This window comes from Lepisma saccharinum, chromosome 5 (genome assembly GCF_977018435.1).
Source record: "Lepisma saccharinum chromosome 5, izLepSacc3.1, whole genome shotgun sequence".
Taxonomy (NCBI): domain Eukaryota; kingdom Metazoa; phylum Arthropoda; class Insecta; order Zygentoma; family Lepismatidae; genus Lepisma; species Lepisma saccharinum.
Genome location: NC_139233.1, coordinates 75,476,905 through 75,598,800, shown reverse-complemented (window position 1 = coordinate 75,598,800; position 121,896 = coordinate 75,476,905). Strand labels below are relative to the sequence as shown.

The 121,896-nt window shown below is 37.9% G+C and overlaps 2 protein-coding genes across 2 annotated transcripts in view; both read right to left on the bottom strand.

Moving 5' to 3' along the window:
• Nucleotides 1-510: 510 nt before the first annotated feature.
• Nucleotides 511-104,384, bottom strand: LOC145988398 (cocaine esterase-like). The gene is made up of 11 exons (XM_083123281.1): nucleotides 103,988-104,384; nucleotides 100,633-100,824; nucleotides 98,484-98,628; nucleotides 95,374-95,559; nucleotides 27,728-27,918; nucleotides 20,060-20,240; nucleotides 16,898-16,984; nucleotides 13,412-13,515; nucleotides 4,843-4,993; nucleotides 2,598-2,715; nucleotides 511-737 (listed from the first exon to the last, which is right to left on the bottom strand). Exons 1-11 carry the CDS (start codon nucleotides 104,165-104,167, stop codon nucleotides 548-550), a joined length of 1,725 nt encoding a protein of 574 aa, XP_082979407.1. The 5' UTR covers nucleotides 104,168-104,384; the 3' UTR covers nucleotides 511-547.
• A 12,026-nt stretch (nucleotides 104,385-116,410) lies between these two features.
• LOC145987894 (cocaine esterase-like) overlaps nucleotides 116,411-121,896 on the bottom strand; it is a 20,289-nt gene continuing 14,803 nt past the window's right edge. Inside the window, exons 8-11 of the mRNA XM_083122686.1 lie at nucleotides 121,280-121,383; nucleotides 120,382-120,532; nucleotides 118,526-118,643; nucleotides 116,411-116,753 (exon numbers count right to left, since the gene is read on the bottom strand). Of these exons, the coding sequence (XP_082978812.1) occupies nucleotides 116,594-116,753; nucleotides 118,526-118,643; nucleotides 120,382-120,532; nucleotides 121,280-121,383 (533 nt within the window). The 3' untranslated portion in view covers nucleotides 116,411-116,593. The remainder of the gene's footprint in view (nucleotides 116,754-118,525; nucleotides 118,644-120,381; nucleotides 120,533-121,279; nucleotides 121,384-121,896) is intronic.

Below are 121,896 nucleotides of genomic sequence, written 5' to 3'. Positions count from 1 at the left end.
AATCATTATTTAATTGATTAATTTTAGTTTACTTCGTATTTCTGCCACTTTTGGCTAGTCGCCAATATCAGAATGGCGGATCATATGATAAAATTGATGAAGGACACTCACAGAGAACACCAATGTCCATGCCGGGATCCAAACTCGGGACCCCTGGCGTCGTAGTGCGCTTTGATAACCACTTCGACACGGAGGCCGGCGGTCTTCGAGTTGATCATTGATCCTTTGTATGTAAATTCTTTTATACCTCAAATTTGCAGTTCCCTATGGAGATAATGTATGGACCCTATTGCCTTTGATGCTGCTTCTTTTCTGGTTATAACCATAGATTTTGGTATCTGTTCAGTAATTGCTAATCCTATTTTGTATGCTATTCTCACTACGTTACTGAATATTTATATTACGCCCCAGCAGAAAATAAAAACTAGAGAAAGAAATGTCATTTTTACCCAAATATGTATTTTGTGTCTAGGTATATATGAAACGTAAATAAAGTATTTAGGTTGTACATTACATTTTTATTAGCGAGAAATAAAAGTACAATGATTTAAATTTCAAGAAATGTCAGACGAGATCTCTTGCTTTTGTTTGTCCTTTGTCTGAATTCATATACCGCAGCTAGGTACTGTTTTATGAAACCATACTCAACTCTAACATCTCTATCTCCTATTAACATGTAGACGTCTTCCTCTCTTGAAAACCGTGGCCACGCAGGGACGCCAAGAGCCTCAGGTTTCCTGTTTGGAGAGAAAAAATACTAACTACCCATTCATTAGCTAAATCTCTTGTCTGGTCTTACGGCGGGCTGCCTACATGCTGGAAAGGGAAGTAGGGAGCGGGGAAAACGTAGCAGACAAACCAGAAAACAACGGTGGCGCCGAGAGTTACGACGTCGCTGGAGGAGGGGCTGCGTTTAAAACGTGTTAATAAAATAAATATCAATTTCTTCTTCCGTACAACTCACGTTGGTTGTCCGTATGGTTATTTCATCTCCCGTGTTTTTTGAACTGAGACTGAAACTGCAGAAACTGCACCGGTACTGCACCTTGTAGAAGAAAACATAGTTTCTGACAATTGTTAAAAATGTATGTGTAACTTTTACATTTTTCTGTGCCATCTTGTACTCTATTGTTTTATAGGTTTCCTGCTGTTCCTGTTTCAGTTTAAAATTGTCATTCAGCATTGTATTTGAAATTTTAGGCAAAAAAAATTCTCATTTTTATGCTAAATTCTTTATTATTCTCAGTTATTTTGGAGAAACAAAAGTTTACAAAAAAAATAATAGTAATATGTTTAAGCAGTACCTAGTACTTTAGTCATTGTTTACAGTAGTTCGAGAAACATGATTGTAACGCTGAAATACTAATTTCACATGATTGATAATACCTTCTGCCATTGTGACTGCAAATTTATTGATAAATTCCTCATTTGCAAAACGTTCAAAATGTCTGAATCGAAGATTGGCATTAAATACCATCTTCTCCCTGGAGGGGGTTAGCATAGATGTTTGTCTGAGTCCCTCAATCATATTAGTAATCATTCCTTTATCGTTATCATCGCGATTAAGGCACAGATAGAAAATGACATTAAGTAAGCAAAATTGAATGTATAATAAATTCCAAACCAACAGCACATAATAATGGCATCTGTTCTATAAGTTACATGCCTTTGGAGGGAGACTTGGTGCTAGGCTAGGCAACGCTGTATGGTGTACGTGACCACATTGTATACAACGCCTGTATATATATGTTTTGGACAGGGTTGCCTATACGTCACGGATTTTCCGGGACAGCCCCGGAATGATATATAATCTGTCCCGAAATTTTTTTTTGGAACATGTCAATATCCCAGAATTTGAATGGAAATCAGAAATATTTAAGACTATTCTTTCAAATTATTGGACGTAATTTTTAATTGCTAATTTTACAAAACAATCTAACTGTAAATTCAAACACTCCCTCTCAATACGATGGCGCAGTGGTAGGGTCGTCGCCTTGTATTCAAGGGGTCTCGGGTTTGGTACCCGGTGGAGGCACATAGTGGTTTGGATCCCACTTTAAGCTTTAGGTCCAGTCCCGATTAGCCTTACTGTGCATAAAGTGGATTTACATAAAACACCAACTCAATCAATAATACAAGAGTTATAATAGTTATAGGCTTATAGAAACGTGCTGCAGGGATCTTTGACTTCACGATGGCGCCGCTTATTGCAGTTGCCGACAGCAACTACAAATAATGGTACTTTTATTTCCTTGTGTTTGCAGTGCTGAATATCAATTAGTATTCTCTTCCATTGTATAGTTTTCGTTATATATGAATTTTAAAAAAAATCTGAAAATTCTTTGAAGTCTTGAATTTTTGTGACCTTTGTTGCAAAAATGTATAATGTAATGTAAAAATAAGCTACAAGGCAGTGTTTTAATTTTCCTCTGCGTCCTTGAAAAAACGTTTCTTTGGAAGCACACGACAGTTTTAGTGTACAATCCATAATAATTATGGTGTACAGGTGCCCCCCCACCCTCAATAGGTTTCCGGTCAGCGTCGTCCAGGACTTTTACTTATGAAACATAGCAACCCTTAGTTTGAATAATCCTTACCCCTTTGTTATGAAACTTGTCCACAAATCCACCATTTTCTTCGAAACGACTTCGTCAGATTTGGTTAACCCAGCTTTGGAAGGGAACAAAAATTTTAGTTCTCCTCCATGATCAATTCCTGCAAGAAAGTCAGTTGTAAATAAGAAATAGATATTCCACATTTCACAAGGAAATTCAATCTTTTTACCTTTACCTTTTTTAATAGTAGTAGTAACATTAAATATATATCAGATCCTAGCGTTGTCGCCTTGAAATCAAGAGGTCCCGAGTTCGATACCCGGTGGAGGCACATAGTGGTTCGGATCCCACTTTAAACTGTAAGTCCAGTCCCAATTAGCCATACTGTGCATAAAGTGGACTTAAGACACCAATTAATCAATGACTCAATCAATCAATATATCAGATCTACATCACTGCAATACAAATTTGTTCTCATGTTGATTTTTCAGTGGTTTCTTCATAATTCTGGCCTGCTGGTTATAAATATATCAGCCTATTCAGAGGCGCAAACTTAATTTTTTTGTGGGGGCGGGGCAAGATTGGCATAAACAATATTTTGTAATAGTAACTGTCCCTTTCGTGAATTTTGGGGAGGCCAAACGTTCCCCCCGCAGTCGGCGTCTATGAGCCTATTTGTTGTATTTTGAACAAATCAGATGGTACATAAAATTTATATTTTATTAAGATGATAAATGTAGCCTATTTGCACCTTCAATAATTTAATTTCTAACATGCAAGATTATTTTTACTTAATTTCACTCACTCTAGTGAACATGCTATAAGGACTTTCTGATACAAATGAAATTACGATAAGACACTGTACTATTACTAATTACTATTACTAATTACTATTACTAATTATGTGAGTTAGGTTTCCATAGTAAGGTTTCCTTAATTTGTGTCCTAATTATCACTAGAGCTAGGAATTTTAGGCTATAAAAACTCAGTTTTTGGCATCTAAAATAGGCTTCATCAAATTAGGCTGTAAAAGAAACAAGCTACGCCCTAAAGCAAACTCTTCAGTGAGTAATCTCAAGTTTGAATCTATCAATATAGGAAAATGACAAATCCTAAAAATGGAGTAATCTGATGTGAATATGAGAATATGCTTACATTTCTAAATCACGGCTTTTTACACAGTTTGTAACATGAAGGAAAGGTTAAAGAAAGCTAGAGGCTGGGGGAGATACATCACACTGGTCGTTGCACACCGTAATTCATGAAATCTGATTTTTGTGTAAGTACCCATGAAGCACAGTGAGCTTACTTTAAGGTTGAAACAAACATTACATGTAAAGTAAACAAGCATGTCATGGCAAGCTGTAAGCTTGCATCATTTATGAATCAAGCGAACTTGTTACCAAGTGTCAAAATTCTAGCATGCTTGACGTGACAAGCTTGCATCAACCTTGTCACAGAAAGCTGAATGCTTGAAACAAGTTTGCATGATGCATATATCAAGCTTAACGTATCCAACTGGCTTTGAGAAGCTACAAGCAAGCTACCTCAAGCTTGCCACAAGCTTTCCTGCTATCTGGTGAATCATTTCCCTCCGCCACATGCCGATCAATGAAACTACAAGTGGAAAAGCATGTTTAAGAGTGCACTTTCAATGCAATGCTCCTGAATGTCAACCTCGCTTCTACGTAGTACACACTCTAGACTTCATTTGGTGTCTGAACCCACAGCCAATATAATCCTCTGTGGAGCTTTTGTTGTGTACAGTCCCTGCGTGTTTGGAATTGTCCTTTCATCTATTTCATCTTGTCTGTATTCATCACCATCTTCGGAATTAGCTAAAAGTGGCAGGAAAGCGAACTAAAAATTCAATCATTCAATTATTGTAATGCTGTTTCGTCACTTTCGACATGGCATATAAAACAACGAGTTTATTTTACACACACGTACCTATGTACATTTTTGCACGTTACACAATTGACAGAAAATCATTTTTCCATCCCAGTTAATATAAGGAAAATTCATCAGCCACTGCGGACTTTCTAGTACTCATGAAAATTTATATTTATAGCCTGGAATATTTGTATCTTTATATATATATATATATATATATATATATATATATATATATATATATATATATACACACACCTCCATTAATATTCACCTTGAAATGCACACATGTTAATCGAAACTAGACTTCGATCTTATACAGATCTGATATTCAAATTGCTCTTTCAGAAGGAAAAAATGTTTACTGCTGTGATAACATTAAGTAATATCATACCTCCAGTCACTGGAAACTTGTTTCCAACTGCAAGAGTCACACTACTCTGATTTCCGTGATAGTTGAAGGAATACAAATATGTTTCGCTTCTGTCGGAGGTGTACCTGGCTTCTTTGTACACAGGTCCTTTCATGAACAAGTTTCCACAAAGCTGAAAAGTAGAATTCAATTGTGCATTACTCAGTTTTAGGGAGAATTCACACCGAAGAGACACGCGACACGAGAGTTTCACACCAAAGAGACAAGATGCACGCGAAACGCGGCAAGCGACACTGGTTTCTTTGCTCAGTTTGCAGAATTGTATTAATCAGTTTATTAGTCACCTGAAAAAAAATGTAACAAGAGACATTGTTACATGTAAATTGCGTTGTAAAATTTGTGCAAGTTATTGAAACTTGGGAGAGGCATGTTGTGCATGAGAAAACTGAAAAATTATATGCACTGACCTCAAACTGTATACGCTAGACCTTTGAGCCTGAATATAGCGAATACCTAAACACTAGAGCAATGGTTCTCAATCTTCGTGAAACCATGGCACGGATTTTTTTTTTAAGTCGATGCCCTTAGCCCAAGAATTTTCGTCGTAAATCTTTACAGTATTACAGATTTTATGCATGAATTAACATGTAGGCTACGTATGAATTTAAATATTGATAAAAAATTCTAGCATAATGATAAAGAGTAATAATAGTTTCATTACGTGTGTAGGATTGTTGACAAATATAAAAAAATATGGGAGAAAAAGTGGTAACATCGTCTCCTTGTAATTAAGTGATCCCGGGTTCGATAACCGGTGGAGGCACCGGGCAGATCCAGTTCTGATTAGTCTATTTGTGCATAAAATGGACTTAAAAAACGAAAACTCACAATTCAAAGATGATATTGGGATTATGATAGTTGTCAACCATTTTCAGTAAAACCTTTCGCTGCTCAATATAGTTGATACGAGGGCAAGGTATCGGGTCGCGGGCCGGCGGTTGAGAAACAATGCACTAGAGTACTTTACCACGTTGACTAATATATTTTGGACTAAAGTGCCTCCATATGCTGGCTTTTTCAAATAAAAGCAGTCAGGTAAATTGCCAAAACACGGCCTCTTTACACGATGTTGAAGGCAAATTACAGCCGATAACTGCATCAAAGAACTTGATAAAGCGAAAAGAACATTGCGTTTAAGTCTTAAAACATTGTTAAAACATTGTGCATATCGATACTTTATTATATCAGCAAATTAGAGATTCAAATATGATCCCCGCTGGGATATCTTCCTGAGCCTAAATATAGCTCGTTGCAATGAAGCATTCACTGCGCATAGGCACAGTGTCGCATGTCGCGTGTCTCATCGGTGTGAATTCTCCCTTAATTAAACTCTATTTCCTACGTTTGATGCGTGTGATTTTCATGTAAGATTATTTCAATTGAGAAACTACCTCTTGAAGGCAGTTGTACGAAGCGTGTTCAATATATAGCCAGAATTTTGCAATATCGTTACTCTAAGTTGAACGTCGTTGCATCGTTGATGCTATTTTTCAATGTAGTCCTTTTGTCTGTTGATGCATTCTGTCAATGTGCCACCAGTGAGTCCACGACCTTGAAAAAAAAATATTTTGATTGTTGTGTCAACCAAGAGTGTGTCGCCTGCTGAACTTCATTAGATGTGAAGGGTTTCCCAAAAGAGCCTCACAACAATACCTAGGAACTAAGTCCGGAGAGTAAGGACGGTGTGGGATAACTTCCATGTGTAAGTCAGCCTGTTCAACGCCATCATTCCGCAGTGACTGATCATTGATGGCACCTCCAGTTTCGCTCACACGATGAATGTGCTATATATACTACGAGGTTTCCTCCGTTAACACAGGGATTCCCTTTTATGTGCGGCGGGGTTTCAACCGTTAATACAGGAATCTCAATAACAAAATTTTTAGTTTTCATGGGCATATTACCGGCGATTTTATTCAAAATTCTGGTTACACAGGGCGATTCAAAAGTGCGGAACCACCCATATAATTTCTACAGATATTATTGGACATTCATGTGAAATCCATTTCAACATATCTTGAGTCATATTAAAGTTCTTGGATCAGGTACGAACAGCACCTGACAGAATGTGCTCAATATGTGTCCGTTTTGAGCTACACGCCTCGGCAAACGTCGCTCCCGGATGAGCATAATGCGTTCCTGCAACTGCCACACATAGCTAACCGGAGTTGAATAAACCTGAGATTTCACATACCCTGACGCCCAAAAAAGATGTATAACGGAGTTAAATTCTGTGGGTAGGGTGGTCACCCAACTGGCCCCACCGCTCAATCCGATGACTAGGAAATTGCTGACTCAGGTGCAGCGTAACGATGGGGCGTACCATCCTGCTGGAAGAAGAAGTCGGGGAAACCACCAGCTTCATTTGAGGGCTGCTAAATCCATGGTTGCTGTTTTGGGGCAACCACATGTGCTTTGTCAACACACTTCCTGTATGAATCAATTCCACTAGCACCACTTCACTATGAATAATTGGTCGCTTCTCAGGGTGTCTGCGGTTGAAGTTATCTAGAACTTCCCTTTCGTTCAATCCACCACAATATAATCCATGTGCTCTTCTTTGATAATTATAGGGAATGAAAGCCATGCAATTAACAACATCATTCTTTATCGTTAATACTGAACAAATTGAAAAATATTAAAGATATCTTAAAATGGATTCCACCTTTCGATATGGCATAAAATTTCACATGATTCTGATATGTCGCATGCCCATATCCCCATTTTAAAATTTTAAGTTGAATACAATATGGCGGCTCCAAGATGGCGGGCGGGGTGTGCAACATGCATCAAAGATGCAGCACTTGGTATCCTAGATATTACATATGGTTACATGCATGCCCAATAATATCTGTAGATATTATGTGTGGGTGGTTCCAGACTTTTGAATCACTCGTCTATTGAACATGCCTTGTAACTGATTAGTAAAAGTATTGTGGAAAATGTACATATATTGTACATAAAAAGAGTTTCGGTGGTATTTCCAAGAACAAATTTGTTCTCATGTTTTCTAAATGTCCTTGATAACAAGGATAGTTATCATATTGAAAATTGAAAAACGTACACTCATGATCATGAAATTTATTTTATATTTACCTGTGAACTATCAATATTGGTATTACAGAATCAAATATCCATATGTTCAACCTTCTAGATGAGCTAAACATTTTCTTACATGTACATACAAGAAAATATTTACTACTTACATAGCCAACCACATAAATCACCAGATGGTAACCACACGACACTAAGGTCTTATGGATCTCATTTGTGTGTTTTTGTACGTACATAATGCTTGAATAATATTTCTGCTCAAATTAATTTTTCATTTAAGGTACAGTGCCCAAATACGTTCCCCCTAAGCCAAATCCTCAATTCTGAAAATTTGTTTAAAGTTAAAAATAATACAACTGATTGAAGCAACTCAACTCCATGCCTACTAGTGCTGCTGGTGTGATTCTAATAAATAAATGTTTCTTAACAAAAATTATTAAAAATAATAATAATCAAAAGAACGCAAATTTTGATTTTTCAAAAAAGGAGTCCTAATTCTGTCCCCCCTTTCCAGTTATTATCTACTAATTTATTTTTATGGGAAAGTTGAGTAAAAAAGTGTTAATATCTCTTGTAATAAATTTATTGAGATGAAAACATGTTTACACATTTTTATACTTAAGTTACATCTTTTTACCATACAGACAAAAATCGCAAACAAAGTTTTTGACTTTTGTTGAAGGTGAACACATCTCGTGGCACCACTGGAAACATTTCGAACATTTTGCCCATATCTCTCCTCGCTTGTCTTGGGAAAAACGCTTTCCAAAAATAGGACATGACGCATCTTCATCGCTTGAACTATCCTCGTCATCGGTAGACACCAGTGGAACTTGTGTTTCATCCTCAGAGTCGGTTGAACTTGAGTCATACTTCCATGTTTTCTTTTTGGGAGGTTTTGTCGATGATGTTCCAAGCTGATCTTTATCTTCAATGATGAGACGTTTCTTGGCCTTTGATTGGGATTGTTTCTTCTGACGCCCTTCCGCCATTTGTTTCTTTTCCATAGAGGCTTTTAGTGACATCTTATGCGGACTTCCTGTTACCAAGAATGAGGTCCCGGCTCTAGAAGATGTGGAAGGCTGGATCACTGGAACTTCCTGGATGTCCCTTGGACTGACAACTTGAGGTGAAGCTGGAGCATTCTGGTTGTCATCATTCCCTCCATTGTCAGGTACCTCTGGCTCTTCAAGTTGTCTGGCTATGAAGTCATGCTCTTAAAAGACATCGGGATCAAACGGATGAATTCCAGTTTTCCAAAATCCATTCACTGCAGTTTCAAGAGTACCAGCACGAAGGTACGCTTCACAGAACAAACTGGATACTTGTAGTTTCCTCACAATTCTCTTTGGGTTAGAGGCCAACCATTGCTCTTAGCCTTTGCGTATAGTTATCAGAGGAAACATAAATGCTATATCCAAAGGCTGTAGCTTGTCTGAGTGAGGAGGAAGGCACGTGCCCCCTTGAACCCCCCGCTGGCGCCATCTTCTTCATAGACCTTAATGTTTAATATATATACTTTTTATTAATTAGCATTAATTTTCTTTCCGACAAGTGATCATACATCAATCGAAACTACTATCCGTGACAAAAGTATTGAGCCCTCTGTTTACGTGCTTGTAAAATTGTACTCCGCAGGAGGAAATAAGTCAAATATATCTAATTGGAAAGCCAGAAGTGTCTGCTTTTAGACATAAGCAAGACAAATTGATTTTAGCTCTGCCTGTTCTCTATTCAAACAAAAATGTTCGTAAAAGTGTAGTTTTTTGGCGTGTTCTTTTTATGTAAGTCGAATTCAATTGTGTGTAGCTTCTTGTAAACCAGAAGCTACACATGCCATTTCTTGTGATTGAAACTGGTTTATGTGAAAATATCTCAGCCATATATAATGTTGCTATCATTTGTTGAACAGCCACAATTAATGTTTAATAACAGTGCTGCAATCTCGGTAACGGTTAGCCCAATGGCGATGCAAAGCATATCCAAATGATGAGCATGGAATAAGAATCAAATTTCCATGCCTTATCTTTTCATATTCTGCGAATTGAAAACGACAGACAGAATTGTTTTCTTGGCAACGGGCTCGCGCGTTTTCCTTCTCGTTGCTATGACGAACTGCGCTTTGTTGCCACACGCCGCCGGTGTCAAAACTCTGCGTTCAGCCAGCAGCTTTGACATGGAAAGTAAGCCGAAAGTTTTGGTTACAGAGCGAATTGTTGTGCACAGGGAAGCATTGTTCAGATACTGTAATTGACGAATGCAAATTTTCTTTTATCACTCTTGTGTTCCTACCATGAATTATTGCCTGAACTCGCACACATACATACGATCCCTTACATGCACTTTTCTTTCCTGTTTTCCTTTGTTATGAAGTTGCTATACATCGCAGGCACGTTATTCTTTATAAACAGAGGAGACTGCGAAGCCAGAAGTCACGGGTTCGAACATTTGTTAAGATCTTTTATCGCCTTCATCATATCGTGCTTTTCGTTGCACTTACTCTGTTGAAATGAGCGACATAAAATGATACAGATACGGAGAAAATGACGTTCGTATAAAGATTGGAAAAATGCTAGAAAATGTAACAAAAACTGTTACGTAACCAATAGGACCAAATAATGTAAATAGTTTGCTAAAGCGGAACAAAGATGGCAGCACCAGGCGTGCAAGATTAAGAATTAACATAATATATGTGAATAACTTTATAAATAAGAACAAAGCAAATTGGAAAGATGAAAAGCAATAGAATATATTATAAGAAGATAAAGAATAAATATAAAAGAAATAAATTAATGTATATATTCGATAAATCAAATCAGTGATCATATGTAAGTTAATACGAAAATTAAAGAAGTCAAAGTACTGATACAAGTTAGTGTCTTTGAACAGATATTTCAAATGTCTGATTGATTTACCATTCCCATAGCGGAAATTTTGTTTACATCAGTGGCGGCGCGTTCCAATTGACGCACCACAGCACTTTTGGTTTCGCGTTTCAACCGTAGCACCTACTTGGATGCGCGTGTCAGTCGTTTGGCACCAAGTATACACTCTGTTGTACCCAGTTAGTGTTGGCGCGTTCCAATCGCAGCCGCAAGGGAGGAGATTAGTATATTTCCCAAAGCTTAAGGGAAAAATTTGGAAAAAGGATATGTGAATTCATAAATCGTGTAAAAGCTGAAATAGAAGGAAGTCCAGATCCAGATGTCCGTTAAGAAGGAAGTCTAGATCAAGACCGTCCATTAAGAAGGAAGTCCAGATCCAGATCTGTCCATTAAGAAGGATGCTAACGTAGGAAATTCAGAAGGAAGTCCAGATCCAGATCTGTCCATTAAGAAGGAAGTCCAGATAGAAGAATATACAAATTGAAGAAAAGAAATAATAAAAAACATATTGAGATAAAAGTTGACTGTAGATGAGAATTATAGAGAAAAGTAGTTCATCATGTAAATATTCTATTTCAATGTATCCTTCTTTATATAATATATTCGTTAAAACTTCTCCATTGGAAGGCATCCTGTCTGGTTTCGTTGTCTACAAAGAACCCTACCCTGTAGATATTCTAGCTGAGGTTTAAGATTAAGATTCATGCATCTTGCACCAAATGGAGGTAGCAAAACTAAAGTATGCAAAGAAAATGTATATCATTTATAATATGCCAAATTGTTTATTCATTATTTAACACTGCTACAGTGTTTTGGATCGGACGAACGGAACGCCCTTCGAATATTCCCGCAGGCCGTGTAGCGAGGCGGAAACGTTGTGCAAGTCACCTGCAGCCCGCGGAGTCTGAGATTGGCCGCATCTCGCCATACGTCATCCGCGCGATTTCCATATTAGGAGTAGTCAATAATAATTTATATCTGTGGTCATACTTGAGATACACACGTTAAACTTCTGGATTTGGATCAAATATGTCATATAAACGGTTTTCTACTCATTGAATTTGCAATTATGCATTTTAAGATTGCACGTTTGCCTAAAATTTCAATTTTTGAAGAATCTAATGAAGATCTTCATTTGACTTTCACCACAAAGGTGCAAAAATAATCAGTCTTTAAGTACAAAAAATCTCAATTTTATATCAATAGTTGATTATGAACTGTATGATGTTAAGTTCCCCGTTCTTGGAAAATGGAAGAAAAAACTACACTTTTTAGTGAATTTTTCATTATAATAAGAAAATGCAATGAAGAATAATTGTCAGATGATCCTTATTAAAAATTAGACACTTGAAACTTTCCAATGAGGTATATTTGACGTTTTTCCACCCACGGAATACAAGTTTACAAGCACGTGAACAGAGGGCTCAATATTTTTGTCACGGATAGTAGTCGATAGTAGGGACGGATTTGAGAACCTCCAGTTATAACAACAATAGCAACTGCTTCTGACCAAAGAACTACAGCTACATGGCTGTGCCAACTGGAACGCAATATTCAAGTACTAATCTCAATCACTAAATTATGAGAAACTTACAGCGAGGCGCTAATATAACTGTTTCAGGTTGATTTCACACTGTAGCAAGCTTTCAGACAAACTATTTTTGAAAAATTAAAGCGTGAATGAACAGAGAAAAGCAACTACGTTACTGCCAGAAGGCAACCGAATGGTTCTGAAGATTTTCCTGCTGCTCTCGCAAAATGGCAGGCAGCACTTTCCATGGAAGTTAAAGAGAGGGACGAATTTAGGGCAGGGGACGGATTTCAGGCACTTTACCTTATTTATTGTTTCTTCAAATGTGCAATGTTAAATTCTTCCAATTATAATGGGAAAAAATGACAGAAAAAATATAAAGTAGTTTAGACTAGCGTGGTAACAGTTTGTTAAGTGATTTGCAAATTACTGGTTCATTATATTTGGTGTACATAAATCCAAACCGTGCATTGCCTCATCTCATCTTGTAATGTTGAGTTTTGATGAAATTTAGAAGACGAATAGAACACAACCGGTCATTACGCTGGGTTCTATTTGACAATAAAACAAATCTAAGCCCATCTTTCACCACAGTAGAACGTGCATACAGGCCAGTCATCATATTCAAGACCAGGGAGTGCTACCAATTTAATATACATGAGGAAAAATGTTTACCTACCTCAATATTTTAAAAACCAATTTTTAAAAACTAAGTTATTCTGTAATATTTTGACATTTGAAACCATTTTAAACCTATTGGTGAAATAATTCATTCGCTAACATATTAAATTATAATACCTCTCACAGCTCGGTGGCTCAATTATAATTATTGTTGTATTACGTTATTTAATAATACAATAACGCAACTTTGGTGAATAAGGATTAGGATCTCGAGAAAATGATATCTATTAATCACCCCAAGTAAGTATAACATGCTTGATGACATCAATCCTAGTGAGTTTTTAAGTACTAAGTACAAAGTGCTATATTTTATTTAAACAGTTATCAACCCTTGGAAGTGCATGGAATCGAAATTACTTGGTAACCAGAACATACTTACATCAATTAGACCAGGCCACATTTTTGTTAAGTTCCCAAGCTCATGTGGATGAAAATACTTCTCTTTTATCGCGTCGACAAAGACACCAGAAGAATCATCGACATCTAAATCAAAACAGTTATTTAGTGTATACGTAATAACGTGTTCGATGAAAGTACAATCATACAAGCATCTTAATCAATCCCGAAATTTTTGCTTGAAATTTTATATGTGCACTTAATAATTAGTAAAGTTGACATTAAGTCGTGCATTTTTATCTAACATTCAGAAATTGGATTTGTAAGGGAATCATTGGGGTAGATAAAAACATTAATTAAAAAAATAAAGGCAAACATTTATTCTAAATTCATAATGAATCCTAATTCTCATTGTATAACTTCTGTTTTGTTCTCTTTTCTTGAGGCGGTGAGCTCGCTGGGAGGCGTTATTAGTGTGCCGATGCAGTAGAAGCTGGTAATCCTTAAACACATAGTGAATGCTAGATGCCTTTTCTTGATGTCGCGAGAAGAAGCAGTGTATCACTTTAGCCAACAAGAATTTATAAATACCCTCATCGATAGAAGTAGTTTTAACAGTGAGGAAAATAAATGCTTTGGGTGTGTGTGTCGCGTATTGATATTGAATTATTTTTGTTCTAAGGTCACTTTATGCACAGGAAGGCTAATAGGGACTGAATCTACAGTTTCAAGTGGAATCCGAACCACCATGTGCCTCCACCGAGTATCGAACCCAGGACGGATTCTACATAGTTTTGTAATAGTCATAGTTCATTGATACTTATTGCTGGGTTCAGTAATAGTCAGATACGGCAACACGTCCAGTATATCTACAATTAGTTTATCTGTTTAATTTTTTTTAGAGATTTTTTTCAGTCTGCCACAGGGAATGGTAACTTGTACTGTCATATTTTGTATTTATAAACCTTTAAGAAATAGCTCTCAAGAAATGGTGACTATCAATCTTCGGCACATTTCTCTACAAGTACACTTATTATTTTACTTCTTCTTAATAACAGTACATAATTGTACATTCTCAATGATTTTGGAGTAATTTTAAGACAAACTGTAAAAAAAAAATATTTTTATATTTACATTTTTTTTCTTTTTGACACTGTATTTTCGTAACGAATGATTATATTGGAAAATTATCCGAACAAAAGTTGTACAGTGTAAAATTACGTCTTTCATTTGATACCAATAATGACAAGCTTGCTACTAAAATTTACCGTGTAGCGAGAAAGAAATTGAAGGAGCGCGCGCTTTCATTCACAATATGAGCTCCCTTCCTCTCTCTCTGTCTAACGCAAAAATTTAGTTACTTAGTGTACTGGATGCACACATTTTTATGTTTTTTGTTCGTATGTGCTATATTTAAACAATATTTTAAGTACAGGCTGTCTACAAATGATTGAAGCGGTTTCATGATGTTACTGTACAAGTAGCCTATTATTGAAGTAACTTTGTATTTTTGTAGAGAAACTGAACAAGTTTTGTGACACATTACAAGTTATGGGGGATTTCTGTTCCCCGTGGCGCCGTTGAGCATATTCGTGACTTTCTGACGCCCCAGTTCCATCATGATGTCCACGAATTCTTAACCACCAGAGTGTCAAACTGATGGATCGGTCATTGTGGAAATGATGATCAACTGCTGTCACTGCCTCACGCTCCCCTGACTTAACTCCGTGTGACTTTTTTGTGTGGGGGGTTATTTGAAGGATTTAGTGTTTGTGCCTTCATTATCGAGTGATCCAGCAGAACTGCGGGCTCGTATCATCAGTGCTTTTGATCGAATTGATAGTCTGATAGAATTGATGCTGCATCACGATTGAGAAGAACTTGATTATAAAGTTTATGTTTGCAGAATCACGAAGGGGGGCATATCGAATCCTTGTTATGTGTTACAAAACTTGTTCAGTTTCTCTACAAAGCTGTAAAGTTACTTCACGATATGTTCAATAATACACGTACAGTAACATCTTGAAACCACTTCAATCATTTGTGGACACCCTGTATTTTGTAACATTTCAAATTAGCCCATGTGCTGAGGACTAGAATCAGGGTTGGCATGTCTAAAACAAAACTGTTTTAAACAACTTGTTTTAAACGTTTAAAACATATGGCTTTGTTTATTTCACAAATGTTTAAAACGTTTAAAATAAAGTGTTTTAAACATTTTTTCAGACTTGTTTAAAACACATTTTGATACTTGATGTTTGACAGGTCTGTGTTTGATAGTTTGTGGTTATTTGCATGTTTCGTAACTATGCCTTTCATTCAATGCGTGTTAGCTATTCTGTTTATTGTGCATAGAAATCTGGTCAGTGCCTGAAAGTGTATATTGAATTAACAAAGAAACATATCGTGACGAATAGGAATACCCTTGGGTCACGTTTAAAACACTTGGCTGTTTTTATACAGGTGTTTAAAATATTTTAAAAATTGAATACTACATGAATGAAACTATTTTGTTCCTCACTTAACATTCTGCAAGATGTGCACATTGTTTTTAATGTTAATATTTAGTTACATTCACAATAAAATCATAAAATGTATTAAAAAAAAACAGAGTAGCTACCACGTTGACTCAGTGGGGTCTGGCAACTATGAATTAGTTGAAGCTTCTCGAACAGCCTACATGCCAGATTTATTTAAGACTAACATAAATGTGTATTTTAAGAAGTTAGTCAAGCATTTACTTTATAATAGGAACACAGTCCATCCTTGGATGATTAACAGATTCTTTATTAATCATTATTCTTAGAAAATAAGTCTTCTTGGCATTGTGTTTTAAACGTTTATTTGTTTAAAACATGTTTTTTCGGTTCTTCTTTAAAACATTTAAAACAAAAAAATGTTTGTTTTGTTTCTTTTTAAAAAACACAAATTTTGCCAACCCTGACTAAAATTGAATGAATGATTTAGTTTATTTTACTTCGCGTTTTGTGCCTCTTGGCTAATTTGCGAAGATGGGGATGAGTGAAGAAATGATGAAATTGATGAATGGACAGTCACAAACAACCAAGCTCGAGCGGGATTCGAACCCGGGACCCTTGGCGTCGCAGCGCGATGTGCTAACCACTCGGCAACAGGGTCCGGCAACCCTGACTAGAATCTCTTTACCCACATTAAAAGTGGATCCATAGACAGTAAAAGGACACTCAGCACATTATTTACAAATAACTGCTTAAAATAAAAAGAATATGCAAAAGTAATTTTGTAAGTAATTATTTTTTCTGCCAGGAAGATAAAGAATAGCACAGGGATGGAGGAAATGCCCAAAGACTATGAGAAACATTATATTACACATTTTAATATACTTTCCACATTTCAGTGACTTTCCTACATATGTATTAGGTACATACATACATTCCATCCTGTAATGTGAAATGTATTGCGAATGGGTATTTCCCCCAACACGAAAATATTTAATTCTAACATGAATGCACGTTTAGCCAAATTATTTTCCCAAGTAAGGAGTACTTACCAAGTATTTGAAATATTCTGTCGAAAACTTCGTACTTTAGGAATTCTTCATCTTTAGCGCGACTATTCAAAATCGCTGTATTCAGTACTGAAAAAGAAACACAGTACGTGATAACTTGCTTTCTAATATTATGGAGGCACATTTACTATATTTATCTTTTATTAGGGTCATTTCATGTCAAGTGGTTCAGATATGGTGCCTGCTCGACACTCTTCAATTTTAATGAAACTTCTACAGGTTATGTTGTGCATATGTATCCCACATGGATACCTGTAAACTGCAAAGTTTCAGATACATAAGTAGTTTGATTAGGGCGCCATGGCTGCTTCAGTAAAGGTAATTTTTTCAATGTCTCAACAAATACGAATGTTGCTATGAATTCGCCCCAAACTTTAGCAAGCAGTAACTACTGAATAAATTGCTTTGAGAGTCTGGCCTTTCTCCAGTTCATGGGCCATTTGCGTATCGTAAAGCTGCTTATATGGTGTACTTCCTGCTCAAATATTTATTGAGTTATCCATCCTTAACCCCATCCCCCCAAAATATAATTCATAAATTTGAACCTTTTCAGATGCCTCTATCTCAAAACTAACACTTATAATTTTATCATTGTTAGCATCACTGGCAAAGTTGTCTAGAAACCTCGTATTTCATTTTGTCATCTAGCCGCCATATTAGATTCAAAATGGTAGAATTTATGGTTTTATATCGCTAGGTTTTCGGCTTTTTAACAACCGATTTCAAGTTTTTTAAATGTAAATACTCATAACTAAATACCCTTCAATTCTTGTTCTTATAATTTTCTTGCTAGAATCAACAATACTGCTATACCCTGTCCCATCTATCTCTGGAGCAAGGCCGCGCTCCAGAGAAGGTGAGGAAATCGAGTTGGCAGAGCGAAGCAGTACAAGCTGCAGTGAAGGCTGGTTATAGCAATCCCTTTTCCCCCTTCCACGCAATACCGTTCCCTGTGGAGCCGTCTCGCGTCACTACTTGCGGAGAGACTTGTTTTCGTTCGTCTGCTCTAGAGATAGATGGGACAGGGTATAGAAATTTGAAAAACTAAAAATGATGTAGGAAATTTATATTAGTATGACCAATTTATGTTTTATCGGAGAAACTCACCTGTAATGCAAGTCACATGGGGGCCACCGTTGCTTTTTATGGAATGGCCCTTGGGGCCGTAGTTTGGGCCACCCTGGCCTACTGTGTATATCATAATCCCAGATTTTCATTTGTGCCAACATATCCACATAAACAGCAGCCGATTTCGTCATCGTTAGCATCATTGGCTGCGATTGGGTTCCAAAACTGGGGGGGGGGGGAGGGGCCAAACTGGTGGGGGTGCACTTTACTTTTCCTTGGTATACAAGGTTTAACATACATAGTGGGGGAGTAAAAGTGGCAAAAAGTGTTGTAGGTTAACTGCACCCCCTCGCTCCCCCCCTAATAGCATCGAAACGGCCGAAATCCGAAAACAAAACGCGCTACTTTGTGGGTACCCTGCACCATAAATGGCCTCCTTCCGGCGCAAAGTCCTACAAATATGATTTACCTGATCAAAGAAACCATATAACATTGCATTACAGGTGACTTTTTTTCCATAAAGAGCACAGTCGACTACTCATATAATGAACCCCTACGAACTAATATAATCGGTTCAACATATCCGAAGTTCATTAAACCCAAAATGCCTTCCCTAGACCTGAACTGAGGTGAGTAGTGACAGAGTAAATAAAGGACCTAAGGAAGAAATTGTTTGATTAACAAATAATCTACTAATGAAACAAAATATCTAATACAGTACAGTATCAAACAATATAAGTTTTCAGTACACAATTTACTGTACCTTGAAAAGAGTCGATTATCTTGTAACTGTACAAATTTACGGCACATAAAGTATTAATTTCTGATATGATTATACTTTTGAGGGGTTGGGTGCAATTCGGTTTTTTATTTTTGTTATGACTCACTCTGTTTAATGATTGATTGTATATTGATAGTTATAGAGGACCCTCTACGATAACAAAGTAAATACCGTTGTCACTTACAATGGAGGGGTCCTGGGTTCGATTCAGGAGAGGCACGTTTGTAATGGTTCGGATTTCACTTGAAATTGTAGTTCCAGTCACGATCAGCCTATCTTTTGTATTAAATTTTAGCCATCTCGCAGGAGAGAAATTTGGTGTGAATAGAAAATAAGTTTTGGTAAAATTTTGTCATTGAGGACATGACCAAAATATCTAAATAATCAAATTCGTTCAAGGGTAGTAAATATTAAAAGCAAAGTGCACTGGATTGGAGTATTATGCACTATACGTATGGCAATAATTAATTTTACTTTTATAATAAATATGAGTCTAGGACATTTTGGTGCCGGGACATTTTGGTGCCAGAACTTTTTGGTGCTAGGTAATTTTGGCACACTATGGTGCCTGGACGTTTACTGATCTCTGGCACACACTTTCACTTTTCAGTGACTATAAATGCTGAATATGAGTTACTTCCTTATGGCTTAGAAAATATCTTCGTTAATTAATAGCTCGTATGATGGGAAGAAACTAATTCATAATGGATTTTCGTACTTAAACTGTTTTTACTTACTTTACTGTGTATCATTTTAAAAATCATCAAGTTTTTCTGCCCCACCCTGTATTTGGGACTAACACCAGCATACAACTTAACAAGAATTCTTCAAGATGGTTTGCGGTTGCACCTACTTTATTTTATCAGCCGCATACAATCAACGTGCAGATAGAGAGCTCGGTACTTCCAGCGTTTTGATAAACATATTTAGGCAAAAAAGTAGTTGGAATTTCTTCCTTCTAGCTCGAGAAAATGACGATTCTCGTGAAAGTGAGGATTTCGACTTGTGAAAATGACCCTAATGTTTCTTACACTTTTACAACTTAGAAAAAAAAACGACATCATCTGTGCTTGTAGGGTGTGCAAGGATAAAGGCACCAAATATTAAGCACCAAAATGCCCAGGCACCATAGTGTGCGACACCAAAATTACTTAGTACCAAAAAGTTCTGCCATCAATATTGCCTGGCACCAAAAATTCCTAGCACCAAAATGTCCGACCCCCCCCCCCAAAGAATATGTTCGGGGTAAAAAAAAAGAAATGAAAAAAATAATAAAATGTTTTCGTTCGGCTTACCTTTTGTGATGAATATTCCCTCGTGTTTCACAACACCTGTGAGTGTTGGAACACTGGCGTAGTCACCGTCATCTTCTAGCGTTATCCTTGGGTCCTTTTCTAGGTATCTAGGGTTCCCAACTTTTTGCAGCGTAGGTAGAACTCCGCTCAAGCTCAGCTTTGACTTTTTCACTGCATTAAACTTACGTGTAAATTATGATTAATTACGGATAGTTATGATTTCTTCTGTGAAGCTTGTTGTTGCTTAAAGTGCTTCGAACAGCCGTGTGGGAGATTTCATTTGTCGCCCATGCAGAGACGCTGAGCGGTTCGAAACACCTTAGTGTGAGTTTAGCTTAACTCGTCTCTTTCAAACATGCACTATCACCAGTGATGTGCCGTAGACTATAAGTTTACGTCTACATGCGTTATCTACGCGTAATCTACACGAAGATTACGTTGGCTTATAGTTTACATAGTCTACTGTAGACAATGCAAACAACAGGGATGAAGGAAATCCCAGTAGTCTTTGAAAGAGAAAGTATTATTTTCTTCAAACATGTCGATAATCTGGGCCTATAACCAATTTAAGACCATCCGACGTAATCAAAGTTATCGAAAAAGAGAAATGGGACTACCGGAAGAGAAACAAATGACAGCTATAGTAAAAACTGGCATTATTTTTTACACTGACAAAAGGGAAGGCTAAAAATAGTTTTTGTCTTATTACTGCATAGGAAAGTGCATCTGTCTCTAAAGCAGATTTTTCCACGTGTGAAATGGTGGAAATAGAAGTAAAACAAATCTTGTCATTCTACGGACATCGCATTTTTTGGATATGTCGCGACAAGTTTATTTTGCAGTTCAATTAATACGTAGTGAATTGGTTGAACGGAAAAACATATTTAAAACACTTATTGCATGGAGGACGCCGAGCACCATGTTGTCTACGTTGATTACGTAGATTACATAGTTTACATAGTCTACATTGTCTACACGTAGAATGTAGACAATCGTTGTTTACGCATAGACGCACATCACTGACTATCACACATAGTAATTTTGTTCGAATTGAACTCAAGAAATGAAATTTGTACCATCAGAATGAAACCTATAAACACAAATGTCCTTCCATTATTGTAGTGTTAATATTCATTAAGGATTAAAACTCTAAAACTTAAATTTCAAGGTGAAAAATCTGTAACTGAGATTTTAAATATAAATTAACCTTAAATATTTAAAGTCTCTGTAAAGAAAGTAGTGCTTGCTTCCAGTATGGTGTAGTGATAATATCGTTGCCTTCTAACCAAGGGGTCCCGGGTTCGATATCCGGTGGAGGCACATAGTAGTTCGTGGTTCGAATCCCAGTTTAAACTTTAGGTCCAGTCCTGATTAGCCTTTCTATGCATAAAGTGGAGAAACTCAAAATAGTACTTAACGTAATTCTACAAGGTAGGTTGTAACACTAAAACTAATGACTTCGTGACGGAAGAAAAGTTTCCATTATCAGATTGTAATCCAAGAGATTGCCTAATAATCCTGATGGGAATCGTTGCATAAACTGCAAAAGATATCTAGATACCTTTTAAACTACCAGAAATGGTAATGGGCTGTGATTTTCAAAGAGAAAACAAAATTAAACTGACCACGGAATGCGAAAGGTTGACTCATAGAGTTTTATTACCAATAAAATAAACGATGAAGAATGAAAAATCTTGGACAAGTGCTTCTCAATTGGCTCATAAGATGATCAATATTTCTTTGCGAAATACTATTGTGTCCAGCTTCTTTTTATGCTGAACAATCTTCTGAAATTGTTTTAACCAACATACTAGGTCGTCCATTGTTTAAAGGGTGATATTTTTTTTTACATTTAGTTTCTGTATGGACGTTACGCTCTGGTAACGGAATTCGTTTCGGAAAACCAAAGTACGCACATTGATTTTTCTTAAGAGATCATCATTTTTCAATATGACGTCATAACCTCCCAAGACGTAACGGGAGTACGGCAGTGCAAAACTACCTTCTGAGTTCTGTGGCCAGTTTTATTTTGTTGCCTCGGGCATGAAAATCTTAAAACTAATTTTGTATCGCCCTGTATATCGTTAGTGAGACCATTTCAAACGGCATATACAGGGTGTCATTAAATTAGCCTCCGCGGATCACAGTCACTCACGTATACAGGAATACAAAACAAACAACTTGTCCCAGTACTGTTTTTGTCGTTCGTGTGTCTTTTCGGCGCTCGAGTGTTAAAAAAAGGACCATTTTGCCGCCTGTGTGCTTGCAACCCAACATAACATTTGATCGCACCTGTGACTTTTCACCCTGTCGTGAAACGTCATCTATCAGCGTTTCAAGGAACACATATGCTACGAAAGTGACAAACTGACGGAAAAAGGTGGAAAAGTACAGTAAATACCGTATCCAGAGAGAAGTGGTAGAAACTGAGGCAGAAGGGAAGAAACAAACGCTTAACTCAAGCGTGTCAAGAAGAGGAATCAGAAATTGCTGTCGGGGGAAGGGGGGTAAGGCTCCAAGGGAAAAGAGTTTTTCTTTCTTCTTATGCCTGAATCACACGAGGCTACATTTCCTGCTGGGTTTTTCAATTGGACTTGGACTAGTTGTGGGGTACTGGCTCATCTGCTGGTTTTAGCCTCATACGATACTTGTTACCGTACTTGTCGTTATACTTTTGTTCCAACAAGGCATTGGGCAGAGCAGACAAGCAAATTGAAGAACATTGTAGGAGAATTGCTACTGCTATTATTAAAAATGAAAATTATGAGAATTAAAATAAAGTTTGGACTAGAAATTGACTCGAAAGATAATATGTTAATCAAGGTTTACTCAATATATATATATTTTTTTTGCCCGACCATGTGGCCGAGTGGTTAGCACATCGCGCTGCGACGCCAAGGGTCCCGGGTTCGAATCCCGGTCGGGCTTGGTTGTTTGTGAATGTCCATTCATCAATTTCATCATTTCATCACTCATCCCCATCTTCGCAAATTAGCCAAGAGGCACAAAACGCGAAGTAAAATAAACTAAATCAAATAAAAAAAAGTCAAAATCAATATTTTTTTAATGAACTCAACTCGGGTATGTATATTCAATGAATATATGAATATGAATATTATTCATACATGGCATTTATATTAATTTATTCATAAACAAATATTTGTTCAACTAAATAAGACAAATATTTAATACACTGGTAAAAATAAAGATTTTCATTATCGGCTAATCACATTTAATTTGTCATGTACAAATCTTATCGCTTTGCTTTGGATAAATTCCTAAATATTAATGCACATGACTCCACATCATCTCCCTTACTTGTTCTTTCACCGAGCAGCGAACAAAAACAACCAACACTCGGCAACCACAGAAAAAAAAAATCCATGACCAAACTTTCACTCTGATTGGCTTTTCCACAGAATATAGCAAAGAAATCCAGTTGCAATTAGAATACAGTCTATTCGTTAAAACCAGTGTAGCAGCCAGCCAGGTAGGAGTCCAGAGCCTACTGCACAGAGAAAAATGTTTGTTTGGATTAACCAAAAAAATGGTAGTGGTGAACAAATCGTTTGTTTAAATAGGCATCAACCAAACAATTGTTCACCAGTACCAAAAGATTTGGTCAAGTTCTATTTGCTTGTCGTAAACAATTTTTTGGTTACCAAAACCAAACATTATTTTGGTAAATCTAACAAAATATAGTCCATTTGTTTAGGAAAACCAAATAATTTAGTCAAAATTACCAAACGATTTGTTAAATAATTTATTCATAATTACTTGTTATAATGTGGCTAATTTTAGCTAGGGTGGATGCTAGATAGTTTGTAGAAACTAACTGATCTCAAAATACACATTCAGAATAGAAAGTTCAGACGAACTAACGGTTTTTGGATCGTGTTTGTTTTACTGTGCCAGTTACCAGTTACCAGTTACGAGTCATGGCTTGCTTTGCGCAATATGATGTGGAGTACCAGCGTCTGTGGACACCTTGCCTCCTCTTTGAATTGTTTTTGAAATGGCGTGCGATGTTTTCGGTGTTGAATTCCACTCCTGCAGCTGTCGCTTGGGGTGGGAAAGTGAGGGTGGCAGTGGCGGTTAGGCTGTGGTCACTTTTCACTTGTCCTGGCTGGTCGGCTCAGGGTCTTGGTAGACGATGAGTGTGTCTATGTGGGTTGGCGGTACCAATGGCTCGTGCCGTTGGATTTGGGTTTTCCTGGAGTTTGGCCCAGAACGTGGCGGTTGTCCGCTTGATCACGTCATCTAGCGGTGGAATGTCGAGGTCTTCGTTGAGTTGGACGTTTGTTGTATACCGTCCGTGTCCGCTGATGATACGTAGGACCCTGTTCTGTATAACTTGGAGTCTGCTGAGGGTCGTCTTGGGTAGGTGTTGCCAGGCAGGGCAGGCGTAGAGCAGAGCTGGTCGGATGATTGCCTTGTACAGTTGAAGACTGGTTTCCAGCCGCAGTCCTGGCGATCGTAGCATCGGGTAAAGTGCTCCCACGCGTTTGTTTCCTTTGTTGACGATTTTGGCTACGTGGTCTCTGAGATAGAGCCCTCTGTCTAGCAGCATGCCGAGATATGTTGTGGTTTGTTTGTTGGGAACAGGTTGTCCTTGTAGTCTGAGATGGTATTCGCGCGGACGGCGTCTACGAGAGAACACGATGGCGGTGCTCTTGTCGGGATTCACTCGCACTCTCCATTGTTTTGCCCAGTGATCGTATTGTTGCAGTCGTTCTTGCATTCTGATGTAGGAAACACGAATATCCTTGGCTGCGGCAAAGTATGCGGTGTCGTCTGCGAAAGTGGCTGGGAGGCAACCAAAGGCTGTTGGTACATCCGCTGTAAACAGGGCGTACAGCAGCGGGGAGAGGGAGGATCCTTGGGGTACTCCAGCCGTGGTTGTTCTAATGGTGGAGATGGCTCCTTGAACCAATGCGAAGAAGGTGCGTTGATGGAGGCAGCTGTCCAGCAAGCGTACATAACAGTCAGGTATACCAAGTCTGTGTAGCTTGTATATGAGTCCTTCGAGCCAAACCTTGTCGAAGGCCTTCTGTACGTCGAGGAATATGGCTAGTATGTGGTGTTTCCAGTTGAAGCGTACCGAGAGATGGTCGACCACCATCACCAGCTGGGTGGTCGTGCTGTGGTGTTGCCTGAAGCCAAGTTGGTGGTCTGGGAGTAGATCAAAGTGTTGTACGTGGTCTTGTAATCGGTACAGGAGGAGGCGCTCGAAGACCTTGCTGACGTGAGACAGTAAGCTTATTGGCCGATAGTTCTGTGGGTGTAGCGGGCTTTTCCCCTTCTTCAGGATTGAACATACTCTGGCGGTTTTCCAAGCTCTCGGGTAGTAGCCAGTGAGAAGAATGGCGTTATATATTTGGGTTAGGACAATCAGGAGTTTCCTTGGGGCTTGCTTCAAGGCTTCTGTCGGTATTTTGTCCGGGCCTGGCGCTTTATTGTTTGGCATCCGTCGTATAACTGTGTGAATCGCTCGGGGAGTAATTAGGTGTGGTATGTCTGCATGCGGCTGCTCTCTGAATGTGTCCAGGAAGTTGTCCACCTTTGCTATTTGTTCCTCGTCGCATGGTTCTGTATTACGAGAAAACTGTTCTTCAAGATTGTTTGCGATTGCGTCAACTTGTTCTTGTGGTTGAAATAGAAGATTGCCCTGTGGGTCGTGGAGGACTGGCGTCGTTGAGCTGGCGGTGTGTCCGCGGAAATTTCTTGTGAGCTTCCAGAATTCGTTGTTTGGCTTGTCGGAGCTCTTCAGTTTTTCGTCCCAAAGGTGTTCCCTTGATCTTTGAAGGTGTCCTCTCACTCGACGTTTCAAGTTCTGGAGAAGCTAGCTGCCTGTATTGTGGATGTCGTGTCTGTTGATATTTGCGTCTGATCCATCGCTTTAGGTGCAACAGGATGTGTAGCTTGAGGTCCATTGTGTTTGCTTGCTCTTGACGGTTTTGTTTGGTGGTACTGTTTCGAATTGCTGAAGTGATCTTGGCACCGATTTCCTCAACGGCCGTGTCGATATCTTCCGGGGTTGCAACGTGGAGAGGCAGCTGGATTGCTTCGTGAAGAGTTGTTTTGTACTGCTGCCAATTTGTCAGCGGTCGGGTTGATCCGGTAGTGAGATGAGTTGATTCCTTTGTGTAGTGTGATGTCTAAGACATCCGGCCTAGCTCCATTTTTGGGGTAGTGTGTCGGATCCTTTGGTGCTGTTACCGCAAGGTTTATAAATGGTATGTGGTTGAACAGCTGTACCCCGTTTCGATTGGTGACCCTAGAATTTCACTCTGGATGTTTGGAGTTCAAATCTCCAGCTCTCAGTACTCTGGTGCCTAATGACTGTAGTGTTTGAAGGTCTTGAAGCTCTACCCTCGTTTCCGGTCTTTTGTATGCTGCAACAAGGACCAGCGGTTCAACCAAACTTTTTTGGTAATTCCAAACAAACCAGTTTTTTTCTGTGTGGAAATCCACTTCCGTGTGATTCGGCATTTATTTTGGTTAACGTTTTTTTCTTGCGCACCTAAAATTTGTTTTGTTGCATTTCGTCTTGCAGCCTACATTTCAGTTAATAGAAAATGAAACATTCTTTTTTCAGCTCTCCCCTGGGAGAGTATGCTTGTCAGCATTCTGTCGGCAAAAAAGGCTTCTTTGAACTCTGAAACGACGCACTAACGACAAAAATGTTATTGAGAAAAGTTGTCTCTTTTGATGACCTCTATACGTTTCGCTGATTCGTGGGCCCCTTCTTAATAATACCCTTTTTTATTTGCTTTCTACACATCCAGATCAGTGCATAGCAGATGGTTCCGGGTTCCGATTCCACCATGTGCGTCTCAGTAATTGTGCTGTCGCAACAGTAGACATTTTCTGTAATCGCCGATGCACATTCTATTATAGAACAAGGCCATGAACTTATTGGTATTTTTGTTGCTGAGCATCGCTTTTATGCCACTTTTGGCTAATCGCGAAGATGAGGATGAGTGAAAATAAACATAGATGTCCGAAGAGGGCGGTAAGTTGGGGCCGGGGATAATGAATGTCAACCTATTACACACAAATAATTTTATTTCAGTCACAGTAATTTATGTGAATAAATGTAAGATTGTTGCAGGATCAAGTTGAAGGAGTGTATGTTGTTTGACCCCCTGAAAAAAATGTCTTATTTCCCTTCCCAAGAAATATCCTTCAGACGTCACATGATAATAGATGAAATTGATGAACGGACTAGCGCAATGCCTACGTTGGGTCGGGACTCGAACCCGAAACTTCGGTGGCGAGATCGAAGCCTTTCAAGAAACCCTTTCATATCTTATTTTCATGATTTCTATTGCTCGCTTTTACTCTGCAATTTTCAACCAAACAGATAAACACCTGGCTTTGTAGCGCGGTGCTCTAACCACTCCCCCACCGAGCCCGATGCTCGGGCACAGAACCGACCTGCCATGAAATTATCTTACAGTACGAAATGTTTTATACCTCCCCCCCACCAATAGCGTAGTGCTAACGCTGTCACCTCGTAATCTAAGAATTCTATTTTCGATCCCCGGTGGAGGCATTGTGCATTGTGCTTCCTATCCCACTTTAAACGGTAGGTCCAATTCCGATTAGCCTATTCGAGCATAAAGTGGATTTAGGAAGACAAACTCTTCGAAATGTCTTTCTTACCTCTGCTAACGCAAAACCTCTGGCGAATGCACGTACAGGCTTCTTCAGCAAGCACTCATATCTCTCATGTATGTTTTCTTGCGAACATCCTGTAAAGGTTGCTATGCTAGGACTCATCGATAGCGGATTATCGTCCACTGCCCACGAGGCTATGGCCGATCCGCTCATAGCTATGACTCCATGGAATAACCCTGTAAAGAAAGAAATTTTCGACTAGTGAATTTAATTAAATTTAATGCTGCAAGCACTATTCATTCGTAGTTGGTTTAGTCTTCTCAGAGGACGATCAGTTAATTCTCCACCCTCCCCATTAATTCACCAAATAGGGCAAGGGGGCATTTGCTCCCTGAGCCCCATTTCGTGATAATATATTGGGATCCCCTTACCGATTCCCATCAAACAAAAGAATTCAAAAAGAATATTAGCTATCGTTATGAAATTTATTACAAAGTACAACATTAACATATTTTCATTTATTTATTACCTACTGTATAACAGAGCTACATCTCCAAATACAATCTGCCGGCCCCTGTGGCGGAGTGGTTAGCACATCGCTCTATGACGCCAGGGGTCCCGGGTTCCAATCCCGGCTTGGGCATGGATGTTTGTGAGTGTCCATTCATCAATTTCATCATATCATCACTCATCATCATCTTCGCAAAATTAGCCAAAGGTGGCACAAAAAGGAAAATAAAGCAAATCAAAGTAATACAAATACAATCTGTGCATATATTGTATAACAATTACAACATTGCAATAGAACAGAAGATGAATGAAAGAATGGAAAGAAAAAGAAAAACAAAACTGGATTTAAAGTTAAGTAAAATATTGGAGTACAGCGTGCATTGAGTATCCCTATTCCATATGAATAAAATACTAAACGCACGGTCATGAAATTAGGCAGGTAGCAGAAGTTCGCGCTGTTGCCACGTTGGAGCACAACCCCGTGTGTTCGGAGGTTTAAGAGAATGAAAGATCTCGTCGTAGAGTTGGTCTTCGAGGTCCATGTGATACAAACTGACTGCTCGAAAGGTCAGAGCTGACACAAAAGTGTCCCGGAGAGAGGTCGGTCTGACGCTCGAACTAAAAAATGCAGCCAGGTTGACACGTTGTCACACAGTACGCTGGAACCAGTTACTCTTTTCCAGCTCTCGCTTTGATTTCCCATATGTGGCAACAGCGCAATTATGCCCAACCGTCTATTTTCGTGGGCGTGCGTTTAGTAGAGGTAAGAAATTCGTAATCTAACTCAGTAGTGGGTGAATACAATAACGGATGTTGGTGTTTAATATTCAGAATTTATTTGCTTAATTTAGAATAAATTTGCATATCATTAGAATAATTTACATTTATATATTTGCATATTTATAACTTTGGTGAATTTTTAATTTTTAATTTTATGAAAAATATGTATATAGAAGGTAATTAGAGGTACTAAATGTTATGCATATGATTTTATGTTTATTACTGTAAAGTGTGTAATGTATGAAACGCTATGAATGTTGGTAATGGTACGAAAGAAGACGGTCCCGCTACTCGAACCCACGATATGTAATGGTAATAATTATAGTGTACTATGGAATACTAATGAATAGTATATGGTATGAAAGACGGTGATCCGATACGCTAGACAGAATACTGTCTCCGAACCTGAACTCCGCGCTGAAAAACCGACAGAGGAATTTGGGGGATGTGCGGTCAAGGTCAAACGACGTCAGAACAAAGAAAGAACCTGTTTGACCAATTAGAAAACGTTTCGGTAGATTTCCAGAACCAGTTTTTCAAGGTTAACCAGAACGCAAGAACAGGGGAAAGGTACGCAACACTGTAGCAGAGGACAAGGGAGGGATTGAACCAGACAACAAACGATGTCTAGGAATACGCGGTCAAGGTCAAATCTCTGAAGCTATGCGTCGCTGTAGAACCGGTTTTAGCAAATTAATATTCCGCTCAGGGTTGTCCCCAGGGCACTGAATGCTGAAGCATGGGGATTAGGGTAGAACGCTTGCATGTCAGGACATGTTTCCGTCAAAGTAGGCCAAGGTTACAGAGAACACAAGAAAAAAGGATTTTGGGATACCCAATTAGATTGGAGCGAGAATTTTACCCTGAACAAGGAGAATGAAGCGTAAGGGTTTTATTTGAACTAGGAAGAAGGGAAAGCTATCTGGAACTGGACCTAAAGTTTTCACTATTTGCCTTTATCACGGGGTGTCGAACCTCGGACCCATTGATTATTGATTTAGCTGTAAATTTATATTACTGCGTGTTTTATAACATAATATTGAGTATATTTTTACCAAAATTTGGCTTTATGTCAATTGTTTTACAAGTTTTTATGTATTTTTACTCAAATAACACAATTTAAAAGATTCTGGCAAGAGTTTTTATTATATTTTCGACACACAAACTGTGTTTTTCAACTATTAATTGTTAACTTTTCGAGTTTTGGACGCAAAAAGTGTGTCTTGTAAAGTTTTACCTGGTTATTTTCTAAGTTTAGGTTTCTTTTCACTCAAATAACACATTTAGGCAAGATCTTTTGGACGCACAAAGTCTGTTTGTCAAGTTCTGCCCTTTTATTTTACAAGTTTATGCTCATTATTACTCAAAAAACACAATTTAATCCATTCAGGCAACATTTTTTATTATATTTTGGTCTGGCAAAGATATTTTTACAACTTTTAACTTATTATTTTACAAGTTTATACCTATTTTTACTCGAATAACAAAATTCCATCTGTTCAGGAAAGACTTTTAGTTACATTTTCGACACACAAAGTGTGAGTTTAAATTTTTTTCTGTTTATTTCACAAGTTTATTCTAATATTTACGCAAATAACACGATTTTAACAATTCAGGCAAGATTTTCTATTACGTTTTGACCACAAAAGTGTATTTCGTCATGTTTTACCCTTTTACTTTACAAGTTTATACCTATTTTTACTCAAATAACACGATTGGAACGTGTTTTTTATTATATTTTGGACGCACAAAGTACGTGCGTGAATCAAATATAAACGGGAATTTATTTCTTACTTGCAGGGAAAGTGTGGTGGAGTCCTGTGGCCTTGAGGTGATGATAGTGGGTGTATCTGAAGTCTGTTCCTTCCCTGGAGTCCTTGTCAACTTTTAACATCAGTCAGTAGCACGATGAGTGAGCAGGAGGTACACCCGTCCATTGCGCAACGCATCATTATCAAATTTCTTACAAACGAAGGGGTAAAACCAAGTGAAATTTTGACCAGACTTCGAGCACAGTTTGGTGAGTCCACCCTTTAAAAGACCCGTGTGTATGAATGGCACAACATGTTTTTGGGAGGAGTGGCGGAAAAGAGAAGAGGCTGGGCCAGTCAAGGGCAAAAGTCACTCATCAGCTGGGAAGATTCTTGTCACAGTTTTTTGGGATTTCAGAGGTGTCATTTTATTGATTATCTTCATGAAAGAAGAACAGTAAATGCTACTTACTATTGTCAACTCCTGGAAAGTGTTAAGGCTGCTTATCGGACCAAACGACGTGGTACACCCATCACAAGTGTTCTGCTGGTTCATGACAACGCCAGACCTCACACAGCTGGTGCAACACGTGACAAACTGGACGAAATGCATTGGACACACTTGAACATCCTCCATACAGTCCAGACTTATCCCCTTGTGATTATCACTTGTTTGTACCCCTGAAAGAAGCACTCGGAGGTAAGCGTTTTCAGGATGATGCGGAAGTAGAAGAGTTCTTGTGCAACTGGCTGCACACACGACCGAGAACTTTCTGGGACAAAGGGATTGCCAAACTCCCTATCCGCTGGCAAAAGTGCATTTCAGTTCAAGGCAGCTATGTAGAAAATTAATTACTTTGTTTTGTATTTGTATTTTGTTTCAATAAATTATGAAAAATAAATTCCCGTTTATATTTGATTTACCCTAGTATGTTTTCTCGAGTTTTGTCTGTTTATATTATAAGTTTAGGCTTATTATTACTCAAATAACACAATTTAATCCATTCAGGAAAGATCTTGATTATATTTTGGACGCACAAAGAGATGTTTTCAACTTTTTACTGATTCTTTTGCATAGTTTGTATTATTTTTTTTATTTTTTTTGTTTTGCATCCGACATTCGCTAACTTTTAACTTAGAGTTTAGTATTTTTTTCAAAAACACTAAAGGAAAAGTACTTTTAGCTAAAATTTAAGCCACAGAATATATTATTATTATTATTATTATTATTATTATTATTATTATTATTAGGGTTTATTGATTTCCACTATGCTATTTTTTTGTTTTGTATTTCTATTTTAATTTATGGCAGGTTACGCCTGCTACGTAGGAAAGTTTGTTTATATTAGAGTTTGCTGAGTATTTTGTTACTGTTATACTAGGTAAAGTTTCTTAAATATATGAGGTAGGGCTCCATATACTTTTGTTTTTGCTGTTTTGGAGATGATACGATCAGTACCACTCTCCATCTGCTTTTTATCTCATGTACCCAATATTATTTTGAGGCTTAGTGAATTCTAGAGCCTATTTATGTAGGAGAGAGGACTTGAAAATTTCGATCTCAGATATCCCACAACTACTGTCAGAGTATTTTAAAGGATATTTTATACTTATTATGTGCTACTAGAATATCAAAGCTTGCTTGTAACGCTGTTATTGTATTTTTGTAGGTAAGGCTTACTGGATAAAGTACACGAAATGTTTAACATTTCGACTATTTGCACTTGAGATATTATATAAGACCAAACTTTTACTGTAACTAAAATAATTATGTGTCTATGAGGACACATACCAACATACCACTGGACACTTACCAACATTGTTTCTCTTCTCCTTTAAATATAACCATTTATCAATATATTGATAATTCCCATGACAAGACGAAGTTCACAGACGACTGACTATATGAACCATGCTAAACTTTTCTTTCTATGCTATAAGAATAATTTAGCCTTATAGCCTTTTTCAAGGTATTTTTCAAGTATTACTGGATTTCTTGGGTGCATCAACACTTGGGTTATTTCCATTTGGTTTCTTATACGAGGCTACAATCACTATATGTCTATGAGGACTAAAATCCACTGATTGAAGCTTAAAGCTTAGGCTTACCATGTATATTGACTAATCACAGGACAACACGAACCTTACAGAGCGAAACACTGATCTTAAACTCTCAACATTGTTTCGCACACTCTTTCGTTTAGATTTGTCCACGTCTCTTCAGAATAACGAGCTCTGTCGTCTGCACCCATATCTGCTAATGTATATATTATTAAGCTCTCTATTCAAGTGTTAAATGACAGAACTGAAGACATAGAAAGAGATGTCCAAAAACAGCATGAAGTTATTGAAGTTGCCACTTCCAATCTTCGGGTTGAAGTTGAGAGGACAACAGTAGATAAGATTAAAAATCTTAAAGTACAAAATCAGAAACTGGAAGTAAGCTTAAGGCGAGAATTACAAGAACAAACTGGGCTATTTGTTAGAAGAGTGGACGACTTGCAGGTTCAGTTCAAAAATTTAAAATTTCAACCTGAGCTTACTCATGGAAAAGTTCTCCCATAGTGACTCCAGATAGAAGCTTAAATCCCGAAGCAGAATCATTTGCATTTCCAGCTACAGTGCGAAACCCATTCTGTATTACAGATAAAGACTGACTAGAACGGAGAAACAGGCCTGGCGATGCTGATAGTTCAGATGAATTCCCTCCAAGGAGAAAGTTGCACTTTAAGATGTCCAGAATGGCAGATATCGCTCATATACCTAAATTTAAAGGTGATATAGAAGCACAATCTGCTGAGAAATATCTCCGAGAGCTCAATGTTAGCTTCGAGCTCATGCAGGTACGAGAACAATATCGGCTTGAATTAATTCCCCGAGTTATTACTGGAAAAGCAGAACATTGGTTAGCAGCCAACATGGATAACTTTGTTGATTATACAGATTTCTGTGATAGGTTCAGAGAGGAGTTTGCCTCTAAGAAAGCTAAGCAAAGATAATTGGCGGCTGTCAGAAATCGAAAGTATTCTCGGTTGATGTATGAAAACATGGAAAGCTTTGCTTGGAGTGTTTACGCTGCATACAGAAATCTGGCGGAGAATTTCAGTGAAAGTGAAGTTCTTAACTTAATTATTGGACAATTGTCTTATCGGATGAGAAGCCTTTGTCTAGCCCATGCTCCTAGGACAGTGTGTGAACTAACTCAGTTTTTGAAAGACTTTGACATCTACGATGAACCAGAGGCCTGCTTCGTTCCCATTTAGGCAAGGGGCTTCGAAGGAGCGACTAATTTCAACTATAAGAGATGTACAAGAATTACAAGTTAATTTCCAGTTAACAGAGACAGAAGAAAGTTGGTTACAACAAGAGTTGAAATCTGCACGTGAGTCCAGAACTAAATACAGATCTCCTATTATTCAGGCCAAACTAATGGACATTTTGGTGAATTGTGTTATTGACACAGGTAGTGAGTGCTCAATTCTTAGTCATTCGGTGTGAACTAAGATAGTGAAAAAGTTCCAGGAATACGGATTCAAAAAGTACCAGAGGTAAGGTTGGTTGATTTTATCTGGAAGTCACAGCAAACGAGTTTATGGAAGTCGTAGTGTTGAATTGGAAATTGGTGGAATGAATTTCAACACAGAAGTGTTTATTCTCAGAGGTTTCGGAACGGACCTTCTATTAGGAATGCCTTTTCTTAAGCAACATGAAGCCGAGATTAGCTTCAAAGATAATAAAGTAATTTTATACTTCGGAAGGACTCCTGAACATGAAGAGGGAAATCCCTTAAATATAGATATAGTACGCTACGTCCAAAGGATCCAAGAAGAGGATGATGAATGGATGAATAGCCCTGAGGACCTCAAAGAGAAAGTCGAAACTATAAATATATTGAATGATTCCCAAAAACAGGGGTTGTTTGAAGTGTTGCTACGCTATTTAGAGGTGTTTTCTGAAAGACCAGGAACGATGGAAACTGCTGAATGTGAAATTATGTTGAAAACAAACTTCTGAACCACTGGGCTCCATATCCGGTATTACTTTCAAAGAGAAAGCCTCTGGAAAAAGAATTAAATCTATGGAAGACGTGGAATATCATACAACCTTCCGTCTCTCCCTACCTGAATCCTTTACTGGTTGTCGACAAACCTGACGGAAGCGTAAGACTTTTGGCAGCTCAATGCTATCATGATTATACCTAAAAGTTCAGTTCCACCGATTGACGAGAGTCTTCAAGGATTCAAAGGTTCCCGATATTTTACAAGTTTGGACCTGTCCTCAGGATATCTACAAATTCCTTTAAAACCTGTGTGCAGAAAGTATACTGCCTTTTCTTATAAAGGTCGGCAGTACGAATTTTTGAAGATGCCTTCAAAATGCTGTCTAATGCTGTCTCAACTTTTGTTTCAGTAATGCATAAAGTTTTTGGCCCCGAGACGGAAGAATATTTAACTGCATACATTGATGATCTTCTAATTTTTGATGCAGATTTCCAGTCTAGTTTGAGACATATTGAAGAGGTCCTCCATAGATTGGAAGAAGTGGATCTCAAAGTTAAATTAAGAAAATGTGATTTCGTAAAGGGAGAACTAGTATATCTCGGACATCTCATCTCTGGAGACACAATTAAGGTAAATCCCAAGAAAAACGAAGCCATCCTTAAGTTCCCTCAACCTAAATGTAGGAAAGACGTTAGAAATTTTTTGGGATTGGCCAACTGGCAAAGGAAGTTTATTTTAAACTTTTCGGCAAAGACAGAACCACTAGTGAAGCTATTATCCAAGGCTTGTACATGGACTTGGAGTCAAGATCAAGAAACAGCTTTTAACCAGCTCAAAGAAGAAGTTAGTGCCTCATCCTCAGCTCAACCCAATCTGAACCAAGAATTCTGCATTCAGAGTGATGCCTCTACCAAAGGTCTTGGTTGCATACTGTTTCAAGAAGAAGGTAGTGAAAAAGCCATCATCCAATATGCTAGCCGAAAGCTAAAGGATAATGAGATGCATTATTCTATTCACGAGTTGGAATGCTTGGCAATATTATTTGGGGTAAATAAATTTGAAATGTATTTAAAAGGAAGACACTTTAAAATCTACACAGATCATAGAGGTCTAATTTGGCTACAAAATTCCAAGAACTGGAACTGTCGCCTTATTAAATGGTCATTAAAATTACAATCTTACTCTTTCGAAATAATTTACATTAAAGGAAAGGATAATGTAATTCCTGATGTACTCAGTAGGTATCCAGCAGTGGATAACCTTATAGAAGAGAATCCCAAGTTTTTTCATGTAAATTACATATGTAAAGAATGAGAAGAATGCTGAGAATTCGACCAAAGCACAAGAAACTGATAATTTGTGTCAGTTTATCATTAAGCTTCTAAACCAAAACTCCCAAGTAGACTCTCCTCTAGAGGCCAAGTTGCGAAAATTATACCAAGTTCATGGATACTTATTGTTCAGAAAAACTTCTGGTGACTAAATTTTGTGGAAATTGTGTGTTCCTGAGCAATTTAAAACCAAAGTTATAAAAGACAACCATGATGAGCAAGGACATTTTGGGATGGGAAAATGACTTAGTGTTAGTGAGAAATCACAAGCTTAGCTCTAGAAAGACGAGAACTATTGCTAAGCTTTTCGAGGTGTTCATCGGACCTTTCATTGCCACTGACCTTCGGAACAACACTGCCTTGCTGGTTCATCCCAAGACGAAGCAAAGTGTGGATCGAGTGTACTTTGATAATCTGCGCCTATTTCAGTGTTCCCCCGGACGGAGAAGTGAAATACTAGGGGAGATCAATGTGTGTTAAGTGTTCAAAAAAATTTCAGAAATTTTTCGCCTCCGGGCGAGAGAAGCTGCACTCCGCCTTTCAGCGAGAGAGGTTGAACTCTGCCACTGGCAAGAGAACCCACTCCACTTTCGAGTGAGAGATATCCCACTCCGCTTATTGGCGAGAGAGATGAACTCCACTTTAGAGTGAGAGAACCCGCTCCGGAGAGGTTTCCTCCCCCTATCAACCTGCGGCATCCCGCCAGGGTAGTGTGGCGTTGGGTTTCTAGGCAACCACACAGAATGTAAAAATTACAGGTCAGATAAAATACTACAGTTATCGTGAGGGTGACCTTAATAGATGTCCCTTGTTCCCCAAAAGCCAACAGTTCCCTGTAAAAAGCCTGCAGCTACAGAATCCGGCACAAGGTCAGAACATTCCTAACGAGAGTTGGAGCTACGTTTTCGACGATAGAGGGCAGCATCAGCAGTGTTCCTGTTCTGAGTTTACAGCAGTTGCAGAAGCCATTCTCCCCCCATTGTGTGGCAGTACATAGGCCAGTGAGTGTAATATCCTACGCGGGCGTGTGCTAAAAATACGACGTTTACAGTGTATCCAGCTATAGTCATTAAACTTTCTCTAACTTTAGACAGTGTACTTTTTCCCGAACCCTGAGTGAAATAGTCTCTCATACCACTACTGGAAAAAAGGTTAGCATAATGGGTAAAACTTTGCAGTGCGTTTGGTACTACTGATTGGTCGTTGCCAAGCTAGTAGACTTGCATCCCGCTGACGTACTCGTGTAGGTGTAGTAGGCACCTTTCTCGAGCAGGACGTTGAAATTTGCTCACAGCTGGACAATCGTCTTAGAGGCATGAAAGCACTTGTAGACACATAGAAAGTGACACAGCTTTCTTCTTGTTACGTTCTATAGACACACTCCTCATATCTGACTTTCCGTTTACCGTGACAATGGGTAATGATAATGATAACAACAGAGGTGTAGCAAAGGGTGGGCGAGCACCTGGGCTCTCATGTCCCATGGGCTTATTTTTTTTTTAAAGAATGTAATAAATAGAGGCATAGGTGTATTTAGTGGGGGGGGGGGGCTTCAACGGGCCCAACCCTCCCCGCCTTTTGGTTCAGTAAAATTACCAGATTACCTGTTCTATCCGCTTGTTCATAAAAATATTTTCGGACTTATTTTATTCTCCTAAATTAGGGACGTACAGAACGGGATACGGATGGGAAGGAAATTTCGTAATTCCACACACCATTTCCTGATAGTATCCGAATTTCTGCGATAAGAAACTGCATTTTTACTGTCAAGTCAGTTATATATTTTTTTTCCTTCGAGTCTTCTTAAAGAAATTTGTTTTTTTAAAAACTCAGTGCAAGAAAACCAAGGAAACACCGTAACATTCTCAAGTTGTTTGACACAAGATGGACAGAAAAGTATCAATACTAAGTAGCTTGACTTGTGGAATTGTATTCACTAATTGTAGAAACTTTACAGACTTTACAATTTACTAGCATAAGAGAAATATTTCAGCAAACTCTTCACTGTGTAACCAGTGGGGAGTTTGAAATATCTCCACTTGTTCTAACCAAATTGTTGTCATGCAGTGCAAGATTATGTTGGGCACCTCAAAAAGTGGACAGTTCATTACTGTGAACTCTAATATATATATATATATATATATATATATATATATATATATATATATATATACTAAGAGAGATATCTGAGAACCTTAATGAAATTTATTCCAAAGCAGAGAAACCACTTAGAGACTATGGTGAAGAAACGAAGAGACCTAGAACACCCAGCCGTCAAATCTAAAGGAAAAATGCACCAGCTGAAAGCACAAAATACTATTACAAGGTAAACCTTCGTTGACCATTCTTGGACCATTGTGCAGTAGAATTGAACTCACGTTTCTCTGAACACAGTCAACACATTGCAAAATTGCAACAACTTATTCCAAAATTGTGAAATGGCTATCCCTCATTCATTGGAACTGTGTGTCAAAATGTTGGATGTCCTGGTTGATATATTGAATTTTGAAAGCTTGATCACACCTGCTATACGTCCCGGATTTTCCGGGACAATCCCGGAAATTTATCATTTGACCTGGTGTCCCGAATAGTTTCTTCGAGATGCACACATCTCCTGGAATCAGGTGGGAAAGAAGAAATGATTTAAGACTATACTTTCCTGAACATTATTTATATTTAAATGCGTAATATTAAAATGCATTACTAAACAATCTAACTGTACATTGAACCGCTACCTCTCGATAATACAAGAGTTATCGAGTTACAAGGAGATGCTGTTAAGATATTTGACTAGCAGCACTGATTTTAGTTGCAAATCTCTTCCATTGCATAAGCTGCTTACTGTAAACAGGCATTGCTTGGGTGCTCTGCTCGCACTGTTTAAACCGGAGTTCTCAAATAAAGTTTGGACGTTGTGTGATAGCAGCTTAGTTCATTATGCCACCGAAAAGGAATTGCAATATTAATGATGCCTATACTTCGAAGTGGATTTCTGTTCCTTTTTTAAGAAGTGTAAAGAATATGATAATGGATATGTACATACACACAACTTTGTCGGGTCGAGCACTCCCCCCCCCCCCCCCCCGCCGCCGCTCCCCAACAAGCATCCGGTCAGCAGTGTCCCGGATTTTCACTCTTGAAATATAGCAACCCTAATCATACCAAAAGTTGACCCCCCCCCCTACGTGAACTATATATACACCCATTAATAGAGGTGAGAAAAATAGATGGAAAGGGCTACTTTTTGTGGGCGATAGAACTACAACATTATGTTTCTAACCGGTTATAGTGGAACATTAAAATTTGAATGAATATGTCAACTATTTAGTATTGTAAATAAGCCGGGTGGTAATAATCGTCTGATTTTAGAATTTCAGGAATCCAAACAACAACAATGAGACGTTCTCTTACAAAGGTTGATAAGCAAAAACAGAATTTGTGGCTTCTCATAATTTAGCGGTTCGAGAACATCGATAAACATTATATACACAGCAGAAATGACAGAAAATTCAGGAAACTTCACAGATTTGGCGAAATTTCTTTCGAAATATGACAAAATACCACAAGAACATATCAGACGTACACAATAAAATGAGATTCACAATAATTATCCACGTTCTGAAATTCAAAATAAACTGATACAAGTAAAGAGCAACGATGTCAAAATGGCTTTATTATTATTATAATTATTATTATTATTAATTAATAAAAGCTAAGTCCAGAAATTTACCAATTTCACGTTGAGTTTCAATATTTACTTTCTTTAAGTTGGAAATTTATACTTTTACATCCAGATTATTTTGTAAGTGAACGTGACCTAACATAAAACAGCACAGCAATGTTCAACATGCAACAGTTATTGTTCATTGTTGAAGCTCGTTTGCAGTAACTATGAAACTACATCCAAAAACTGACGATCAGGCATTGTACTATAGCTTCGAATATCGGATTTCCATTCAAAAGTGGAGAGAGGCTGCCAGCTGCAGGATAGTACGTAAGTTTTGAATTTTATTATTTTCAGTCGCTTTTCTGTAATTTCTGGCTAATAGCTAGGATGCGAATTTAGTTATGATGTGATTTAATTATAGAAAGGACACTTACGAGGACACCCGTGCTCAGATCGAGATTAGAACCCGGGAACTTCGGTGGTAAGATCGAAAGTCGGCCACTTAACACACTCGGTCACCGAACCGAGGTGTTTATGTTATTAATGCTACATTGATTTGGCTTATCTTACTTCGCTTTTCTGCCACTTTTGGCTACTCGCGAAGATGGAGATGATTGGACAGTGACAAAGAACACCCATTCCCAGGCCGGCATTCGAACCCGGGACAGAAGGAATCACTGTGTTTTTAAGCAGTGATCTAGTGATTTTATTGTTATTTCTATTATTATTATTATCAAATTATTATTACTATTGATATTAAATTATTATTATTATTATTATCCAAGTGTGCGACAGTCATAAAGAGTTAGGAACATTAATAGACTCCTCTCTCATATTTGATGAGCACATTTCAGAAATTTGCAAAAGAGCAAAGAGAATGCTTGGTTATATATTTTTCTCATGGAAAGTTTTTAAAAAAGGAAGATACCTTAATATTCCTGTATAAAACGATAGTTCGTCCTATTCTTGAATATGCAAATGAATTATGGTTTCTGACTGCAACCAGTCACCTTCAAAAAGTTGAATCAGTTCAAAAACTTTTTATCAGGTTATTATGCACGAAGTTTAAAATAAATTACTATGACCAACATTACTCTGAATGGTTATCACAGTTGAATATGTTTTCCTTAGAAGAAAGAAGAAAAATGAAAAGGATAAATTTTGTAGAGAAGATATTAAATTTCCAAGTTGACAGTGAATACTTTTTGAATAATATAGCTTATAAAATTCCCAGATATTCCCATAGGTATATATCGCAATTCTCACATGCCTAAACAAGGCAAGAGGTTTAGTAGCTGATCTTGTTGAAACCTACAATTTCAATTTATGTTGATGTATAAGATTGTAGGATCCACTGTTTTATTTTATAATTATGTATTCAATTTTTTAATTTTGTATAACCAATTTTGACATAGTGATATACCTGGTTGTTTAATCGTTATCATCACTTCAATAAAAATGATTATTATTATTATTAGAACAATACACAGTTAATTGCACAATATTATATAACAATAAACAATTATTAATATCAGAGATATAATAGATCTCATTGAAAACTGTAACTTGAAGTGTAAATATGCTAACTTGTTATGTTACGTTTTTCTACAGCTTATGTATTTTATTCGTGTAACTTTGTACTTTTGTATTTGACTTAGTGCTGTATTTGGTTTCATACTATGCTCAACACTTAAAATAAACGATTATTATTATTATTAGTTTACTTTACTGTTACAGGATTTTCAATCGGGTGAGTGTAAAGGCAAATGTGGTGCAAAAATTGCCCTAACTTAGATCTTTGTGAAAAATTTTAGAAGCTGTGATCGAACCCCGGAACCCTTGATTACGAGGCGAGAGCGCAAGCCTTTTTTTAAATGTATATTTGGTTGTAGCTTTGCTGCTATGCACCAGTTACATTTGTTTTACATTTTATAATTTTACAATTTCATAATTTTACAATTTCCTAATTTTATAATATAATATTTTCTCTCACAATATAGTTGGTAAGTACATATATTATTTTCTTCGTTGGGTTCCTCAAAAGTGTTGACAAGGTGTATGGGACATATCCTGCTTCTTTTAGGTCTCTAAAGAAATAATCACGCGTAGTTGCATTAAGATGACATTCAAATATAATATGATCAGGTGTTCCTTCAGTTGCACCACACTGACAGATTGGGGATTGAACAATCTTCCTAGTGTACAAGTCTTTAGGGGCTAGGGTGTAATTTAGCCGACATCTAAGAAGACTTGTTATAGAGTTTCTTGAAAGGTTAATGTCTTGATACCAAGGTTCTTTAGGTATAATTGGTTGAATTTAATAATATTTTTTCCCATTAGTCTTCCCTGTAATTGTCCATTGTTTCTGCCAACTTTTCAACAATTCTGTTTTAGCATGCGACTCTAGCGCTTTTGCAGAAAATTTAATCCGAAGCGATCGGTGACTTGATTCTTCAGCTGCGTACTTGGCTAATGTGTCTGCTATGTGGTTCCCTTCTATGGATGTATGCCCAAGAGTCCAGACAAAAGAAATACTGTATCCTGAGTTGGTTAGTTTGTGATACAAAATTTTTATGTTAACAATGTATCAGTCTACATAGTAATCAGCTGTTATCGATCCCAGGGAGTGTAAGACTGACGCTGAATCAATGGCGATCACTACCCTCTTGAGGTTTTTGTCGTGTATATACAACAATGCTTGACGAATAGCAAACCCTTCTGCCGTAAATATTGAAAGTTCTGCTGGTAATGGGTAGATTTTGTATTCCATTAGATTATTGCAATATATTGCAGCTCCAGTGTTACCAGTTGCGGACTTTGATGCGTCTGTATATACTAAGTAAAAATCTTCGTGCACTACATAGTGTATATATTCCATGAATATGTTATTCACCATACTTGGTATTGACGTTCGTGTATCTTTATCTGGATATGGAGGAAAGTGAACGGGAAGTATTGTTGCTAATTTAAAATAGTCTGTCGTAAAGCACGGGTACGTTGAAAATCTACTAACTTTCGGTATGAAATCCTTAATCGACTTGTATGCTACGAATAAGATTGGAAGATTTAATTTATATTTAGCTGTACGGTTTGATGACATTAAGGCTTGTAAAAGTGATAATTTTGGTATTATCTAACTGGATATGGAAGACATATTTTTCATTAAGAATTTTCTCGGAAGATATTGTGCCCGTAGATGAAATGGTGGTTCTCCTACTTCAACAAACGTAGCATGTTTCGGTGTTCCTTTCCATATACCAAAGATTCTACATAAACTATGATATTGTATTGAAGATATTTTCCCAAATCCCCAATTTAGATTATTGTTAATCAAGAAAGAGCCATATTCTAATCTTGAGTTTAGCATTTGCTTGTGAACAATGTGGAGTAGCCTAGGATCTGCTCCCCACCTTTTCTTGACTGTGAGACATTTTATAATGTTAAACGCCTTAAGCGCCTTTTCTTCCATGTGTTCTACTTGGGCTTTCCATTTCAATTTATCATCCAACATAATGCCAAGAAATTTGTGGGTCCTACTTTGTTTTATGTGTGATCCATTAATGTCTAACACAACTGGAGTTTGTAATCTTTTTCTATGGAACACAATTGTAGACTGAAAATAAAAACCGGGCTAAGTGCCACAAGAATCGATCTCCATTTTATTGCTAAAATATGGGCTATGTGCCTATGCCAGTGCGGTAAAAACCGGGCTATGTGATATGCAGTCTGCAAGTAGTTCAAACTTTAGCCACAAGAATGCGCCTTGGTCTAAGTGCCACCTTCAAAGGTAAAAAAAGGTAAAGTGTTTCCCTGTGCTTAGCACAACGCCATGAAGGCGTATAGTGGGTGTGGGGGTAACGCCCCACACTTTCTTGATCCGGTTGTGAGTGGGGGTGATATGATGTGATGTGCCCCTGGCCGCCTTTACCCCCCAGGGTTTCCCCCAGGTACGCCGGGGCCGCTTCCAACGTTAGAAAAGTTCCCGGATTTGAACCGGCCGGGGATCGAACCCGGGACCTTTAGCATGGTAGTCAGACGCATTACCGACTGAGGAGCTTGAATAATGGATGTACCTAAAAAACGCCGTAAAAGGGAAGAAGGAAGTGTTTCCCAGTTTAAGAAGAAGCGGAGGTCAGAGGGGAAAAGTTATGAGGGAAATAACAAACAAACTGTTCCTCCAAAACAAGCCCCGTCTAATGAGGTAAGCCTAGAACGGTAATGTTAACCTTATAGGCTGCCTTCCAAGATAGTGTGAGTAGGCCTAAGATTGTTGTAAGGCTTTAGTTTTTTAGTTGGTAATTGTGCAGAGTAGCAAACAAACGGGTTATTATTGGCAATAATAGTAATACCTTATTGGTTTACGTTCAGGTTGTATGCCGGTGAATGCAAGAACATTGGTTATGAACAAAAGATCAATAGTTATATTTAACCAATTTTAGAGCCTGGCAAACAACGTGAAGCAAAATTCATATTTAATGGGACTCTTAGGTGTTAGTGACGTTAAACGTAGGCGACATGGTTTGTACACAGCTCCAGAAGAAAGTCGTCGGCAGGCAACTGTTATCTTTTCACTTCCTGATGACACTGGAAAACACGCCAAGGTGTGTAAAAAAACCTTCCTTCAAGTTCACGGTATCACAAAGCGAAGACTCGAAACCCTAGTTGCAGCAAAAAAGCGGGGTGACGTTACCTATATTGAACGTAGGGGTAACAAAACGAAAGAAAGAAAATACACTGCTGAAGATGTAAAGCTAATAACTGATCATATTGAAAGTTTATCGAAAGAGGAAAGCCACTATACCAGGGCCAAGAGTGCAAATTTGTTTTTAAGTGAAGATTTGAACTATAACAAGTTGTATACAGCTTTTAGACAACTTCATCATAATACTACTGTCCAGTACCGGTTTTACATAGACACAGTGAGAAAACACTTTCCAAATCTTAGATTTCGGAAACCGAGAAAAGACACTTGTAATACGTGCGATTTGTTACACAACAAAATACAAAATAACCAGAGGAACAAAGAACTACACCGCAACTCACTCAAAATTCACCACAGGAAAGCAGAGCGAGCCAGAGAAATGATAAAACAAGATCACGAAGAATCAGCAGCTCCCATATGTGATACTTGTACATTTTCAGTCGACTTGCAGCAAGTGTTGTCTTTACCAACATTAACCCACTGCCAAGTGTATTACTTACAACATTACGAATTGCTTCCCCATCCACCATATTCTCCAGATCTGGCCCCCAGTGACTTTTTCCTGTTTGCAGACCTTAAAAGAATGCTCGCTGGAAAGAAATTTAGCACTGATGAAGACGTAATCGCCGAAACTGAGCCCTATTTTGAGGCTAAAGAGAAATCGTACTATAAAAATGGCATCGAAAAATTGTATGACCGCTATAATCGTTGTATCGCCCTCAAAGGCAACTATATTGAATAATAAAATCGAATTTTGTCAAAAAAATATTTTTTACTATGTTAGCCTACGAACTTTTCAGCCCAACTGTTAGCAATTGTTTTTACAGCCGTCTGCATGCTCTCTAAGTATTATGTTACAAAATTTGTTTATCTTTCTGACTTTCTGTGATTTTTCTTCATTTAGCCTCCACCTGCAAATGCGGAAGCTGCTGCTACTTAGGTGGCTAGGTTGGCTAGATATACAAATATAATTAATCCCTAGTCATGCAGCGAATAATACTTATAATATAATCATGAGTTATGGAGAAGCAAATAACTTATCAATCAAGCAATTTCTGTTCCTATTTGTTGTGCAAAGGTTAACAAGGTGCATTACGATGCCAGGGGTCTTGGGTTCGAAACCCGGACTGGGCGTGTGTGTTCTTTATGATGGTCCTCTCATCAATTTCACATCACTCATTTACATCTTCACGATTAGCCAAAATGTGTCAGAAAATCGAAGTAAAATAAACCAAATCAATCATTTATATATTTCTATATTACGCCGATTTTCTACCTCTTGGGTTAAATGCGACGATGAGGATGAATGATGAGCCGAAGGAATGGCGAAGGGACAGACATGATACAACCATACCTGTCCAATGTCCGAACCTTGGACCTCTGGTTTCGTAGCGTGTTATACTCAGTGAAATTCTTAGGAAGAAAAACTGTGAAAGTAGGGTGAAAAGAAGCAAAGTTGTACGATGCATAAAAAGCCATATTTAGTTCTTCTAAAACCTTCCAATTATCGAGTTCGTGTTTTAAGTCCACTGTATGCACAGTAAGGCTAATCGGGGATCCGAACCACTATGTGCCTCCACCGGGTATCGAACCCGGGACCCCTTGATTACAAGGCGGCGACGCAACCACTGCGTCGTCGAGGAGGCCGAGAAAAACTTACAATTAGTCAGTAAAATTAATATTGAGGGACAAGGCCTGCGAAGAGTTCTTTCATTCGGTTGCGCGTGGTCATCAGATCGAGTCCCATATAGTTTCGAGAGCAGAATTTGCTTCCGTATCGCTTTCAAGTACTTTCCAAATTGTCCTCACGATGTTGGAACAGCATAGAAATTTTGGAACTAATACAAGCAGGCACATACCCAGGGAAGGGGGTCGGGGGCTGCAGTCCTTTCCCGAAATCCTACAAATATTTGATTTTAATAATGTGTAGCAGTAATTAAATTTACTTCATTAACAGGATTAAACATCTTGTATATGGTAAGTTGCAATATACCATATAGAAATTCATCTTCAGCGCATTTACTCCTCCCCCCAAACTTTTCGTCTTTAGATGGTGGCTGCCGATAAGGGATAAGCCCTTCCGAAAAATTCTGGTTACCGGCCTGACCACCAGGGATCGAACCTTGAATCTTTCGATTGATTGATTAATTGAACTGGTGTTTTAAGTCCACTTTATGCACAGTAAGGCTAATCGGGACTGGACCTACAGTTTAAAGTGAGATCCGAACAACTATGTGCCTCCATCGGGAATCGAACCCGGGCAGGTTGTTGAACCTGCCGAACCAAAGACGAGAGCGTAATCATTTGCGCGTATGAGAACTTTGTTTTATCCAGTGCCATCATATATTCAGTTTTCCACACACAAATAAGATTAATTTTAAGAAATTATTCCTTGTGCATATAATTTCTTATCGTAATCATTCCCCAAGTGAACAATCAGATGCCATAGAAGACTCGGGCCCGCCCTATAGAATAGTGCTTAACGAGGTCGCCTTGAACCAAGAGATACCGGATTCGATTCCGGTATGAACTGTATACATGAGATGCCTAATCGGGACTGGTTCTACAGTGTAAAGTGGGATCCGAACCACTATGAGCATCCACCGTGTATCTAACCCGGAACCCCTTGATTACAAGGCAACGATGCTACCATGCGCCACCGAGGAGGCCCTTGCTCCTTTTCTTTTCAAGACTATATATATATACGTGCGTAGCAGTGTATACAGTGGCGTAGCAAGCGGTGAGCGAAGATGGCGACCGTCCGGGGCCTCGCGCCTAAAGGCCCTTGCGTCCCAAACGGTTGATACGAAAAATATAGGCCTAATAGCCTAAGTGGAAGTGAGAAAAAATATGAAAAAGGCTAATTTTTGTGCGTTACTAAAATTAAAATATTCTGCTTTTCTTTGGTTATAAATTCTAGTTAAACGTTATAATTTAAATGAATACGTCAAATCATGAGCGTAACATGAATGGACTGTCCCGACTAAATTGGGATATCTTTTAGCTTTGCATCAATGGTTATAAAACAAAAATTACTCAATGTTGCAGACTGCAAACTTCTGGAGCCTGACTCTCTCTCTTCAGACAACCCATTCCTATATGCAAGGACGAAATCGAAATTCTTGCACACCCTGAAAAATCGTCAATGTTATTTTCGTACGTTTTTATATCTCCACATTATAATATTTCATATTTCGAGGGGGTGGGTCATGGCCCCCATGACGCTTCCGTTGAGTACGGGCATGCCCTACAGCTTCTGATTTCATCTTCGTCAAATACACTTTCCGGGTGAGTGAAATTATTAAATATAATTTTCGTCAGCAATTTATCATTATTATTTAAATATGATAAATTGCTGACGTATCCACGAACATTTAGTATCGATTTACGATTTACATTGAGATTTCAAATTTAAAGAACGGATGGGGGCCTCGCGATCTGTTGCTACGCTACCGTATGTGTGTGTGTGTGGGGGGGGGTGTGAGTGAGTGTGTGTGTGTGTGTGTTTATATATATAAATATATAAATACATATATAATGTATGTATACAATATAGGCCTATATGGTGTATAAATAGTTTGATAGAAAAAATCGTACGTTTGGGCCACCCCAAACTGATCAACCTAGCTACGTCCCTGTTACAGGAATAATATTCCATAGGTAATATTAAGCTTTCATAAGTGTTTCTATTTAAGTGCTTCTGACTTTTTTACGCTTTTTTTGGAAGCAAAAATCACAAAATGTAATACAGACAATGTTTTTTCTGTTTTTCTCGGAACTTAGATTTTCGCACTTAGCTCGGTTTTTGTTTTCAGTCTACAATTACAGATGATTTTTCTACGTTAATGTTTATGCCATTGTTACCACACCATGTGCATAATTCGTTTAAAGCCAGTTGTGTTTTCTCTATACCATCAGATAGATTCTTGCTGCTTTTGTATATAACAATATCATCTGAATATTGCAATAATCTAGCATACTTCAATACTTGTTCACCAAGATCATAAGTATACAAATTAAATAATGTTGGACTTAACACCGCACCTTGCGGAAGTCCTTGACTAGTTGTGCGAGTATTTGAAAGTTGATGACCGTAACGAACATAAATTTTTCTCTGTAGTAATAATCCAACTATACTTTTAATAAATTGCTTAGTAAGATTGAGATTTTTTAAGTTTTTTAACAAGCAAATCTATAAGGACTGCAGCCTATATACTTAGGAGAAGCCTGTTCGTCTTTTCAGAAGAAATACGTAACAATTATGCTTCGCTTTTGCATCGACAATACTTGCATTGTTTCCATGCGATATAACTGTTGTCATGGAGTTGTCAAATGGGTTTACACGCAAAATCAAGAGCTAATGCTAAAATTAGTTGTGTATCAACGTGGAGAGCCTTCAACTTGTGATTTTCTGCACAATCAGCTTTCTCCAACGTGCCAATAGATAACTTGCGCCTTTGCAGGAAAGGTGAATATAAATGATCAAACTCTAGAACGATATTCCTAACAGGATCCAGAACCAATTACCAATATTTCAGAGATATCCAAAAATTTACGGTGGACACAAGTTTCCTCGTTTTCTTTGAGAAAAAGAATTCCTAGTTTCTCAATAGCTACATTCATAATCCGCTTGTTTATTTCACATATCTGTATGCACCGGGCAAGACACTTCAAGACTTTAAAAAAAAAAAGGAAAAAAAGTTGTTTTTTTTTAAACTCTTTAGTATATTCCCCATGCTTTGAACGCCTTCAACACAACGTATAGTGTCCTACAGACAGTAGTATCCGAAAAGCTCACCAGATGGTATATCGGATAATTTTAATCGCGAATAACAATGTCCATGGAAGAAGAGGGAGGGATGGTGCAAAAAGAAAGGCCTCTAGCGAGAGTACTAAAAAGAAATCGGACAATCACGGAAGGAAATGGAAGGAAATGAAGGTGCAAGGTCATAAGTTTTCGTTCGTGCATACGATACTTACAGACTTGCCGCTTCGCCTTCTCAAATACGATTTTGTGTGCTGGTTGAAACTCCACATTTCTCCGCTAGAGGCTCTCGACCCGACTGGTGATGAGCGGACTTTGCATGTGCACCTCTTTGGATTTACGCTGGTAGTGAGTGGATGTTTAATTGTTATGTTGTGCATGTTCAAATCTACTGTTATTGAATTAAACATTTTGGGTGAATCAGCACTTAGGTTATTTTGCACCCGTCACACGATTCGGGCAGTGGCGTGCCCAAGAAGGGTTGGTGGGGGTTATAATCCCCCTTTAGCCTAGTATTCCTAAAAAAAAAAGTAAAATGTAGGAACTGATGGCAAAATGAGGGATGACTACGAAAAATAGTGTACGTAACCCCTCCCTTTCGAAAATCCTGGGCACGCCACTGGATACGGGGTCCAACCCCTTACCACAACTAAAATAAAACTACTATAACACAACTGAAAAGTCGAGGGACTAAAATATTCTGACGGGTTAAAAGCTGAGGCTGTGAAGGGGCACTCAGCACAAGCAAGGACAAGACACACACATATCTCTATAAAGATTAATTATACTGGCCGTAGGTTCAGGCGCCAGAGCCTCGTTAGTGTTCCAAGTTATGCTTACTATTGTTTCAAAGTGACAAAGTCGAACCTCTATTAATACAAGTTAAAACAAGAACAGCCGTAAATATAAGCTATTCAAAAACAGTAGATTAACTTCCAAATTTGCAGCGAAACGCTGCATGAATGAATGAATAATAGTACTGTTAACCTGGATTTGTTCCAAAAGAAACTTCGAATATTTGTATCCAACTTTGCCACTGGATGTTGACTAAGCAACAATTACCCGTGTTCTCATAGCATGCGGAGAAAAAAAACCTGCTACAGTTCACCTGCTTTAGAAGCACTTGGTAGAAGCAGACCAGTCGGCCATCAGCGCCATTTGGTGAGTAGCGGCAGAAATTGTAACTTCTTGCAATAACATGCAAACTGATCGACTGCCGAGGCTGGAAGGATCGTAGTGGGCTATGGTTTGTGTGAGATAGTGTAGCTAATCGCCGTTAGGAGCGCTAGGGGCGCAGTCTCTCAACATGGCGACATCGAAAAGAGAGAAAGCACTTTGAGTGTTGAAAATTGCTCGTACAGGGTCTATTCTATAGTGACAATGCAGCGACGCTTTCGAACGAAATTCAGTAAGTGGGTACGGCAAAGAAACTGTATTCCAGGTTTGGTGAAGCAGTTTGAATCTACTGGCTGTATGCACGCCGCAAAAAGACGCCCACAGAAGTCGAAAGAGACAGTGGACAGACAACATTAGGATCTTGTTCGAACGGAGTCCAAGGAAGTCTACAATTATAATGATGAGGTAAGAAACTTGGACAATTGTATTTTCATTTCATGTCAATATGGTTGGGGTGTGCTTGTGTCATTTCATATCGGAATATACAAGATTTTATTTTACACCATTACTTCTGAATCACCGTGTAATTACCAGATTTCCTGGATCTGAAGTTGTTTCACTTTTGGGAAAATTAAACTCTAACATTATATTCTAAGAAAAGGCTCTCTCAATTTCGTGAAAACATGTAAGAATGTGGGAAAAAGTTTAAAATGTACTAAAATGCCATAAGGCCCTCTCCTATTTAAGGACAACACGATAATCATGACATGATAGAAAAACACTTGATACTAGAAGGTTTTGACTATTAGTCTGTTCACAAAATGGGATTCTATATGCAAAATATGAACACAATCAAGATTTATGGTGAACGTTTCGTTTTATAGCGAATTGCGTCTGCTGATACAGATATCTACACATTCCACATTCGACATAGGCCCAATAGCCTTGGGAAGCTACAATCGTCCCGCAACCGCTCATCAAGGGGGAAAGTACTTCACATTTTCTAGGTCTCGCATCTGTAAGGTCCAACACAATGCACCAAATGCGTGAGTAACCTATATACACACGAAGAGGTACGTACTGCTCCTTCGCGATTAGCCAAAAGTGGTAGAAGAGCGAAGTAAATTAAAGCAAACCAACCAAAAGTACTGGTGTAGAAATACATACTATTTTCTTTTCAGCAAGGAAGAACACAAAGTTATCAAATGTGGGCCTCTTCGACAGCATGATGATTAATGTTGTCGCCTTGTAGTCAAGTGTTCCCGGGTTGGATCCCGTTGGAAGTCTCTTACTTGTTCATCTCAAATACCTGACTCGAGAGAATAAAGCGCGGTTTAATTTTTCGAATATTTACTCCGGAATGCTTTTTAGATCATTTATAGAAGCCGCTTTCAATCGATGCATTCACACTGTGGCGTAGTAAAGAAACTGATGCTTGAGCGCACGAATACAGCTCAAACGAGATGAGAAGAACAGCGGCAAACTCTCGAACTAAAGTGAATAGTCATTCCTCTTCATTTGTGCCCAATGGCTCCGTGTTGCTATATGCATTTCTTCTCTCCCATGCGAATTACGCATTTTGCTTTGGGGGGGGAGAGGATATACCAACATTGGCATATTTGTGAGTTAATTTGGAGAGAGTTTTTTTTGGGGGGGGAGGTGAAATTTGTGTACATGTTACTAGTCATTGAACTAACTAATTGCCTCGCGGTTCTAAGTACCTTAGAATTGGGGTTCCCGAACTTTTTATTTTCATGGCACCCTTATTGTTTCAAGATCTTTCCGCGGCGCCCAAGTCAGAATGTAGGCCTTTCTAAACACTTGCAACGCTCAGTTAGTGTGGTGAGGTTGCTTGCCGTAAGTTAAAATATAAACACATATTTCAAATTCAGAAACATTTTACGTGTAAAGAGTACTAAATAAAACAAATATTTGGAACGATCATATCTACAGGCATACTTAGGCTAACAAGGAAGTATAATTTCATTGAAAATATTGGAACATTGCGCGGCGCCCCTGTAAGCCAGCCACGGCGGCCCACACTTTGGAAACCACTGCCATTGAACATTGGTTCTACCATAGGTCATTAAATCTTACGGCAACGTTTACACCCTACAGCCTGCTGCTGTCTCAGCTCGGAGAGATAAGTCAGTTGCAGAATTGAGTCCATCCATTTCGACAGGGAAATCTTTGTTAACTGGACCATTAATGGACATACTAGCTCAAACAAAATGGAATTGTAAGCTCTTGCAATTCCATTGAGGGGCAGGTATAAATATAATGTGTATATCTTTTTTGGCCTGGGATATTTTTTGTGGGGGGAAATCCCCGGCATACCCCAGCCCCCGTTAATTCGCAACCTGATTGCTTCGTTGTTAAAAACTCTGTAAAATATTGCCTCTCTACTTTTGTTGTGTAGCCACGGTATTATCCTTCAGGATGGCACAAGCAGGCACTGACTAAAGATGACGATGTGTCCAAGAGTGCTGCACATCTTGCTGCAACGCCACGAGGTAAACAGCTGATTGCATCGTCCACGCTCATCGCTAGCTTGCGGTTGAAAATTCGAGGGGTTTTCTCATCTTCGTCAAGCTGTATATTTCCAATAAGATGAAGATGTTCTCACGACCAAAATAGGCAACCTGAGAAACTTTAGGTGAAATTACATTCGGTAAGATCTTGATTTTGAGCTCCATTCTGCAAATCGTGCTTTTGATTCTCTCTAGTCAGGTGCGCACCCTTACAAAAAGAGTTTACGATGACGCGCCCTCGTTTGCTCAGATGGATGATTATTGTAACTTCCAGAGTCTCTCCCTTTGAAGCTATCTTCTGAATAACCGACATTGGCAAGCAGGTATGATTTTCTTTAGACTAATATCTTCTTCAAACCATTCCACGGAAACTTCTTATGGAATAAGACATTATATTTACTACATACCAAAATCCATTTTTAAGAAGGAATTGTATTTTTCTATAAAAATTATATAGTTTACTCGTATATATAAGCATTCTTGCTACCATCTTGTGTACAAAATTATATTAAACATATACCATCGTTAACATTCCACACATTCTTCTTATGGAGTTCGATATTATACCAGGCCAGGCAACAGTGGCAGCGGCGATTAGGGGGACGAGGTGGGGGGGAATTGCCCGCCCCCCACCTTGTTGCTACATTTGCCCCTGCACTATGCTAAACCTTATGCACCAAGGGAAAGTAACTGTCCTTGCCCCCCTACTTTTTCACTTTGCCCCCTAGTTTTGGAACACAATAGTCTTGCCGCCGCTACCAGGCAAAATGAAAAGGTAGACCAGAAGAAAATATTTCACCAAATTTTGCAGCGTATTTCACAACTTGCCATGAATTTCGAGTAGCTAATTTTATTTTTTTATGAACCAGTATTTTGTAAATGCAGTGTACAGGGGCAGCTCAAGATAAAATGGATTTTTTGCCACCTTGCTTCAATTTAAATATCATGACCATATTACATATTTACAGTTTTACTGACGGAAGATAATAGCATTATTTTTTAAAAAATACTTCCAGTGCTACTGTTAAAGAACACTTTAATTGTCTGCATGTATTTATTTAATACCTACATTATGACATCAAAACAAGAGCCTAGCTCAAATTGCTACATGATTTTTGCAATATACTTACTTATTATGTTATGCAGCAGTAACTTCAATTAATTGTTGCCAACAATAAGTTCAACTCTTTTTAAATCAAATTGCCACGCTCCCTATGGAAGCACAAAGTGGTTCGGATCCCTTTAAACTGTAGGTTTAGTCTCGATTGACCTTTCTGTTCATAAAGTGAACTTAAAATATTCTTAGTTGCCCGGTCATTAAGCCGCGCTCGACAGGGTAATACATAAACATATAATGTCTGGAAAATCTATACCAAAAGATTAGGAAGGAAGAAGCAGGTCTAAGATGGTTTTGTTCTGAGATTCAAAATTCCTGGTCTAAATTTATCTAGAAGATTCAAGTTGGTTTAAATAACACACGATACTGACACAGTTCATTATGTACCACACCGGCTAAATCATTTATTGGTGGCAATAAATGATTTGCTCATGATAAGCTGGGAACAAATTAACGAAGACATTTTGTTGAATTAATAAGATTCGAAAAGACACTTGCTATCAAGGAAATGGAACAGCAATTAGGGAAAAGATCCAAATTCTATTAGTGGCTGAGAAGTTGATGAAAAATCACCTTTCTTTCTAAGCCTTGAAAACAATGGTAAACCTGATCTCAGCCCGTTTTCCTTAAGTTGGAACCAAAAAACATTGTTTTAATTTTGCATTTCTTTATTTTCTTTTGTTGCATTTTTCGGCCCTTTTTGGCTTTTACGTAATTTCTCAGTAGTTTTTGCTGTCTTTTATTGCATTTTCCTTCATTTTAAAGGTTTATTTTTCTTCTTCCCTGTTGTTTCGTTAATTTAAAATGCAATTGCTAGCAAAATTTATGTATTTAAATTTCCTGACATAGTCTTTTTAGTAAATTCGCCATTAATCGAAAATACGGTCAATGGAAATGCACAATATTATTTTTAATTGAAATGTTTGGCAATGGATAAATAATTGGGGCACATTTATTTTTCCTCCAGCACTTAAAACACTTTGCGTGAAGTGAAGTCTACTTTGTTGGCCACTACAATCGCTTCAATCTATGGTTTAAGTCACAATAATAAAATATATATAATCAGATGTACACGAAAGATAACTGAAGATGCTGAAAGGAGGTGAATGACGAACTTTTTGCGAATGAATTATCTGTATATATTTCTCTCTCTCTCTCTCTCTCTCTCTCTCTCTCTCTTTCTTTCCAGGTTTCGAACACAGGGATTCTTTATTCTCAGTGCTCCACATTGCCCACTCCACCGTCGAGTCTGGCTGAACAAGACTTTGGGTGGTCATGCTTTTAAATCCCACGTAGCCCATTATGAAGACCGTTTCTTTCGTCGCCGCTATCTAACAGATCAAGCACAACCTTTTTCCTTATTATTTAATATTCACACAGTTAGTGCTCTAAAGCGCATAGTTATTCTTATTAACTTCTACATACCTTGTTCAAGATAGTTTTAGTAGTTAGGGAACATTTTAGTCATAATTTTTTTTTTTGTTATATGACCTCACACATATAATTTTAGAAATTTGAAAACTCTAGTACCATTACAGTAATTACAGCAATCCCTGAAATTCCCCCATGTCACTTCAGGCAAATATAGGTATGTAATGAAGTTAGTCTTGATAGTCAGTGTGTATGTACGTATTCAGACAGTAGGTATGTAATGTAAGACCACTTCTTCCTTCTGGGTCTGCGAAGTAATTCCTTAAGTTTGTAAATTAGGTTAAGTGATAGGTATTTCGAGTGCTTTATGCAATTTTTATTACCTTAGATTTATATATGTCAGTATTTGCATACTCAAAAGGAATAATTACTTCATGTTGTATTACAAGATTTGATTTGATTTGTTGTTTTAAGTCCACTTTATGCACAGTAAGGCTAATCGGGACTGGACCTACAGTTTAAAGTGGGATCCGAACCACTTGTGCCTCCACCGGGTATTGAACCCGGACCCCTTGATTGCAAGGCGACGACGCTACCACTGCGCAATCGGGGAGGCTCTTGTATTACAAGAGGTCGCTGTGTATTTGAGAGCGAGATTTTGTTATACACATATGCAATCGACATTTATCGAGTGTATTTGCAATCGATATATCAAGTCGATTGCAGTTGGTTCTCCGGCGCAAGGCTGTAAGGTACAAATGTCCTTGCGTCCCTCTTCCAACTGAAAAAAAGAGGCCCTCGCAGATGGTAGAGACTTTGACGCAGTTGTGAGGCTTTTCACCAACAACTACCTGTACCAACCCTAGTTGGCCATAGCCATATCTTTTCAGGACCTTAAGAGACATAGATTGCTCAGGAACCATCTATGGAATTCTGGAGAGCTATTGCGCCGACGTGAAAACATACATCCTAACTTCACGGCCTCAAAATCAACAACACAAGACTGTTTACAGAGATCCATTCTATAGGTCCCGAACTGTGGAATCTCAACTCTCTCTGTGGAACCTCTCAAAAAATTAGGACATATTTCGGAGATCAAAAGCACAATAGATGAAGCAGATGATGTAATAATTCTAATAGAAGGTAATTCAAGAAGAGAGTTGGAAAGGAAGTCCACCATTGCGATGAACTCTTTCGAGGACTTGTGTGAAAGAGGCGAATTAGAATTCAGACGCCAGCCCCTTTTTATCAGGAGCCAGCTCTTTTTGTTTATTGTTTGCAATATGGTCTAAGAAAGCCATGAATCCAACTAAGATAAAGCTACACATTTTGAAATATGATCTTAAATCACTTAATTTATTAATTGGATTGGATTAAAGGTAATTAATTCTTGCGCGAGAGTGGCCTTCCTCAGGCTCAACTGATAACACCATGATAAACTATGCTATAATTCCAATATATGGCCGACTCTACCATATCGCCACAGATTTTAAAATTCGGTTAGTAACAGTGAAAAAATACAATGGCATGTTTATTATTATGATGAAATATTACATGCGATACAGGAAACATACAAACATTAAAAAACACATACTGTGCCCGTTATTTTAAAAAAAGATAACGGAAATTTCCATAAGCGAACTAGAAATATTTTTTTAAAAAAAAACATTTTTTGGCACTGAATTTGAAAATGCAGGCAGCAGGTGCAAATTTTCAGGCGTCCTGTATTTTTCTACTCCTGTTTATGCATACATACTCTGATCAATGCGCCATCGAATCCGAGGTTCACCTAAATATTCAAGGACCTGGGATTCGAAGAAATACTGTATTTAAATTTCATAATACCTTTGCTGACGTATGCCTGATAATGTTGTATCTATGCACTTTGAGATGTAAATTTTAAATAACGGATCGAGGCTTTGCATTCTGAACTCGGCCAGGCACCGCAATATGTTGCTACGCCAATGGATAACGATATACAATAATAACCATCTATTCCGCCCTGGATCACTTAAAAGAGCTAATACCTAGAGCATAGTTGTCTCCTGCTAAAAAACCATATAGCTATTGTTCATATAAAACAGTGCAATTCTAGGTTCGGTGAAGTATCCGACTCTGAAATTCGCCCCACCCAACAGTAATCTCTGAATCCCACTTAAAACTGTAGGTCCAGTCCCGATTAGTCTTACTGTGCACAAAGTGGACTTAAAACCAAAAACTTATCAGTTAGAAGTTGTTTGAACCACAAGACAAACGTCATGAATTTATGTAAAAGAGTTTGTTGATATCATTGTGATAAAATATAGTTCACTGGTTTCCAGATATCCTGATGTATGCACGGCTTGTTTCTTGTCCCTTACTGTCACTGTCACAGTAACAAAAGCAGAGAGATTGTTTTCTAAATTTAAATTTATAAAAAACCTCTTTAGGCAGTATTCAGGAATGCTTTAGGGTCTGTCTTTACTTTCAATTGGAAATGACAGAGCCAAGAAAATCAATATCAACAAAGTAATTGATGCTTCTTGCAGACAAAAATTAAGATAGAAATTTATTTAGTCTAACATTGTAAATGATAATCAATTAATCAATATTGTAAGCATTTTAATTAATCATTAATCTTAGTTTGTTAATTAGTAAAGAATGCATTGTATTTCATAGTGTCTATTTTGTTAGTTATTTGGTACAGACACTTATTATTAGTATCTAGCAGTTGTCAAAAATAATAAACACATCATTTATCATAATCAAGATAATTATATCTATTTACCACCCATATGATAAAATTACGCTTTTCTGCATTCGTATATCCAGTCAATATAACAACAGTAACTGGGGCCCCACATGAGTAGTCTGTCTCTGGACCCCCATGAGTCTGGCTACGCCCCTGAATTTAAGAACGATATCTAGCTTCAAGATAATCTGAAACCTCGGAAAACATGCGAACTACAAGTGGCCCCTCCACTTTCTTTCACTCCGCTGTTCAGCGACTTCAAACTTGCGACACTAGTGACACTCCTTCCAGCCCAGGCTTTCAAAGATGGTGGTGGATCAGTAGTGTAGGACTGAAGTTAGAATTTTACTTGGTGCTTATGAAAGTATTACTTTATGAGGACATGTTACTTAACTGCACAAAGCATATAAATTGAAAGCTTAAAGGTTGAAGGTTGTTTACGAGAACTTCCAAAATATTCCTCTAACCAGAGTAGGGTTGTATTGTCATCATGTATAAATATATATATATATATTTATTTATACATGATGACTGTTCAGTGGACCAAAGAACGAAATCGGTTGCACTTACCGGCAGTTCTAGTGAATGAGAGTAAGTCATGTTCTGAATTTTATAGTAATGCATTGGGAAAGAATATCCATTTTAAAGGATGCCAAGAGTTCACTCAAATATTAATATATTTTGCCAAAATATTAAAAATTAGGGATTAACAATGCTTTAAACAGCAATTGATTTTGTAATGTTTAAAAATGTCATAAAAATAAATTTGACTGCTCTGTATATCCATGTTTATATAATCTGTATGGCCCGTTTTTTATTTTAGAAATCTGGCAACCTTAGATAAGAGACAACTTTCAAGTTGAAGAGCGTGCGTTTTTATACTCCAGAAGGTATACATGGTAGTCGAAATACACACAATGACATTTTTAATAAATTCGACTTAGCTTTATAATCGACTTACACTACACTCCGCTAACTGCAATGTGAGAAGAAATTCATAATCTAAAACTCACTGTTCCCTTTTTTTCTAATAAAATACGAGCATTTTGACAGAAATAAAATAAATGTGCGAGGTGTACCTCATTATCTTAATTATGTCACATGTACGCAAATCTTATTGACCACACCACACACACTCTCTCTCTCTCTCTATCTCCTCTGTACCTCTCCTTCGCAAACAGGAAAGGAGCAGTAGAGATAGTAGGGTGGAATTAGGATCGAACCCGGAAGAATTTACTACAGAAATGATCTTTTGGGATGTTGTTCATCTACTTCTGGGTAACTTATAGCCCGAATGCCAAAACCGTACGCCTTGGGCAAAAATTGATATCTAAGGAACAATAAGAGGGACTAAATAGGCTATGTCATGAATATTATGTAAAATATTTTTTACCACAAAACTTTATCAGAAGGTTATTACGTATCCATATATTATACCAGTAGCTGAAATGTGTTACGTGAAGGTATAATAGAGCGTAAAATTCGAATTGTAGTAGTACACGGTGGCGCGTAAGTCATCTTACACATTATACATGAAACTAATGACGGAACAATGATCTAAAAAGTTCGGTGATGGTGATCTTTCGTGATCACTGATAGGTTGGAGGTGTCATGCGATTTTGCCTTATGGGGAATGGTTAAGGACATGGTGTGTACTCTTTACAACCGACAGACGTAGCGTGATTGTGACTTTCCCCCCCGCCATCTAAATTTTCAAGTTTATGAAAGTTTACGAGTTAATGGTAATTTTGATAATCTCCTGGAACCTGAGGTAACAAGAATTTTTTTTCATATAATTTTTCAAATGTAACAGTTATTTGTCAAAATAGTCGTGGATGATATTTTTCTACGTTTGAAAACTTTTTACTCTACCCCCATAGTTAGGCTCTAAGCTACACCTATCTCTATGAGGGTTACAAAAAAGCATGAGAATATAGTGGAATTAAACATGTTCATGAGAATCCAAGAGTTCTGCTGTGTCACTATAGGAATTTGCACAGTCGTGGACGTGTCAATACACATGCAGGCCCTGAGCCAGGCAGGGGCGGGGGGGGGGGCTCCCTGGCACTGCCATCAGCCACCTTGACATTAGGTAAACTATTTTGCATAATTTGTTTGCAGTGAAGGGTGAAAATGTAGACAACTCACAATTTTAAGGATAAATCCACAGAATGTACTTCATCTATTACATTCGCTCATTTTGTTTGTGAGCAGAAGTGGAATATTACCTAGACTTCAGAACGTTCTTTTATAGGGGAGCTTCTGGATCCCACTTTAAACTGTAGGTCCAGTCCCGATTATCCTAACTGTGCATAAAGTGGACTTAAAACACCAAATCAATCAATCAATCAATCATAGGGGAGCTTCTTTATCTGTACCTTCACTGTCCCTGTTGCGACCTCCAGTTTAGACAGAAATCTGTGACTTTGATGTCATCATGCAAATTCCCTCCACATCTGCGTCAAAGGTCAAGTGCTCCCAAGTTTTTGGAAGGAAGGGGAGTTTAATTGCTTCGGCCGGGGGTGGAATATACTGTAGGCCCTGTGATTGAATAGTGTGCATTTTTCTGTGTGTGATATAAATATGTGTAACATCTAAAGTAGTATGGAGTGTGTAAGGGATGATTTCAGTACCAGTCAATTAACACTTCAAAAGACGTTTTAAAAGATGTAGAAAAATGTAGTATTTGTGTAGTACATGATATTTATAAATTAATGAGCCCCCGCCCACACACATAATTTACTTTCATTTAATACTGTTATTTTTTTTAAAATGGACTTGGTTTACAAAGCCCCTAATAACCTGTGACCCCCCCCCCCCCCGCCCTGGAGATCAATTCTAGCTACGGGCCTGTACAGTCTTAGAAAAAAATACCTGGGCCACGGGACGTAGAATTTCGTAACGTCTTAAAGCCTGTTGTTTATGCAACCCAAATAACAAAATATTCGCTTAAGTTTGCCTGGTGATTCCGATATCTCGGGAAGGATTGAGCTTTGATAGCTTTGTCACATGACTCGTGCCCCATCCACAACAAACAGCTGGGTGCTACGATGCCTCCAGAAGAAAATTTCAGGAACTGGTTTCTTGACAAGAGCTACTCGTAAAGAAATACTATTCTTTCAAGTGATATTAGAGTCATTGTCTGAAGGTTCGCTTAAATGATGGTTCTCATCACAGACCACATGCCACACGTTAATTGTTTAAGTCCAGTTCTTGCACTGGACCTACAGATTAAAATGGGATCCGAACCAAATGCCTCTCTATTTGGTATTGAATTCGGAAGCCTTTCATTACATGGCGAAGACGTTACCACTACGACATCAGAGAGGCAATGGAACCCCTTGAGAAAGAGATAAGCGAAAATTGCTACGTGACAAACCATATTTGCCCGTAAATTTTAAAAATAAGACAATATTTTGTACTGACAGTTTCGAACCGTGGGAGTCCCGGGTTCGATACCCGATGGAGGCACAAGTGGTTCGGATCCCACTTTAAACTGTAGGTCCAGTCCCGATTAGCCTTACTGCGCATAAAGTGGACTTAAAACACCAAATCAAACCAAACCAAATCGAACCGTGGGAGAGGCATATATTTTTTGTACCATCGTCCATTTCACGAGTTTATAATTCTTCCTCACCGACTCGAGTAACGCGAGTGGTAGAAGAAAAGCGAAGTAAAATAACTGAAACAGAAATAAAAGGAAAAAGCGAAATAAATTTTATTCATAATATTCTGCAGTCACTTGAGTTGTATTCACGGGATGCTATCTTTAAAGAAAGCCGTGGTCTCTTCCTTGTCTTTTTCGCTTTCTTTGTGCTCTTGCTTCCCCCGTCACGATTGGTTTAAAACTAATTAATGCGACGTTAATTAAACAATCCAAACAACGAAACAATGCACAATCAACTGCACAAAACAACATTCCAAATGTTTTCGAATCGGAAAACAATTGAGATGCTGTAAAATGACTTAAGATGCAGTAATAAAGTGGGAATTCGGTACCGTATAGCATTAAATCGGTAGAGATGTTCGATTTGATTGGATGTTTGTTATTTAGATTTGCTATTCTTTCACTTTCGGCAAATAGCGACGATGAAGATGAGTGATGCTATGATGAAATTGATGAAGGGACACTCACCAAGGACACCCACGCCCAAGTCGAGATTCTAACCAGGGACCCATGGCATCGTAGCGCGCTGTGCTAACCACTCCTCCGTGGAGTGGACATTATACCATATTTTGTGTGTGCAATTGGGATCAATCAATGGAATGAATAGGCATATTATATGATTAAAAAATTCATATCATAATACCACGTCATATTATTCGGCACGAAGTAACATCAGAGACATTCAATCTTGCATTTTTGCCTTTCAACTAATTCTTTGAATTCAGGTTAATCACAAGAATAAGATAAATTATGAAGCAAATGATAGTGAATGTGGGATATTATTACGAATTACCTGACAGAAACAACATTAAGCAGGCTCGGTGGTCAAGCTCATTAAGTGATTGACATTCGATATCGTCGCCAAAGTTCCCGGGTTTGAGTACCGTCCTTGTCGGGGGTGTTTGACTATTTCGTCATCAATTTCATGTAATTGTCACTCGTCCTTATTGTCGCGATCATCGAACAGGGAATAAAAATTATAAAAATAAATACCATGGAAGAGTACTTATTTCATCTCTCACGAAATCTCCTACAAAACCGGAATATATAAAATACATGTATATTCATTCACATACATTTTCGATTTCTATATTTAACTAATCGAGACCGAGAACGGGAGAGCAATTTTCAATTCGACAAACCGAGAGACGGAGACACTGTCAAGTCTCGTTTCTTCTTGGCACCTCCGTAATCGAGTTGTTCTGTTTGTCATTGGCTTTGTATTGGCAATTATTGTCATCATTCTTCCCCTGCAGGTAAACCATAACGATGAATTATGATGAAATGAAGCAGATAAAAGGGCAAGAACAAGAAAGGCATGCCTGTTCGGGACTCCAACCCAGAACCTTATGTAACGAGATTTGAAATTCTGGAGAAGGCGTCCGTGTTTCGCTTGGTTTTCTCTTTCCTCTACTTCTCTTATATTATCATACATGTATAATAAAAATGGATCTGATACGATATGTTGCGATTCGTAATTGTGCTGGTTAGATGCTACAGATGTCGACTCCAACCTGCAATACATTATTCCCTTTTGTTTCGTATCTGGTTGAACATGAAATTTTCTTACTCTGTGACAATTTCTTTCTTAGTTTTGGTTTGGTGCACAGATATGCTAATCTGGACTCGACCTTCAGTTTAAAGTGGGATACTAACCACTATGTGCATCCACCGTGTATCAAACCCGAGATCCACTGATTACAAGGCGACGACGTTATCACTACGCCATCGAGGAGGCCCCATGTCAAAATGTTATTCACTCGATCTCTACCATAATTTATTTCAGCATTTACATTTTCGTTTTCTTCTTCTTTTTTTCTTTTGTTAACTACTCTTATACAACTCTTTTTGCGTCTTCGAATTTCTTCTTGTTTCAGGAAAAAATAATACATGCAGGCTGTATAAAAATCCCCCGTTCAAATAGATAAAACGTTCACTATCGAGAACTAATTTACATGTTTATCACTAACGTAACCATTAGGAAGGAAACTATTGAAATGTTAACTGATATAACTGCAGATGAAACAATACTTACAGCCACTGACGAAATATCTATTCTTGTGTAGCCTCACAGACAACAAGTATATGGTGAGTCATTCACTCTTGCTGACTACGGGCGAAGGTCACTGAACTAAAGGGTGGTGGCAAGCAAGCAGGCTTCTGCTCTACCAAAGACGAGGTCACGTGTTCCAGTTATCAATGGCGTACGAAATAAGGAGGAACACAGCTATCTGACGTATGTTTTGGTCCCGTCATTGCACGTAGAACACTTTATCATCGTGGCCTTGAAGTTCCCTCAGGGCACTCCTACGTAAAGGCTTCTCAGCTAGAAGGATATCTTCCCCATTGAGTGGAGGAAAAGTGGGTGCGTATAGAGGTCATTCAACTTTCGTATTCTTTTTCATTTCAGAACCCGTGCTGTATCGTCGACTTAATCCAATCTATCCGATGTAGGTTTTAGGTTCTGTTTCTATTCGGTTATTTCACGTTGTCTTCCTGCTTATGTTATTCGCGACGAAGGTTCTGGATTCGATAATCTGGACAATAACGGGATTGTGTTGGTTGCTTGATTTGGTGTCTTAAGTCCACTTTATGTCCTGTTAGGCTAATCGTGAATGGACCTACAGTTTAAAGGGGGATCCGAACCACTATGTTCCTCCACCGAGTATCGAACCCGGGATCCCTTAATTACAAGGCGCCCACGATCCCACTGCGCCATCGGGGATTGTGTTCGAAACGAATGAATCAAATTTGAGTGATATGATATGCAACCATTGGAAGACTATTGAAAGAAAAGCTATGGGAACCTGCCAGTTTTTCTACTGCAGACAGGAAACCATAAACATGGAAGAGAAGCTTATATTCTATGAAATCTGACGCTATGTGCTCGAATACTGGCTAAATATAATCCATAGAGGCATAGCAACGTTAAACAACCTCTTATATGATACATATAGGTTTAAAAAGGTCGAAATACAAAGATTGTGTGCGCCTCACTGATGGCGTAGTGGAAGGCCTTGTAATCAAGGGGTCTGGGGTACGATACCAGGTGATCGCACATAGTGGTTCGGATCCCACTTTAAACTGTATGCAGTTCAGATTAGTCTATCTGTGCCGGTGACTCAGTCGGTAACGCGTCTGACTACCATGCTATAGGTCCCGGGTTCGATTCCCGGCCGGTTCAAGCCCGGGAACTTTTCTAACGTTGGAAGCGGCCCCAGCGCCCACCCAGCGTCGAATGACATGGGTACCTGGGGGAAACCCTGGGGGTAAAGGCGGTCAGGGGCGTGATGCTGATCACATCACCCCCACTCACGAACGAATCAAGAAAGTGTGGGGCGTTACCCCCACACCCCCTATACGCCTTCATGGCGTAGCGCTAAGCACAGGTGAGAACTTTACCTTTTTTTTTGCATAAAGTGGACTTACAACAAAATTTAAACTTGCGATAAAGATTATGATAAGGTATTAAAGAATTGGGTCTAACACATTTTTTTATTGTTTACCAATGACATTGTTAACTAATATTCTTAATTTTAGTTTCAAGATGAAATCGGCTAATAAATAAAAGGAGTGGGTTCATATTTCTGTTACGAAATTCCACTTTTGTAGTAGACCTGTGCCACACTAAGTTGTGACAATAAACAAATCTGAGACACTTTCAAAGTATTAAATTGCTATCTACGTATTTGGGAAAAATCTTTCAATAAAACTTTTTTTGGACGCGTCAAATCATAGTATTTAATTCCTGTTTTAGCAGCTTTAAGAAACCTGATTTTTTTGGGGGGGTTACAAATTCCCTTTCTGCTCCCGTCAAGTTACGCCTATGACAAACAGGAATTCAAAGTAAAAGACTGTCCGGACTAAATCGGGAGACACGTCTGATAGATTTACAATTGGGAAAATCATAATTAAGCGTGTAGTTGAAAACAACCTATTTTCATATATTGCATGCAGCTCTACTTTTTCTGCAATGTGGATCAAGAACTGGGGACGTGGAGAAGCACAACACTCCACGTAACCAATAGTCACGTGACCCTCTTTGCTTTCCTGTCATGTTGACCTTCGCGTGGAACACATTTCTCGGTGTTAAGACAGGCAAAATCACCCGATCATCGAAGGGTGCAATATGTGTTGCCTACCCTCCTGCATTACTTGCTCCTATTAAAGCCTTATGGGGAAGAACTTTTTTCCATGACTGTACACATGTGAAGCCAAGTTTCTGGCAGGAGCATCTGTTTTGCATTACGTACAAATCGCGACGCTCTGAAAGTAAAAACTGGCAACCTTGCTTCCTCTAGCGGGAGAAATATGTACCTTCTCGTAGCGAGCGAGGCTTCTAGCCAGCAGTGGTAAATTCAGCATTTGCTGTTGGTACCTGAGATCCGTATGTGAAGAAATGACAAGAGTTCATTAGTAAACAATTGTCCATTCATAATTCTGAAAAGAAATGTTAAACCTGAATACTCTGTTCGAACCACTGAACAGAGAATCTTTCACTCCATAGAGGCAAGTGACAGAATTTTCTATCTGTGGGGTGGAAGTTTGTATTTTGGGAGGGGTAAGGGTATATTTGTCCTCCTCCGTGACCGTGCGGTATAAGGCGCTGTGCTTTGGGCTCCGACTGCGGGAAGGCATGGGTTCGAGTCCACCTGGGTTCAGTCTCTGGGTTCTCGGCCTGTGTATAGGACAGGTGGCAACCCACCATCGTGAGGAAATTGGGGAGCTACGATTGAGTAGCGTAACCCGGTCAGGTATATCTCCTACAACGGATGGGGGTTCGACATGCTGACCCCACGTCACCCCATTACCGGTTGAAGAACTCCACACCTCTAGGTGGGATTGTGGGAGGGAGACTGGCAGTTGGGAGATAGGCCAAGGCCTTTACAGGGCTGTCGCGCCATGGGGTATTATAATTAAGGGTATATTTAGAGTCAAACTGACTAGAAATTATGAAAAATTCTTGGAGTGTTAGGGGGTGGATAAATTAATGTCTCGCAAGGAAATTAAGAAATACAATGGACGGAGATCTGGAAGATGTAAAGAAATGCAGGAGGTAGGGGGGGGGGAATCCTCGGCTACGGGCCACACACACACACACGTACTTTATTTCTTTTTCTTATTCACTTTCTTTGATTCCTTCTCTCTTATCCTGGGGACGTACGATTCTGTTCCTTTACCGCGATCGTAGTTGAGCGATAGGAACAGTCTGAACTGAACAATGTTGAAATCATTTTGATCTAATTTATTTGATCATTTATCTTATGTGAAGATTTATTGTAAGGTGCCCAAAGCCACATTTCAAACAGGTAAGAATTATATTTTTATTCTGGTTATCATCCATACACATACCGCGTATATTATGTTTTGCAATGAAATCCTGTATCTGTGGGAAGATCAAAGTGCTCATTAATATTATTATTATTATATTAGAAAAAATAACAACTTTCCCAGCATCCTTTGCTTGGTCTGACTCTTGTCTAAACAAAGTTAACTGCTTAATGGAACTTATTCAAATACATTGATAACTTGTTCCATCTTTCTACACAAACTTCCTAAAACAGTTAAACTCTATCTTCTTGTTCAAGGATTTCATGTGAAAATAGCAAAACAAGAATCTTGTAATGGTGTCCATTTTCATGTCCTTCATTGCTAATTTTTAGCGAACAATGATAAATATTTCAATAATAAACTGCGTACATATCACATAGAGGGCCAAGTGGGGTACATGTTGGCCCCCTCGTAATTTCTGTAATATTTCTTAACATAGTGTTTCTTGCTTGTCGATAATTTTTATAGCTGACTTTAAATAATTGAGAAATAGAGCAATATAAGACTCAACTGAAACGAAAAAGTAGTTTCTGTTTTAATAGACATTTCCTTGCTGGGGTACAGTATGTACCCCCTAGGCACTTCATTTACCATTTTCAAACTTTCTTGAAACTCAGTAGTTGTATTTGTGGTATTATAAGCACAACAAATGAAGAACCATATGATTAAACAGCCCGATTTGGCTACACTTAAAACTATGCCAAGATGCCCATATGCCCCAATTGTTCAAGTGTGATATGCTCTTAATCCCAAGAATTCTGAATCCTAGTGTACAAATGAAGAAGCCTCAACAGACAGATTTGGCTACACTTAAAACTATGTCAAGTACCCATATGATCTTATTGCTTATAGTGTGCCACTCTGTCAAAATCCCAAGAATCCTGAATTCTAGTGTACAAATGAAGAAGCCTCAACAGATTGATTTGGCCATGTGTACAAAAGCTACATCTGTGAGATTGTTGTTCATAAGCTTGTCAAAAATATGCCCCTCTTGATATTATTATAGCTATACTTAAAACTAAGCCAAAAATGCTCATAAGAGCTTTTGCTTACACAGTAGTATAATGTAATATATGCTTAAATACTTGTTACCTGGAATATGCTCAATATTTTAATTGGACACCAGGCCCAACTTGCATATCTAGTACTAAGACAATGCATTGTGCAGAGGCTTTCTAGAATTGCTCTGTGACTCTCTCATTTCTTACATCATAAACATATGATTTTTCACCTATAAGAATAACACTACATATAGTGTCATCAGGGAGTGTATCATGGAATTCACAGATAATTTTAATGTTTGTCCTGTTATTAACCACAACTTGTTTCCTTTTTGAAGTGTTGATGACAAACATGGGTCTCTGTGCTTTGAATTCATCTGGTGTGTAATACATGTCAGTATTGCCAGTAGTGACCCTTTTGTATGCTGTAAATGCTTCATATAATTTAAGAAAATCATCCTTGGACATGTTTAACAGAGGCGAAGATATAGTACAAGCAATGCAAGCACTGCTTGCATTATTCGAATATCATTTAATGTACTTAATGTTTTAGCCTTATTTAGTTTCCATCGCACTCGATTTAGCGAAAAATTACGGCCGCAAACTCCCTCAGCAGCTCTTTAGCAAGCACCAGCCTCAATGCTTGCGGCTGTTCTGCGGGAAAATAACGCACCCGAAGGAGTCACATGGCGAAGCGTGAAATTCGAGTGGAACCCGTCCACAACGCTTATACCAAAAGCTCTGCTTGCTGAGCTTGCGTTATTCCCGAAAATAGCCGAGCTCAACCGAAAGCAGAAGGATATAGTATTGCCACCAAAAACTAGGAGTAAAGAATATTTGTCTTCATGAACACGTAAATAAGATCGCGAATATAAAAATATTTCTTAGTCATAAAATAACTAAAATAAGTTATTATCATTGTTCTAAATTCCATATATATATATATATATATATATATATATATATATATCATTTTATATTACAATTTATTTTAGATTTCGCGAATTGTAAAACGCGTAAAAAAATGGATATTGGGAGTTCGGGCGAGATGGTAAAGGGCGGGGGTTTGTGTTTCCAGGAAGTGAGATGTCTGCACCCCAGAGTTTCCCCAGGGAGGGAGTGAAGATTCGACGAACCTTGGTCTGCAGCCTGTGTCCAGCTCGGTCCAGCTCGGTCCAGCTCAAATTACGTCAAAAGTGTTGACCGCACCAGTGTTTGCAACTGCCAAATTATTTACACAGTAATTCAAGTGAGCTGTTTCACAAATTTTACAACCACATTCAATAAATTGACTGCTTTTGAATAAAACTTGGGGTGAAAATAAAGCTATCTAAAAAGAACTCTCTACTGATATTTACACAGCACAATTAAATCGTATACATTGTACACATTATGAACACAAGAACATGTTTTAAGTTTTATTATTATGACACAAGTGGTGCTCCCAGGATTTTTTGTAGTAGTCTCCTCATTTTGTCATCTTTTCCTGCCTTTGACTTTCCTTTTCTTAGGAATACTGGGCCAAAGGGGGGGAACCCTCCCCCGGCCCCGGCCCCGCCTCTGTATGATACTTTATTACTTAAATATTATGTATATACTCTTTCTGCTGTAATGATTCTGATTCCACCGCTTAATTTCTATCTCCATACTGATATATCTTTCCTTCCCATGAGGGTTAAAATGAAGGAAATAGGTTGGTATCACTTTCGGTCGTTTCAGAGATTTCCAAAGTGATCTTGCGTGGATGCTTTCCAGTTGTGGAAAGAGCATGGGAGTGTCTTCACGTTTTGAGAACCTTGAAGCCCTAAGATTTGTTGAATTGTTCGATAGCGGGAAATTTCCTATATATGCAAAGGAGTTTGGAATTCTTTGTGGTGAGTACATCGTCTATGCATGTGTTTCTTTTGTTTGAAATGGATTTTTTAAAGTTTGTGTTTAACTTTTTATTTTAATGTTTGACTCCGAATGCGATTTTTAGGGTGTCCACAAATCCTAAATTACAATCACGCAGTGTAAATTAAATAAATGAGTTATTTTACCTAAATCCGTTTGGTCACCGTTTGTCCACATTAAAAAATTATGAACAAATAAAAGTACTAATATATAAATAAGAAAATACGTACCCCTTTAGTCGTATGCGGAAAGTTCGCATATGTAAGACGTTTACTACCATACGAATAACGTTACCTGGAATTTCGAAAGTAAATGTGACGTTTGAGGATCATATGGTTTATTTTTAGAACCGTCACTTTATTATGATATTTTGACAAATCCAGCGACCGGGCCAATGAGGCTATAACCCTTTAATCCCCCTCTTGGAGTGCCATTGTACTACATGTTTTGTTGTACTGAAACATTGCTTGCCTCCTTCGTAAGACTACGCTTCGCTACTGATGTTTAAATTATAATTTTCTCTAGGAAACACCTCATTTCTGCCATTTTTAAGATATATGTTCTTGATGTTGCAGCTATCAAACTTACTTGAATTTTTTTCCTGATTATTGTGTCTTCCAGTCTGAAACAGTACCACCACAAAATCTGGCATGTCATATTGTATACTGGAGAATGAATTTGTAGCATCAAACTCATAATAGCTACCAGTGGCAGGCTTCTGCACACATTGATATGTATAAAATTGTAAAGGCACCTGTGGATTTTTTTAGGATATCTGCTTTATATTTAAGAGCATAACTGGCTTCATATTCAACAACTGGAATTCTTAGCTCCATAGTCTGAATAAGGCACTTGCCCTCATCAGGTAGGGTATTAGGCAGAGCTTCCCCAGTAGAATTTAATGAACTGTACCTCATCAAAGCATTATTATCATTGGCAGCTCTTCTAAATGTGATTCTTAAACCACCCTTCCACATAATATCTTTGTAATCCGAGAAGAATCCTGGCAACAGGCGCATGGGGAACAGCACTGTGTGGCTTTTAGATATAATTTTATCACCAGCCTCAAATCCACCTATTTTGTAGTATGAGGCCTCGGTCTTGGATAATTTTAGTGTAGCCAAAGCTGTAGAGGTAATACCAGGGTAATCTACTCTGTTTATAACAACACCATGTTTTCTGATCTCAATTTCAGAGAACAGATGTGGCACAAAATTGTCTACCAATCTTATATTTGAATTTGCCGGATAATCTGTACCATCGAGCTTTACAACATCAAATTTGATGTATAGATCTGCTCTGTGGGGGTGTATAAAGCCATCCCCTACATCAAGATCAACCTCAATCTCTGTGTTGGGTTGATTTAAATTTGCAAAGGTCCTCCTGTTTGGGGGAAATGATTGTAGCTCATAACTCTCAATATTTTCCATTTTTTTTGTACGTATTTTTATTTAAATATTAATCTCAATGATAGCAGTTGTTGTGGCTCCAGCAAAATCAACTAATTCTTCTTTTTCATTAGTGACCATCAACTCAATATAATCTATTCTGTTATGGCACACAGGAAAATATAATGTTGGTGATGGAGTGTAGATGATGGGCTCCATGAATTCAGAGTTAGGTTTAAATGTTGCAATGATGCCAGTTTGTTTGTGAGTGCCTATGCCATTTGATTTGGTGATCATACCCTCGGCCACATTACAGTGAATATTTAGAGTCTCTATGGCTAAGAATTTAGGTATATTAATAGCAGTGTGTTTAATGGCTGGTTCAAGTTTTGTGTTGTTCTCAAAGCCTAACAGCTCTCCTATAGTACCCAGATCCACTGTTCCTGTAGCAGACACAATCTCTACTCTGTGAGTGACAGAATTTTGAGTTAACACTATACCTCTGGGTAACTGAGCATTTAAAGTAGATAGATTATATTGAGTAGTTGTATTTGCTATAGGATGAGGACCACTTATAAGTGTAGAAAAGAAGAGGTTATTTGATTGAACAACCCGATTTGCCTACACTTAAAACAATGCCAAGAGGGGCTTATACCCAATTCTTCAAGTGTGATATGCTCTGAATTTTTAAGAATTTTGAATTCTAGTGTAGAAAAGATGAACCCCCCATAGCCCCTTAGCCCGATTATGCCAAGTTCCCATATGATCTTATTGTTTATAGTGTGTTTTTCTGTCAAAATCCCAGGAATCTTGAATTCTAGTGTAGAAATGGTGAGCCCCCTCTCAGATTGATTCTAGAGGGGGCCGACTCAAACCTAGAAGCCTCTAGATTACTAAACCAAAAATACTTATATAAAGCTCATAGCTCCTGGGTTCTGAGACCCAGTAGAGTGTGGTGCATAGCCCCATGGTTTTTATTGCCTTGTAATCAGGAGGCTTCTGGGTTTGAGTCCTAGTAAAATGTGAAGCCTCCTCTGATTGCAAAGTGTTAATATTATTGCCTTGTAAACAAGAGGCTCGGGTTTGAGTTCTGATAAAATGTGTAAGATTGAAATACATGTGGCAAAATAATATCTCCACACGTGAGATTTTGAGAATAATTACTGCTAGTTGATGTACAACTGATAGCTCCCAGATCTGAAACCTGGTAAAGTGTGTTGTACAACAGCATAAAAGAGCAAAATTATTTTATATTGGGGATCACCAGAGCCTAGTTATTGCTGTTGTCTGGGTATAAAAGCACCAGCTCAGCCACTAACTGCTGTTATAATTGTTTTGGCATAGTTCTGTTTTTTTGGACCAAGAAATTTTATATAAATAAACAATAAAAATGCCAAAACAAAAATATTGCAATCAGTGTAATAAAAATATATCTAGTTCTAATTGGTCTAGGCACCGGCATATTTGCGACCGTAAGAAATGCAGAAAGGCCACAAAAATGTGTCCAAGATGCCTTAAAATATTAAGCAAGGCATATTACAAATGGCATAAGTGTAATTCTTATGTACAGTCATCAATATTGCCCCCACAACCATCTACATCTGGTCTGAGAAGAAAGCATGAAACACCTGTTAATGCTAGAGCAGCAAAGCAGCCACGCTATGCATCACTTATCCATAGCAGTTTTAATGGCCAATTAAGAGATCACTGTTTTGTATCAGAGCCAAGATGTGGTATTAAGAATTTTTTGAACAGTAAAAATTCTGATGTGCAGGCAATTCTAAATGCACAAAATGGCTCTTATAAGCTGTCCCTCAAATTGTTTACACAATATAAGAAACTAAATGGCACAAAATTTACACAGCCCCACATAACAGAAACTGTACCTGTATATTCAAATGCAAATTCAGACAAAATAATAAGCAGTTTGATAGATCAATTGATTATTAAACACTCTGAATTTGCTGGAAAGGAGTCTGGATGGAGCCTGTGCGGTTCTCCACACAAGCTCTATGTTAATATTTCTGAATTCAGCCCAGTACAAGGATCTACATATCTGCCATTACCTGCCAATATTAAAAACAAAAGAGCCGTGGTTAATATAGAAAATAATGAAGAGAAATGCTTTTTGTGGTGTATTTTAGCTGCTTTGTATCCAGTTTCAAGGCATCCTGAGCGAATAAGTTATTACAAACAACATGAGCACGATTTTGATGAGGCAATGGAGGGTTTAGAATATCCAATGTCTGTTCAGAATATTGATAAATTTGAAAAAAAGGCCCGGGATATCAATGGTAAACAATTATCTATTAATGTATTTATTTGTTCCACTGGCCGTGGTAATTGCTTGATAGCACCTCTCAGAATCAGTACATTTGATGATGATTCTGCTGTTCCGATTGATCTGCTCTTAATTGAAGGGGATGGCACATATCATTACACTCTGATACACAGTCTTGAAGCTTTAGTCAGAAAACAATTAGACAAATCTAAGACAATATTCAAGTTGTGCAGAAGATGTTTAACTGTATTTGATGGCAGGAAAATGGTAAATAGGGTTCCTGAATGTAACACAGAAATTGCTAAAAACAAGTTAATTGAGCATCTGAAATACTGTGGCAACCATAAACCTGTTCATATGCTCATGCCCAATCCAAGTGAAAATTGCAAATTCAAAAAATTTGAAGCCTTGTTGGAACACCCAGCATATATAGTCTGTGATTTTGAATCAAACCTCAAACCCCTTGCATTATGTAGCCCAGATCCTGATGAATCTTCAATTACACCATACCAGCTACTTCAACCTTCTAGTTTTTATTATGTTGTTGTACAGGATGGTGTTGTTAGTAAAAAAGATTCATACATGGGACCAGATGCCATCAAAAAATTTGCACATAGAATAGAAAATGAGTGCCGTGACATAGCATCTAATATCTTATTAAAATCAAAACCCATGTTGCCTTTAACAGAGAAACAGTTTGAAGATTTCAACAATGCAGAAAAATGCCCGGTATGTGATTCTGAATTTTCAGATACAACTATCAAGGTGAAACACCATTCTCATACAGATGGTAAATTCTTAATGGCCCTGTGTAATAGCTGTAATATTAAGATCCAGAGACCAAAATTTGTCCCCATATTTTGCCATGGAGCATCCAATTATGATTTCCATCATTTGATCAGGTACGAGGGGTTTGACAAGCAGAATTTAAATATTTTAGCTGAAAATGATGAGAAATATATAGCTATTAGCAAGAAAATTGAAGTTAATGGTGTTGCTATTCGCTTAAGATTTATTGATTCCTACAGAATTCTGTCTGCTAGCCTGGCTACACTGGCCACTCAATTATCTGATGATCAATTCAAAATCACATGTGCTTTGTTTCCAAATCAGGACCTGAAATTAATTAGGCAGAAGGGTGTATATCCATATGACTATGTTACAGATTTTTCTAAATTTGATGAGTGTTCTCTGCCACCACAACAAGAGTTTTACAGCAAAATCAGAGCATCTGGAATCACTGATGAAGATTATCACCATGCCCAATTGATGTGGAACAATTTAAAATGCCAGACATTTGGTGATTATCACATGGCATATTTAAAACTTGATGTGACCCTCTTAGCTGATATACTGCAGGCATTCAGAAAATCTTCCATGCAAAATTATAAGCTGGATCCAATATATTTTTACAGTGCAACAGGCCTAGCATGGTCTGCAATGTTTTTAAACACTAAAATGCAGTTGGATCTGATCCAGGATCAGGACATGTATCTGTTTATGGAGCAATGTATAAGAGGGGGCATGGTGCAATGCTCTCAGAGATATGCCAGAGCTAATAACAAATATATTCCTGATTATGATCCAGCACTGCCATCAAATTATATACTGTATGTAGATGCCAACAGCCTCTATGGTTATGCTATGATGGATAAATTGCCATATGCAGGGCTTGAGTGGGTTGAAGATTTCAATATTGAAGATCTTAAGGATTTTGATGACAGTGACTATGGCCTATTCTTAGAGGTTGATCTGACAATTCCTGATGATTTACACAACACATTTTCTGATCTGCCCCCAATTCCTGAGGTTAAGTGTTCACCTGGCTCTAAACAGAAGAAATTGATGATGACACTGGAGCCAAAACAGGGCTATGTCATATATTACAAAAACCTCCAGTTCCTGATGCATCATGGTGTTCAAGTGACCAAAATTGGCAAAGTTTTGAGGTTCAGGCACTCAAGATGGTTGAAACCATATATTGATACAAACACAGAGCTTCGAACATCTGCAATGAGCCAATTTGATAAATCTTTGTTTAAATTGATGGTCAATTCTGTGTATGGCAAAACTATTGAAAATGTCAGAAAACATACCGATGTTAAAATAATTACTGACCCCAGCCTGAGCAAAAAATTGATTGCAAAGCCTAATTTCAATTATAGAAGAATTTATGATGAAAATATGGCACTCTTCAACATGAAAAAAACAAAAATTAAGTTTGATAAGCCTATTTATGTAGGGGCTGTGATATTGGAATTGGCCAAATTACATATGTTAAAAATTGTATTATGATGTGTTGAAGCCTTTTTATAAAAATCGTGTAAAACTTATGTACATGGACACGGATAGTTTTATTCTTGATATTCAGACAGAAGATGTTTATCAAGATATGTCACAGCCTGAATTGCTTGAATATTTTTGATAGCAGTGAACATACAAGGATTCAACCCCACAACAAAAAGGTGCCTGGCAAGTTAAAAGATGAGACACTTGGTGATGTTATTGTGGCATTTGCTGGGTTAAGGGCCAAGATGTACAGTTTTGAAACATGTAGTGGTGCTGTTGCCAAAAAAGCCAAGGGCATTGGCAAAGTAACTGTGGACAAAGAGCTTGAATTTGAAGATTACAAAAATTGCCTCAAATCATGTAGCACAATCAGAACATCAGAATGCAGAATTCAGAGTGTGGATCACTTATTGACTAGCAATATTGTAAGAAAAGTGGCTCTGGACCCACATGATGATAAGAGATGCATTTTATCATGTGGCATACATACTCTACCATGGGGTCATTGTTATTTGAAAAATGGCAATCAATGCCCAATCACAGAGCATGATTTGAAATAAATAAACATGCCTATGAACTTATTTGGGTTCAAAAAACAGGCTATTATGGAGCTGCCAACACCACAAGCCTCTCCTGATATAATATCTAAACTGAGTGGTTTGTTAATTATTCATCTGAACAGCATACTTACAGATGTTGATGATGAAATAGGTAAAACATTGTACATATTTAACAATAATTTAAATCATTACCAATTACCCGTAGGTGGACAATTACAATTTATTACAACCCCTGAGGGTAATGTCAAAATTTCAGTAGGGAGAAATATTTATAGAATTAAGCACTCAAACATGGTTTCTGGCACTGTATTTACTGTTTCTGCTGGTGACTGCTTATATATTGAGGTCCCTGGATCCTATGACAAGCTTATACCCTTTTTTATAGAATTAAGAATTAGATATTCAATAATAAATAACCGCTAAAACAAAAATGCCTAATGATATATTTGGCCATACAAGACATGAAGATCACAGTGATGAGATTCTGATGATTGATGTCAGAGTCAAGAAATTAAGAAGTGATTTACAAGCTTTACAAACCACACTGAATGCCAGTCTTCAACTAGAAATTACAAATTTGCAATCACAATGCATGGACCCTCTTCTTAAAATTGATTCTGAACTCAAATTGCTGTTTCAGAAATATACTGATTTGGCCACATTGGATAATTTTCAAAGTTTAGAAGAAGCTGTAGCAGCTCTTCAAGCAAAATTTAAGACCCAGGCCACCAACTCTGATCAATTGAAACAACAATTGGAAGAGCAAATAAATAATGTCCAGGCACAGCTCCAAACAATTGTCAAAAGCATAAAATCACAAGAAGATTTTGATCTAGTAATTTCCACTCTAAAGGAACAGATTCAGTCACTCCAGATACCTAATCTGGATCCTCTGAACAATGCCATAGCCGAGGTTAAAGAAAAAATTGAGACACTTGAAAATTTTGTGAACAACTTGCCATCTTCTGATGCTTTGAGTGCAATAACTCGCAGTGTAGCCAATATTAAGCTGCAACTTGAAACATATGAAGATTTTGGAAAAATTCAAAGTACCATAACCCATCTTGATGGTACAATAGCAGCAGTGCAAAGTGATTTGGCAAATGTACAAGAAACTCTAGAATCCCGCCTGCCCGGTATTGTAGATACCCTTGTTAGTGTCCAGCAACAGATCACAAAACTTGAAAACCTAAACACTGAATCTGAGCTATCTCATTTTCATCACTTGATTGATGATATCCAAACAAAACTTGAAATTTTACAACAATCAACACCCACTCAGGCAGATATAGCCCTGCTCCAAGATGCTATGCGTGGTGTGGTTGATGCTTCTGAATTAAATGATGTGAAATTGGCACTTCAATTTTTGCAAAATACTGTATCAAATCTTCCTACATCACAGGAACTTAAAAATATTAAGAGAGCTGTGAATCGCATATTGAAATCAGAAGATATCAAGAATATCCAGGCAGAGATCAAACAACTTACTCAGACAGTAGCCACTCTACCAACTAATCAACATATTAATGAACTGCATGCCCTGTTTGAGGATATCAGAAACAGGTCCATGATCTTACTGCTCAAAATTCAAAATTGGCAGTTGTTGAAAATTTACAGCAAATTGTAGCTAATATCAAGCAACAGCTAGGGACCATGGAATCCAATCAAGCAAATGCTATGTCTGTTTTTGCCACCCAGCTTCAAGAAATTGTGCAACAATACAAAAAACTTGTTGTGGACATAAAGATCAAGCCAGGCCATGATGATGTTGTTAGGACTATCAATGAGCACCTTGAATCTGTAACAAGCAGATTGCTTACAGCAGAAAAAGAAATAACTGGCATAATCGAGAATCCTAAACATACAGTAATTCTTGAATTGTACAGCATCCCCAACAAAGAATATGATTCACCATTTACACCAGGTGGCAAAATATATATGCTGTCCCCTGCACAATTGCACAATTTTATTACCAGTTTTTTGTTGGGGGCACACTTAGACCAATCAAGATCAAATATTGGCTACAACCACAGGCACACCACTACCCTACCTTATCAATAACAAATGCTGATAACAAAGTGAAAATCACCCGTGTAGAATTAGAGGATTTTAAAGATCCCAATACATTAGAAACAGCATATGTTGAAGATGATGGCTCTCTGGAATTTAAAATACAAATAGGGGACAAATTATATTTAGAAAATCCTGTAGTATCAGCTGCTGAACACCCTATAGTTGCAATATTCTTGTTTACATACTATGTCTAGACAAATTATTGTTGATGAATTACACAGACAAGCCAGACATAATTATAAGAGACTGCCAGTAGTCACAAAAGGCATAGATGATTTATGGCAGAGCGACTTGCTTGAGATGGCAAGTGGACAGCTGAAAAACTTAAACAAGATCAACAAGGGCTACAAATATCTACTCACTGTAATAGACACATTTTCAAAATTTGCCTGGGCTGTGCCACTCAAATCCAAGACTGGAAAATATGTTACCGAAGCCATCAGTACAATCATCAATCAGAGTGGAAGATCACCGCTCTATTTGCAAACAGATAATGGCAAAGAATTTTATAATGCAGTGTTTCAACAATTTATTAAAAGCCAGGCAATACAACATTACTCGAGTTACAGTGATCTCAAGGTTTCAATTGTAGAGAGATTCAACAGAACCTTAAAAAATCTTATGTATAAACAATTCACACTTCAAGGTAATTATAAATGGATTAATATTCTTCCAGAACTTCTACATAAATATAACAACTCTGTCCATTCCACAATCAACATGAAACCCTCTGAGGTAACTTCATCTGATGAGCAAAAATTGATCAGCACTGTTTATTATCCTAGATACCAGCCAACAGCAAAAAAAGCCAAATACAGGGTGGGTAATCAAGTAAGAATCAGCAAATATAAGCACTTATTCAAAAGAGGCTTTACAAGAAACTGGAGCACTGAATTATTTACAGTGGTTCAAGTTAAACCTGGGACTCTTAACACATATATAATAAAAGACCACCGAGGAGAAATTCTCAAAGGCAGGTTTTATGAAGAAGAGCTCAGCAAAACTAAACAGCCTGACACATATCTCATAGAAAAAATCATCCGCAGAACACAGCTGGATCGATGCAAACAAAGTGATAATATGAACACCTGGGATGTTATAAAAAGGCTGCCAGTACCTGAACAGCAGAATAAGAGAAATGGAAAATTGCTGCCTGATAATATTAGGTGTCTTATTGTTGGGCCATCTGCTTGTGGTAAAACTACACTAATGGCTGATAATTTTTTATTGGCACCCAACTGGTTAGACTGGAAAAACAGGCACTTGTATGTCTTCTCTAAGAGCTTGGAACAATTAAAATATCAGCAGCTAATGAAGCTATATGATGGATTGGATATAGCCACTTTTGAACCAGATGTTAAGCCACTCCATGAATGTCTCGATAATTCTGTTGTTGTGTTTGATGACATTATACTGGATAATCAAAACAAGGTTAGGAATTTCTTTACACAGGGCCGACACAAAAACATTGATTGCTTCTACCTGGCACAGACTTTTTCAAAAATACCCAAGCAGCTGATCCGAGACAACAGCAATTTTATATGTGTGTTTCATCAAGATCATACCAACCTCAAACACATACATGATGAATATGTAGGTGGGGACTTGAGCTACAATGATTTTTCCAAGTTTTGCAGTTGGTGCTGGAACCAAGACAGTTATGGGTTTGTCACAATTGATATGACAAGAACACCTAATACTGGCAAATACAGAAATAAAATCAACAATTTTCTAAACATTGAAACATATATAAATAACCATGAAAAGACCAATTATTGATGATCTTAAATTAAGAGATTATCTTTTAAAAAGATTTAAGGGATGGAAATCAGAGAACCGAGGTTTTTATGAACAACACAAACAAACAGAACAGCCTATTATTGATGCTATTGGTGAATTAGGTAAAAATATCAAAACTGTTACAGAGCAAAATCAAAATTTGATCACAGAGCTTGTACCTGTAGCTGCAAGAAACATATTAGATTATCCATTCACCCCACTTTCCAGTATTCATACACCTAGTCCTGTTGGTCCTAGAAGAATTGAAGCTAGTCTGGATCCTATTGAATTGGGTCTTCTTGCTCAAAAATATTTAAGCACACCTAAAGACAATAAAGATGAGGTCTTTGGCTTATATGCTGACACAGAGCGTGATGGTAGCATCATACATAGAATTGGCAATTTCAGAGTAACATATATGAGAGATGATCTGATTGTTTATTCAGAATCTCGTCTCGGAGAAAAAGGTGCTTTTGTTAAGTATCCCGGAACACCTGGATTGTGGGAACTGATGACTAGGAAAAGGCCTGGCAGCTATACAGATCAAGATTTTGAGCATTACAAAGAAATATTAATAAAATCAGATGCTCTATACCAGAACAATGATCCCACACAAAAAAGAGTCAAGTCTAGCAGTGGAGCAAAATACAACAATTTAATCAAGCCCATATGGTCTCAGATCAAGACTGGCAGTGGAATCAAACAATACAACACCCTGCCTAAAGAATTTGTGTGGGTTGATGATGTCAGGAAACTTGTAGATAGGTTATTGGTGATAGCTGGGGAGGAAGATGCTGGCAACCACAATTTTTACAATGAAAAGATTGGAATTATGGACATGATAAGCACAAAATTGTCTAATTTTATAGTGAATGACACTAAGGGGATTGGATATCTTATAAAAATTATTAATACTCTACCACCTAAATTTTGGAATATTTCTGAGGGTCGGGGGCTGGTTAATGACATTATAAACAAGCTGCCATTTGAACTACACATTCCAGGCTATCAGTATTGTGGTCCCGGTACAAAATTGGACCATAGATTAAACAGAGGTGATCCTGGTGTTAATCCCCTAGATGCTGCTTGTAGAGACCATGACATAGCTTACAACACACATTCTGATCTTGAGAGGCGACATGTTGCAGACAAGAAATTAGAAGAGGCTGCATTTGGTAGATTTGTAAGCAAAAATGCTTCTTTAAGTGAAAGAATAGCAACATTGGGGACCACCATAGCTATGAACACCAAACAAAAACTGGGGTGGGGATTGTGAATATACATATATTAAACCTAGGATGAAGGCCAAGGGTGTTATGTATCAGGTACCTTATGCAGGTCTTAAATCTCTTAAAACTATTGATAGTCTTTTAACAAAAAAGCAGCACAAGAAAAAAAATTCTTGTCTTGCCAAGGGCCATGGTATGAAATTATTACTTAGTACCCCCCAATTAAAAAAATTACAGCAATCCAGGAAAAAATCACATGGGGGATTTATATTTACTATCCCTGCCATCTTAGATGCTCTCGGGGCTGTTGGGAGCTTGGCTGGGGGATCAGCTGCCATAGCAAAAACAGTAATAGATGCCAAGAAGAATAGGGCAGAATTAGATGGATTGAAGCGCCATAACCAGGCCATGGAGAAACAAGGCAAAGGTGTTTAGAGAGCCATGAATAAGTTTAAAAAAAACAAGAGCCGCTTACAAACCAAGATATTGAAGCTTTAATCAAGCCACTGGGCATCAAAAATTTTAGAGGTGTGTACATGTCTGATTCTTTGCCAGAACAACCACTCAACAAAGAGTGTGGCATTGTTAATTTGGATAAGTACAAAAATCAGGGCACTCACTGGATCTGTTATCTTAAATATTTAAAAAATGAGGCATTTGTGTTTGATTCATTTGGAGGTGTTCCACCTGAAAATTTAATAAAATACCTAAATTCAACTAATCTTTATTACAATAATGCCCGTGTTCAAAATTTCAAAGATGTTAATTGCGGACATTTGTGTTTATCTGTTCTTAGATATCTGTCTCAAATAAATAAACCATCAATTGAAGATTTTCAAAAAGCCTTGTGGTATTTAAAACATCATGGGGGTATTCCATCTCACCAGCCAAAATTCAATATTGAAACTCAAATTACATGATTACATAGTGTATCCCAAAACAATAGCTCTCAGAGCATTTTATGGCATGTACTTGATCCCTAATATTACACACCACAACAACAAAATTGCAGTTGGTGATGAAAAAATTGTCATCACTCCAGGGCAATATAATCTGTCCACTCTAAATGCTCAATTACCCAGAGGTGTAGTGTTAAGTCAAAATTCTGTCACTCACAGAGTAGAAATTGTATCTGCCACAGAAACAGTGAATCTGGGTACTATAGGAGAGCTGTTAGGCTTTGAGAACAATACAAAACTTGAACCGACCATCAAACACACTGCTATTAATATACCTAAATTCTTAGCCATAGAAACTCTGAATATTCACTGTAATGTGGCCGAGGGTATGATCACCAAATCAAATGGCATAGGCACTCACAAACAAACCGGCATCATTGCAACATTCAAACCTAATTCTGAATTTATGGAACCAATCATCTACAATCCATCACCAACATTATATTTTCCTGTGTGTCATAATAGAATAGATTACATTGAGTTGATGGTCACTAATGAAAAAGAAGAATTAGTTGATTTTGCTGGAGCCACAACAACTGCAATCATAGAAATTAATATTTAAATAAAAATACATACAAGAAGAAAATGGAAAATATTGAGAGTTATGAGCTACAATCATTCCCCCCAAACAGGAGGACCTTTGCAAATTTAAATCAACCCAACACAGAGATTGAGGTTGATCTTGATGTAGGGGATGGCTTTATACACCCTCACAGAGCAGATCTATACATCAAATTTGATGTTGTAAAGCTCGATGGTACAGATTATCCGGCAAATTCAAATATAAGATTGGTGGACAATTTTGTGCCACATCTGTTCTCTGAAATTGAGATCAGAAAACATGGTGTTGTTATAAACAAAATAGATTATCCCGGCATTACCTCCACAGCTTTGGCTACACTAAAATTATCCAAAACCGAGGCTTCTTACTACAAAATAGGTGGATTTGAGGCTGGTGATAAAATATTATCCAAGAGCCACACAGTGCTGTTCCCCATGCGCCTATTGCCAGGATTCTTCTCAGATTACAAAGATATTATGTGGAAGGGTGGTTTAAGAATCACATTTAGAAGAGCTGCCAATGATAATAATGCTTTGATGAGGTACAGTGCATTAAACTCTACAGGGGAAGCTCTGCCTAATACCCTACCTGATGAGGGCAAGTGCCTTATTCAGACTATGGAGCTAAGAATTCCAGTTGTTGAATATGAGGCCAGTTATGCTCTTTAATACAAAGCTGATATCCTAAAAAATCCACAGGTTCCTTTACAATTTTATACATATCAATGTGTACAGAAGCCTGCATCTGGTACCTATTATGAGTTTGATGCTACAAACTCATTCTCCAGTATACAATATGACATGCCGGATTTTGTGGTAGTACTGTTTCAGACTGGAAGACACAATAATCAGGGAAAAAATTCAAGTAAATTTGATAGCTGCAACATCAAGAACATATATCTTAAAAATGGCAGAAATGAGGTATTTCCTAGAGAAAATTATAATTTAGACATGTCCAAGGATGATTTTCTTAAATTATATGAGGCATTTTCATCATACAAAAGAGTCACTACTGGCAATACTGACATGTATTACACACCAGATGAATTCAAAGCACAGAGGCCCATGTTTGTCATCAACACTTCAAAAAGGAAACAAGTTGTGGTTAATGACAGGACAAACATTAAAATTATCTGTGAATTCCACAATGCACTCCCCGATGACACCATATGTAGTGTTATTCTCATAGGTGAAAAATCATATGTTTATGATATAAGAAATGAGAGAGTCGCAGAGCAATTCTAGAGGGCCGACTCAAACACAGAAGCCTTTTGATTACAAGGCAATAAAAGCCATGGAACTATATCCACATTCTATTGAACATCAGATCCCAGGAGTTATGAGTTCTATATCAGCTAAATACAATTCAAAGTGAGACTTTGAAATGTGGAATAAATATCCTTGTAACTCTCTCTCGGTATATATTATCAGAAGAAGGCAAAATGAATTGGCTCGGGCATGCAAGAATAAAGTTCTATGCTCTTCCAGTAAATTGGAGATTATATCTCCTGGCATGGTAATTTTCTCTGAAAGATGAAAAGGCACAGTGTTGATTTTATATGCTTGCATGCAAGAGATAAAATCTCCCAGGCATGGGAGATTTATTGCTGGCCAGGACATGGGACTGATCAAAGATTAGAAAGAACATGCAAGCAATTAATTATGCATGCCTGCCCCTTGTGCTATTGTATTGATCGGGAAGTTTTGCTTGCATGCCGGCATATAAGTATTTTTCGCTTAATTTCAAGTGTAGTCAAAACAATTATAACAGCAGTTAGTGGCTGAGCTGGTGCTTTTATACCCAGACAACAGCAATAACTAGGCTCTGGTGATCCCCAATATAAAATAATTTTGCTCTTTTATGCTGTTGTACAACACACTTTACCAGGTTTCAGATCTGGGAGCTATCAGTTGTACATCAACTAGCAGTAATTATTCTCAAAATCTCACGTGTGGAGATATTATTTTGCCACATGTATTTCAATCTTACACATTTTATCAGAACTCAAACCCGAGCCTCTTGTTTACAAGGCAATAATATTAACACTTTGCAATCAGAGGAGGCTTCACATTTTACTAGGACTCAAACCCAGAAGCCTCCTGATTACAAGGCAATAAAAACCATGGGGCTATGCACCACACTCTACTGGGTCTCAGAACCCAGGAGCTATGAGCTTTATATAAGTATTTTTGGTTTAGTAATCTAGAGGCTTCTAGGTTTGAGTCGGCCCCCTCTAGAATCAATCTGAGAGGGGGCTCACCATTTCTACACTAGAATTCAAGATTCCTGGGATTTTGACAGAAAAACACACTATAAACAATAAGATCATATGGGAACTTGGCATAGTCTTAAGTGTAGGCAAATCGGGCTAAGGGGGGTTCATCTTTTCTACACTAGAATTCAAAATTCTTAAAAATTCAGAGCATATCACACTTGAAGAATTGGGGTATAAGCCCCTCTTGGCATTGTTTTAAGTGTAGGCAAATCGGGTTGTTCAATCAAATAACCTCTTCTTTTCTACACTTATAAGTGGTCCTCATCCTATAGCAAATACAACTACTATATTGCCCTGGAGTGATGACAATTTTTTGATCCCCAACTGCAATTGTGTTGTTGTGGTGTGTAATATTAGGGATCAAGTACATGCCATAAAATGCTCTGAGAGCTATTGTTTTGGGATACACTATATCATCATGTAATCTAAGTTTCAATATTGAATTTTGGCTGGTGAGATGGAATACCCCCATGATGTTTCAGATACCACAAGGCTTTTTGAAAATCTTCAATTGATGGTTTATTTATTTGAGACAGATATCTAAGAACAGATAAATACAGATGTCCACAATTAACATCTTTGAAATTTTGAACACGGGCATTATTGTAATAAAGATTAGTTGATTTTAGATATTTTACTAAATTTTCAGGTGGAACACCTCCAAATGAATCAAACACAAATACCTCATATTTAAGATAACAAATCCAGTGAGTGCCCTGATTTTTGTACTTATCCAAATTAACAATGCCACACTCTTTGTTGAGTGGTTGTTCTGGTAAAGAATCAGACATGTACACACCTCTAAAATTTTTGATGCCCAGTGGCTTGATTAAAGCTTCAATATCTTGGTTTGTAAGCGGCTCTTGTTTTTTTAAACTTATTCATGGCTCTCTTAACACCTTTGCCTTGTTTTTCCATAGCCAGGTTATGGCGCTTCAATTCATCTAATTCTGCCTTATTCTTCTTGGCATCTATTACTGTTTTTGCTATAGCAGCTGATCCCCCAGCCAAGCTCCCCACAACCCCCAAAGCTGCTAAGATGGCCGGGATAGTAAATATGAAGCCACCTGTATGCAATTTTTTTCTAGATTGCTGTAATTTTTTTAATTGGGGGGTACTAAGTAATAATTTCATACCATGGCCCTTGGCAAGACAAGAGCTTTTTTTCTTGCGCTGCTTTTTCGTTAAAAGACTATCAAAAGTTTTAAGAGATTTAAGGCCTGCATAAGGTATCTGATACATAACACCCTTGGCCTTCATCCTAGGTTTATTATATACATATTCTGGGTTTACATAGCTTAATTAAGTGGCTTAAATTTATTTAATTTATCACAACCCCCACCCCAGTTTTTATTTGGTGTTCATAGCTATGGTGGTCCCCAATGCTGCTATTTTTTCACTTAAAGAAGCATCTTTGCTTACAAATCTACCAAATGCAGCCTCTTCTAATTTCTTGTCTGCAACATGTCGCCTCTCAAGATCAGAATGTGTGTTGTATGCTATGTCATGGTCTCTACAAGCAGCATCTAGGAGATTAACACCAGGGTCCCCTCTGTTTAATCTATGGTCCAATTTTGTACCGGGACCACAATACTGATAGCCTGGAATGTGTAGTTCAAATGGCAGCTTGTTTATGATGTCATTAACCAGCCCCCGACCCTCAGAGATATTCCAAAATTTAGGTGGTAGAGTATTAATAATTTTTATAAGATATCCAATGCCCTTAGTATCATTCACTATAAAATTGGACAATTTGGTGCTTATCATGTCCATAATTCCAATCTTTTCATTGTAAAAATTGTGGTTGCCAGCATTTTCCTCCCCAGCTATCACCAATAACCTATCTACAAGTTTCCTGACATCATCAACCCACACACATTCTTTAGGCAGGGTGTTGTATTGTTTGATTCCACTACCAGTCTTGATCTGAGACCATATGGGCTTGATTAAGTTGTTGTATTTTGCTCCACTGCTAGACTTGACTCTTTTTTGTGTGGGATCATTGTTCTGGTATAGAGCATCTGATTTTATTAATATTTCTTTGTAATGCTCATAGTCTTGATCTGTATAGTTGCCAGGCCTTTTCCTAGTTATCAGTTCCCACAATCCAGGTGTTCCGGGATACTTAACAAAACCACCTCTTTCTCCAAGATGAGATTCTGAATATACAATTAGATCATCTCCCATAAATGTTACTCTGAAATTGCCAATTTTATGTATGATGCTACCATCACGCTCTGTGTCAGCATATAGGCCAAAGACCTCATCTTTGTTGTCTTTAGGTGTGCTTAAATATTTTTGAGCAAGAAGACCCAATTCAATAGGATCCTGACTAGCTTCAATTCTTCTAGGACCAACAGGACTAGGTGTATGAATACTGGAAAGTGGGGTGAATGGATAATCTAATATGTTTCTTGCAGCTACAGGTACAAGCTCTGTGATCAAATTTTGATTTTGCTCTGTAACAGTTTTGATATTTTTACCTAATTCACTAATAGCATCAATAGTAGGCTGTTCTGTTTGCTTGTGTTGTTCATAGATTCCTCGTTCTCTGATTTCCATCCTTTAAATCTTTTTACAAGATAATCTCTTAATTTAAGATCATCAATAATTGGCCTTTTCATGGTTATTTATATATGTTTCAATGTCTAGAAAATTGTTAATTTTTTTTCTGTATTTGCCACTATTGGGTTTCCTTGTCATATCAATTGTGACAAACCCATAGCTGTCCTGGTTCCAGCGCCTACTGCAAAACTTGGAAAAATCATTGTAACTCAAGTCCCCACCTACATATTCATCATGTATGTGTTTGAGGTTGGTATGATCTTGATGAAACACACATATAAAATTGCTGTTGTCTCGGATCAGCTGCTTCGGTATTTTAGAAAAAGTCTGTGCCAGGTAGAAGCAATCTATGTTTTTGTGTCGGCCCTGTGTAAAAAAAATTCTAACCTTGTTTTGATTATCCAGTATAATGTCATCAAACACAACAACAGAATTATCGAGACATTCATGGAGTGGCTTAACATCTGATTCAAAAGTGGCTATATCCAGTCCATTATATAGCCTCATCAGCTGCTGATATTTTAATTGTTCCAAGCTCTTAGAGAAGACATACAAGTGACTGTTTTTCCAGTCTAACCAGTTGGGTGCCAATAAAAAATTATCAGCCATTAGTGTAGTTTACCCAACAATAAGACACCTAATATTATCAGGCAGCAATTTTCCATTTCTCTTATTCTGCTGTTCAGGTTCTGGCAGCCTTTTTATAACATCCCAGGTGTTCATAGTATCACTTTGTTTGCCTCGATCCAGCTGTGTTCTGGAAGTCCTAGCCATTTGACAAGTATCTTGTTGCCTTTTCTGCGGATGATTTTTTCTATGAGATATGTGTCAGGCTGGTTAGTTTTGCTGAGTTCTTCTTCATAAAACCTGCCTTTGAGAATTTCTCCTCGGTGATCTTTTATTATATATGTGTTAAGGGTCCCAGGTTTAACTTGAACCACTGTAAATAATTCACTGCTCCAGTTTCTGGTAAAGCCTCTTTTGAATAAGTGCTTATATTTGCTGATTCTTACTTGATCACCTACCTTGTATTTGGCTTTTCTTGTTGTTGGCTGGTATCTAGGATAATAAACAGTACTGATCAATTATTGCTCATCAGATGAAGTTACCTCAGAGGGTTTCATGTTGATTGTAGAATGGACCGAGTTGTTATATTTATGTAGAAGTTCTGGTAGGATTGTGAGCCATTTATAATTACCTTGGAGGGTAAATTGTTTATACATATGATTTTTTAGGGTTTTGTTGAATCTTTCTACAATAGAGGCCTTGAGATCACTGTAACTCGAGTAATGTTGTATTGAATGGCTTTTAATAAATTGTTGGAACACCGAATTATAGAATTCTTTGCCATTATCTGTTTGCAAATAGCGCGGTGATCTTCCACTCTGATTGATGATTGTCCTGAAGGCTTCTGTAACACATTTTCCAGTCTTGGATTTGAGTGGCACAGCCCAGGCAAATTTTGAAAATGTATGTATGACAGTGAGTAGATATTTGTAGCCCTTGTTGATCTTGTCTAAGTTTTTCAGCTGTCCACTTGCCATCTCAACCAAGTCACACTGCCATAAATCATCTATGCCTTTTGTAACCACTGGCAGTCTCTTATAATTATGTCTGGCTTGTCTGTGTAATTCATCAACAATAATTTGTCTAGACATAGTATGTAAACAAGAATATTGCAACTATAGGGTGTTCAGCAGCTGATACTACAGGATTTTCTAAATACAGTTTGTCTCCTATTTGTATATTAAATTCCAGAGAGCCATCATATTCAGCATAAGATGTCTCTAATGTATTGGGATCTGTAAAATCCTCTAACTCTACACTGGTGATTTTTGGTTTGTTGTCAGCATTTGTTATTGATAAGGTAGGGTAGTGGTGTGCCTGTGGTTGTAGCCAATATTTGATCTTGATTGGTCTAAGTGTGCCCCCAACAAAAAACTGGTAATAAAATTGTGCAATTGTGCAGGGGACAGCATATATATTTTGCCACCTGGTGTAAATGGTGAATCATATTCTTTGTTGGGGATACTGTATAATTCAAGAATTACTGTATGTTTAGGATTCTCGATTATGCCAGTTATTTCTTTTTCTGCTGTAAGCAATCTACTTGTTACAGATTCAAGGTGCTCATTGATAGTCCTAACAACATCATCATGGCCTGGCTTGATCTTTATGTCCACAACAAGTTTTTTGTATTGTTGCACAATTTCTTGTAGCTGGGTGGCAAAAACAGACATAGCATTTGCTTGGTTGGATTCCATGCTTCCTAGCTGTTGCTTGTTATTAGCTACAATTTGCTGTAAATTTTCAACAACTGCCAATTTTGAATTTTGAGCAGTAAGATCATGGACTTGTCTTCTGATATCCTCAAACAGCAGTTCATTAATATGTTGATTAGTTGGTAGAGTGGCCACTGTCTGAGTAAGTTGTTTGATCTCTGTCTGGATATTCTTGATATCTTCTGATTTCAATATGCGATTCACAGCTCTCTTAATATTTTTAAGTTCCTGTGATGTAGGCAGATTTGACACAGTATTTTGCAAAGATTCAAGTGCCAATTTCACATTATTTAATTCAGAAGCATCAGCCACACTTTGCATAGCATCTTGGAGCAGGGTTATGTCTACCTGAGTAGGTGTTGTTTGTTGTAAAATTTCAAGCTTTGTTTGGATATCATCGATCAAGTGATGAAAATGAGATAGCTCAGATTCAGTGTTGAGGTTTTCAAGTTTTGTGATCTGTTGCTGGACACTTACAAGGGTGTCTACAATACCAGGCAAGCGGGATTCTAGAGATTCTTGTACATTTGTCAGATCACTTTGCACTGCTGCTATGGTACCTTCAAGATGGGTTATGGTACTCTGAATTTTTCCAAAATCTTCATGTTTCAAGTTGCAGCTTGATGTTGGCAACACTCCGAGTTATAGCACTCAAAGCATCAGAAGATGGCAAGTTGTTCATAAAATTTTCAAGTGTCTCAATTTTTTCTTTAACCTCGGCTATGGCATTGTTCAAGGGGTCCAGATTAGGTATCTGTAGTGATTGAATCTGTTCTTTTAGAGTGGAAATCACTAGATCAAAATCTTCTTGTGATTTTATGGTTTTGACAATTGTTTGGAGCTGTGTCTGGACATTATTAATCTGTTCTTCCAATTGTTGTTTCAATTGCTCAGAGTTATTGGCCTGGGTCTTAAATTTGGCTTGAAGAGCTGCTACAGCCTCCTCTAAACTTTGAAAATTATCCAATGTTGCCAAGTCAGTATATTTCTGAAGCAGCAATTTGAGTTCTGAGTCAATTTTAAGAAGAGGGTCCATGCATTGTGATTGTAAATTTGTAATTTCTAGTTGAAGACTGGCATTCAGTGTGGTTTATAAAGCTTGTAAATCACTTCTTAATTTTTTGACTCTGACATCAAGCATCAGAATCTCATCACTGTGATCTTCATGCCTTGTATGGCCAAATATATCATTAGGCATTTTTGTTTTAGTGGTTATTTATTATTGAATGTCTAATTCTTAATTCTATAAAAAAAGGTATAAGCTTGTCATAGGATCCCGGGACCTCAATATATAAGCAGTCACCAGCAGAAACAGTATATACAGTGCCAGAAATCATGTTTGAGTGCTTAATTCTATAAATATTTCTCCCTATTGAAATCTTGACATTACCCTCGGGGGTTGTAATAAATTGTAATTGACCACCTACAGGTAACTGGTAGTGATTTAAATTATTGTTAAATATGTACAATGTTTTACACCATTCACCATTTTTCTACCATCAAATACAGTCAAACATCTTCTACACAGCTTGAATATTGTATTGGATTGCCTTGTTGTTTTCTGACTAAAGCTTCAAGACTCTGTATCAGAGTGTAATGGTGTGTGTCATCCCCTTCAATTAAGAGCAGATCAATCGGGACAGCAGAATCATCATCAAGTGTACTGATTCTGAGAGGTGCTATCAAGCAATTGCCACGGCCAGTAGAACAAATAAAAACATTAATAGATAATTGTTTACCATTGATATCCCTGGCCCTTTTTTCAAATTTATCAATATTCTGAACAGACATTGGATATTCTAAGCCCTCCAAAGCTTCATCAAAATTGTGTTCATATGGTTTATAATAAGTTATTCTCTGAGGATTTTTTAAAACTGGATACAAAGCAGCTAAAATACACCACAGAAAACATTTCTCATCATTATTTTCTATGTTAACCACGGCTCTTTTGTTTTTAATATTGGCAGGTAATGGCAGATATGTAGAACCTTGTAGTGGGCTGAATTCAGAAATATTGACATAGAGCTTGTGTGAAGATCCACATAGGCTCCAACCCGATTCTTTTGCTGCAAATTCAGAGTGTTTAATATTCAATTGCTCTATCAAACTGCTTATTAATTTGTCTAAATTTGCATTTGAATATACAGCTACAGTTTCTGTTATGTGGGGCTGTGTAAATTTTGTGCCATTTGGTTTCTTATATTGTGTAAACAATTTGAGGGACAGCTTATAAGAGCCATTTTGTGCATTTAGAATTGCCTGCACATCAGGATTTATACTGTTCAAAAAATTCTTAATATCACATCTTGGCTCTGATTCAAAACAGTGATCCCTAAGTTGGCCAGCAAAACTGCTATGGATAGGTGGTGCATAGCGTGGCTGCTTTGCCGGTCTAGCATTAACAGGTGTTTCATGCTTCCTTTTCAGACCAGATGTAGATGGCTGTGAGGGCAATATTGATGACTGTACATAACAAGTACACTTATGCCTATTGTAATATGCTTTGCTTAATATTTTATGGCATCTTGGGCACAATTTAGTAGCCTTTCTGCTTTTCTTAGGATCACAATTATGCTGGTGCCTAGCCCAATTAGAACTAGATATATTTTTATTGCATTGATTGCAATATTTCAAGTTTGGCATTTTTATTGTTTGTTTATATAAAATTTCTTGGTCCAAAAAACAGAACTATGGATAGAATGCCAAAACAATTATAACAGCAGTTAGTGGCTGAGCTGGTGCTTTTATACCCAGACAACAGCAGTAACTAGGCTCTGGTGATCCCAATATAAAATAATTTTGCTCTATTATGCTGTTGTATAACACACTTTACCAGGTATCAAACCTGGAAGCTATCAGCTGGATATCAGCTAGCAGTGAATATTCTCAAAGTCTCACGTGTGGGGATATTATTCTGCCACATGTATTTCAATCTCACACATTTTACCAGGTCTCAAAAACCAGGAGCCCTTGATTACAAGGCAGCAAGACTAGCACTTCTCCATGGGAGGCCTCAAACCCAGGAGCCTTTGATTACAATGCATATAATACCAACACTTTGCCATCAGGGGAGGCCTACACATTTTTACCAGGTTTCAGACCCGGAGCCCTTGATTACAAGGCAGCAATATTAACAGTTCTCCATGGGGAGGCCTCAAACCCAGAAGCCTTTGATTACAAGGCATATAGGCCATGGGACTATGCCCACACTCTACTGAGTATCAGAGCCCAGGAGCTCTGAGCTGGATATCAGCTAATACAGTCAAAATTGGATTTTATCTGTGCAGTGAATATTCTGAAAGTCTTACTTGTGTATATATTATTTCAGAGCAAAGCATTTTAGATTGGAGTCAGGTTTGCATGACAGCATACAAGAGGGTAATGTTCTTTTACTAAGAATTTTCCCCCTATTACACAGAAATATTAATTGAAGTTTTATGCTCTTCCAGTGAATTACATAGAAATATCAATAATGCCCCCTTTCAGCTTATTTTTCTGTGTAGATTATATCCCATGCGTGCCAGAATATGAAAGCCGCCAGGCGTGCATAATTTATTGCCCGGGACAAGCAATTACTTAACTCAGAAATGCATCAATTTTCCCGATCGAAACTGTCTGACAGACTAATACATTTCTGAGTTAAGTAATTGCTTGCCCCGGGCAATAAAACTGATCAAAGATTAGAAAGAAAACATGTAACAGTTCAATTTTGCAGCCTGCCTTTGTCCAAGGTAATCCTGTATTGAATTAGATCTGTAAGTTGTTAAAGCATGAGGATATGAGCATTTTTGGCTTAGTTTTAAGTGTAGCCAAAACAATATCAAGAGGGGTATATCACAGATGTAGCTCACAGATGTGGCTTTTGTACACATGGCCGAATCAATCTGTTGAGGCTTCTTCATTTGTACACTAGAATTCAGGATTCTTGGGATTTTGACAGAGTGGCACACTATAAGCAATAAGATCATATGGGTACTTGACATAGTTTTAAGTGTAGCCAAATCTTTCTGTTGAGGCTTCTTCATTTGTACACTAGGATTCAGAATTCTTGGGATTAAGAGCATATCACACTTGAACAATTGGGGCATATGGGCATCTTGGCATAGTTTTAAGTGTAGCCAAATCGGGCTGTTTAATCATATGGTTCTTCATTTGTTGTGCTTATAATACCACAAATACAACTACTAAACTCCTAATCTACACGCACATGTTATGAAATCTGTGGCAACACTTGGAGTAATAAGATAACAGATGGAATCGGGAGAGCTAACTGGAAGAAAACGAGGGAGATGTTCTATTTGTCGGAGAACAAGGGATATAAAGATTGATTCCACCTACTCTGCTTTCTACAAATTAATTTTCAAGAAACATTCTATAAAGACACGAAGAGCTGTAAAAATCATGAAAATTGAAATGTTCACAACTATAATAATCATATTTAAAAGTGTTTCAACTACATGATTTTTACATTTTCATATGATTTCTGAGAAAATTATTACTGAATGTAAGGAAGTTACGCCCTTCAAAGTACAGTTATATTCATTGATGTATAAAAATTAGCTGTGTATTAGAGTTTCGTGAAACTACGTACGTGCATTAAAAGCCTATAAAAACGATTTTATGAATATTTTAGACGTAGACTGAAGAAAAGACACAAAAATAGAGAAAAGTAAGTTGGGATCCAAATTGCACCTCATTTGACCCTCCGCGGGTGTAAAATAGCTTGGTCCTTTCAGGAATATTGAAGCTTCAGTCAATATGTATGTTTCACTGGCAATACTTGAAAGGACGAAATAATATTTGATTCTTGAACAAGATTATATTTGAAAATCTGATTGATATGTCTTTGTTAAATGTTGATTATTGTATCAATTCTTATTATAAAACCATCTTTGGCGGAATGTAATTGTTTTCTTCATTGAAGAAGCATTTGGATCTTGTGGGGTGAAATGCCCCCTTTTTCCTGTGAATTGGTAACCTGAGTGCTCCTTCTCACGAGATATTTAGTAAGAGAAGGCTTATGTTTAAATTATGGCGTATTAATACCGAGTAATTAGGACATTTTTAAACAGATCATTAATCAAGTCACTTATTTTCAACTGGAAATGTTAAATTTCCTTTATCCACTCATTGTTTTAAGGCAATGCCTGTTTTTAGTTTTGCATTAGATATATCTACACTCACCTTGAGCTAAAGGGCTGTATTTCATGAGACTGACACTGGCGGCACCAGCGCTTTGCCCACCGATCGTCACTTGTTCAGGATTTCCACCAAAATATCGAATGTACTTGTTCACCCACTGGAGAGCTGCGAGTTGGTCTAGAAGCCCATAATTACCTGGCATTTCTTCCACCTCGAAGGAAAGGAAGCCTTAAAGGACAAGAAAGATAAGATGAGATGTAGAAGCAAAATATAATTTAGTAAAGGAATGAAACACTCATATGATTAGGTTTTTCATGATTTTGCATATTTTCTATAGTAAGATCAAGATGATATATCTACGTAACAGAATATATTTTAACCATTTTTCCTTCAATGCAGGAAAATTCAGGTTTTCAACGTACAGAGAACTTCCTTTAAAACTTGGTTATTTCCAAAGTGAATTAAATTTGATCGTCTTTGTGTAGATCGAAGCAGACTGGCTTTGCTGGCTGACAATAACTTAGCTATTGATCACATTTTTGTACAAAGTAGTTATTATACACAAAGGGTATCCATCCCACCAAAGAATATGACCCCCCCCCCCCCAAAGTAGCCATTGTGCTGTACGGAAATTGTTTTTGATAGACAAGAGTTTACGAGAAAATTATTTGTGCGTAGAAACCATACATTAAAATCCTTTTCACACGCATGTTATTGGTTCTGAATTTATAAACTATAGATTTACGTGAAACCTAAATCAGCTGCTCTCATCTAAATGATTCTAAGAATTGTAAGAGGCTTTAGAGTAACAGTGTAAATATTATGATTAAATTATAAGAGAACATCTTAGATCGGAAATGAGAGATTCTGCGTATCTTGCATTAAAAAATGTTATTTGTCTAGTTTATATCCATTTTGTAAATTTTGCTTGCAAATACGCCAACTCTCTGCAAGGAATCCATAGAAAGTGTGCTCGACTCTCAACAAAACTATATTTTCCCTTAACTGTAACGAAGTTCAGTTATTATTCTCCATACACCACAAGAACAAAGTTACTGTAAACAAAACCACACAACATGGGAAATAATGTGTTCCATCTAGTGTTATTTTTCACATGAATAGTAATGTAAGCTACATTGAGTTTTATGGCTTTATGACATACGTTATATTCGTACGAGCAAGCTTTATGCAGAACTGTCATTCGAACAACTAATAGAATTTCTCAGAAGTCGCCTACATTTCTTTACGCTGACTTCGTTCTTGCAGAGAAGGAAAAAAACTGACCATTTACTTCTCTATCTAGTATATATTATGGGTAACTTACAATGCACTTTGTGAAGCTGAGTAAAATTATTATGGCATACAGATTATTTCTAATAGAACAACATTGTAGACATGATGCCTTCGCTTTTTATTTCGTATAATAAAGCACGAAGGAGAAGAAATCTGTTCACAAGTTTGTTTTCGCTTTTCAAAACGTTCCTTCAACTTTAGTCAATGTTTGTTAATTTACTTATCACATCATCAACAACAACAAAATCAGATCAAATAACATAAATTTTATGTGGCTCTCATAGAAGTGGTTATATTACGAAGGAAGCGAGCAAGCTGGCACCTCGACGTTTATGATTTTTCACTTTTTTTTGTTCGTTCGAAAAGACCTCACCCTGTCCTTCCCCTAGCTATGGCTATTTTGGCATCTCACTCAGATATTTCTAAACCTGCTAAATCAGAAATTTTAGGTTTAAATCCATGATTTGAATAGTATTAAAAAAATCTTCTTATCGTCTTGTGTGTTCTGTAGAAGACAATGGCAAACAATCATTGGTTCACTAGCCGGTGTTCGATTTCAATACTGGCGAATTAGACTAGTTTCAAAAATTTGGGAGCGAAACCACTTAAGTCTAATACTATGTGTCTGATATGGTGGTATTTGAAAGGGGATTAAGGGTGAATCCGCCAATAAGGCAATAACATAAAATAATTATGTATTCCCATACTTTGAAAGAAGTTACTTGGGTCCTCCCGCACTGGAAAATTTTCAAATACCACACGCACGTCTGAGTAATGGAATTATGAAGGGTGCAAATATATATTCCCTTCTTGGAATTCGAATCCAGGACTGCCACAAAGCCAGAGGTCCTGGGTTCGAATCCTGGGCAAGGCATTGTGATCCCTTATATGATCCCTTTCATAATGTCAATGACGCAGCGCGCGTTGTGATATTCCCTCGCCTTTCTGCGCACCCCTGTTAAACACTCATAAAAGTAAACTAACAATAATTATCCCAGTATTGGTATTTCATACTTTCAAATTCCATGCTTTTCTGTTTGTTTGTTTTTTAAATCTTGTATAAGTAGTTCAACTAATGAAGATAACTCATTTTATTGGTCAATTTTTATATATGTCAGGGCTTATTTACGGATATTTTAGATCTTAAATGTGTGTTTTATTTTGTAAATTTTAGTGATTTTGATGCTACATGGTAGTTAAACTAGTTATTGAAAGAGAGACCTGTTGCCAGCTTGGCCCTTTTTGCAACCAGATCTGGCTCTTTTACAAACATCCTTAGCTCCAAAAAAATCATGAAGAACTCAAAGAAGCTTTCCAGCTACACAGGAAGAATCTAGCTCGAAATCTTGCTCCTACCTAAGGAAACCAACAAATTAACATCACATAATATGGTCTAGAATGTTGAGTTTCGGCATCCACCATTTTTTTTTTTTTTTTTTTGGATGAGAAAGTTTCTATTTATCCTGACACGCACAGTGTCTAAATAATAATTTAAACAATCAATCGCTCAATATTTGAGCATAGATCTCACGTGGTATATAAACCTAGAATACCTGGTTTTGGAATGTCTTATCTTAGACTTGATTAATTGATTGATTTGTTGTTTTAAGTCCACTTTATGCACAGATAGGCTAATCGGGAGTTAACCTACAGTTTAAAGTGGAATCCGAACCACTATGTGCCTTCACCGGGTATCGAATCCGGGACCCCTTGATTACAAGGCAACGACGCAATCACTACGCCATCGGGGAGGCCTTCTTATTTTAGACATCGCAGAAATGAAAGGAGGAATGAGCTGATATTTCACAATACAATAAAGCTTTCGTTCATAACTACTGGACAATTATGATCCGACTTACCGAGAGGTCCAAGTCGATATTGGGGCACAACAAGGATAATGTCATTATCCAGAAGATAATCGGGCTTGAACTTGTGTGAAGAACCAAAGATGAAAGCGCCTCCGTGGTAGAAAACGAAAACTGGGAGCTGAGTTTCGGCTTCTAACTGAAATTGGAAAGAATATAGTTTGACAGTGGCGTAGCATGAGCATTTCGGATGGGAACGCCAAGTTAGAAGGAAGGGTAGGCCTTTTTTTTTTTTTTTTTTTTGCTTAAGAGTTTACTTATGGAATTAGCCGACATATGTATTGTCTATTTAAAATCACAATTTCATTGTGTTTATTACATTAAGTCAGCCGGGTTCCGATAAAACATGATCCATGCTTGTTTTATGTAGAAAATAAGATGCCTCAGTGTGCAATAAATGCTTGGAGCACTGGTGTTTTATACCATTTTTAATTAGATTGCTCAAGTCAGAAACACCGTACACCATTCGGAGTATTTTGCTCCACACGTAACACATGTGTAGCAAAACAGTATTTTATAATCAAGGAAACCTTTCGGCATGACGCAAGTAATTAAAAAACCTACCTCAATCACAAGCGCCTTTAGAACAACAGTAGACTTCATTGTTGTGGATGATACAACTATTGAATGATTTGGTTTATTTTACTTCGCTTTCTATCACTTTTGGCTAATCGCAAATATGAATATGAGTGATGATATTGATGAAGTTGATGAAGAGACACTCACAAAGAACAAACATGCGTAGGCTCGGGATTCGAACCGGAAACCTCTCGCGCTGTGCAAAACACACTGACACGAAGGGGGGGGGGGGGGGGTGGATGATCGTACACTCTACTGACGTAACAGTGCCTATTAGTAGTAATTCAGAGTTTCAGACCACTGTTTATTGTATCTTGAGAATGCTGATAAACATTTTAAAATAATTTTTTCAAGAGATCATACAATGTTAAGAGTTTTGAAAAGAATACTAAACATTTCCACTGGCACAATATTAGGCAGTTAGATACTAACGAAAAAATATTTTTTTAAATAAATAGTTTTGTGGGTTAGGTGGTAGAGCAGCCACAGGCTGAACTTCTACCACGAGGACTTTATCAACTTGTTTGACAAAAACGTTTTTGTTCTTTTAGTTTTTAATGCACTTCACTGTTCTTGCGATAAATTACACGATGCAGTGGTCATTAAAGAAAGATACGTCAGTCAATATTGCTTCTTGTAGCATCACACAGCATGAGCAGAGGCACGAGCGCTAAAAACCGGGTAGGAATTCTACTTCTGTCGTCTGCATCGGAAGTACAGCGCCTTAAACCGGAAGGCAGGAAAGGTCACATGGCCCCTAGAACCAATCAGGTCTCCGTACGCCAAACCTAGCCGGCGTCCGGCAAGCAAAGACATTAGAGAAATGCTACAAGGAGAGCTGTTAGTGGAGCGTTGTAGACGGATCGCGAAAAATAGCTTTTATAATGCCATTATGCTCAAACATGTATATAATTAGTCACGTTTTACTTTATATTTACAGCATTTATGCATTTTTAAAATTTTAAATCAGGGAACGCCGGGCGTATGGGCGTATGGACGTATTAGGACGCTACGCTACTGTAGTTTGATACTTTCCTGTTGGTCCATTGTAGCTATTGCCTTTACAATATGGCTCCCAAAAACGATATTGCACTATGCCATCAAACGTTTACCTCTTGTACAAAATAAAATAAATAAATAAATGTAAGGCGAAACGCATCCACCTGTAAAAGCACACGCTCACACTGCACAGCTATAGGCTCAACCAACTGCCACTTTGGAGCACTTCTACCCTTCTTTTCCTTGGCTCGACCTTTGTCTGTATAACATGACATGAAATGCATATAGTATTGTGATATTACATAAATTATTCCGACTGAAATGAAATTATATGCGTGAAATATACATTTTTTAGGTTGACATTAATTTTTCAGGGAAAGGAGACTTACTTGGTGCCCCTTTGCCTCCACTTCCGAACGTCCATACAAATACGAATGGTACTCGTAGAAGTGCCCGAAATGTTTTTTGGATTATGAATTGGAGACTCCTAAGTCATGATTTGTACAAAACGTGACTTAATACCTATGTTTAATACATTAAATGTAATGATTCTACGATCACGTACCTGTGGAATGAAGACATTAAGATTTAGACAGTCCTCAGAATCGGTTGAATCTCTCTGAGGCAGTGCATCGAGGTCGTGATTGAAGCGTGGGAAACGGGTGGCCATTGCGTTGCCTATTTTGATTTCAGGGCATTTTTGGCCAAGTTCGGTTGCATCCAATGTAGAGTTAAATGTTTCCAGAGGCCTTGGTGGCTGAAAGAAAATATTTCGATTATAACTAGGCTCACTATTCATTTGCTATGTTAAAACCACAGTTAATTAGCGTAAGACCGACTAATATAGATTCGATTTGTACAGTCAGATGCATAAGTATTACCAAACAAATTGGCCATCGCCATGTTTATTCTCTTTTATTTAACTCATTGGGAGATTCAAGAATTGGAAAAAATGCCAAACAAGCTGCCGACACCCTCTGTACCAGCCATTAAAAACACGTAGGATACAAGAGAAAAGTTACTGAACATAATCATAGACAATTTGTCGAGGAATACTTGTGCATCCCACTGTATACGTTCTGCTTGCATGCAATTATAGAAACACAAGAGTTGACTGTTAAATATATTTCAAGTCAATATCATGCATTAGTTTCAATCACAGGCAACAACAAGAAACTTAAACAAAATGACATCTCAGAAGGTTTTTAAAATTTCCCTAGCTGATTTTATGGATTCAGCAGTGATGTGCACTGAGGAGTAGATAGTCTAGCAGAGATAGATCAATCAATCAATAAATCAACAGTGGGGGAGTGGTTATCACAGCGCGCTACGATACCAGGAGTTCCGAATTCGAACCCCGACCTGGACATGGGTGTTCTTTGTGTTTGTCCCTTCATTAATTTTATCGTATCATCTTCACAATTAACCAAATGTGACAAAAAAAGCGACGCTAAGTAACAAAGATGAAATTTAATCATTGATTGATTGCTTGATTTGGTTTATTTTACTTCGTTTTTCCGCCAATTGGGCTAATCGTGAAGATGATGCGATAAAATTGATGAAGGGACACACACAAAAAATACCCATGACCAAGCCGAGATTCGAACCCACGATCTCTGGCTTAGTAGTCAAATCAAATCTTTTTTATTTTCGAATAGGGTGGGGTTACATGTACTTTTTTCTTTTTTTAGTACTCATTCATCATTTTGCAATCTTTTCCTGTTATTGACATTCTTTTTTTAGAAATACTGGGCTCTAAAGAGGGGAGGGGTATGACCCACACCAACCCCCTCCCTATTGAGCACGCCACTGATTGCTACCCAATGTGTTGACGTCACCGCACGTCACTGGGATTCAGGTTAGCGGAATTCGAAAATCCCCTAAGTTTACAGTGGCGGCTCATGGTCTGGCTCTATGGGTGTGCACTTCAGTCTATCGTCCAGAAGTGAAATACATCCCTGTGAAATACTCACACCAGTTTTGCGTACATAATGAAGCTTAATATATTGGCAACCCAAGTTTTGATCACCTTTCACTGAAAATGGGGCTATGACAGATTTATACGTATTTCCTCATTTGTTTTACAAATTTCAAATATTTCGGAAATTATCCAGCCCATCACGAGAAGATCGATGCTATTGTGCAGTATGTAATTCAGCATTCGATTACCTGACAAAATTACTCAAAACATAGAAATACCGATCTACATTACTATTGTCGATTTGCAAAATATTTCGTAAAAACTTTCTCCCCGGTTCTGCTGATATTAATGAACAAGGAGAATAATAACATTGCCGTACACCAAAGAAGCCGATCCAACTACCACATGGAGGAAATCAGGTGTAATTTTATCTAGCCGTTGTTTATTTCTAATGATAAACTGATCAAACCAAGCAAATCAAGCGAAATCAAGATAATAATAAATGTTAAAGCAAATAACAATACTCACTGCCCTGCTTCGTAATCGTACTTCAGAATTTCCCTTCTCTTCCGCCGTATTCATATATTACTGCAGTTGCTACAGGCTTTGTAGCTAACTTCCCTCCAAAAATTCAATAACGTTAAGTCTGCTTTCGCTATGTACAGTTTCCATTTTCATCATGAAATCAAACACTTTTGCACTGCACTGAAACAGGGACGACCTTTTGACAGCGTTAAATAATTTTGTAACGCAGCAACAGCCACACAATGCAAAACAGCTGACTATTTTATGCACGCTCCCTCCCGCGGGTTGATAATTCGGCTACTGCGCCACAGAGGCCGTTTATTTTGACCAAGATGCACGAAGCAAAGGCATTCTTAAAACACCCGTTTTGGTTTCAGTTGCCCTCTCCTTCTTTTCTTACCCTGTTGTGCTCGGGACAATATACCATCGAAATTTCCCTTTAAAAAAAATCCCTCAATTTGCGATGGTGTATGGGTTGCATCGACTGCGTCACACTATCTCCAATGGAATGGGTTTGCAACACTACATTCGTTCGCACACAGATCGCTGTGTTCATAGCCTTCCTAAATGATGCAACCTCCCCTCATAGGGCGCTCAAGCCAAAATACCCAATATGCGACTGCTGCAACAGTGTCATTGCGAGCGAAACTACCATTGTGTTCCAGCCCCGATCGCGGCCTGGTCTACGCGGGTTGATATCACTGATCGCAGGCTTCTCCACCATCTCTCTTGGTGGAGCGGCGTGGGAACACTTGATGTTTCGAAGGAAATAGAGTTCAATAAATAAGTATAATAATAATGATTTCCATTACAGATTTGTTTGGGTGTGCACGTGCGAATGTGCGAATAGGCAGAAGCCGCTACTGGATGTTTAACGAATATCTCGTGATAAAACTCAGAATTGCGGTTTAGAAATATGTTAATCTTGATATATTATTTCAGGTAGATATTACTAGCTCTTGAAACAAGTGCAGTTAACAAAAGGAATGCAGAAATTTATGAAAACCTGTCAAATACAGCTAGCTTCAACACAGAATACGTACACTTTCTTCTAATCGCTCGCCATGTGTCAACAATAGCGAATAGCAAGCACCCTTCCCAGATAAAGTGTAAGAATGTATGCTCAGCTCATGCTCACTTCGTGTACGTAAACTTTGTAGTTTCCCTATCCATTGGTGACCGTCATAAACAGTTCCTTTATAATAAACACGTAAACTGCCTCACGAAAATTTCACCACCTATAACAATTCTTACTAGTTCCCATTTATATAGAACATAAGTTTACTACCTTTTTCTGTGCACTCAATGACGATTACATTTATAAAGTCCCCTCCCCACCTCATTTTGTAAAAGTACAAATTCCTGCGTATTTCTTGAAAAGTTTTCACTCTGTGCCATTCCGAAAGAAAGCAATGCCCCCACAACTTCAAAAATTATCAGTTACTTCAGGCCATTTTCGTCTAATGCAACTTACCTTAAATCTTCCTACACCACTTGTTGAGTGAGCATAAGGAATGCCCAGGAACTGGTAAATCGTCCTTCCACTTCTGGAGGTGGTGGTCGAACCAATAACCGATCCCAAATAAGGGATATGAACCTGTGGGGGACTCATGGTCGCTACAGCGCCAAGAACTAGCAGAATCAAATATCTCATAGTTTCTAATCTGGATGAATGCGTTTGGCTGCAACTAAAAACTGTAAGTTGAGGGTTGGCCAATTGCTGGTTCCAGAAATGTTTTTCATCCAATCATTCAAGTTGCTCCTTACCGTTATCTCTCTTCCATTTGCTGATTTATTCCTGTATTCAAGTTCATGTTAACCTATTTTTGTACCTAAGCAATTTCTAATTCTAGACCCAAAGCACATCAATTCACAATACTTGGTATATCTTTATAGTTTTGCAATGTAATTTTTTATAGTGCTTCGGCTACTTCATTATTCGTATCGCTAACTTCTGGATTTTATTGTTGCTGCAACAGCTGACTTATCCCTTATCAGAGTATGCTCCAAATTGCTTTCATTGTAATTTGAACCATTGATCCGTAAATATGCTGGAGCGACTAATTTACGAGTCAAGGGTGGAGCCATTCATTCGATTAGTCGTGCCAGGCAACAAGGAATAGAATCTGTAACAGATGCATTTTCTCATGGTAGCAACACGTATTCTTGTATAAAATCAAGCAGTATGTTAAATATATATAACTTTTAAACACCAAGAGCTGGAACGATCTCACCTTCTTTATACTTTTTCTTGATAAAAGTTTGTGTTAATATTGAGAAGTGAGCAGATGCTGTCCGTATGATTTTACAATTTATTTTTGCTACCTCGTTCATCGAAAGGGTATTTAAAAGATACAACCAAAAATTATTCATTTCTTTAACTTGATTAAACCTGTGACGCCAGGATAGGTGTGGGATTGTTGAAAGTAAAGGCATTGCGGAGAATAAAATGGAGGAACATGAGGACTTTGGACTGGTTTAAATTTGAATCTTGTATATATTAAATTGAAAATGCGAAGGATAGTATAAGTACAGTTAGTAGACCCACAGTTCATTTAGCAGATAATCATATTTCAGTTGTTAGTAACAGCGATTGTTGATGTGCCGTCTGCCGTGCTGGGGTTGCAAATTATAAACAAAGCAAGGCGAGAATACCGTGTTCGACTCGGTGTCTCTAATTGTTCAGTGTTTTTCTTTTTAGTGAGGGGAAAGTGTCCGATGGTGTGTGAAAGGAAGGGTAGTCAGTGAAGATGAGTCAGATTAGAGCATTATTACGAGTACATACAATGTTTTCCAAGGTACTATACAATATTAAATTAAAAATTAAACAACTTGGCCGTCCCACGTCAGATTTAAACATCAATTCTATTTTTTTTTTTAAAAAAAAAAAGTGGTAAAAGTAACAGGCGTAGAAATTTCAATGGAAACTCTGGCCGACCTCCGTGCACAGTATGCTACGACGCAAGGGATCCCGGGTTCGAATCCCGGTCTGGGCATTCGGTGTTCTTTGTGAGTGTTCACTCAAAAAGTAGTACAAATGCGAAGTAAAATGAACCAATCATAGGAACTCTGAATTTTTGTCTGCAATTTTAGTAAACAAAGTTCCATTAAAATTACCTATTTCATTAGATTTCTATGACATATGCTAGCGAAAATTTGTCAATTTCTTGATCACGTTGGCACTACCCATCATACTAGCTGCCAGTCGACACTGCTACATGATATAACCATCACAAGTCAAATGACAGATAAGAAATGGACACAGGCATAACTAGGAATTTATTTTCAGGGAAGTCGAAGTTGACAGATTACTGTGTATAACTAATTATGTAAGCTATATGTCAATCGAGATATTTCGAAACCTGTACGTTGAAAATAAACCCTCCTCGGAGATGGGGTCAATTTATAATTCACCACACATCACTGTGGAATTACTGGTTAGCTTATTTCAATGACTCATTTAATACCATATGAAATTTGCCCCGAAAGCCCTGCATATAAATTTATAAGTTTGGGAAATGTTTATCGGTAATTACAAAATTGAAAGTTTTGCGAAAATTAAAGGATGGTAATTAAATGCAAAGAATTAGATATTGGATGTAAACTCGTATGTTTTAAAGTCAACTTTATGCTCAAAAAGTCTAATTGTACCTACCGTTTAAAGTGAAATCCGAATGGCTGTGCAGTGTTCCTCCTGCGAGGATCTAACCTGGGACCAGTATATCATCCAAAAACCACAAACCCGTGAGCTCTCGTCACCAAGTTCTATCGCGATCATTAAAGCTTTGACAAATAAATTTAGATTTATTATACAATATGTGCAATCCTGCTTAGGAAGTAAAATAAATTACCACTGACTTATGCACTATTTAACTTAGATATTTGTAGTATTTCGGGGGTCTTCAGCCCTCGGAACACCCCCTGCCCCCTCTCCTGGCTACGTGCCTGATCTGGACAATTACCTAGCCAATTTGTCCGTACACTCACTGACACTTTCGGCATGTAAGAAACACATGGAAATCAATGGCATCGTTACAACTCAGAAATGTTCGTGTCTACATTAGCTTAAAATTGCATAAACCCTGCTCGAAATAACACTAGCTACTGTTCATATTGTTAATACGTAAGAAGACATTTATATACAGAAGAGCCACACTCATACATTAATTAGAATAGTACACAGCCTTCACACCTAACGTATGTCATGGATATTGTGGTTTAAATGTACAGAGGCGAAATTCAAAATAAGTAATCAACTGTCGCTGCAAGAATTAAATTATTTGTTAGTTTAGTTTGAAACATCCTATTACCGATTCATATTTATATAAGAGTTCCATAGGAACGTATTTTAGATGACTCTGAGACCTGACGGGAAGGCCAGAGAGGGAAAGGTGCTGATATCCATATCGGTCAAAATACTGTTAAAAATGTAATGGTCATATGTGTAATGGACATGGGCGTATTTAAGGGTACGGGTTCAACGGGTCCAACCCCCCCCCCACACACACACACACATTGTTTCAGTAAATTTATCCACATTGCCAGTTTTATCCTCTATGCCCAGCGACTTGTCCACAAAAAAATATTTACGCTTATTTATTCTCCTAAATTAGAGGCGTGCAGGACGGAATATGGACGGGAAAAAAATTAATTCCAGACACCCTGGATAGGAAATGGTCAGAAAATTCCCGACATTTTGCTAATTCTAGAATATTGCATGTAATTTCTGCCCGAATCAGTTGTTTTTTTAAACTTGTAGCACGCATACTACCATTTCATAAGTTCCCGATTCCTATAGTGTGTTAAGAATAAGTATAAGTTTGAATTTCCTGACATTTTGAAATATCCCGACTTTTGGATAAACCCGAAAGTCGATAGATAAATTCCCAAAGGGTGGATCGATGCGAGAAATTTTCTTTTCAATTTGTTTCTATTGAAGATAGAGCTGCATCTGGATTATCTTCAGCTATTACTTCTGCTCTCTCTGGATTTAGAAAAAAAATGTTGGTCAAGGATACAATAGTGATGCTGTAATGAGTGCATTGTGCAGCATACACGTTTATAGCTGTTGCCCATTCATGTGAATATTTTTCCATAAGTAACTGCACTGGGACTGTTAAATCATTTATATTTTTTTCCGCGAGTCTTCTCAGAGGAATTCTGTTTTAGAAACACAGTGCAAGAGAGCCAGGATATGTGACACCCTAAAGTGTGCCACAGGATGGGCAAAAAAGTATCAGTGAGTAGCTCGATTTGTGGAATTGTATTCACCAATTGAAGAAACTTTACAAACTACCAGTTCAAGAGATACATCTTGGGAGAGCTTTTCAGTTTGTGGTATCTTTACTTGTTCTGAAGCAAATGTTTTCATACACTACTTACATTATGTCGGGCACTTCGAAAGTTGGACTATGATCTTGTTCAGTGCTAAGAACATGCCAGGATTCTAATTGAGATATTAAAGAACTGAGAGAGAGTGCAGAAAACTTCAATGAAAATTATTCACAAGCAGAGAAACTACTTAGAGAAGACGTTAAGACGTACCATGCCCTGTTCGATTAAGAAATATTGACCCTGGCATACCTTGTCAGCTCCTGCTCAGAAATGTGTAGAATAAGCTTTCTACAGGAAATGGTAAGAACACTGGCCTTTGGTAAGAGGTGACGAGAGGCCGAGCGAGGGTTTAAATAGGTGCGCATGAGAGCGACACGAGGTCTTTTAATCTGGAATCATCGGAGAAGCAGGAGCTACTGGTCTTATTTCTAAACCGAACAGGGTAAGCTAGTCTACACCCATTCTGCCATTTGCATTGCTCACTTGAGTCTAGAAACGAATCATGAGTCTATTTTAATGAATAGTTAGATATTTGTACCTGCCCGTTCAGGGCTGTCTCTACCATCAACTAGTACTAATAGTACATCCCTATTTAAGATCCCCGCGTGCAGAGGAACGCTACGTGGTGAGATGCTTGGGCTTTTCATCCATTTTACGGAATTGTGATGAAAGTTAGCGCTACGAAGTGGAGTTGCGGAATTTTTTCATTTATTTCACTCTGAAATAAATGAAAATTGAAATTTGTTAAATAGTGACATGTCAGAATTGTTTTCTCCGCGAATCTTTATTTTTGGGGCAAGCTGCGTAGCACGCAGTTTTAATGTTAATGATGGTTAATGTCGATACTCAGCTTTAATACAGTCCTTACCCACCACACCCACCCAATAGGCTAATCACCCGCTGCATTAAAGCACATTACAATGCGGAGGAAACGAAAATAGAATGTATAGCCACGGGCAATGAGGCAACAGCTCTGCGCCCTTGCTTCGTCGCGGTTTTCCGCGTCGATGCGATGTGGCATAAGGTACGTCCGTCATTCCGCGCGCCGGAAGGTTCGATGTCGGACATTCGAGTGTCATATTCCGCCCAGAATTTGGCCAGCCCGGGCACGTCTACCGACGAGCCCTTGTCATTCCGCTCCTAGTAACGCCGTGGTTCGCTCGAACCCGGTACCTTTGGTCAGGCCCTGATGGCCATGACAGAACTATCACCTGGGAAATTATCATCAATTCCCAGGATTTTATCTAAATTTTGAAAGTGGCACTTGATTTTGATGACCCTTGTTTTTGCAGTAGTCTCTTGAACAATTTGGTATTTTTTTTTAACGTAAATTTGGTGCGTGACTTATGATATTTCGGCTATAAACGATACGATTCAATCACACCATGGTGTGTGTACTTAGTGGGTCACAGCAGAGAGTATTGCTGAAGTTAATTGTGTTTTTAATTAATTAAAGTCCTTTAAAGTTTCAATTTCATATATATTTTTAAAACAGACCGTAACTTGTTAATGATCCGAAAAGTAACGCCGTTTGTGTTTATGTGTTTTAAGTTAAACTGTTAAAGATTATCGCAAGGAGGATATTTAATTTTATCACGTATAGTTTTGAAATGCACAAGGATCAGTGATCGACTCACTCGTAATTTAAAATGACTGAAATCTCCTCGCCCCGAAGATGGGAGCCTTGGTACTAATAATTGTAGTGCAAATTAATAAGGAGATAGTCGAGAGAATACACGAGTCAGTCGCAGAGCATTTTATTTTTACCTTGTTTAAGGAATATTTTTTTTACTAAAGTAAAGTTAATATGTGAAAAAACGAAACGCTAATTATATTTCTAGGAATAGAGGAGCAATTATATGTCCGCTACTATACGCTGGCGTAAGTAGTAAGAGTGACGCTACCATTCGGTTAGAGTATAACCCGCTCGTTGATTCAATGTTCTAGCTAAGGCTTAATAATAGGTGTTTTAGTTGCACGCGCAGAAATACCGGTAGTGAAATATAAAAGAGTGCGCAAGTGTTTATATATATGTTTTAAGGAATAGAGGAGCAATGATGTCCGCTACTAAAGGTAGTAAGTGTGACGCTCCCTTCCATTAGTTTTAAGGTTATGTCTTCCCCTACGAATTAATTGTGTACACAGAGGTACCCGTAGCAAGAGGAATGACACTGTCATTGTAGCGCAATGACATAAGAATGACTTAGTCTGCATGACTTTTAGTTTGTTAAAACACCATAGTTAGGCGTAAGCCAACTTGTAATGAAAAGTAGAACGAGACGTAAGCGGTATTCAAGGCGTGGAGTATTTCACATATTAACGAGATTATTTTTGTTATTATCCATATATTTATTGTCTCTTTCAGCTATTTATTAAAGGATAGTTTAATATTCCTCCTTTTGCATTTTCTAGCTTTGAATTTTAAATACCTTAAACTTCATGTGTATTTTTATATATTGTTTCAATTTTAAAAGATAAATATCACAATTTTGTTTCAAGTTACGGCATTCCTTAATGTTTAAATAAACACTCTTTAGCGTTATTCAACAGATTTCGTGTGGTTACTTAATCGCATCGCAAATCACCAAATCACTAAATAGCGATAAAAGTTAAAAAGGTTGTTTAAATTAAGGCAAAACTGGTTGTCATTTTTTTCATTAAATACCGATGAAGTATTGCGAATAGTATAATCAATCAAGCCCTCCCCTTAGGTATAATCACGTTTCATTCCGTCAGCTTACGATAGGTTTAAACACGCAAGTTTAATCTCTGCACCGAAAGCACGATTCTTTCGTTGTTTTCCTTTTGTTCCTTCGAACTCAGGATATGTGCAGTCGCAAGACTCAAGTTCAGGATTTTCCTCCCATGTAAGTCGCCAGATTTCCGTGCGGAAATTTTCAGATTCGAGTAAGCGGAAGAAACATATCCTATTTCAGTCTCAGAGAGAGAGAATTTGATGACACCTTTCTTTTCGTCTAGTGTCGGGATGGATGCGGAATTTGTTGTAGATGAACTTTACACTCAGATGGCGTCGACACTGAAATTCCTAGCCTCCCAACGAGGTGAGAATAAGAGTCTCTTCAAGGGCGCTTATTTATGCGTTTTTCTCGTTCCTTCAGAATTTTCAAAAGTTTCCCGAATGAACTTTAATTACTTCTTACAGATTAATTTCATGTTAATCTTCGTAAAGTAGGTAATAGCGAGTAATTGTGCTTATATTTTAATCTCCCACACGTCATAGACTTTAGTTGAAGTAATATCATACGAAATCCTATAATTTTCTCCCGACCCGGCGTCATGATGTTCATTTACGGTTCCGTTTCAATTCTTTTCCTAAGGCGATCATAAAAAGTAGTTTTGTTTACCTTATTAGGCTAAAAACTCAAAAGAGTGGGCTTAGACGCCTACAATTGTCATGGGTCAAGTGTAATCTCTTACGCGACGAGCATTTATGCTAAGTGACGAAGAAAATCCACGGCGGGTTATAGCATGACGTAGAGTAGTTTTTCCTCTTTCCCGTTTAACGCAATGCCTTATATATTTTTTTCCTTTATTCTCAGAACCGTAAATTTACTTCACAGATAGCCAAGAAGTGTTTTCTAAATCAATAACCCAGTTAGTTTCAGTTTTGAATTTACATTTTACCTAAGAAAGACAACTGCGCCCCCCCCCCCCCTATTTTGCCGACGGTTTCAGATCGGTCAAGGCAACCTCCTAGGGTCACACCCGGGATGTTTATGCTTTGCTTTGAGCAATTTTAATTTGATTTTTTTTGGTTAGTATTCTAAACCGTTTTTTCCATTTTTCTCCGTTTATTTAGATCAATTTGTTTCATGAAATATTTTGTCCCATTTTCCCGTTACTGTTATCCTATTACTAATTTGGAACTTCATTTTCACTGTTTATTTATGCTATACGTCAGGCGTATGCATGCCCAAACCAACCTTGACTAGTGAGCGTTAACAATGCGTCACTATGTCGCCTTGATTTATTTATTCATCCATTTTTATGTATCTTTCGTAATTAATGATCTTAACGTTCTTGGAGCCATGTCATTTACTCTTTTATTATATCTTAGTGATTCCGAATTTATTTGTGGCTAGGTCCGTTTTAACAGCTGTGACGTTACCAAATTTTGGGGTAATTATTTTTTTTCGTCAGTTCCTCATTTTTACAATGCTTTGACACTTCTGACATGATATTAATGGATTTCGTCGGGTTATTTTTCTGATATCAGGGGATATATTTTATACCGTCTACATATTACTTTTATGTATTTATCAATATTTAATTCTAGATATTTTCGTTTATTTCATTGTATATTGATCATGTCCCAACACAGGGCATTTAGTGATATATCATAACTTTAGTTTTCTATTGCACATTATTTTATATTTTGGGAGAAGCCAGGGGCTATATATATAATTTAGTCAATATATACATATATTACTTTTGATGAAGTCATATTTTCATTTTAATGGTGTTCCAGTGTTAAGGCGTCAAATGACATTTTCCGCCTTTTATTTATTTAGCCTTCATTCAAACTTTGTTTTATAATTTATATCACTTATTGGGCAGTTTATTTTATTTTAGTTTACTTATCTTTACTCATGATTTTCACTTGCCTATAAAAGACGATTACTTTACACATTTTTTATACATTTTAAATATTGAATGACTGAGAGCAATGTAGCTTTTCCAATGTCTTACCTGTTTCCTACCCTGTTCGGGAATTCCACGAGTTCAAGGAATTTCGAAAGTAGTCCAGCGATTTTTTTGAGGCCGGAAGAAGAACGCATTCCTGAAGGGTTTGGAGCTCACCAGCCTCCTTTGGTTTTCAGCGGTGTATGTCACGTAGCAGCACCGAAAACCCTATTCCAAGTGACATCCCAGGATGAGAACAGCGTCAGAAACATCAGAAGAAATGTCATCTTACAGAGCAACCCCCCCCCCCCACGACTCTAACCCCCCTTAAGAAGAAGCATGAACATCTTTCATGTACATCGTCCCTTCTTTGCTCTGTAAGGCCAGGCAGTGTACTTCACCACATATTGGAACTTTCCGGGTACAGTCAACGACCCAAATGTGTTTAGACCCACCCCTGTGGATCAGCAACCTGCCAGGCCACCTGTGAACAGTTTCATCCTACCAGTGGCCATATTTACTGTTCCCCTTCTTGGAGTGATCACAGCACGGTACACCTTTCCGTTTTCGCATGCAACCAGCGTACGAAATGTGTCGCCATTCGATGTGTGCCAGAAATATGCAATGGCGTCTGCTGTGAACTTTCGGGGGCCTATCCTAACATTCCCCCCACAGTGTCCGCCATTGTACAACGCATATTTTGGGGCGTGGAAAAGCTACTTGGAGTGGCTTTCCATGGACTACCCTGTGTTCGCCCGCCCCACGGCCAACGTCTTTTCATCTGACCTGTACTGAACAGTATTCCTGAACTTTCCACACCGGGATTCGAATCCGGTCCCCCAGAGCAATTGTGATCGGTCAAGGACCGTGTATGTCCCGGAACAGTGCTTCGTACCCCAGGACTCCGGGGTTTGAGTGTATTTGGATTGCCCTGCCTTCTGATTTCTCAGGTCATAGTGTGCACACATAGTGTGCTACGAACGTCAGTGGCAAGTGAAAACATCATCTTCAAATATTTTTTTTAATCTTCGGTTGTGCGCAGTCCAGTGGAGCTTGGTATTTACCACGGTCTTTTTGCTCTCGCCTCGAACTGTCATCCTGATGAGGCGGAAGATTGCGAGCATGCGGCCTTAAGGTTTCTCACGGATTAAGTTCGGTGCTTAGTTAGCACTTGTTCAGAAGCCATTCGCATGTCTCGCGTTACGATGCAGTGTGTTGAACTTTCCGCTGACTCCACGGACCTGCGAACACACTTGCTATCGCATGTTGACCAAACGTCAGCATTGTTGATTACGAAAGACTCTTCCAGCGTGTGGCTAATGTAAACATAGGACTTTATTTCAGCATTCAAGCTTGAGCTTAATTCTGTTCCATTTACTTTTCGGTGAAGGGTCTCCGACATTTTTTTATTATTATTTTATTTTATGTAACCTTTTTTGTTCATGTAATAAACAAAACATTTTAAATTTTGGTGAATGGCAGAAGGTTCAATTTAAACTTTTAATTATTACAATTTCAATTTTGGAAATTGTTTCACAAGAGGGGGTGTCGTACCATGCCCTGTTCGATTAAGAAATATTGACCCTGGCATACCTTGTCAGCTCCTGCTCAGAAATGTGTAGAATAAGCTTTCTACAGGAAATGGTAAGAACACTGGCCTTTGGTAAGAGGTGACGAGAGGCCGAGCGAGGGTTTAAATAGGTGCGCATGAGAGCGACACGAGGTCTTTTAATCTGGAATCATCGGAGAAGCAGGAGCTACTGGTCTTATTTCTAAACCGAACAGGGTAAGCTAGTCTACACCCATTCTGCCATTTGCATTGCTCACTTGAGTCTAGAAACGAATCATGAGTCTATTTTAATGAATAGTTAGATATTTGTACCTGCCCGTTCAGGGCTGTCTCTACCATCAACTAGTACTAATAGTACATCCCTATTTAAGATCCCCGCGTGCAGAGGAACGCTACGAAGAGACGTAGAACTACCACACACTCATTAACACATTGCAAAACTGCAACAACTTCTTCCAAATAATGTAAAATGGCTCTCTCTCGTTCATTGAAACAGTGGTTAAAAATATTTGATGGCCTGGTTTACTTTTACATTTTAAAATCTGAATTACAGACGTGGAAAAAAGTGGCAAACTGCATGTTCAGGGACTGCATTAGAGCCAATAGAAATTAGTGACGAGCTGTAGTATCCAAATATACACAAATTGTTTGTAATCTTGACTACATTGTGAGTTTCAACTGCTATACACGAGAGAATATTAAATTTAAGTATTTAATCATAGTTTCGAAATTCAATTGGAGATGCTCTGTTAATTGTACAGTCAGCGGCAATACAAATGAGAGATCAAGATCCTGAAATAGTCGATTCCCTGCAAGGCGTTGTGTGTGTTGCCTAACTCTAGGGCAATAAGTGGATTTTAATAGCAAATTTTCAATGACAACTTCTACCAGCCCCGTAGGCTTAGGCAACACACACAACGCCTTGCAGGCAAGCGAGTATTTCAGTACTAGGTGTCCCATTTTTAATGTCGGTGACTACGCGTAGGAATATTAAAATCAACGCCGATGATGTCATTTTTAATTTTGTAGCAAGGAGAAAAATACTAATTCCAGAATTGTTATTCGCATTGAAAGTGGAGGTGAAAAAAGCTTTTTTAAAGTGCTTTTCTGTTCATTTTATGTAAGGAAGGTAGAAGTTCGTAGATAGACCTAATTTAATAAAATTGTGGCCTTTCGTGTGGTGGCAGATTGAATTTTGATACTCTGTTCATACTAAAAGTTGATTCCCCCTCCCTTACGTGACCTATATATAAGCCCTTGGCATACAGGGTGGCTCAAAAGTCACTTAACACCCTCGGTACAAGGCCACTGCAGCGTGCAATGTGGGAATGGTGATGACCAATCGTTGCCTGGCCACATTGAAGCCACCTGCACGGTCGGTGGCCATCTTGATGTCCGCCATCTTGAATTCAACTTCAGAATTTTAAATGGGAAATGGGTGATATAATATATCAAATCAGGCTAGAATTTCACGAGAAATGCAATGGTGAGGTTCTTTTTTATGTATCTTTAACCAGTAAAAAGGTATGACTGAATTCTTGTACCAATTGGCTCCTTTTCGAGGTGTTAGAAAAATGCCTTAAAATTTGTTTAGCGCATCGGTAACGCATTGAGATCAAAGTGACGTCTAGGGAGAGAAGTTCGCATGCAATTGCACAAGATTTTAATCGGATACATCCATGAAGAGCTGCGCATTATAAATGGTTGTCGCGAACAATTACCAGTGTGACGCTTCCATTAAATGAAAAGTCCTTAACAGTGTAAAGGCTAATGTTTATTTTCATAAGGAAGTTCATAAACAGAATATTCGATGCTTTTTATCTGATAACCCATTTTCGACAGATCAAAGCTGAATGGTTAGTGCTGGTAAGTTAATGGTGTAGCGTGCTGTGTGGAACACGATTGGTTAGTCAATTTTCCATCAACGGAACCTTAAATGCTTAGGGCTACTTGGATTTGTTAAAAAAAAAAAAACAGGTTTTTTCATCCTCGCTTATGGAAGAACGTACTTTTTACAGAGTTTTTTTCAATAGGGAGGAACACCAGAACACTTATGAGAACGTTGTGAAGCAGACTTTGTCCAAAGTTAGTTATCAGATGACAAGGATCACATATTCTGTTTATGAACTTCCTTATGAACATAAACATTAGCCTTGTCACTGTGAAGGACTTTTAATTCAATGGAAGCGTCACACTGTAAATCGTTCGCGACAACCGTTTTTTTTTTGTTTCAGCTTATGCATTTACTATACTGTGTGCACGTGATATCAAGCCCAACAATACTCGTATGACATAATTTCATCCCAAGGTGTACAGGAAGTAATTTAACTTAAGAGTGTAAAGCAAAAGTATACTTCATGAAATTTTATTCGGTTTTTCCAATCTACACTTTTCTTTGTTTCAAGCTTGATCACAATTAACATTTAAGAAATCATTTACATTTCAATAGGCAATTCGAAACTACATAATGTTAGACAGAATGCAACGTCGTCCTAGAAAGTGCAGACGGTGTCAGTTCTTCTTCCCAAGTTCTTACTGGGATCGATTCTCTTCTCGGAACTCCTTGACAGAAAGAGAATACTCGTTGGAGAAGTCGTGCTCAATGCTAAAGCCATTGTCACTGATCTTCATGTAGACGTCATCCGTGACTGAGTATAGTGGCCAATCAGGAACTCCTTGGACGGAGGGTTTTCTGTTGAAGAAGAATAATGAATAAGCATTTTCTTTGATAATACTCTTCTCTTATCTACATGAACTTCTCATTGTCCTGGACATATTGATTACTCGAGGGTAGTAAGTTCACTAGCAAGAAGGCCTACATCATCGTTACGATCTCGCTAAGGCATGATCGAAGCTACATGTTCAGCTGATATTTACAGGGGTCGGCATTTATTTCGTTTTCCGCTGACCTACAGGTTGCAGGTCGGCATTTATTTCGTTTTTCGCTGACCTACAGGTTGCAGATCGGCATTTATTTCGTGTTCAGCTGACCTACAGGTTGTAGGTGGGCATTTATTCCGTGTTCGGCTAGCCTAAAGTTGTAGGTCGGCATTTATTTCGTGTTCAGCTGATATACAGGTTGCGGGTCGGCATTTATTTCGCTTACCGCTGACCTCCAGGTTGCATATCGGCATTTATTTCGTGCTCAGCTGACCTACAGGTTGTAGGTTGGCATTTATTTCGTGTTCGGCTAGCCTTAAGTTGTAGGTCGGCATTTATTTCGTGTTCAGCTGACCTACTGGTTGCAGGTCGTAAGGATAAAGGTCTTTACAGGTTGTTGTTGCTCTACTCGAGAAAAACACTTTATAAAGAACCAGAACTCCTAGGTTCAAAGCTCGCACTTCGCTTCGCTTCACTTCATTTCGGTGGGAAATCTCCCTTACTCTCCCGCGAAGTTAAATAGGTTCCAACATGCAATAACTAATAAAATATTGGTACGAGTAAAAACTGGCAATTTTGAGCTGCAAATCTACGTTTAGTTTGGTTAACGTTTTAGAGTTGCCTTGGTGGCCGAGCAAGTTAAACGGTCGACTTTCGATCTCGGACTGAAGTTCCCGGGTTCGAGTCCCGGTCTGGTATGGAAGTTTTTTTTGCGAGTGTCCTTTTAATCATTTCATCTAATCATCACTCTTCCTCGTCGACTTAGCAACCGACCTCCGTGTCGGAGTGGTTATCATAACGCCCTACTATGTAAGGAATACCGATTTCGCATTCCGGCCTGAACATAGCTGATCGTTGTGAGTGTCCCTTCGTCAATTCCATCCTCATCCTCGCAATTAACCTAAAGCGGCAGAAAGAGAAGTAAAATAAATAAAATCAATCAGTCGGTCAATCAAACTCATCGTCATAGCCAAAAGTAGAAAAGTGACGCTAAATAACAAAAATGCAAATATAGTATTTTCGGAACACAGAAAATAAACCGGACAGACGCTTGAATATACGTAAGGTAAAAGATGTGCCGTTTCTGTATTCGTCTTTGTAATTTCACTTCGAATTTTATTTTTCTACTTTTTGATCAATCACAATTAAGAATATGAATGAAATCGCAGGCAAAAGGAAACAGCCATCCCTTACCAGGTCTTGAAATCCAGTCTGTCTCCCCGAAATGTAGTTACGATAATCACTACACCACGAAGGCTCGTTACATCCTTTTTAATTTAACTTGACAAACTTCTGAATTCAAGTTTCTTGTAATATAGCATAATGAACGCTTTTTATGGCACCATTATACAAAATGTAGCAATCCTACTATTTAATTAGTGACGTGCATGTGAAATGAGAAAGTGAAATTAAGTGTATCTAAGTAACACATCTGTCTGTAGTACCTCGCACATTGTCTCTTGAGAAATTGCTGGGGATTTATAGTTAGAAGTTTCACAACTTCTCCAACGAGGTTCAAGTTGTAACAACTACATTCATTTGATAAGATGAACCGGAAGAAAATTTCATTGGGAAGATACTCACCCGTTGATGACGAAACTTGTCCACAGATCCACCATTTTCTTGGAAACGACCTCCTCAGCTGCGTTTATTCCGACTTTAGCGGGGAAAAGAAACTTCAGTTCTCCAGCGTGGTCGACGCCTGCAAAAGACCGGAGCAAATGCTTCAGTTGGCTAGTGTGTCGAGCAGACACTCATTCTAAAGAAATTTGCATTTTGTATCCCTGTTTATGTGTGCCTTCATTTCTTCACTGGCCGTTTCGTCACACTCCGTAAGACGTTCGTTTCTTAATCATTGTATTCATTAATAGAACTGTCTGGCAGACTCTGACGTTAAAGTTAGCACAAGTTTTAAAGTAACCAAAGTAATATGAAAGAATTTGCAGCTAAGTAAGCGCGATATGCTCCATCGATAGTAATCAGTACATTGACATATAGCTACTCTTTGACGAGCTGCTTATGAGGATAATTTATATCATAATTAATTACCAATTTTAATCCGATTTCATTGCACCAGATTATATCTTTCTAACATTCGTATAATTTCCTAAATAGACAAATCCACATAACTCCTGCTTTCCTAATACAAGATCTTATCGACACTTCAACACTATACTGTATTTCTTGTACTTTTCAATAGGTCACGATAATGCTGACTGTTGGTGTCAATTTTTTGTCTTCTATTTCAGACGGACCGAGATATTAAATATTACTGGACACACGCTCTCCTTGTTACCAAACATTTCTGGCAAAGCTGATTTTTAATTATTTTTTTTAATCCAAAAATATTTTGTGTCGTTCAGAGCTTTTGAAAGTTGTTCAGTTTTTATTGCCATTCCATCCCATCATGAGGATGTGGAATGACTTTTGGCTTGGAGGAAAGAGGGAGTACAAATGTATCCTTAGAATCACTATCACTATCACAATTATAAAATTAACTTGTAATTAATTCCACGCCAAGCGCTCAAGCAACAATCAATTGTTGCGACAAAGAGATATCCTTGGTCTAGTCATGAATGAAAGGAAACATATTTTTAAAAAAGTATGATAATGAGGTTTTTGTTTGTCTTTGTAAATTTACGATTTTCGTTTACTGGAGTCCGTGGCACTGTCGTACGCAGGGGGGACTGATGGAGCGACAGCCGCCTTCGAAATTTTGAGAAAATCAAAATTTTCCAATGAAAGCACTTAAGAATTCGAAAAAAAAACTGGTAAATGCGAACAGTTCCTTAAAATTCCCCGCAATTACCATTTTTGTCTTTGATCAACTTATAAAACGAAGGCCAAAAATGATAATTACAACATATTTTATTGTGAGTCCTGCCCCTCTCCCCCTAGAAAGGAGCTATGTAATATCCACTTTAACAATTTCAACCCCATCCGAAAGAAATCCTGCGTAGCGTATTATGTGTGATATTATTTAAACACACTTGCTTTTACAATGTACCGTGGAATGAAAATTCTGTGTTAATCAAATGTTTGCAAGTATTGCTAAAAATATCAACACTAAATCCATGAAACTTATTATTTAAATAATAGTAATTATTGTGAGTTACGTAGGGGGACATTTACTGTGACATTTACATTTATATTCGCTATGACCAGATGTTTCAAGTAGCCAGAATATGATACCCTAGTTTAAGTTTTGATAAGTAGTGACAACTTAAAATAAATTAAGTGGGCAAGATTCACATAAACAGTATTTTATATGCGTAAGTACATATAATATCTGTTCCTCTTGAGGAATTTTCGGGTAACGACAGAAAGTACCGTCGACTCGACTTGAGAATCAGGCCAAACTTAGCAGAGTCGAATGGTTTTGCTTTCAATGCTATATCTAGAATAAAATGCAACATGAGTTTCTGTCCTAAAAGTCTTACCTCCAGTTAGTGGGAAATCCAGCTCAGGAGCGACAGAGAGCTTCGAGCGACTGCCGTGGTAGTTGAAGGAGTACAGATAGGTTTCACTCTTCTCGGAGTTGTACTTGGCTTCTTTGTAGACTGGTCCCTTGATGAACATGTTGCCGCAGAACTGTGAAATGAAATTAACTTTACAGTACTTAAATATGTAGAACCATACAACTTGCAGGACAGAGAATTCCAACATCCGCTACAAGACTTCCTCTTCCTTGGAAAAATTTGTAGGAATTAGAAATGCGCCGGTGTGAATTTTTTTGCCAATATCGATAAAATATTGATATAAAATTTACCTATAATGACTACCGATCTGATATGAAATTGTAAATGTTCTTTCTTCTTTCGAAAAGAAATTGCATATATAGACATTCTTTTCACAAAACTAGAGCATATGGATTATACCTTTATATTATTAAAAATCGTAACGAAATAGCAACATTTTGCACTAACTTGCAAGCTATTAATAGAAATACCGGATCTGTAAATTTGGCAATTTTCACTAATTATGCATATACAGATATCGATAGAATATCAACATCACTAGTAGAAATTTCTTGAGATGTGAAAGATTTTTAACGTTAAAAAACATCATGCATTTCACATAAATCTTTCATTTTGTACTTATAAAATGAATATTCTATGATTTTTTTATGTCACTGAAAGCAGATGTAAAAATAAAAAATGTACTTCATCATCATTACTTCATCTGCATAGAATAGTTAGATTTGGTGTCAATGCTTCTAAAATTCTGTACAGTTCACAACTAAAAATGCAGATATTGTCAAATTTAATGTAAAACGTTCAGTGTATGTTGCACATTTAAAGTAACCTTAACGTTTATGTCAAGAACAGATTTACTTACGTCAATGATTCCAGGCCACATAGCGGTCAAATTTCCAAGTTCTTCTCTTATGAAGTACTTCTGCTGCAGTGCATGCACAATGACATGGTAGTCATCATTTGCGTCTAGGAACAAAGAATATAAATCACTTCATAACATCATAACATAACAATCCAGCTCAGGAGCTACAGAGACCTCATAAATTACTTCATAACATCTAGGCCAGTGTGGCTCAGTCGGTAAGGCGTCTGACTACCATGCTAGAGGTCCCGAGTTTGATCCCCGGCCGGTTCAAAAGCGGGAACTTTTCTAACGTTGGAAGCGGCCCCGCGTCGAATAACATGGGTACCTGGGGGAAACCCTGGGGGGTAAAGGCGGTCAGGGGCGTGATGCTGATCACATCACCCCCACTCACGACCGGATTAAGAAAGTGTGGGGCGTTATCCCCACAACCCCTATACGCCTTCATGGCGTGCTGCTAAGCACAGGGGAACACTTTACTTTACCTTTTTATCATAACATCTAAAATATAACGAAGTTTGAAAACGTTCTGAAGTTCTATTCCGCCTACATTTTCTTTGAATTTAATACTATTTTTGAACAACAGAAAATAATTTTTACAGGTGTGTTGCTTATGA

Excerpts from the sequence above, each read along its gene's own strand:
- LOC145988398 (XM_083123281.1), bottom strand. The coding sequence starts at position 104,167 with ATGAGATATTTGATTCTGCTAGTTCTTGGCGCTGTAGCGACCATGAGT. Across the intron at positions 16,985-20,059 it reads GGGAATATTCATCACAAAAG|TACTGAATACAGCGATTTTG; the intron begins GTAAGCCGAACG and ends TTTCTTTTTCAG. Across the intron at positions 738-2,597 it reads ACAAGTTTCATAACAAAGGG|GAAACCTGAGGCTCTTGGCG; the intron begins GTAAGGATTATT and ends CTCTCCAAACAG.